This window comes from Ornithodoros turicata, chromosome 7 (assembly GCF_037126465.1).
Source record: "Ornithodoros turicata isolate Travis chromosome 7, ASM3712646v1, whole genome shotgun sequence".
Taxonomy (NCBI): Eukaryota; Metazoa; Arthropoda; class Arachnida; order Ixodida; family Argasidae; genus Ornithodoros; species Ornithodoros turicata.
In genome coordinates this window covers 49,477,568-49,583,073 of record NC_088207.1, presented here as the reverse complement: position 1 = coordinate 49,583,073, position 105,506 = coordinate 49,477,568, and the positions used below count along the sequence as shown (strand labels likewise).

Sequence of the window (105,506 nt, the reverse complement as noted above, 5' to 3'; positions counted from 1 at the left end):
TTGACTTGAAACACTGCGGGGTCGAAAGCGCAACTCGTGACGAGACTGCTCTACACTAACTCTTTGTTTGACCTATTAAAAGCTCTATAATAGCGAGCTACATTTTTCTTAACCGCCACTGTCTATTTCTGCCTCATTTCTGGACGAGGTTACGCCGTTCCCAAGCGTCTAGATTACATAATAGGAGGTCGTTGCTTTCGGCACCGTTAGCCCAGAAAAGTTGAATGTGCGCTGGATACAGAGGGCGTAGATGTCATTGATACTAATGCTTCACACGTTTCGGTCCTTCGTCGGTTGCCTATTTTTGGTCTCAACTAGACATCTACCATAATGTATACAGGTGCGCGGAACGGTTCGTGGGACATGACCTGGGTAGCGTAAAAGAGCTCCTGGGGACTGTCTGGAATTAGACTCTGTTCTCAGCTACCATTGCCTTAGTGGTGAACGCAAGCTATGTCGCTCACCAGTTCCGAGATTGAGGATGTACAGTAGTTAAAGGGGTTGGGGGGGGATATGTTTAATGCAAAGTAAAAAAAAAAAAGAGAGAGAAGGGAAAGGTTAGCCACGATGTGGGCTTGCTATTCCCTAAAGCTTTCAAGCAAACTCTTTTCCCTAAGCATTTCTATTCATTCTAAGCATTCTAAGCAAAGCTATTCCCTAAAGCTTTCAAGCAAGAACTTTTCAAGCAAACTCAAAGATACAAACAGCTGGGATACAGAAAATTATGAGAAAAAAAAATACAGAAGAAACAGCTCCTTCACTAATCGTTGCGCATAGGATGTATCAGAGAATGCCCAGGAGTTTAGTCCACAGTAGTCAGGATTGTGGACGAAGAAGGGCTCCAGCGACGAGATGGTCACGTGACCAAGGGAAGAAAAGGGCCCGCGAGCCGCAACGACGACAGTCTGGAGCGTGGCACCAACGAACAAGGAGCTCGAGGTTTGGGGCCTTCGGTTAAAAATTTATTTATTATTAAAAGGTCTATTATTGCTGCAACTGGACCTGTATTCTTGATTGGCGCAGTCGACAGGACCTGTATTCTTGACTACACAGTCATGTCAAAACAAGCCGGGAATGTGGTGCTGGTCCCTCGGGTTGGCTTCTCAGATCGGCAAGACGCAAAACGATGCCTCAAGGGGGACTTCTTGCTAATTCGTCACGCGACAGTCTTTGTCTTAATTGATACCATACGGCATCACCGCAATAACAGCAGGAGTTCCCATCTCAGGGGGAGCGTTGGAGTTCCGAAAGGGATGTCCCAGCTCTCCGATTAACTCTTTTTTTTTTTTTTCTAGAACTCACTTTTTCTTCTTGAAATCGGGGCGTGCACACTGACAAATATAGAAGGTCTGCAGACATAAAGTGAGATATTGCAACTGGTGTAACGAGCTATTTCGAGTTATAGAGGTGACGAGTTCTAACTAGCACACAGAGAGAAACAAATGCTGAAGGAAATTTATGTGGGTTATTAACCGACCTGGACATTGTTGCCTTCGCCGTGAGTGAACGGCAAACAGGGTTCCAGGCCGTCGGATATTGATAATGTTCAGAGGAGAGTGCATGGCGTCCCAAACGCAGTAAAAATGTGTAATTGTTGCCACGAAAGAAGATTTTACTGCTCAGATAATACGATGACCTTTATAAAGAATTTATTCAATATTGTTTCGCCTTTTTAGCAACAAAATTTAGCAGGCTATATTGAGTATAACCATATAGAGTAAAGCCTCGCTATAACGAAGTCAATCGGACCAGGGAAAATTGGATATAAGCGGCAGTTCGATATAAACGGAAGTCCCACGAGCACATTGACAGTCGCCTCGGAATCGCGCGGAAACCTCGTGAACCTCGTAGAGAAGTGTTTTAGAAATGCTTATAATATTTTCAAAAACCAGGAAAGGCAAATATATATATTTTTTGTGACGAACAACCTTTTAATTTAGGTGTAAAAAAAAAGAGAGAAGAAGTAGTAGAAGAAAAAGCCGTGAGCTGGACTTTCGTACTAAGTGGAGTCGGCTGGCAGTACAATTCGAATAACAAGGTTGGAAACGCATACATTGGTTAGCGTGATAATTCGAATAAAGCGGTATCGTTATAACAAGAGTAATTTCATAATTAAATTACGTGTAAAATGCTCTGCCCTGATATATTTTGCTTTAACGAAACTGTCATTACTTTTTGACATCATACATCAATTAAATGTTGAGGTCTCGCACTAATTGTTATCTGGTGGAGATAGACGACGGCATGCAGCCAGCGGACAATGAGAAGATGCTCACGTGTCATCGGTTAATACGTTTCGCTTTCTCTATCGCTCCATAAAACCGACGACGTACTTAACTTAACGCGTAACACTGTCGCACAAACCATACCACGAAGTCAGCACGCGAGAAAGACATCACCCCTTCTCGACTTCATCCATCCCTTCCTCCCTCCTTGCATCACCCGTACTTTCCCCACGCACTCAACGTACACGCACTTCGCCCCGGCATTCATTATCACGCCGAAAGCTTCCTTCGCTTATTAATTCCCCATCCGAGACTTCCCCAAGATGAAAAACAGTCGCGGATCCTCATCTGGCCGTACTCAGCCAAGGACTGTTCTCCTCGGCTGAGTGGTCGCCGCCGCCGCCGTCCCAGTTGAGGACGGGTTTTTCCGCGATCTGAGCGCCACCACAAAACAAGAGGAGTTGCAAGAGTCAGTTGTTGTTGTACATCCGTGCCGGCGAGTTATCAGCTGACGAGTTCCCGCACGGACCAGAACAGCGTAAGACATCCACAGCATGGCTTTGCTGTTCTTGGTCGCCTTGCTGGTGATCTCTGTGCAAAGCTCCGGTGAGTGTGCTGATGGTGTGCTGCGACAGAGGTTTACGTGGGTGGATTACTACATGTCACTACGACGGCACAACGTATTGAGTGATGCGGCGGATGATTGCGGTGCTTGTGGATATATGGCTGAATGTGTTCCCTCTGAAGTGTACATGGTGTGATTCAGATATATAGTGGGGGCGCTCCGGTTGGGATGGTGAGTGTGGTGATTGAGGTATATAGGAGAACGCATATAGAGGTGGAAAGATGGTTGCGAGCCAAGAAAGAACGAGAGGAGTAGATCTATCTATATACATGGACCATTAGAATGGCGCTTCCTCAGGAAGGGTTGTAATAAGCTTTTACGCAGTGAGGAACTATTGGTAATCGAAGTAGGGTATAAACTCAGTGTGACGAAAGGACAAGGACGTTCTAATAACCAAGTCGGTATCTTCTACGGTAAATCTGTTCCTTTTTTACATTTCATAAAATGACATATTTCTGGCGTTCCCGAGGCTTGCCATTTCATCATTTCATTCTAACCTAACCTATTTCCTGACCACAATTTCCGGAACTAGTTTCCATCAGGAGAAGCACGTATCTTTTCCCAAGATTACAAAAACAATGGTCGCTTCATAAATACAACGAGTGCACTCCAACACCTACACTATGTTCGAACCACAGTCCTCAGTCCTGTGTTACCATCGATCTACAACGCCGACATGAACTCTATTCAGTCTCATCAAAACTACGTTTTGTTTTCCTAGCTATATTGAGGGCCGCGCTCGCCTGCCGTCTGCTACTCTCATATAAACAGAGGCACAGAGAGATGAATTTCGGAGAACGTCGCAGCATAGTCACACACAAAGCACAATGCAAAACCTATAAGGCGAGGTAACCTACAATGGCTGCGATACACTATTATGTACAACAATCTCATCGACAGTTACCACCACGAGGAAAAGTCACCTATACGTGTGCACGAATCCAGCTATATGCCATTGTCGTGCAGCCTTCGCTTATCCGGTGCTGGACACGCGTTTTCTTGTTTTTGTTTTTTGCCAGACACAAGGCTCTATGAATAAACTTCGCTACGAGGAAATGACAGCGTGCTTTCCGGCTTCGGGACAGCTTCATACTATACAGGCACAAGTGCGTGATCTACCGCTTCGGCGCTTCCTCTGCCACGTGATGTACCATTTCCGCCTGGATGTCAGTCCATAGGAGAGGTCCAGTAGATCTTTCTACTAAAAATAGTTACAAGAATTGATGTATAGGAGAGCGTAGAAATGTGCCAGGCACATTGCATTGGACTACGTCTCTATAAGCGAATCACACGCACGGCTCGTTGCCTTCAATGGAAGAATTCTTGTTAAAGGGATATCACTCGTAGACTCATCGTGGTGACAAAGTTTATCAAAAGTCTACAAGCCAGGCTGATAACTGCCATATGTTTGTCTACAGCCACAGTCATTCCGGAGAATTTAAAACCCCGCCTCCAACAAAGCGATAACGCCAGTCAGTCCAGTAACGTCTGACAAGTACATAATATGAAACAGCATCACGTCGAGGGTGGTGCATGTTGTCCGTGCAGTCATTTGGGATGACGATGATGAAACCAAGGAACGAGAATATCACTCAGAAACATTCGTATTCCTCTCCAAATAGCACCCGCCAGGCTTCAAAGTATGCGGAATATCGAGAAAGTGCATTTTCCGCGCATATTCCCGCGTGGTACACCCACCAGGCAATCAAAAGTTTCAGTCCCCTCATCAAAACGACAAGCTATGCCACGCTATTCTGACTAATTTACAGACTAAAGACTAAACAGACTTAACTAACAGACTAAACAGACGTACAGACTGAAGACATCTGGATTATAACCTCCGAGTTTGAAGAGAAAAACGTTCATGTCATGCAACAGCCAAAGGCTTCGTATCTTGATTAAGGGCGTATAATGAGTTCTGTACTTGTGCACCATTTCTTTCCTCGGTGTCTGACTGAGATCCTGAAATCGTTATGAAAAAGCGAAGTCCATTACGAAAGATTGAGTGGCTCGTCAGACAATGGTTCTTTCGGTGCTGATGTACCGTATCGTGAAATCGTTTTTTCTTTACTGTTTTGTTATTCGTTCAGCCTTTAGTAACGGCGGGACGCTTTGAAACCGGTTGGACGGCCGAGTCTCCTATTGTCTGCATTATGAGAAGGCACTGATGCGAATAGAAATAACCTGAAGCAAGCAGACGGTCTACCTGTATAGTGGAAGTCTGTTGATACGTTTCTTCGTAGTCGATATTATCTAGTCGGTAAATTGTAAAATTCAGTTTTGTGAAACTGAATTATAAGTATACGATTACTCGGAAGAGCATTATACGAACATTGGGATTACAACGCAGTTACCTTACGTAAAAATTCTATCAATGGAGAAAGCGTGCGGCCGCGAATCTTTTGCACGTATACGAATTTGCAGTGAAACAGGCGATAAACATGCGATGAACGTGCGATAAACAGGTGATAAAATGGAGAAAAAAACGGGATATCGAATTGAGTATCTTCCCTGAGGCTCTGCCTTCTCTTTCTCTAGCTTTATAGGACAGCGGAGAGGTTTTTTAAACTATAGAGAGAATATAGAACAGGCCTTTCTGATATTACTCATTTTTTATATGAGCTAAAAAAAGAGTAACCTCGTCTGTATTAGCACTGATATTAGAAACTTCTCATTTCTCATTTATTCATATTTTATATCCAACACAAATGCGTGGAGGTGGCCAAAAAGCAGTGCAAGACTGCTTGACTATAGGGCACCGTGATCACCTTCCTTGATTACTGCTGTAAAAATTGGCCACGCATTATGACAAATTTCAGTGTAGCAATGGTGCATGATTGTAAATGTAATCGTTGCTGTTTACCAGCTTCTGGGGACTGTAATTTAATTTCACGACACGATATATACGATATGGCATCTACCTGCGTGTTTATGGCGGTATTCGGTTCATATAACTCATTCGGGAGCTTCCCACATTTCCTGTTCACATTTCACAAAGGTCTTTTCATTAGAGATAATTTGAACTTTCCAAGCATTCCAAGCTTTGGATATGGATATTAAACAATTCAGATATGACAGTCGTCGGAAAAGCCAAGAACAATTACTTTCCATTGGGGATATCGATAGCGTTCTTCACTTTGACTTTTATTATTCTTGCTCCTGCAACTTTGGCGGTATGTGGCTTTACGGCTGGCTAGTCCCGAGAACGGTGCCTCTTATATAGTCCATAAAGTTTTTTTATGAGGTAAATGGTGTCTTAATGAGTATGTATCCCTCTAGCGGTGGGTTTCTGCTACTGTTTCTATTTTACGCCTCTTGGCTCTGCTAAGCCGTTCTGACTCCGTGAATGGAGATGAGAGAGTTTATTGTTTGAGGCTTTTCCCTGGACCTGGAAACGAATTACTAAATAGTTTTTACGATGGGTACCTGTTTCCTTTGATTCAGTAGCTAGAAAGAGGTAGGCTCCGAATTTAATGCTCATTGTACAGTCATCATGCTTACTTGGCTATATAGCAGATTTCCTCATAGGTTCGTGGTCAGAAAGTGATTCAGTCTTTTTAATACCATGATGCAACGGGATGTTTGATCTGTGGAGTCACAACTCCGCCTCTGTAAAGCTTGCTCTCTTCTCTCCTTAACCAGTAATTTCCTTGTTTTTTTCTGGTTTTGCAATGGATGTTTTGACAGCGCCCCCACGAGAAGCCATAGACGGCTTGTGCATATCGATTACAAAGGACATGATGAAAATACATGAACTCCTGCAGAGCAGTTATAGAAGGCCAGCACATAAAGATCAGATGCACATGAATATGACAGTGAGAGAGATAAAGACAATCCAATTCCACCTTTCCAGGTGGAAGCTAGAACATGGACAAACGACGTCACCATTTGATTTTGTTAGATTTTGTTAGATTTGCGTTGACGATCTTATAGACGCAAAATGTGTGACTTTATATAGCAGCCGTATGCATAGCAGAGACTACCATCCCCTAGTTTCTCCTCATCTCATCCGCCCCGAAATGTGACATTAAACGGAGCCTGACGACCGACCCATGACGCACAGCAGCATCCTGAAGCGCGCCTATCGCATCTTGCGCCCCCTATCTACAAATTCCGACTCGGCTATATTTGCAGACGACGAAGTAAACCCGTGGGTTTTTATCGCACGTTCTATTCACACGGAACTATCTGATCTGATTTCCGCGATTTTCCCTGGCACGTCTCCGGAATAGAAGGACTACTTCCGTCGGACGGCGAATTTGAAGCAGACGACGCCGGCTCCTCTCTGTGATTCGGAGGCGCGCGAGGAGGGTTGTGTGGTCGTCTGCTAGTAGCTTAGCGTGCTTCGCTGACCCGAATCGCGTGGCCCGCTTTTTTGAGAGCCTTTTCTAGGTCGACAGGTCGTTGCCGCCTCACGCAGCAAAAGGAAGACGACAGCGCCTACTTTACACCGCGCCAACCTGTTGTAGACGCGATTGTTGTCCATCCTGCTTGGACGGACGTTCGGACAGAAGCGGCGCAACGTGGATTGCACGATGATGAATACAATTTGCCGCAGTGTGGTGGAGTGGAGCCTGCTTTGCGGTGTTCGTCGAACTGTTCGCTTGTTATGACGTGCATGAAAGTGGCCGTAGTAGATGGGAAAGGAGGATTGTGTATGCGGGTTCTGAGGTGGAGCGTACATTGGGCTAAACCTGGGGAGGGTATGGTGTGGGATTTCAGTTGAGCTCGGAGGGAAAGAGAGAGTGAGAGAGAGCAGAGTAACAATGTAGAAAGGTACCAAGGATACTCCTTGGATTCAGTTTGTTATGCATTTAGTTCAATTAAGTCGACATCTTTATTGTCAGTATCAGCAACGCAATTTAATTAACGCAATTAATCGTTCAGCTAATAAAGTACCTATGCTGTACGTAAATGAACAGTGAACGAAACGAGCTTCTTCGACTACAACATGAGAGATCAAAAACAACAACCTGATGGACGATATCTGTTATTTCTTGCTCTCCTATCGTATCAAGTCCTTCTTACATGGGGAAAGGAATATGTGGGGAGAGGGGGGGAGTTAACTCGAATGATAATAAGTTGCACATTCAAATGGTTCTACATATGCAGAACATGTGTTTTTTTTTTTTCTTCTTACATTTCTGCGGCTACGATACTGTGGTCCTTGGTGCTTCCTTTTTGTTTTTCTTATTTTTCACTGCATACCCAACCGGGGACCTTTCACTAGGATCCCTGGGAGCAGTTACCTCATCGGTTGAACTGAAGCGCATAATTGTTGGCAGCACACTTTACATCTCCTCCATGGAGTATGCTTACAGTGTCCATTTCATTCCCATATCACTCACCTAATAAGCAAAATTCAACATATGATAGGGCAGGCTGCCGCAACTCCTGCAGTGAAAAGCCCTCATGTCATCATCATCATCTTCATCATAATCATCATGCATCTGTCGTTGTTGCTCCGAAACAAAGCGACATGTGAGTCGACCCACATTCGTTGTGACAAGTAGAGGAAAATCGGACTGGTAACCATTGACTAGCACGCCTGCCGGTTCCATGTCTGTCTCTCGCTGGCGTTTTTCTTTCGCTATTTACGTAGCTGCACACACACAACGGCAATACGAAGTGAATTTGTCAAAGCTGCATGTATACGGAAACGTCGCGTGTCGTATGTATTGGGTAGCAGTGGTAGCTAAATTCGAACCGTTCTGTTGAAATCTGTTTCCTCAGGCAGCTACGCGAACTCTGTCTCTGGGAAGAGGTACAGAGGTCGCGGAGGGCACGCAGGAAAAAGCCGCTTTCTGAAGCTCTATTCGACAGTTCCGCATGCTTGTTACATTGTTAACCAATCGTATACGCGTTCCATAGCACCGGGTAGTACTCGAGCCTATAGTCTCAATCCTGTATGCTAGGAAGAAGAAGAAGAAGAAGAAGAAGAAGAAAAAAAAAAAAAAACCCAGTAAATCGGGTGAACTGCAGCTTCCAGTCATCTAAGTTGCAATTGCTCCCCGTTTTTAGCCACTTAACCCCCAGAGTTTATTTCCCAGCAACGCAAATAGTCCCCATGCATCTACAATAGTCCCCAAAGGGATTAAAGTTGCTCCTTGTATACAAAAGGCCCTTTTCCCTTCGTAACAGGCATCGTTACACATAACGACATTTTCCGCGTACCATCCAGATTCAAAACACTTTTTTTTTCTTTGACAGGCACATAAACAATCCTGTTTATAATTCCAACAGTACAGACTTATACAATCTCTACCATCTCGTTATACGATAAATCAAGAAATAACAACAGACCTAACACATCAGTCAACCCCCTGCAGCGTTTGTCGCTGGTGAAGTAACGCCCTCGTGTTAGGGGAGATGTAAATGAGATCATATCTAATATTCACCAGCCTGTTGTGGACCAAACATCAACCCAGGGATCATCTTCCAATATTACGTATTTATTATTCGAAGCCTCACCTATATGATAAAGTAGTCCTGTTTTAAAGGGGGACAACCTAGCATGTCAGCGAATCTCTGAAGCAAAGAGATACGGGAGAAAGGGAACTTTTTATGACATACGGTAAACGCTCGTTATACCGAATCTAACGGGACCGAGAAGAAGAAAAAATTCGATATAAGCGACAATTCTATAAAAGCGGAAGTGCCGCAAACACAATAGTGTCGGAAATACCAAACGGTGATACAAAGCAAACAAACCTTGATGGTGAACACCTTGATAGACTTCTCATTTATAATAATTATGAAAAAAAAAAAAAAGAAGAGAGAGAAGGAGACGTAAGCTGGGTATGGCGTATACAGGATTTCGTTCAGGACAAAAAAAAAAAAATAGAAACAGGAAAAAAAAAAGAGTCAATTTCGTCATTCTGAGGGGTTTACTCTGACTGGCTGACCGCTGTCAAATAATGCCCATTCTCGCTGAGAAAACGTGCATATGTATGTGTTTGCAGATGTGAAAGACGGCACATGTCACCCACTGGAATCTCTGGCGGAAAGGGAGTGCCCTACCAACGTGACCGCAGAATGTGAAACAGATGCCAACTGCGAGGGCCCCTACAAGTGCTGCAGCAACGGATGCTACCACACGTGCACCAGACCACTGTACACGGGTATATACACTTCCCACTTTCTACGAAATCCTTTATTGAGGCCGCTCTATGTACATTGTCCGTCCGTGTAGCATATGTGGTGGGCGCGGGTGACCTTCTTATTGGCTCGTGTATTGCACTTTTTTAGGGCCGCGTTAGCATCCGCCGCAGGCTTATTATCATTCTCCTTTTCTTTTTCTGTTTTTTTTTTGTCATTTTAACATCATTCGTGTTTCGACTGCCCTTTTATATTGCCTTCTCGTCTTTCGCAGCAGACGCGGGGATTTGTTTTATTTATACTACTGAGCCCGGTGCTGAGATTTCAATTAGCGTTGAGGAGAAGTCACGTGAATAAGATTCATACATATACATCTTCCTCTCTTGAGGAGCACAAATGGGGGAAGAATATCTAGCTATACGCTTGGACGAGTGCGGAAGAAAGGCATATAAGAAAGCGCTATATAAGTAGTATTTTTGTCCACTTCGTTTCCTGTTGTATTTCTAAACTTCGAAATGCTGATCTGGGACACTGTCTCCGTTAATAAAAACCTCGTGACACAAGTCGTGATCGTAGTAGATAGAAGAATTATATGTAAGCAACCGTACGTAGGTATAGTGCCTTGCGTCAGTAGATACTTCAGCATAGTATACATTTTCTATTTCACTTTGCCTGTGCTTGCTATGTAAATCTGCTCGTGAAAATTTGAAAAACCTATATTCCGTCGTGCACAACTTTGTAACATTGTTCGTCACGATTGTGCCGGACATTAATGACATCATATATGGCATCATTTGCGACTGCCTATATAGCTATTATTTGAGCCGCCTTCAGCTGGCCTTCCTTTTGTTTGATGCCAATTCACTCTAGCTGGCTAAATCATCAGCCCAAATTGATTCAGTCAGGCTCTTGTTAACCACGGACTATTATAGTATGTTTCTTACACTTTTCAGCTTGTAAGAGAGTTTTCTTTTTTTTTTTTAACACCCATTTTTATATATTCCACAGGCTCAACTGAAAGGTGTGATAACGGTGTTAGAAAATGTGCCCACAGAACACCCATCCTCAATATTGTTTTAAAACGAATACACCCCCTTGAAGTGGCGTGTTCTGTATAGAATACGCCCTTTGAAATGATGTTTTCTATAGAATACTGAATTAAAATCGTGTTTTTCGCAAAATGTGCATTTGAAATGGCGTGTTACATAAAATGTGCATCTTGAAATTGTAATCTCTGTAGCGCGTGCCCTTTGAAATGATATTTCCTGTAGAGCATACCCTTTGTATCGCGCTTTTTATGTAGCTCACCCTTTTGAAAAAACGTCCTACAAAACTCCATTCTGCGCAGTCTGAAACTTATACTCCGCAAAGGTGCGTGCCATATAAGGCGAGACATTTACACCCGAAAAGGTGTAAAAGCCTTTACTGTTTAGTTTAGGCTATACTCCGCTCCTGTGTGGCACTCCGCGTCATCCGTCGCTCGTGTCATATTTCAGACGAGGCCGACGCATTCATTTATTCTCATTGCGTTAACATAGGAACACACCTCCGACGTCTCATCCTGCATGAGCGTGCCCTCGATACGCGCGGTTTGTCAAGGCCCCCTTTTCAGTCCTCTCTCTACCACCCCGTCGGAAAATGGTGATGATGCGTTCCGTCACTATCCGTCTCTGATTTGCCGCTGTGCACGACAGGAAGTAACTTCCAATTGGGCCACACAAGTGTATCATAAAAAAAAAGAAAAAGAAAGGCACGGAACTGATTCCTCGATCATTTCCTCGCATAAACAGGAAGTAGAAATAATTATTGAAGAAACTGTTTTGAAACAGGCGAGGCTACGAGAGGATCGAGACGTTGCTGTATTCGTTCGGTGGTCGTCGGAGATGAAATTAGTGGGTAATCAAAGTATAGCGACTACAAGATGAACCAGTATGTTAATATGTACATATATCACAGGCAATTCGTATACGATTCCATTTTTACGACGACACATGCAGTTGGAGTTAGGAAAGAAAAATGTGGAGATGTTGGCTCGAAACACAGGAGCTGGCTACTCCAAATCACTTGAGAATAAAAATCAGTAAGTCTAAATAGTTAGAGGCGCTGCAATGTCCACAAGAAATGCCTTGCCTCATGCATGGTTGTTTGGTTTGGTGAAAAAAAGAAACGAACAAATAAAATGCCTCATCCTCTGCACCTTATTACTTGCAGGCTCTATGACACTTTTTATTGTCTATGCTATAAGAAAAAAAAAAAAGAGAGAGAAGAAGAAGAAGGAGTAATTTTAGAATAACAGTGGAAAGGACCAAAAGGGAGGGTGTTGTGTTCCTCCGTTTCGTCTTTTTTATTTTTTTCGCGCTATGCTTAATCTGGGTCAATTTGAGGACTAAATGCATTGCTACAACCAACCATTATTCCATTTCGGGACGAAATGCACTAAAGTTTATGCGGAGGGCTGGGACTATGTAGCGCCGGGGAGTTAAATTCGGGGTCCAAGGATAAAAATGTGCAGTTAATTGCTATCTGGAGGGCTAGATGCTGTAATTGCTTCCCAATATGTACTCCTTTTTCCCTAGGCTGAAGAACAAAATCATCTAGACTAAAACCCAGAAGCAATTTTTTTTCGCGTTATTCATGTAATTAAAAATTGCACGACGGTCGTCGGACCGCATATAGCTAATTCACACTGTATATGGCTTGATAACTTTATTACACTTTATAGCTTTACTACACGTCTCACCCACGTCCTTTTTTTCTAGGATGCCAGCAGGTGCGAATGTTAAACGAACGTCGCGCTAAGCTGCAGGGACGCGCCGGTCGGACATTTGTTCCCCGATGCGGCCCTCAGGGCGAGTTCGACCCCGTGCAGTGCGATCCTCAGGATGGTCGCTGTTGGTGCGTCGACCGAATGGGTCTCGAAGTGGCCGGAACAAGGGCGAGGTCCCTGGAACTAGTCAACTGCTCCGGTAAGTACTACAGTTGATACATCTCTGTTTATATACTGGTGCAGTTCAACTCGACCTCCTGGTTACGGTCTTCCTTTCTGAAGATAGACCAAAAGCCAGGGGCCATGATGTTTATTACTGCGTAACACTGGCTTGCACAACAAATAAAGGTCTTCCTTTCTGGAGGTCATGTGTACTCGCGGTGTACCTCTTGTTGTAGGTTCCTACCCTTCCCAACATCCATCTTCTGAATCGGAAAACAGCCAGAAATAGAAATAGAAACAGAAATCCTGAATAAATTAGTTGAATCTTTGGTCACTGTTCCAACAACAACAACAACAACAAATAAATCGCGACTATATGACATGGGGTGATTCACCACTGGAAAGCTGTCCCATTACACGCGAAACATTAGTACAACACCTGAGCTGTCATCCACTGGCTGCGCTACGCCGCAAAAAGGAAGATGAAGAAAAAAGAAACACACACTGGAACACGCTGTTCCAAACGCGTTCAGATGCGGTGCCTTTTTGAGCCACCGTTAATAATTTTTGGCGGAACTATTTTTGAAAACGCACTCTTACGGCCACGTGGTACTGCCACTGTCACGTGACAGCCCCACAACGTAACCTTTAAAGCAGTGAGTGGCCCTGTAAAGTCTCACGCTGGTTGCTTGGTCATTCCTTCCAACTGGTCATGCCAAAAGACTAGGAAGCCTACCACCACGCACAGTCCCCCAGGGCGTCAGTCTGACGTTGCCCACCTCTGTGAGGCCGACAACGGCGGGCCTTTTCACTAGCACCAGCACCACTACCACAGCCTGTATTGTCTGTTTTGTGGTTGACTTTGCAGACTAATGTCGCCATAATTCACCCTGAAGTCGGCCCAGGACGTATACTGACCAACGTTTTGCTTCCATTCCTCTCTGTGGTCACTTCTTCTTACCTGTGGTCACCCTGTGGTCACTTCTTCAGTGTCCGTGTTTCGTCCCTTTCCGTTTTAGCGCTTTTACCTACATCAAAGTCACCTCTTCGTACGCCCGCGTATGTGCATCGCCACAGTTGCTTCGCGGTGCCCTGACGGAATAAAGAAAAAAGAACATAGTTACCACAGTCACATCATCAGCGTGGATTATTACGACCTTTTAAAGGAGTATTACGTCCTTCAATAAATGCCCGCTAGTCCAAAGTCAACCCGCCAAACATAGCTTATTCATTTTCACTTCCCCTTTGCAAACGGAGCGCCCCATGCGGTCATAATCATCACCATCATCCATTTAAATGCGCTCGTCCGAAATCGAGAGCATTTCCGTTACAGGTCACACTGTTCCCACCACGCTCATTCCAGGACCACCAGGAAACGCAAACAATGGAAGGTTCACTTTCACTGGTCTCTCGCAACGTGAATGACCTCACATATACAGACCACACCGTGGTTGTTCATTTTTTAATCGTCCAACACAAAGAGCTTCACGTCACTCAGCCCATGTAGCTATGTGTAAAGAGAGGCTTGACGGTGTGCTCGTTCTGTGCTGTTCTGACGATGTGCTGCTGACGAACCGCTATCGGGGACTAATAGACTATAGGGTACGTGAGAGTAAGGAGGTCCCAATACGCAAACGCGCTACAAATCGACGCTACGGCTGAAAAAGAAGACTTATAAAAGCAAAAGAAATCGAATCTTTTTTAAACGCATCGCGCCTAGTAAAAATAATTGGTATCGTAAAACGAAACTATTTTTTAAATGCTTTCGATATGTTTGCAGACGACACTCTCACGCTGATTCTCGCCGGCGGGAGCGACGCAAGCCAGATTTGGGGCCTCACGCTGTTTTCGAGCAGAATAGGGTAGGCTTCTTTGGGTTCCGGTCATGCTCAGTGGCGATGACGCTATTCCTTTTGGGCCCTGTAGTGCTTGGGTACCCCATTGCTTGAAACCCGCTTTCATGTATGAAGTGCGTGCAGCACACAGAGTAATTATCTGAAGGAGCAACAGTATCCGTTTCAGGAGTGCAGAGGCGTCCCAAAAACACGCGTTCTACTCGTCATTAAGATGTCACCTTGCGACCGTAATCTACAAGGTGTGAGGTTGTGTATGCATTCGAAGAAGCACACCTGTATATCAGGGCTAATGACTACTGATTTTCCGTTATGAGACTACGTGTGCTTGTCGTTCCAGTTTTGTCGCGCAAGCGAAAAGAGGGCTAACCTTCGTCTGCTCTTTTGTGTTGGCATAGCGACACCTACACCTCGCGTATGCGCATTAACAACGATGCGCACAGTAACAGTACCGCAATTCCTGCAGAGATCACGCGTTCCGTTTGTTGCAACAGGAAATTCGAGTCTGGCCTTTCGGTTGGGTTCGATGGTCAATGTGCTCTGGAGTAACAAAAAAGAAAACAGTGTCGCGTATTTATGCTGGCCTTTTTTTTTTCTCTCTCTCTCTCTTTTCGTTTTTTTTTTTTTTTTGCTCCATGGACCGTATCGAGAATGGACTTTCCTAAGGGCACTGGAGGCTTTTGAAACCGTATCGTATGTGATCTCTATCGTAATGCGAGAGAAGTTGTACGAGGCCGGGCCAATAGCATTACTGAGGCACCTTTCACGTTGCCATCAGCGCTATAGGTCCCTGACCCGACTCCTTGGTCCCGTCCCACGGCCTGCCTAGTGGGCCGTCACCACAGCCCTGCTCCGCTTCTTCACCCTCTGACTGGGCTTTCGTGTGCCGTGTGGTGCCTGTGCTGCACTAACTGTTTCTCTTTCTTTTTTTCCTTACTTTTCCCTTTTCGTTCTTTTTTTTTTGTATATTTTGAGTTTCTTTCTTTTTTGGAATAGTAAGCCGGCATTAGCCTGGCTGACATTTCAATTTTTCTTTCTTTTCATTCTATTAAACATATTCCTAATAGCAGACAGCAGCAGCACTGTCAAGCGCTGTTTCCATTCCATGACTAAAAGAAATTGTTCCCCCCTTTGCATTCTTTCGTAGAACTCAATTCATGTATTGCGACTTTTGTGCCTTCTGCAATGACATCATCATGAGTAGTTCATGGGGTGACTCTTCGCTTAGAGCTACGGATGTCACGCGGCATATACGGAACTTTATGACTTGGGTCATTATTCACCGATTACCTCATCATTTCCTCATCCATCGTCACAGCATATGTGTTTCCGAACTGACTGTACTGTATAGTCTGTGTCTAACGTACACCGGTGAATGCGAAATACTAAGTTCAGCAGCAAGGCAGTTCAAAGCATTTTCGTCATTGCCTTTGATGTGCGGACTGTGTTGGATCCAGATACGACCTGCGCTCTGTGCAGTCGTCGAGTGTCTTCCTAGGACATTTTCGCTAAATTACATGTCAGTTTGAACAATTAAAGTAGCGAGCCGAACGTCTAGGACTATAGTATAGTCATCGACTCTTCTTTTTTTTTTTCTACGGCCAGGGTCAACACTATTACCGTATACCAAATTACCAATTTATTACCGCGGATAGATCTCAATATGCGTGTATGGCTTCACGGTCACCCTTTCTTTCTTATTCTTTTTTTAACTTGCGATTGCGTGCTCGTCAGTAAAACTCCGTAGGATGTTGTCCTCAAGCTCCTTTGAGTTACTGTAGTCGCTGTCACGCTATTTCAGCCAGGGAAGCAATTGGCACCTCTTCGAGGCGTGTTCGGCTGTGTGCGGGCGAAAAAAAAAAACAAAAAAAAAACGGTAGTTGTGTTTTCGCGGCCTTCATAAAAGGACGTTGTCTGCATGAGTAAGCTTCTGGAGAATATCCAACAATGTGTAGATCTAAATGACAAGTCATCGGAAAAGCGGAGCAGGAGTGCAAGTCTCCTATGTTTTACGCTTTTGTGTTTACGAAGTCCGTTTATACGTACGGGGGTAAAAAAAATTCAAGTACATCCTTATATGTGCTCCACAGTGACAGTTTCAAATCTCCGAGCCATCCTGTAATGTGTCGCGTTTGCGAAATCAAAACAAAAATTCCCGTTCTGTAGGACATCGTAATATACAGGGTGTTTCACGAAAATCCCCCGGCTGTATAATTCGTGAACAGGTGGCGTCATCGAAGAAATGTCTTTTTGGTAAAGATCCTTGGGACATCGGCTGTGAACTGAGTAGTGAGCGGCTCATTTGCATACGCTCACTAATTAAATAAACATCCTAACTCTCAGATTTTACTTAGTACGCTTGCGGAACCTCTGTTTCACGCATCGGGACCTTCAGCGAAATATATTGCAAGAAAAAAACCGCGTCGACACTTAGTGATTTTTCCGAGTAATTAATTGGTTTCGGTTTACATATTTCTTGCGCGGAGCAGTGCACCAATGCGCTCTTTGAATCACCAATCCGCTGTCAATTTCGTGTTCATCCGCCTGGTTCACGCGTTATTCAGCCGGGGGATATTCGTGAAACACCCGGTATATAATTCTAGTACGTGCACACGTATGTGGTATACACATATTGTAGACAGCACACGTGTCCTTTCACTATAGCTTAACACTGTGTGTCACACGCTGATTTGCTATATAGTCATGTCTAACTCATTTTTCTATTCATCTCCAATTTTTTTATATCTTCATCAATCAACCAATCAATCATTTTTCTCTTTCCAGCACGAAGTAAGTGTGCGAGCTACCTGTGCCGTATGCTGTGTCCATACGGCTTCGAACTAGACGATAGCGGCTGTCCACTCTGCGAATGCCGCAATCCCTGCAAGGTAATGAAAAAGGAACTCCCCCCCATTTACTAACCTTCGTCGTCTTGTTTCGTGATCTACGGACCGTACACATATGAACGTCGCCACAAGGTGCAATTATGACACGCGAGCTACCAAGCATTTGTTCGCAGAACGCCTTCGATTGCGTAACGCTTCTGGCTTACAGGCCCTGCTGCACGCGTGAAAACGTGACCACCAGGGGTAGAAAACGGTGAGCGTCACGCTCGAGTGCGAGGGACATGCGTTCACGGGAGTCTGACCCCGCCTTTGTTAGGTCATGCTTCGTGGCTATAGCAAGACGGGCAAGTATATGACCGTTCTTGTGTTATACAGGGACCGTGGTTATATGTATACATGCAATCGGGGACATCTCTTGACCGCAATGGCGACCATAGTTGCATCTCTCGCGTCTCTCGTTGACCAACACTGTGATAACTAGAGCGAGCGTTGATTTTATTCTGCGCGCCATTTGGTGTCGTCTCCGAAAAAAATAAGTTTTGTAGGAGTCACGGCTGTTATGGGAAGGGCGAAAATTGGGCGTAAAATTAGAATTCTGCGTAGGAATAAGAGGCTGTATTCGCGTTCTGATTTCTCAGCAAGCTCGCTTATTCAGAACACAAGCTTGACCTTGACGATACTGCTAAAATTGAAGTACTATACCACTCCCTCTTATGTGTTGCGACTGCGTAGAGAGAGCACGTTATATCCAGGAATTCGTTATATTCGAATTATATTCGTTAATTCCGTTATATCCAGGATATCAGCATCACTGCTGAGACGTAATATAACAAATTAACGAATATCAAAACGAAGATAACGAATATGATTCGATCACTGCTCTGAACGTCTCAGCAGTGATGCTGATATCCTGGATATAACGAATTGCGAAAAAAAATACAATGCAAGTTCCACTGTCTTCAATGTACATAGTAGAGCTGTTTAAAGGACACGCAACGGTTCTGGAATCAAAACAACAACGCAATAACAGAGCTTTAACCCAGCGTATATTCACCTCATAGTACAGTGCTGGACAAAAGTTTACGGAACATGCTATACGGCGCATTCTTTCGTCAGGGTGACACGCCAGCAGCGAATGGTACCGTACCGACTTGCAAACAGGTGACTGGGTTACCTAAACACATGTCTGTCGTACGGTACCATTCGCTGCTAGCGTGTCACTCCGAGGAAGGAATGCGCTGGAGCGTGTTCCGTAAACCTTTTTTCCACCACTGTACCATCAGGAAGCTAGCAATAGCTTCTCATGAGTCTACAACACAGTCACAGAACGATCGTGGTACGCGGGACAGAGCTGCACCGCCTAATCGACTCAATTACCAGCCTATGCCATCTTTCTCGACCGGACATTCTGCATGCTCTGTCCGCAATGGCGTGGGACGGTATCCCACTCGTCGCTTTGTGCCGGCGCACATTCAAGGTCTCAAACGGAAAGAAGAGCCCAACCAACTAGGGAAGCTATAGAGGACGCCACCTGCGGAGCGTATCAGTCGGTTGCACATGGTAGTCTTCAAAGACGACCCGCCGTATGCTATTTGGCAACGATAGTTCTTAGGATTTCCAATGTCCTGCAACTGCTCTCTCGCGCGCAATCGGACGATAAAAAAGCGGCACCGACGTACTTGCTCAATATTAAAAAATAGCCTTCCAAATTTGGTATGCGTCTTAAAGTACCGAAGAGTCGAGAGGGAGTACCAGAGGGTTCTAGAAGTAGTGGATAGACACTACGCAAGTTGTCATTTTGACTTCATTAGTAATATGTTACACAGCGGACACCACGTGATATTTCGAAGACAATTTCAGCTTAACTGCTCTTTACGTCGCTCTCCTGGGCAGTGCAACCAAGTTACACTGATACAAAGTTTTTTTCAGCTTTGTGAATATAAAACATTTCAGCTTGTTTAATCAAACCCACACTGCATACTACTCTACTCTGTTCACTGTAGGGAGTTGAGTGTCCCGGTGGGCAGGAGTGCAGTCTGGAGGAGCAGTTAGAATGTGCTGAAGGACCGTGTCCCCCCATACCGACGTGCAAGCGACCACGCTCTCTAGAAAGTTTCTGCCCCAGAGGTGATCCTCTTTTAAGTCCGGACAGTGGAAGACCTTTGCTCTGCGGCTACGGGCCGAGCAAGCCACAATGCCCTGCCAAGTTCCAGTGTCAGGTTCAGAGCGGCAACGACTACGGAGTCTGCTGTCCTTTGGCAGGTGTGTTCCCCGTAACGGTTCGCGGTTGCGTACCAGGATTAGAAACTGTGTGTAACGCGCCACCTTCAACCCGCAGATAAGCCGGGCGTGTGTCCCCACGTCGCGACAACCGTCGAGCAATGTGGACGTGCGTGTACTATTGATCTTGACTGCAACGGTCAGGACAAGTGCTGTGAAACGCAGCAGTGCGGGACAACATGTCTTCCACCTGCAAACACCACACGTGAGTATATATCATCACTAATTTCCTGCCGTAGCCCGTAATAGCATGCCGCTTCCATGTTGGTCCCAACTTGTAATAGCTACTTGTTGGTCCCAACTTGTAATGGCTTGATAATGTTTCGCTGACCGTATACTTTATCCGAATCCTTAAACCCCAACTTGTAATATCCATTACATGGCCTTACTGTCGTTACGGTATTATGTTCCCTACATGGAGCAGAGGGTGCGCTCAGGAGCGGTCTTGTAGATGAATGTTTGGCTGACCGTATACTTTATCCGAATCTCTAAACCCTAACTTGTAATAGCCGTGACATAGCTGGGCGTCATAGCATTGGGCGCTGATGCCCGATACATAGTGTGGACGGTATGTTCAAGAGCGTCCTCCGAAATGAATGTTTCGCTGACCGATACTTTATCCGAAACGTCAAGCGAAACGCTACCAGGAAAATACAAATACGTATGCACGTTTTCAACAAAGTAAAAAAACAAAAAACAATCAAATTGCCACGTATTTAATTAAGGTGCTAGGATTAATGACAGAATGAAGTCACTGAAAAGGTTAGCCAGCTGTAGGACTCGAACCCACGTCTTCTGGATTGTCGGTCTAGGGCTCTACCAATTGAGCTAAGCTAACACACCTCCCCAATGACTTCCAAGGGTGCGTCACCTGAAGGGACAAACCAGGTCCAGAACTGCAATCCAGAAGATGTGGGTTCGAGTCCTACAGCTGGCTAACCCTTTCTGTGACTTCCTTCTTTCATTGTTCTTAGGCACTCGAGGCTTGTGTATTGTGTTGTCCTTTCTTCTGTGTTCCAGCCTCAGAACATAAATTTCCATCGTGCTAGGATTAAGTATTGGAATTCTTATGCTGCCTACATTGCACTGTAGTGTGCCAACAGCAAAAGGCTCTGGCTCATCTTCTGAGCGGTGCAAGTGCACCCGGCTATGTGCCACAGTGTGACGAGCAAGGGAACTTCATCCGAAAGCAGTGCAGTAGCAACGGCAAAGTGTGCTGGTGCGTGGAAGACGATGGCAGACAACGTTCTGGAACTTTGGGTCCTGCCGATGCTGTTGATTGTCAGTCCAATAATGCTGGTGAGATACTTTGCAGTGGTGCGGAAATGTTTTGTCTTCGGAGCTTACCGTTCTTGTAACTGGGCGATTTCAGAGTCAAGGCAACACGACTGTGATCTGATTTTCTGCAACCTACACTGCGAATACGGCTATAAGGTTGGTTCTGATGGATGTCAGCAGTGCAAGTGTTGGGATCCCTGCGAGGTGAGTAAACCGTACGCGCATGCGTACACGAAGCGAAGTCATTTTTTTTTACAGCTACTTATGCAACCCAGCTTTTAGTTTTCTGGCAGCTTATACCGTTGAGAACCAACTAGTGCAGCACGCTCTTTTTGTTTTGTCTCGACTTGGCTTATTATGGTTCCTCATTGGGTCATACGTGCAGCATAAGATCTTAAGGTTGGCGTTGTTCTTAGCTGAAATGAGAACTTGCTTTTCCTGTTGTTCTGCAAAGGTACAATGTCTTTTGCCTCTTCCAGGCTGTGAATTGTTCAAAGAATTCAGTCTGCGTTATTGTACGAGAAGAGCCATGCGTATCTGGAGACTGTCCACCCATTGCAACGTGTGAGTGTCGTGCTCCTCCTTTCGAACACTTGATAATTGCGTTTCTTGCTCGAATGTGTGCAATCTTTCCTTAGGTCACAAGAAGCAGCCCAGTGCCTGTGTAAGTGGAAGTCCGTTACTACAAGAAGGAAGCGACAAGACAGTAAAGTGCACTGGTCAGGACTGCCCTGGTGGTTACGATTGCGAAATCCTGCCTGGAGACCATTCTGGTGTTTGCTGTCCAAGAGACGCGTCCGAACTAGGCAAGTGAATATATTCCGGCGTCTGTGACGCTTCCTAGGAGTACCTGAAGGCGTCAGAAGCCCACATTCAGGGAAGGCATTGTTGCATAAATTCCAGCATATTACCGTTACGTGCGTAGTCAATGCTGAAGTACAAAGTTTGGCCTGTCTTACGTAGTGTCGCATCTTCAGATTGAACTAACCAATATGAACCAACCAACCAACCAACCAACCAAATGTAGGAACAGCATTGCTCTGGAGTAAAAGAACTCTATCTTTGTGCTTATCAGAGTCGAAGAAATTGGAGGCATGCACTGCAGTCGTAGGCAAGTGCGAGGATCTCAAGGCGTGTACCAAAAACACAGATTGTGGAAGTGACAGCCAGTGTTGTCACTCTGCGGAATGTGGCTCAGTCTGCTCGAAGAAGACCGACGACCTGCCACGTACAAGTAAGAACTTGGCATCAAGTTTTTGACTCGTCTTGAGAGCCATGGGAAGTCACATCTGCGGTACGGATTCTTACCAGTACCACTCTCTATTACCAGTGTGTCAGTTCCTGCAGACGCAGCACGATCTAGCCATCCCTGTCCCGAAGTGTCGTCCAGACGGCAGCTACGAGCCGGTGCAGTGTCATGGTGGAGAATGCTGGTGCGTCGACGAATTCGGCGTGGAGATCACCGGCTCTCGTTCGTCAGCCGGCCGTGGAGCTGACTGCAGACAAGGTCAGGGGCCTGCACCACATTCAAGCCATATTGGCCTTACAATTACACCAGTTACCTTTTGTATGTGAGCCATTTATTTACTTTTCACCTCACGTGCACGTTCTGTCATGCAGTGAGGGCCAGCAAGGGCTGCTTGGGTCTTACATGTCGCCTTGGCTGCGATTACGGCTTTGAGTCCGACGAAGAAGGCTGTCCCATCTGCAGCTGCAGGAACCCTTGTGCCGTACGTACTGTGTCATTTCAAATCAAAAAGAACGCGTTGGGCATTCTGTCAAACGCGTTTAAATGCGATGCCTTTATGAGGCCATCTTACGATGTTCGGACGCTCCCACTCGTTTCGATGTCATTCTAACTTCTTCCTTCTTCCCTCTGTTCTTCTGTTCTTTGTTCTGTCGCTCTATTACTAACGGACCTATACGGTTCTCGACAATTGGTAGGTCCTCTATAGAGCTATAGCTTTGAAATGTGAACTTCTTGTCTCAGACATACGGTCTCTTTTTGTGCAGGACGCCCAGTGTCCGGAAGGCGAGGTTTGCCAAATGGACGAACTCATTTGCGCTGACCAATGGTGCCCATCTGTGCCGAAGTGTACGAAATTTCCTCATTTTCTAGACAGCGATGTTCTTGGTTTCGTTATCTCGCACGCGCTCTGCTGAACTGAAAGTATTTTGATACAGGTATTCCAAAAGGCTCCGCCCGTAGTCTCTGGAGTATCTGCCCCTCCGGTAACTTGCCCTTCCTCCAAGAAGGCGAAGATCCGGTCCTGTGCGACACGGCGTCCCCTTCGGAGTCGTGCCCCTCCAACCACATGTGCACTCCTGTGACGAATGACACTGCTGTATGCTGTCCTCTGCCAGGTATGAGAGACGAGGCAGTCCTTTTTCGAGGACGTACTGGCCTTAGACGAAGATGTTGACTATAGGAGTAGGTCTGTACGCTGGAACTTACTTCGGGCTACCCGCTACTGTCTTGCGTTACAGTGGAGACGACAAGGACACCGCAGCACGAGAAGGAGGGAAGCTGTCCGGCAGCAACCACCTGGGAGACTGGCGCGTGTCTCGATGAATGTTCAACCGATGGCGATTGCTCTGGTCCACAGAAATGTTGCCGAAGTTCCTGCGGCGCTTACGTGTGTCGAGATCCTTCAGGTATGTCTTGCTCTGAGTGCGAAATGTGAACACGTTGTAATCACCCTTGATGCCACGCGTTCAGGAGACCTAGGCAAACCGGGCCAATGTCCCTATTTGACACCGAGCAGCGGACCGTCTTGCGACAACAAGTGCGGCAGCGACTATAACTGTCCGAGCGCAGAAAAGTGTTGCTCCAATGGCTGCGGCAGTCAGTGTATGCGGCCACTGTATCTGACGGGTAAGTAGAAAGTACCTTATACGGCACCTCACGGCACTCAGCAGATCCGTACTTTTGTGCCGACGCGGGCAGCGTTCTATTCCAGGTCATCACCTCGATGATGCATTAATGATATCGCTCAACAAGACTGAGGTGGTTTGACCGTACGATGACCACTTGTTACGATTATACGCAGCGTGTCAACACCAGCGCATTGTGGCCGAACATCGCGCCCGTGAGGCCGGCGCTATTTGGAACGGTCTCCCACAGTGCGACAACGAGTACGGAAGCTTCCAGGAGGTACAGTGTTCCACGCAGGAGGGTACCTGCTGGTGTGTGGACAAACACGGCATCGAGCTGCCCGGAACGCGTGGATTCGGACCTCCCACAAACTGTTCAAGTAAGACTCAATAACAAAAGACGTTGGGCTAGTTGGTATACATAAGACATTATGGAATGCGCACAAAAGACAAGGACGAAGGATGGGGACGACACCGGCGCAACTCACAACTCAGTTTAACGTGACCAAGAAAACAAACACGCATGCACGCCGGGAACGCCGCTGCGCCACCTACAGAAATCAACAGCCTCAATCAGGGTCATCCCATACTAGGAGCAATCCGGGGTAGTTGGTATAGATTCATGATGGCGAATAGCAGCAAGAGGAGAAGGACAAATGTAGAAGTAGACAGGACAACTGCAGTAGACAGGACTGCAGTTGTCCTGTCTGCTACTACCTTTGTCGTTTGTCCTCTTGCTGCTATTCGCCATCATCCCATACAGAGATAAAGGGTTTCCATGGGCTGCTAAGACCTCCCTGTCCGATAAGGCCACGGACACCCATCTTCCTGATAGCATAGGCCTCTACAATTTTTCTTGTCAAGGCATTAGGTGACACAGCAACAACAACGGTATCTTGAAAAGTCGGACTGCACCCACATCTACTACAATGCAGGGCCAGATGCCACCCAAAGATGACGCTCCCTATGCCTAATATTGACACACCGACCCGTCTGGCCCATATAAAATAGACCACACGAGAGGGGGATGCTGTAGACCACACCTAATCTACATGACACAAACGGCTTAACATGATTGACACCACACGAGGGCTTCCGTGCAGGAGCCTTGGCAAGCACCGATAACCTGCTCAGCTTAAAGGGAGCTGAAAACAGCACACTAAACCCAAAACGTTCCCCCAAATCATGAGACACGGAGTGGACGTACGGGACGACGAGGAACTTCTTACACCTCGTCTCTTCCTCCTGGTCAATAACAGTTTGGCCCTTACTCACCCTCAATAATGTGTCACAAACACTCTGGAGCAAAGACACGGGGTACCCGGGGGACACGGTGTTGTCCCCATCCTTCGTCCTTGTCTTTTGTGCTCATTTCATAATGTCTCAAGTAAGACTCTCCCGCTGGACATTCTCTGAGTGAAACTACGCTCTTAAAAATGGACTTGACCGCATAGCACACTCCTAGCCAACCATAATCTCGAATGGCATCGTTGTTTCCAACTTTCCGCAACTTGTAGCAGACAGACGGGCGCCTGTAAATGGCACTTTGCCACAACAATAGGCCCAATGAGGTGAAGCTCTCTTTACATCGAGTAACAGAATGCGCAAGTGTGTGTGTCTTCTTCTACCCCGTGGTTGCCTGCGCTATATTTAAACACATCACCATAGCGATATGTGTGTTTTGGACATTTGACTTTACGCGACAAGTTTTAACTGTTTTCTTTAATTGATACGCAAAGCGAGCAACACGATATTTTTCTGCCTTGTTCTTCGTTTTGCATTTTACTTTCTTTTTGCCTCTATCCCCTCTTATTATTCATGCGAACACACCCTACGTTACATACAGATGTCACTCCCTCATTTTTTTTTCTGGTGAAATGCGGTCCATTGCATGAAAGCTTGTACATTAATACGTATAATAAACACGGAAGTTTTAGTGTTTTTATCTTCTTGTTACTTGTGTTGACCGTATACTAGACTGAAAGTTACACCATTCCCTGGTTTCTTATTATCTGTAAGATACTATTGACATGAGTATACTAATGATTGTTTATCTCATTTTCCATGTGCTCTTTTTCTCTCTTCTTCAGCATGATCACGAGAGTGATTATTGCCACACGAAATTTTCGGGTTGTTTGCAACAAATATCTTTTCCCTCCATTATTTTTTCCATAGGCCCGCGTGACAGCCGGTGCTCACCCCAGCCTTGCGATATGGAATGCGAGTTCGGATTTAAGGTTGGACAAGATGGCTGCACGACATGCAAATGCAACGATCCATGCGAGGTATGAAGACTTCAAAATACGCCTGGTGGGCTGAGGGAGTACTTCCCCGCTACGATGCCCAAATCCGAGATATTGAAACAAAAGCCATAGCCTCAGGTCGGGATACGCCGATATTTCGAACAGAGGCCATTCCTCTACTGGGCACAGTCCTCATCATCGACAGTGTATTTAAAGGGGAACTAACGTGCACAAGTTTCTCGTCGCGGCGTGACCCGACGGCGTGAACGACGGCGTTACCCTTACACCAATACAAAAGGAACGGGCTCCGTTGCGTCGTTCGTGATTCATGATCGATAAAAAAAAAAAGAAAAGAAAAACAAAATTTACGACTTCCCTCTCTCTCTCTGTCTCTCTTCCTCAAGAGGCGCGAACCTGCGAAGAAGCCCCTGATTGGTCCCTTTAAACAATCGCTCGCGATGATTGGGCAAATCGTTTGAGAAGACCAATGAGAGCTCCGCATTGTCAGCCTTCTTGAGAAGGAAAGGGGAAAAGCGCAAATTGAGATTTTTTTTTTCTATCGAACATAAATCACGAACGACCCAACGAATAAATTCCATTCCTTTCGTGTTGGTGTTAAGGTAACGGCATATTTCATTCCACGAGGAGAACTTTTTGATTTCAGTGCCCCTCTAAAGGGTCTGAGGAGTACGGGGTAAAGGACTGTAGGGGGACCTGAGGCTTCTGCTTCAATCTGCCTTTGCCGGACCGCTGGATTTTCCAGGTCCGGGATAGCTAGGCGAAACCGTTTACATTTTCTGCCGCTTCGACTGCTGGCTGTAATGCTCATGTGCAGCCATATACGGATATGTCTTCTTCGATGCAGGGTGTCGTCTGCATGGACCCTAAGGAGGAATGTACTCTCGCCAAGGTCAACTGCATCACGGAGCCCTGCCCACCCTTGGCTTTGTGTAAGCGTATAGTTACACCATTTCATGTTTACTGAGTTCGAAACGGAATAACCGCGGGAAATATTATAGGATTTTGCAAGGTTATAAACGAGAGACAATTTAAAAGTCGACTTCTATTAACTGATAATAACACTTAATGAGTGATAATTTGAGTGTTGGGGACGCGACGTTCATTGGAGTAAGTTCTCTTTAATCCTAGCTGTGTCGTAGAACATTCCTGAAAGTTGAATTACAGCTCTCTGCTTGACCTGACGTTTGTTCGCGTCTCTCTCAGGTCGTCCTCGCGTTGAAAACCCGTGTCCATTCGGAGAACCTATGACGGATCCCGAAGGATCCACTCTCCACTGCGGTCCATTTGGTCGCCAATGCCCATCGTCTCACCGGTGCCACCTTGGCGTTCTCGGAGAATTCGCCGTTTGCTGCCCCAAACCCCGTGAGTGTTCAGCAGAAATACACCGTGTGTTGCATCACGGTACTGTGAAAACGTTGAGCGAGGATACGGTGGGCCACAACAGCTATAGTCGTGTTCAACTTGAGTAGAAAAAGAAATGGAGTGTGTCAGCTCTGAAAGTATTACTGCGCCGCAGACAGGATTACTGAACGCAGAGAGGTCACGCTCCCTCCCTGCGCCGCATAATGTAGTCCATCGTACTCGCTCTGCTTCCGTATTGGCTGTTAAGACTGGCCGCATGACACTACGCTGCAGCAGAAAGTGCGCTCCCCTAATGATGGTGACTGATGGCGCATGGTGGCGCTGCAGTCTCTCCTGGCACGCTATCGCGTCTCCTTATCTTGTCCTTATCTCCAACGGTGTATTCAATTGACGGACTGGATTTCTTTTCCTTCTTAACTTGAACACGACTATAAGTTTCGTATCTTCAGAATCCTACCCAATTTTTGTATTTCCAGTCCACGTTTCCCTCATGTATTCTCACAGAATATCGTTTCCCTATGTGACGAGGAAGTATCATAAAATTAATTTCTAGTTTTGAGAAGTGTGACGTCATAGAGTGGTCAATCTGTCCCCCGTCTAGCAACATTGCTCCTCGGAGTTCGATTTCCATCTCCTAACCACAGTTGCAGACAGTTTTCCAACGTGGGGCGGAGGGCGGAGACCAGGGAAGGTGCGCGCGATGTTGCTAAAGCACAGATGCTAGAGCCAAGCTCGTAGTGACGTCATCTGCTCCTGGAGAGTTCGAAACTATGAAGATTTGCGGGTTCCGTCCGAAATTCGTGGAACCGCGTATCGGTTGCTGACGGTATTTTTATAATGCTGATAATGATTCGCGTTTTTTTGTTTTTGTTTTTGGCGCAGAGGCATATTTTTATAATGCGTACGGAGCCTTGGAGCCAGGTTGATTTATAACACGAAATAAAATAAATATAATTTTTAGTCAATTTTTTTAGTCAGAAGTATTTGCCGTAGTATATCTGATTGCCTCACGGCGTTTTTTTTTTTGTTTGTTTGTTTTTTGTGTTCCGTGTTGTTAAACTGTTTAGAGTGCTTACGAGTTCGTTTCTTCTCAGGAAGTGTTTGCTACGAGGAAGCTCGTCCCGGTCCCTGCAGTTCAGCAGTGTCACGCTGGTACTTCAACGGCGAAACCAACACGTGTCAAGAATTTAAGTACGGCGGTTGCGACGGGAACTTCAATAACTTTGAGTCCAAGGAAGAGTGCGAAGCTGTCTGCCCTGGTATATAACAATCGACATGCCTTATATGAGGCTCAGACACTTAACGACAAATTGCCTTTCAGTGATGACCCCCTGCGAGAAGGTTCGTGAAAGAAGTCTCAAGATTGCAAAGACGTCCAAGAAGCCGACGTTTTTGCCAAAGTGAGCACTGCTCAAATATGCGCCACAGAACCCAAATATGTCGCACTCAACAAGAACGTATCGACCCTAAGACAAATTTTACTGCATGCGCGCAGAAGGATGTCTGGTTATATAACTTATATTGTATTTGCGGCGAGTAATAATACAAAAATCAGCGTGGAGCATCAGAAGGATAGATAGTTTCGAACTTTGAGGTGCTTGGAAAGTTCTTGCACGTTCGTGAGGGTCAGCTTAGCTCGGGAGGGGTTAAGACGTATGGCTCAGGAATAAATGGGATGCGTGTAGCTGTGATCAGGCTACTCTGATAAGATAAATCAGTTTGAACTATATGCGCTGTAATGAATATTCGTTGTCTCGTCGTCTGGATCCGACTACACTGCACTACACTACACGGTGATCACTGCTACCGGTTTATGTCTTCCGTAGTCGCCATACAGTCTAAAAAGAAACTATACAGCCAAGAGAAGGTGCAGTGAAGCGCGGCTGAAGGGATGCAACCGCTTGTAGTCGCCATAGTGCTCTAGTGGCAGCTAGTTTTGCCAGCGAACCAAAGGGTTTCAAGCTGTGGCTTCATGTCCGTAAAGCCGCTTGTTGCAAGTCTCTGAAGATGCCCTCGTTGAATACAACATACAAACGTAGATGTTAATGCAATTTATTCACTGCAGGTGCAATTCTAAGACTGGCGTATGGGAGCCAATTCAGTGTCTTGATCCTCTGGGCATGTGCTGGTGTGTCACGGAGGCTGGGGAGCAGGTGTCTGGAACGCTCGTACGAGGGACACCATACTGCACAAAACGTTCGTTGCGCTCACTCAACATATTTTATTCGTTCTTGTGCCGCAAACCAGTCAATGACTTTTATTTTTTCCCTAACCAATAGGAGGTGGTCGAACAGTAGGCGACACTTCCAGTATGTATAGCTCTCATGTTCCGCATTAGCCTGCAAGAGTCTTCAGTTCATTGTTTCAACATAGTACGTTAAATTGTAGTCTGTCCTGGCGGTGAAACGGCGTACCTCTGTCCCGACGACATCTGCGAGAATAAGGTCTGCATGGCTTACGCTAACGCCACTTGTAGAGTGGACCCGTGTGGAGGCTGCAAGGCACGCTTTTATGACCACAACAACCAACCTGTGGACTGCGGCAAAGGTGGACTATGTTGAAATGAACAAACCAGCTGTGTTCAAGCCCACTTTCGCATGGATAGAGTATGAAAACTGTTGATCTGTACAGGCTTGACAGCTTGCCATGGAGAGATGCAAGATGTACTCAACAGCCGCCCATGGAGCAACCAGGGAATTCAGATTGACCATCTACAAGAGTTAGCATCAGCATTGCGCGATCTCTCAATACAGCCCGGACACCATCGCGAAGCACGATCCCTGGGACGTCTGAGTGACCACATGTTTCCTTGTGAGTACCGTGTCCATCGATGCGTTTACATTTCTGTGTCGTCTATTCGTTCTCTTAATTTCTTGTCGTTTAATCAATCGTCGTTTTTAGCCGTCTCGATGACATCGCACCATATTGCCATTCTGGTTGTTCCTCGAGTCAGCGCCTACTCTGTGACCGGTCGCAGCGGTATACTCGAGATGGCCATGGAGCCCTTGCTACCCCGGATGGAATCGACAAGACATTACGTCAGAACAGGTATCGGGATCCTTTGGAACGTGCACCTTGCTACACTGCTTCCAGTACTCCCGCAGACCACTTTGGGAACACACTGGTCGTAAAGTGGGACGGCTTGTCCAACTTTGCTTCCCATGTGGGTGAAATCTTGGCCACGATGGAGGCTCAAAGTCGGACCTCTTAAACCACATTGGAGCTAAGATAGCACCCCCTGGGAAACAAAGTGGGACCAGATATCCCACTTCAAGACCCAGCTAAGCAACCATCCACATTCATTTGGAGCCACTCACTGTGCCATTTCAGATTTCTGCCTGGGTATTTCACATGACGTATTTGCCTGTTGAGCCTTCCTTACAATCTCGCTTCAACAGACATTTTTTTTTTTTTTTTACAGCGAAGTGCCCAGCACCATCGATGCTGCAGATGATCATGTCGCTTGCCGAAGGTTGCCATGAGGAATGTGCTTCTAACGAGGACTGTCCTTCGCACAGCTACTGTTGCCAGAATGGCTGTGGCACGACGTGCGTGGCGTCTTCTATGCAGACACTCGATGCACGCCAAGGAATGGTCTTCAACAAACCCGGCGCTTGTCCACCACAGAGCGCTTCTGGACAACGGTGTCTGTTCGTTAAGGACATGTGCCAGGATGACAGGCACTGTCCCGGTGCGATGAAGTGTTGCCTTTCTGCATGTGGAGCAACCTGCGCTGATCCAGCAGGTGAGTTTCCGTTTTGGAAGCTCTAGAAGGAATTATAGCGCCGCAGATCTCCTTTCATTTCCGTGACCTATGGCTCGCTAAAGTAGATTTCCTCGCATCTACTTTCGTAGGGTCTCCCCCTCTTGTGGCCGCTTCCATGGTTGTGGCTCCCCCTATATGTTCTCCGGATGGCGGCTATGTGGTTTCTCAAAGTCAAGGACAGCTGTCCTGGTGCGTTAACAAGTACGGAGAGCCTCAGGATGGCACGCTCACCCGGGGTCACGTGCGCTGCGATATCAATGGTACGGCAATCAATCAGTGGGGTTCAAAATCTTTCGTATTTGAGACCACCACACATGTACAGCTACGTCGCGGTCTTAAATTATTTTCGCCTCCACTATTTCAGGCACTATTCTTCACCGGGAGCAACTGGGCCCTGGTAAGCAGCCTTTCCTGTTAGACTTTGGTTCTGTTTCTACCACTGAGCTATGTTGATGCCTGTCTATCTCGTTTAGTGTGTCAAGACCCGAACGTCACACCACGAATTTGCCGTCACGAATGCCGCGAAGCCAGATGCTTCCAGCACCCGAATGCCATGTGCGTTGCCGATCCCTGCGATAACTGCAGAGTGCACTTCTTCAACGAGGATGGTGATGAAGTCAGCTGTCGAGGTAGGTGTTCACTGTTCATCTAGTTGTTCGAACTCACCTAACACTGAGTTTTCTTTTGCGCAGCAAAATGTAGCCAGTCCATCGAGACAGGCAACTGTCGTAGCGCCCTGCCTCACTATGCTTACAATGCTTCTGCGCGTCAGTGCCAACTATTCATGTACGGCGGCTGTGGCGGCAATGATAATAACTTCTCAACCATGGAAGAATGTCAACAGGAGTGTGAAACTTCAGGTAATTTATGTGATTCGCTTTTTTCATGCTATAGTTTCGTACTTCGACAAAACGGCTCCGCAATCTTGCAATACCTCAGAGTTGGATGGTACGGTGATGTGTATATCGTGCCCCCCCAAAAAATGTTTGAATCTTTGATGCGCACACTACGGAGTGAAGACGCAGGCTCTACTAGTGCACGAAAATGTGTAAACTAAAAATGAAAACTGCGCGTTTGTGATCCAGCTACGCCAGACGCTGAAATCGGACCAACCATTCTTTTATCGAGTCACGTCAGGACAGATCCAGCGCAGAACCAACAAAAATATCCTTAAAACACCTCGGATCATTCTTGGTCTGGCCTGATTAAAATCCGATCAGGAATGATCGTGTTTGATCCGGGATTTTCGTACGGGATATCGCTTCCTTATTAAGGACGCGGTATTCATTCGAAGCCACCGTACAGCAGTCCGGAAGAGGCAATGTCGTAGTACAGAGTGCCATAGTACTGCAGAGGTATAGACGCAGTGGTAGAGTCCTTGCTGCTGTTCATCTCACGGTGCTTGCCAAAAATGCCAGCCTTGGCGAAAGTTCAGGATCGCTGACATTTCTACTGGACCCCGCGCTTTCTGAATCCGCTTCTGGCATACATGATGCCCGTTCGTCGCCTTTGTCAGGTCTCTCACGTGGTCGCCCTCCACTTTGCAGCCCCATTATGTTCGATGCCTTACGACAGCGGACCGTGCGATGGCAAGCAGAAACGCTATTTCTACAATCAACACACTATGCAATGTGAGGCGTTCCAGTATGGAGGCTGCGGAGGAAACGCCAACAACTTTGAAACACGGGCTGCTTGTGAAGCCAGGTGCCCGGGTAGGTGCACGACTATTGAAATCGGAACAAACATAATTTGATGACTTTTACACTGTCTTCGTGCAGACCAGGTAATGTGCCCATGGTCGCACGTGAACGACCAAGAACTCGACGTGTGCGACCGCAGCAAAGCCTGCCAGAATGTTTCCTGCGCCCCTGGAGCTATCTGCACTGCCGATCCTTGTGACTGTGCCCCTAAATTTATTGATCAGTCTGGACATCCAGTTGCATGTCATCCTCCAGGTGAGTCGGACATCATGGCGCGGTGTTATAGTGTTACTTTCTTTTTAAGTATTTGAGCAAATCCCAGAAGGGCTGCTCTGGATACTTTCATGGGTCGAACAAGGGTATATAGCCACGACCATGTTCGTAAGATGTCGCCACCGTACAAGTCATAGAAAACGAACTAAAACAATGTGGAGGGAATTGCCTCAGGGCGAGAGCCGCCGATATTTCGAACAGAGAACAATCGAAACAGTCTCTGTTCGGAATTTCGTCGGGTCTCGTCCTCAGACAATTCCCTTCATACTTCTCTACCGGTTCGCTGGATATCTATCCGCCAACGTAAAACAATGTTGACGTATATTAGATTTAGCAAGACTTGACTTTCTCAACGGATTCAACGTATCTTAGCGCCTTATACCGCATCACTGGACTGGGGACGCCTGTAACGAACACCCACGCAGTTTGTGGGGCATGGGAGATGCCTCTGGAACTCCGTTTCATAATTGTCAAAGACAACGTACAATCTCAGGAAAGAAAGGAGCAATTTTAGCTCTTTTGGGGATTAAGTGTATTGCAACCAGTTCCATTCAGGACTAATGTACACGGTATATAGTTTATATGCGATGTTTACGAATGATTTGCTTTGTTAGGGAGTAAATTTCACGTGGGACAAAAATAGGAACTAATCGCTATGCAATAGGGGATATGTAATTGCGCTCTCTCCGATTTACCCTTTTTTTTTTTCTTAGATGAGCGTCTCAAATTACACGCCCTGTTGTTCTAATAACACTGATACAGTGTATGGGTTTCAAGCGACGGATTGAATATCGAGTTTTTAATAAACTCGCCTCTGTAACAATCACTGTAGGAACTTTTCTGAAGTCTCCTTTTGCTTAGCATTCTCAGACACGTTTCTGAAACGACGGTCAACCGAAGCTTGGCGTTCTTCCAGTTAGAGTCATACTTCTCCAGCACGTCGTTGCCTATATAGCGGGCTACGCACAAAGCGTTGTGTCCCTGATGTCGTTCCTTTTATTCGTGCCAATATACTGTTTCAAATGTCAATGCAATGTACTTGCAGTACACGGTAGGGAACTAACATAATACCATTGTGTATTGAAGCAAAAGCATCAGGTCGGTTATATCTAACAAGGACCGAGAAAGAGAATACTCATTGTTCGAAATACCGGTGAATCCCGACCTGAGACATTCGCTTCAAACTACCTCCATCGGATAGCTAGGCTTTCCACTCTTCGACAGGAATATCATTGTGGGGATATCCTCGAGACACGAGTGATTTATCAAACGCGAACTTTGCTGATGCATAATGTTTTTCGAGCGTTCTGTAAGGTCTTTCGGATATCGATGGTCCACATGACCTTATTATGGTCACTTTCTACGGACACGCACTGTCGACAGCCTATATAGTCTCCTCCAAAAACATCAGCGCAATACACGAAGTATTATCTGCCGAAGATCTGGAGAGATCGCGCGTCATCCAAAACATCACAGATCGATTGGCAGACTTATAATGAATGCAGCGCGATGTATAAACGAAAGTGGAGCGCGCGTTCAATTTGCATTCTATGTCGCCTTGCCGCGCATGTGTTTGCAAGTTTGTATAGATTTCATCGCGCGACAAAACAGAGGTCATACATTTTGTACGTATCCATGGGAATTCAAACACACCAGTACCAGCTGCTAGAAGTACACGCCTGCTTACTCGTCGATGTGACCGTAACAACTAAGAGTCAGCCAATCAGGATCGTGTTTTCAACGGCTGTAGCCAATCACCCCAGAGCGCAGAATTGGCAGAGCGCCGATTCGTAGTCCCAGACGAATTCTGACTTTATATGTCCACGTAGCGAAGGAGGGAAAGGATACAATAAGCGGGACTTTTGTATCGAGGTGACGTTGCCAGTACATCCACAAAATGCATTGTCTGTCTCTTCAAGAGAGAGCAAGACATGGCTATAGCTATAGGTTTGATGAAGAACAGGCACTGTTCATTTGTTGCTCCTCGCCATAGGGAGCCACTTTAGTTTACCTGCATATTGGATGTGCCGCACGGCTGGACATGGAATTTTAATAATGTACCTACGCGACGGCACATTAACTCTATTAATGATTCTTGGCATCCGCTGGTGATGTCATGTGTATCAAATTTTCCGCCTACCCTTAAGTGGGCGCATAACCCATTTTATTCTTTAAGACAGCAGTCACATTAGCTGTGCAGAATTTTAGTTTCGGTTCGGAAAAATTTAACTTTAATTTAACTTTAAAATTTAATTTAATTTATTTTAAATTTAAAATTAACAAAGCGCATCTTTTTCGGCTCTTAGACTAGCCATCACGCCACGCGCATTCTCCTTTATCTAAAAGCACCGTTTCAGTAAGAACCCGTACAAATTTGTCTGCTGCATAGTCTAATGTCTTTAATTTTTTTACAACCAAGGACAAAAGAGTAAAAGAAGGATAAAGGAAGAGGATAAAAGAGGTTAAAATAATTACGAGACGGTTTCTCAGGAGGGTTTCGATCTTTTTCACCCTGCTAGAAGAAAGCCTTTACGGTTGAAACGTCATTGGTCTTCCCCAGCTTTTGGTACACCCGCTCATTTTATGCACTTGTGTTTTGTGTAACAGGCATCCCTTTGGAGCTCATCCGTTTAATTTTTTTACAGTCAGCGTGGAAACGACGTCAACAGAAGTGTCGTCAACTGAGAGTCAAGAATCTGTTGAAGTTGATCCGGCGACACGATGTCTTGCGCAACGGCACAAGGGCAAACAGGTCGAGTGCGACCCCGACGGGGCCTTTGTCCCCAGGCAATGCAGTCCTAGCCACACTGACTGCTGGTGCGTCAATGAAGCTGGCACCCGCTTGCCAGGCACCTGGGGCAACGTGCACTGCCGTAAGTGTCCTGCAGTACCTACGGTATACGACAGAGGGCACTATCATACCATAGTAGTACTATGAAGGAACTTGCCTCAGGACGAGAGCCGCCTAGTAGTACTAGTTGTACTCGTAGTATATAGTAGTACTAGTTGATCTGCAGAAAATGTCGCGAATAGTTATTCCCAAAAATGGGCACGACTACAAGGTCCTCTACGTGGCTTCATCATCCGGCTCGCGGTAGTACTTGGACCTTCTATGCATCAGGACAAGTGAACTCATACAGGCCAACTCCGCCCTCAAATCTAAAGACGTCTGTGATTGGCTTAGACAAGCGCATGACGCCTCCGACTCGACATGTCAACGTCGTGCACTCTCATGCTTCAAATTGTTGCTTGTAACACTGATCCTCTTGCGAAAACACTGAACGGAAAAGACGTACTTAGGGCACCGTGCCCTGCCGTGTTCCGGCGTCTGCCTGCCATATTCTCGTATATGCTCCACTTTCAACGTGCGGACTACATTCTTCGCTGGCGGAGATATATCTGTCTGACTGTACTTCTTACGTTGTCTTGGAATATATTGGGTCAGATCTTCCTCATAATAACCGTTATTTTTTTTTATTATTACTTAGGTCCTGTGAATGTCGACCGCGTCGATGTGAACCTCGTTCTGAAGCCAAGGACTACAGAGACAGTGCGCGGCACAAAATCGTCTATCAGAAGGTAAGGATCGCTTGCGCCCTTGACGTGTGTCAGAGGTTTGCGTTGCTGTACATATTCGTTCGAATACCCAGGTCTCTTAAGCGTATGCTGAGGAGCCTGAAAGTGCAGCCGACGGAAGGTAAAGTGAAGGTCAAGTTGGGTCCCACTATGGCGAGCTGTATGTTTACATTGACGAAGGACGACAAGATGAAAACAGCTTTCATGCTCGAGAAAATGGTAAACATTTCACCGTTTTCCAATTGTTTTTCACAATTGACTATATCTCCACGTGTAACTCTCTCTCTTTGCGTGCAGGTCGAGCGTGACCAGCTGTTGGTGACCGTTGGCAAAGAGACCCTCCACGCCGATCCGTCGGAGACTCGCTTCGAATACGTCTCCACGTACATCCCACCGCTTCCCGCCATTGAAGACAACGTGCTCGCAGTGGCGCAACACAAAGCTGCGTGGGACACGACAGCTCTAGTAGCCCTGTGCAGTGCCCTGGTTCTTGCACTGCTTCTAGTCGCAGCGTTCCTGGTAAGGTTCGTTGTAGGTCGTTGTAAGTGTGGAGGCATCAAAGTCTTCCGGTGGGGGCCACGGACACTGCGTAATTCCCAGGGCCGTAGTCGTAAGGCCGACTAACATAGGCAGCCTTGTAGGTCCGTCCGTCACAGTGGTGGAGAGAGGAGAAGACAAGAAGGAAGCATGGTTACTATAGCACTGAAGCGAATGCAGGCGCCCGAAGACGAAGCTCTAAAGATGGCCCCAATTTGATGGCCCCAAGATGGCCCCAAAATGGCGCATATAAAACACGAGAAAAGTGATTGTTTGATTCACTGAATGATTGAAAAAAAAAAAAAAAGAAAAGTACAGGCTATACTCCAGGACACGTAAATAGAAGAGAAAGGTAATTCGAAACACGAGGCACGTTCTTGCCAACATGTGCTTCGAGGTTCGCCCTCGGTCATCGTGGACACGTGGTGCTTCGTTGACCTCTGACAGACGTGTCTTACACTTGGGCATGCCAGTTTCGTTCCACCAAAATGCTTTCACTGTTCGGAAATCGAGGGTTCATAAAACCATGAAGAAATACGAGGCCGATGTCACGTCCGCATAAAACGGGGGAATTCGTGAATCGAATCTTCGTGGTTCACTGCACATACCCTCTAGCTTTGCACCGCACTGTCCACAGATGTTGTACGCAAGCAAAAAAGAAAAAGAGCATATGTTTATTTATCGCGCATGCCACTATCCCAGCTGCTCATGCCACTATCCCAGCTGCTCATGCCGTTTCGTACCAATAGGAACTCTTCAGCGCAGGGAAATGACATGTTTTAGTCGCAAACAGTGCGTCTCAAGACACACACGCTGTTTCCTGGTACGCCTCATGCGACTTTTCCTTCTTGTTTTGTATTTATCGTTTCCTTTTTTTCCCCCTAACTAAGCAAACCTGAAGCTGAACAAACAAAAAGTGATGCTGAAGCAGCCTGAAATAACTTTGCCCCCATGTACGCCCATGAATAATATGTGTTGCAAATGTGAGCTGACGTGCAGCGACCCAGATGAGTAATGTGTATGTGCGCGCGTAATAATACAAGTAAAAGAGGGTGCACAGTGTAGGACCGTGAGGAAGCCAGGAAGTGAGGCACTGGATGGTGGGGCTGATGAAAGAGCTCGACGTTGTCGACCTCACTGAGGTGGGCAACGTCACGACTAACGCTATGGGGGAGTGTGCGTCTGGGCCGACGTATGTTTGACAGCGTCTGAGGAAAACCCAGAAAAAAACCCGAGACAGCACAGCCAGCAACGGGATTCGAACCCGGCTACCCCCCAGTCTCGTCTTGATGTGGCCAACACGCTAACCACTCGACCACGCGAACCGGTAAAGCGGCACTGCACTGGAACATGTTCAAACGAGCGCTTTTTTGTAGTCATTACGAGTCCGCCAATCACGACCGCGCTTTCCCTCTCCCTCCACTGTACGATCGCGTGATGCGCTCGCGCTGGGGACTCTCTCCGTCTGTGTCTGTACCCCTCATCTCTTGAGTGACATGGTGACTGAATAAAGAACTCTTCGTGGAGCTTGCTCAGCAAAGTACACGTTGAAAGCCAGTACAACGTTTAAAAAATTCTTCCGATCCGAAATTCCGATCCGAAACCGGGGCGACCGAGAACGCGGGGAGCACAGCGCTCATTCACGTCAGAGGGCCACGTGATTTGGAGTAATGGAGATGTTTGGAGCAGATAAACAGCTTTCCGGTCCAGATAAGCCTCCGTCGGCGAATGAGCTCCCTCCGCTTTTTCGGTTTCGGCTCATTTCGGCTCAAACGTGTAATGGCTTTCAACGAGGATAGTTTCCCATTCTGTCATCTCGCTTTCGCCCGAAATATCCTAATTAAAGAGCTAATTAATGAATTTTTAGGTAATTAGCCATCTTGTAATTGCATACTTTCTCTGAGAGGATGTCCGCCTGGCCGTGGAACTCAATTAAAAAAATGACATACTATATGCTGTTCTCATAGATTTTTTAATAACAAATCTGTAAATGATATAAATAAACACCCTATATAAAAAGAGTGAAAATTAATAACGCTGCAACCTCAATTAAAATCCCCTTTCAGATCCACAAGCGAAGAAGGAAGGACGTCGATCTGCAGGATCCAAAGCTGACGCTAGTAACTTTGGTAAGATCACGAACTGGAGTGCACGACATCAAATCAGATGCCAACAAAAATTTCTTGTCTCTCACAGACGAGTCCCTTCTATCAGTACGTGACGAACAAGATAAAGCCCGACAAGCCAAAGGACGAGAAGGCGATCCCGATTCCTACGGTAACTTCCAAAGTGGAGGCCTTAGAAAAAGAAGGCGTTCCGGAGGAGAACGTCGTCGTGGACCTCCCGCCAGCTTACGAAGACATCGACAAGAAGGGTGATAGCGGTGTTTAGTCCCTCGACAACTAAAAGGCCCACACCAAGTCACCAAGTCAAAGCATTCCAAGCGAGCAAGGTCTTCACGTTGAGCCGCGTTTCTTGACAAGAGTGAAACGAGCATTGCACGCGCTCATATCCTCCAGATGTGATACCGAGTACCACGATAGAATGGCCATTGAAAATAAACCCGATAGCTGTTGAACAGTCATCTACGAAATCTACCACCAAGAAAAATTCATAATGCATGATCGTCGCATGCAGATGGAAACAATGCACCCCTTCCTTCCCTCACAAAAAATAAAAATAAAATACAAATAAAACAACAAAGTCAAACCATATCTGCACCTTCTTGAAGCACCACAAGTGATAAACTGTACAGAACTTGCATAAATGTGGTGCATTCGTAGTGCAGAAGTTGCTAGTTGTAGCTTATACACCGCATTTACCTTTCGATTCATTCGACAGCACTTTTTATGCAGTGATAAGAACGCATGTTTTTTTCACGTTCTCTGTATACCACGTGCTATTTGTTTTAAGAAAAAAGAATTTCCAATAAAAAGGTTTAAATGTTTTGAGTGTCTATTTCTGGTGTTCCCTGGACATGATGAGGAAAACCAAGAGGCGAAAGTAGTTATACCATGTGATTTAAAGATGTCTATGTAATACGCTATGGCATATGATATCGTACGTATAGACTACAGTAGTATAGACATTCATATTTCCCGCATTTTCCAACCGACACCTGCAAGGCACTGCTGCAAACCTACAACCTGCGTCACACGTGGTTGTTGATCGCAGTCTAGAAGCTTGCGTAATTTATCGACATATTTAGCTTTTTCTATGTGCTTTTCAAATAACAAAAGTTGCATGTAATATGAGGTATAACATTTCCTCTTTCTTCGATGTCACTACGAGACTCCCGCTCGCGTTGGCAACAATGTTCCCAAGAAGCCGCCATCTCGTGTTGTATCGAAAATGTGGAGGGTCGCTTTTGTACAATGTTCTAATGTAAGGGGCGATGTATTGAAAACTTTACTTCTCCCGTAATCCTGATAGTATTGTGTATAGATATCAGATATGTGGCAACAGTGGAGCGCAACACAGCCAGTAATTCCAACAGCAGGACAAACTTATGTGCCAAGCTTGGGCGTCGTAGGGACATTAGGATGGCCGGCGACGCAGGCTTACGCCTGGCCGCAGACGTGGACTTCTTCCCCAACAACAGGTGCAGCGACTGCACCGGCAAATTCTGCCACAGGGACATCGGAAAGTGTGGCCACAACGGCCACGACTCAATCCAACACAGACACTACCCCAGTAATTTCTCAAAGCACAGGAAGCAGCGCACCTCCAGCAACGGCTGCAAATGGCACAAACCCTGCCAGTGATGTAACGCAGGTGTGTGTTGATGTAATTGAGGAGCGCTTTTCAGATCTTGTTGGTGTTTTGTGATCTATTCAGTACAATGTTGAAACTTTTGTGCTATCTTTTTTTGTCTGTGTTCGGGTAGGTTAGAGTGAGGAGTAACCTGATAAGTGGTCTCGGATAGCAGTCTCTCGCGATTTTGAATGTGCAGCTTCATATTGCATTGGGTACGACATACCATCAGCCAACGTGTTCCTACGTACGGAAGTGATGTGCTTCTTCGCCATTGCCAGCATGGAATGCTGTTATGGGGCAATATAACGATTTCACAGTGGGACGTTCAGATACAGAGATGATGGTCTTCGTCATAACTTAGAAAGACACGTGTAATATAAATATTTCTTAACCCTGCACTGATAACATTTCCTTCTTTCTATAACCTAAAACGATAAACTTTCTACAACCTTTCCTTGGTATAACAGAGATTGGCTGGCTGTCTCTATGGTCTATGCAGATTGGTACACCTACCTTTGAGTTCAAATAAAGCTCTCACTGTTGTGTGCTTGTTTATTAACACGATTTCTCTTGTTTTATGGATGACCTTCGTAGGTTTTTGGTAAAGGTTTTAGTAAACAAAAAGTAGTTCGAGTCTATTATTTGGGTTCGTAGATTGTTTCCAGCAATAATAGAAGTTATGAAAGTACCGAGTGTGCTATACTTACATTGTGGGCTTCGGGGTGCATGCACAGATAAATCGTAGTGGAGAGATTTTCTGCGCTGTTCTTCGAGCATTTTCGTACACGTAAAAGGAAGCTTATTTTTTTCGTTTAGGTTATATGTTATGTTGTGTGGGAATACTTGTGCAGACTTGTGCAGCCAAGTTGACTCATATCCATCTTTGATCCTCAGGCCACTGCCACCGGGGATCAACTGCAGCAACTCAAGACTCAAGCGCAAGCTTGGCAACAGGTGCATGCTCAGGCATGGTCAGCATATGCTCAACAATGGGCTGCCCAAGGCTGGCCAACTGGCTACGAGGCCTATGCTGCCCAGATGACAACTGCAGCAGCACAGGTAAGCCAATGCACAATATGCGGGAGTAGACGGTAGTAGTAATCCGTCCCGTCAGCATGCCTACTTGGCCTCCCCGACGTGGCACGTTCTTTAATGCTGCCACTGGTAGTAGCTGTTGTAACTTTTTCAAGTGTTGTACGTTGGAAGAAATCTGTTGTTATGGATGGATGGTCTTAACGCGAGGGAAGATCCCAAGCGGACGGGCGTTCCATCATTTGGAAGGATAACTGAGGCTATACTGAGGATAACGAGCGCTTCCACGCTGTTTTGAGGCTCCATCAGCATAATGTGGGGTGGGATGTGGATGCGTTGACACCAGAGGTGCCCCACTACAGGATACCACCAGGGTTTGCACAGGGCCTTGAATCCCTTGAAGACCCTTGAACCTGAAAGTCCACATTTCAAGGCCTTGGAAGCCCTTGAATTTCAAGCCGTCCTTTGAAAATACTTGAATTCTGGGAGTGTTTCTTCGCAATAATTGTTGTCTTCAAACACCGCCACGGCTTCAAATACCTCTTCCGTCTGCTTCTTAAACCAGCTATAAAGGTGTTGACCTATCAGAGTAAATGTAGACTGACTTTCCACATCTGAGCGCATCTAATACCGCCTACGGTCACTGTATGGGCTTCTCTTAACGAACCACGTCACCTTATCGACCGAGCTTATGTATAGTGACTCTAGTGACGATAGCTTTTCTTCTGGCATGTCATCTGGCAACTATTCATGCGAAAGCATGCATAGAGGTAACCTGCACATGTATCAATCAATCAACCAATCAATTTATTCCACCTACAACCATGCACTTTCTGTTCCACACATCGTTGGCAAACAGTACGGAGGCTGTCGTCACACAATATTGCATATTTTAGGGTTATACCCGATTATGCCCAATTCGAGTCTACAAAAACGGGGTTTAACCCGATATTTCCCCGAAAGCTGCTGAGCCAGGAGGATCCGAAGTCGTCACAGCTTCCAAAGAACTTTGGAAACTGTGTCGTTAATGCATAAATATACTCATACAGACGGTCGAAACAGAGACCCTGCTGCTTCTTCGACGCATGGACTAAATATTGATACTCTGCGTCTACTGGAGTGTCGTGTATTATGCCCAGTAAGCCGAATATTTACATCCGATTCAATTTCGATTCAACCAGAATGGGGTTGAATGAGGATCAGTTCAACCCGATCACACCCGAATTATTGAAGCAAAATATAACCCGATATTAACCCACCCTGATTTTGCTGGAAAATATAACCCGAAAAAGCCAGGCCCTAAATATAAAGAGTTGTAACAGTTACTTTGCTTTGATATTTTCTAGTTATTTCTATAATAATATTCCTGTAGCAGTAGGGTGCAGAGAACCAGTTGTAAGCCCATATACATATTACCCTAAATGTTCATGTGGATCCTTGAAAACTCCTGAAAAATTTCTCAGATTATCTGTATGCACCCCTTACTACACATTTTAACGATGACCCTGGTATTGGCAGTCACCTCTGAGCATGAAACCTCTCTTTATATTTGCGCTCAGATCCGCTTGACGTCCAGAGGATGTTAGTAGTAGTACCTGAAAATAAATAAATAAAAAACATTGCACATTTATCATAGGACAGGGGAAGTAGTACCTGTAGGGGGAGCACATATTCTCTGTGCTATTGAGGTTACTGTCGAATGAAGATAATTTTATGATGATGTCATGGCACGCTAGTGTTACTCGTTGAAGACATTACCCGTAGATTAGGGAAAATTCACGGATTGAACACAAGTCAGGATACATCAACAACAAGGTTGCACCAACTGGCTTGCACCCTGCTACTCCGCCCTGTGATAACGATACTCAGTATCTTTCCGATACAGGGCTGACAGTACCACGTCATGTCAGACGTGGAGTTATTTTTTGAGAGAACCTTTCTTACTTTGTTTGCAGCCCTTGTCAGCTCCAATGATGCTTGGAACGACGGCTGCTCCTACCATGGACGCAGACGACGTTGATTTTGATAAGCAGTTCAAAGAATGGGAGGCAAGCTTTGAGACCTGGCTGTCTCAGAATCGGAACCACCCCGACCAAGAAGCCTTCGCGCGCTACGAGAAGCAGTGGAAGGAATGGCGTCAACAACTCCTGGAGCGGAAGCAGCAGATGAGGCAGCAACGAGCCATGGCAGCTGCCGCCGCTCACGTCTCAGCAGGTAGCGATTATTTGTGAGAATCCGGTGTCAAAAATATACGAAACTGTACATGCTGCAGGTACTAATAACCGTTTGATTTATTGCAGCCATGCCAACAATGCAAGTTTCTCAACCACAGTCACTTCATTCTACCACCATGACATCCATGCAGTCCCCTGCTCAAGGCATGAATCCTGCACCGACCATGACATCAATGCCTCACATGAACCAAGGTCAGATGCCGCACATGAGTCAGGGCCAAATGCCACCACCCATCATGGGTCAGAGTCAGATGCCGCCCATGGGCCAGAACCAGATGTCACTCATGAATCAAAACCAGATGCAGCACATGGGACAGAACCAGATGCAAGCTATGGGCCAAAACCAGATGCCGCCCACTCACATGCCCGGCCAGCCTTACGGCCAGCCACACAACATGCAGCAGCCCATGCACAGTATGGGTCAGCCCCAGAGTCACCCACCCCATTCCGACGCTCAGAACCAGCGTCTCCAGTCTCAGCAGCATCCTCAGCAATTTTCGGAACAACAACACCCGCCTCCTCATTTTCATGCACCTCCCCCGCAGAGGGGGCGCGGACAAACGGAAGTGAACCGCTGGTTGCCCAGGGGACCCAGGAGGGGCGGCATGGGACGAGGAGGCCCCCCCCAGCACGATAACTTCCAACACACCCAGGAGGAGCCTCTGCAGAATGACAACACATCGGAGCAGTATGGTGAACACACAGATGAGGCTGGTCCTCATGATATGTACAGTGGACCCCCGGGACGTGGAAGAGGACCATGGAGAGGACGTCCCCCTTTCCGAGGGCGGCCCCCGTATCGGGGCGGACCTCCGCGCCAGTTTCCTCCTCCACCGCATCACGAGGAGAATTACGATGAATCGTACGGAGAGGAAGACTGGGAAGAACCAACAGAGCATTGGGGAGCAGAAGGAGGAGGAATGCGAGGTGACCCTCGTGGTGGACATCGTGGGGGTTTCAGGGGCGACCCTCGTGGAGGGTTCAGGGGTGAGCCTCGTGGTGGATTCAGGGGAGAGCCTCGTGGTGGATTTAGGGGCGAACCTCGTGGTGGATTCAGAGGCGAGCCTCGCGGCGGGTTCAGGGGCGAACCTCGGGGTGGATTCAGGGGCGAACCTCGGGGTGGATTCAGGGGTGAACTTCGTGGTGGATTCAGGGGTGAGCCTCGCGGTGGATTCATGGGCGAGCCTCGTGGTGGGTTCATGGGTGAACGAGGGGGCTTTCGCGGTGCTCCTCGTGGTGAGTTTCGAGGAGGGCCTCGTGGCGGCCCTCCATTCCGCGGCGGGAGGTGGCCCCCACCTGGTTCCTGGGGCCCTCCGAGGGAAGACCACCCTCACTGGGGTGGTGAGCAGGACGACGACTGGGGCGGCCCCCCTGAGAAGCGGTGGAGGGGACCAGAGGCTGGTCCTCCCCCCATGATGCACGACGAAGAGTGGGATGCTGAGAGGGCAAACATGGAAGCAGAGGCGGAGGCGGAGTGGGCCCTTGAAGAAAAGGAGGCCGAGCAAAAGTGGAACTCCGGCGGGGCCACTTTTGAGTCCTCGAAGGAACCGACCGAAGCGGAACAGCAAGGGACAGAAGAGGACCAGGACAACGTTCCTCCAGAGAAGGAACCCGAGTTGTCTCCCGTGAAAAGATTGGAGCCACCTCCTGGTGGGAACTTGGAAGAGAAAAGTGGTCCCCCTCCACCACCTCATGCTCTCATCAAAAAAGGACCTGAGACTGCTCCACCTTCTCAGACGAAGGAAGAAACAGCAGCGCCTAAGGCATGCTCACCTGTGAAGAAGGAAAGTGTTCCTGAGGTAAGGTTGTTTCTCAATTCTCCTTACAATTTGAGTAGTGGAAGTGACGATGGGGAATGTGATGTATCGTAACGCTGCTTACTTGCTGCGCTACAACGGGCGAAAATTGTGCGGTTTGTAAAGAATATCTCGCAACGTTGCTGCCACAAAATCTGGGCCCTGAAGTACTCTCGATTTTTTTTATCTTCTTTTATATGTTCCATAAAATGAGTGAGTTGTCGTTTAGCACTGCTTCTTAGACTGATTTGGATTTTTTTTTATGCATATCAGCTTAGACTGTACACTGCACTAAATTTTTGTGTATTGTTGTCATGTGAGCGCTTGTGATATGTTATCTCAGGTGCTGCTCTGAGTAGTGTGTAAAGCACACAAGCGTGTCCCGTCACACGTGGATCTTGATAAAACTTAACAAAAACATATTCTCATCTCTTGCATTGCAAGTATCGTCAACAGTGTGATTTCAGTGAAAAAGCAGTATGCACTCTATTTGCATTTTGTGCATCGGTGGGGTTCCTCTAATTGCTACACTTAGTATGTCAGTCATACGATCTTAAACGTGTCAATATCCGTGGCTAAAATCGCTGCTTGTGGTGAACTGTGGCACTGTGTGTCACCTCAGACCTTACTTGCAACCAACAGAGAAGAGTGAGGTGATGCTGATGTTCAGAGGAAGAATGGTTAATTAGCATGCGAGCTACTGGTAATTATCCGCGATAGCAAGACCCTGAGACAAGGGACGAGGAGGGACATACACAGCGTTCAGAGGCATTGATAGGAAATATCTAATGACAATGTAGCATCTGCTTACTGACACACCGGTTTCACGCAAGCTTTGTATTCACACCTGTCACTCGTATTCGTTCACGTTCATTCAGTGATGGCCACTAACTACTTCTACAGTAGTTTAACTATAGCTACTAACTACTTCGTGATGGAGTAGTGTAACTAGTGTTCAACTACTTTTCAGGGGAGTAGTTAAAACTACTTTAACTACTGCAATGTATTTTAACTACATCTATAACTACTTAACATTGTCCATCAACACAGATACGTTTGTCTCCTTGTTTTAACAGCCCTTCGTCCCGTCTCAGTGCTGCATTGTAGCGACATGAACTATCACCAACTCCCCCTCTTCCTCCCTTTCATCAACACCAATTCCTTGCAATGTTCTTGGACACCTAAATATGAATCACAAGCAATGATAAACTTTGGCTCAAGCCATTGCTACAATCGTCAAATACAAAGCTTGCGGCGGGATTCTTTCTGTGCCTACGCGATAAACTAAGTTGCAGAATTATTTCACAGCAAATGAGGCTTCACGAGACAAGCATTAAAAGTGAAGATTTAGTACGCATGCATGACACAATTGCTCTGCACCTTCCTTCTCATCAAACAAGTAGCTCAAGGTGAAAGTCGGGAGCACAATCGTGCCGTAAAGCTTGCGGCAAAATCGGAAGTAGTTGGCACCTGCAGTAACCTAACTACCATAGTTGACTACTCAAAATAGTAGTCTAACTAGTAGTTGCACACTACATTTCTGCAAGTAGTTGATAACTACTTTTCAACTATAATCAGGTAGTTTAACTAGTAGTTTAACTACATGTAGTTAACTACTGGCCATCACTGCATTCATTCACTTTCATATTCATGGATATTCATATCCATGAATCATCTCTATACGCAATTTTTGCAAACTTCGTTTGCCACATCGAAACGTACAGCTAAACTTTCACCTTTCAGTGAGCACAGTTCTCATAAAGTAAAAATGTGCCGGCCACATCTTGCGTCATGATAGACAGTTCATTGTGCTCCGTAAAATGCCTCCAAAGAACGGCATTTTCACGTCCGCCAGTCAGGTGTTTGCCATCTGGATTAAAGGAAACGTTATGTGTTATTTTTCTGGGTGGGAAGAAGAAAGGCCTTCATATATCGTATTTTTAATTTAAAATTACGCCAATAGGACTGTTGATGCAACGGTGCAAATATTAAACTTTCTAATCGCTAACAATGGCTGCACAGCAACACAGGAAAATGTGTCGCTATTGTTGAATGTGCCTTGCCTTTGCATTGAACATTGCTCACATGATTGGGAAGACATATCAGCCATTTTTACTCCCAAATTTTTTAGGAATGTGCACATGATGACTTGTATGCTTTTTCTACCATTACATTTTCCTCTGCGTTACCAGTCGTAACGTGTACTGCTGATTTGCACAGCTCGATGCAGAAACACAATACCTTTGTGAAGAACTTTGCATTTGTAATTTCTTATACGAGCAGCCTGCTATGTTTTATGTTATCCCGAATTCTTCCCGGATAAGTATTACATCTTATGAGGCCATAGAAACGAGAGGCTGCCTGGCATCAGCAAAGTACAAAACTTGTAAGACTGGCTTTTTGTTCTATGCAACTTTATGGTTGCCAAAAATGTGCTGTGTGCACATGGAAAGAAGCACTGCTGTATGCCTGACCTGATGAGGCTCACAAACTTCGAAAAGTTTTATAGTAGAAGGGGATTCTACACAAAGTTGCATGTGAACTTTGATGGCAAGCAGCGATCTTGGCATGACAATGTTGCATAATGCACGAGAGTGTCATATGGTCAGACGATTTATGAGAAATGCATTCTTTAAAAATATGTAATAATAATGCATATATGCTAATATGCTAATAATATGCTAATCTTTAATAATATGCTTTGTGAACCGAAATATAAAGGATTTTGTCACTCCATTTTTTATTGCAAATTCAAAGGGAATACAGGGACGTAGCATTGCATTCTTATGTTTAGTTTCCAGAAAGATATTTACATGCATGTAGGTTGATCCATCATGTAAGTGAACTCCAAGCTTCACAGTCGAAATTTATTTTTTAAAATTGTTGCGACATTACATGGGCCAGACGTGAGCCATAATGTCATGTGCGAAGATAAGGAAAGATATATGAAGGTAATAAATTTCATGTTTGACAGAACACACTTTTTGAGAAGTTCTAGCAGACGTCTGGTCGTGAATACTATTCCCAGGTGTCACCCACATAAACCCACCACATGCAGAACACACTTCATGAGATGTTTTTGTGTTGGGTGTGTTGGGGCTTAGCTTCAGTTACTTTGCAGCTGTGATTTTTGGAAAGCTCGTTTATTTATTTATTTATTTTTAATTACCTTCAGGGTTACCATTATTACAGAGGGGAGTGGATTATATATTCACACACACTTATGATTTTAATGCAAGTTACGAAGGTTCATATAACAAATGGAATATCAATAGAATGATGAGAACAAATCAGAGCAAGTGTTGTCAAATACAGAGGAAGTGATCATGTAACGCATCTTTGAAGTGTTTTATGCAGCTTATGTTGCAGATTGATGATGAGGGAAGGAGGTTCCAGCTGTGTGCTGTGTGCAGAATAACTGAGTCTGCAAATCTATTAGTTAAACCAGTCGGAACAAAAAATTTGTGTATGTGGTCGATTCGCAAAGACGTACATTGTTATCGTGGCATACATTGTCATCCGAAGCTGTTCACATTCTAGGCAACGCGTTTGCAAATATTTGAAAATTTGAAAATTGCTAATAAGTTGACCCCCAGAAGTGTTCTCACACAAAATCAGAACCTAGACAAAATGGGTGTCATGTAACGTAGATGAATAAAGTGAACTAACCAAGTGTTTCAGTTGACTCACATATTTGCGAGCGAGTGAGTGGATAACACCAAAGTATTTTCCAATCCACATGCTGGCATAATGACCAATTTGAAGATCACAACTGCCTTTCAGTAGGGGATACTGTTTCGTACACTGTTGCATTGGTACAGTTGCCCGATATCACGGGTGATCCTGCTGAATGCTTCAGAAGCAACGTTACGGATTAATGCTGCATGCGTTGGGTACACCTCTTAATCGAGCGCTTTTCCAGCTGTGTCAGTCGTCTTTCGAAGTGACATTAGCACGATTCTCTCCCTTCCTAGAGAGCTGTGTGGACTGCCATATATATTTGACGAGACACTAAAGAATTAGACAATTAGTCAAAATTAGGAAGTCAGTTTTACAACATCTTTTATTTTCTTTGTGCGCAGAGAACTCCCACACCCACTTCACACCCACCGGTTGAAGATGGCATAGCAAAGAAACTCATGAGCTTAGCTAGTGAAGGAATGGTGAGGTTTTTTCGTGAACATAATTTTCAATACGCTTATTCTATGTCCTTAGGACGACCGTCCCCATACTCAACGGCTTTGCGCAATTCCTTTCGTTCCAGCCAAAGCCTAGTACGGACGAAGGCGAGCATCCGGAGCGAGGCCCATTCGAAGGTCATGGCCGCGGAGAACCCAGGTTCGGGGTAAGTGAATTAGCTTTACTCTACGATCCGTGTTGTTTCCACGCTGTTTTTTTTTCCTCCTCTTTTCATCCGAATAGTAATTACTGTGCTGCAACCTGTCCCCGCTGTCACACGTTTCACGCGTCACCGAGTTCCAAGTTCGGGACGAAACATTCTGACTAAGAAGGCAACGGCATAATTTTTATTTGTTTTCTCCGTGCAGCCTCCAGGTCGGGGGATGCCTCCACCTCCACGAGGTATGCGAGGTAGGGGGCGAGGAGGTGGCTTTCCGGTGAGTGTTTCTTCGTGTCATGCGACCCTCTGAAGTTCACTTCCATTGATCCACTGCCTCTTATCAGGATCCATACGCGGAAGGAAATTGGCCGGAGCGCGACGACAGGCGGCGCCCTCCACCGTGGGATGTGAGTACTTTTTCCGATTTTTGCGTTTTACGAGGACTGCAAGAACTAATACAAAACTACGGTCCACGTTTGTTCGGTAGTCGTAAAAGGACTGGCTGTACCATACACGTACTACCAGGAACCAAAAATATTATTTTGCACTACAATGTGGCACTGTAGGTGGAAAATCCCTATTGTTTTGTACAGGATTTTGCAGACGACGACTATCCCGGATGGGACGAAGACCCGTGGAGGGGACGTCCCAGAGAACCGCCGTTTCCTAGAAGGGACGACCGAGACTTTCCTCCGCCTCGTGTTAGTTTCTCTTTCTCGTATGTCGGTGGGGAGCTCAAGTCTGTCGTACTTCACGCGCAAGAACTATATTTTCTGATAGTCCCATTTTTTTGTTCCCCTTAGGTTCCCTACGAGCGTGACTACGATGAATGGGACGGCTATGGTCCGGGACGACCATGGGGCCCTCCCATGCGAGGTGGACCTCCCGGCAGGTTGGTAACTTTTAATGATGCACTGCTTCATACGATTGAGTGATCAGCATGTGTGAGTCAGTGGCTAATTGACGCGCCTGGAAACTACACTTTTACAAGTGGTAGACTTTGAAGCAAATAATGCTTTTCTCGGCAGAATAACTTCAATGGGAATAGTATTCTAAATACTCGTAAATTGGATTGACTAGCGCTAGACAAGTTTATAGCCAACAAAGTTAGGAACACCGCGAATTATGGAGGGGCCCTAAAGTACAATAATTGAAATGAAATGACGTTGGTGCTATCATGCACTAATACAGAAAGAGAAGAAAAAAAAAGGTTATAAAGGAGTTAGTGAGCTGGTCTGTTGCCTGTATTCTCTTTTTTTTTTTTTTTTTTCATGGTACGTAAAAGCTTCGGTTGACAGATTGTCTTTCATGGGAGCTCGCTTTTATCGTGTGTATATGACTATCTTATTATTGACTATCTATCTTATTATGACTATCTTACTATTCCTGCTGATGTGAGAGTAGGCATACCATTACATTTTAGCTGAGCAGCTAGATCCTCTGGCATTGCCAGATGTGGTAGAAGCGGTATATGTGCATATTCTGCGTCATTTACCGTTATTTTGCGCCATCTTTCATGTTGCACCGCAGAACACTTTATGCAGAAGTTGTACCTGGGAGAGTGTGTGTATTAGATGGGCACAGAAAATGTCAGCTGTAGCGGTATAAATATAGCCCAGATATGTAGTACTCACGAACCACACAGCGAGATATCTCCCAGCAGAGGAAGCGTACTGACTGCAAAGTTTAATTTATAAGAAAGAAAGGGGGCCCAACAAAGCCCGCAACCTGCAAACCATGGAAATCGTGCGGCACTTTGCACTGTCTTGGTCTCAGATGTTGTGCAAGTTTCTCGTTTACTAAAAGGGATCTGCTACGGTGGGAGTTGAAAATTTTAAAGCACCGAACGAGTTTCAGTAACGTAAATATTCGGAGGACAGTGTCAGCGCCACCTAGATACAAAAGGCCTACTTATTGCCTCCTCTCCCTCCTTCGCTACGTGGACACCCAAAGTCGGAATTCGTCTGCTACGCTGCGATTGGCCGTTCTGCAAATTCAAGGACTCTCAAATGATTGCAGCTAACTTTGCCAGTTTAAACCTGTAGACTTAGACGTGTAAATGCTTTCCAGAAAATCAGTCTCGAGAAAAATATGGGACCGTTTCGCGCTTTATTTTGTTTTCCCCGTTTGGTACGCAAGGACGTTCAACACTCGCAGACGACAGTGGCTCTGGCTCGTCCCCATGGCTACGGCAGCCGAAAGCATGTTTGTGATTGGCTAGGGCCACTGAAACACGATCTTGATTGGCTGACTCTTAGTTGTTGTGTCACGTCTACGAGTGAGCTTGCTCTGTCTAGGTGGCGTTGACGATGTCGACCACGATAGTAAAATCTGCGTGCAATCGTCCCCACCGGGGGTTCTCAAACTGGTTCCGCGGCTGTCCATCCGCGTCATTCCGCGGGGTCATCCGGCGTTGTGGAATGCGTATAACGACATGTTTTCGCATGAATGACGTGCACGCGGCTTTCGCAGTTTATACTGGGAATAGTACATTATACATGGATCCATGCTTCATGCAAAGAGACTACAGTGTGTTGTTTGCAGTGAAGTTTAAGCGCACATAGAAGGAAGAGGTAGGGCTGGGATGACGGCTGCATGCTCAGCTTGCAAATTTAATTGCACAGTGGTAATTACACCACACTGCAAAAATATTCTGCATGATGGCTCTCTGTTGACCGCTCGATGAATGAAACAGTGTTTTGAGCCACGTTACGTGTCGCTTCCTTGCTCGTGTAACTTCAGCGTCGCGCCTGGGTTTTCCCTCCTCTCTTTCGCAGATTCCCACGGGACCCATGGGGTGGCCCCGAAGAGAGAGGTCCACCTCCACGTTGGCCTCCCCCACCGGGAGCACGAATGCCACCTCGGTGAGTTGGCTTTGACCCCGGGCTACATGTCCATGCGGCCTTCTCAGCCAACTCATCTCCTAGGCCTTGCCCTTACAGCAAGCAACTCTTTTTTTTTGCACACACATTTTTCCCTCTTTCGTTTCATTGATCCCATCCAAAAAATACAAAATCTAGAGTTACACTTAGCCCTTCTTCATCTCTTCACATGTGGTTTCTAATGCGTGACCTTGTGACCTGCTGGCCCGCAGGCCCCCCGATGGCATGACCTCGCCGCCTCCGCCGTTTGTTGGAGAACGGGCACAGGACGAAAGCAAGTGGGAGAAAGAGCGCGAAGTCATTGACTACGGTCATAGGCACGCCTCTGGTGGTGCGCAGGAGACACCTGGAGGTAAAGCTGCCCCTGGCCCCTAAAAAAAGCTTAGCTCTTTATTTTTTACTTTTTGTGTTGTTGTCGTCGTTGTTGTTTGCTGTGGCCACACGTGGTCATGTCATTCCTTCGTTCTTTTGGGGTGTACCGTGTGTGTGCGCCTCGGCCTCCGCCGTGAAGACGGACAATTGTACGCGTTTTATATGGTCCCGTCATAACTATCCTACACACACACTACCTGCAGATTTTAGTTTGCTGTGGCACACGTCAGGTTTTTTTTCGTATGTTTGGTTCGTGGCATTACCTTCGCACCTGCTGTCTTTTGACCCACCGTGGGAAATAAAGGACATGGTCACGAGACTGGGTCTAGTCATTTCGCTCTGCTATTCGTTATCTCGGATAAGTAACCTTCTGATAGCGAGATATAGTCTTAATTGGAGAGAATGAGAAGAGCAGTGGGAGGTTGTAAGCGCCCCCTACCCTGACACAATCACGAAGCCGGTGTCGACCCCGAGAGCGAAGGAAGGACAGGACCATTTTGACGCTCCTGCATGCACATTCGTCCCGTGGAATTGCCTTGTACTATGGGTTCATTCCATGAATTAGAAAGTGAGGCTATTGCCCTCGGTTATTTACAACTTCCCACAGCCTTTTCATCAAACGTTAGCGTAATTTGTTCATGTACGCGTTAACGTAGGAATTCGCGTAACCCTTTGTTACGATGCAGTGAAACTCCGACGATATAATCGCTCATAGTATGACTCCTTTTGCCACGCAATCGTTTCGTCCTTAGGAAAGAAGGCACGTTTTGGCTAGTGCAAAATGTGCACAGTGTAAAAAAAAAATTGGGAAACTGCTTTCCGTGCTGTGATTAGAAAAAAAATTGTTCCATGAGCGCATTTCCTATCGTACTGTAAAAGTTTGTTTTATTTATCTATTTTCGCCGAACGATTTTTTTGCAAAATTTGCGAATTTAAGTACCAGCGAAGTAAATACACTGACATCACCGAGAAACACGAGTCCGCGTTTTCCGCGATTTTAAGTTCCCACTTGAACGATGGCCTCCACAAAAGCGCGAAAATATGTGCCACGTGAAATCGACAGCCGAAAAACTGATTTCACGGCACCAATTTCTCATCGCTCGTCTCCCGAATTCGAAAGACATCAGCACAAGGGCGAGTGCTTTTGTGCGTTACGTTTCGTGTGCGGGTCCTACACGAGACACTGTGCTGACAAACTGTTTTTTTTTTTTCTAACTCCCCTGTAGAAGCACTGTGCCAGAACACCAAGGGGGACGTGAAAGTAGAAAAAATAAATGGACAACTGAGCTTGCGCAGCTCACCCACCTCTGTCGATGAGGCTGTGAAAAACAGTAATGCGTGCACGCGAAGTATGTAAGCAGCTCAAGGAGCAATTTGTGCTCGTGAGCTCACAAGTGGGCTGCATACAAAGGATATCCATCGAGGAACAGAGCTTCCTTGAGTTGGTTTTGAATATTTTGTGTATGTGGATACACGACCTATCCACAGAAGTTATAAGGTTTTTAATGTACCGTATTTTCCAGTGTATATTAACGCTCATCCCCGAAAATAAGCGCAATTCGGAGAATTTCGCGCCAGTGTGAAAATACCGCAGGGGTGAAAATGCCAGCGTTAATAGCGCACACACAAACTGGAAGCTCTACATCACCGTCAGTGTCAACAGTGTAATCAAACCCCCTGCTTCGAGTGGAATGATAGAAGACATTGAAATCTGATCCGACAGATTTGGTGCGCAGTAGACTCCGGTCCCTTGATGGCCGCTCTCACGTTCCTTCTTGACAACTTTAGCCCTCTAAAATGAGTTGAGGATCACTGGCAGCTCGAAGTCGTCTCGTGCTCGTTGTACCCACTTCGCTGTTGGCGTGCCAGTTTCTCTGCTACTCGTGCTGGCCGTGTATCATTCATTTTTCACCATATTCCATGGACACTTAGATAATGCATTAGATCGTGATTATAGTTTATGCTATAGACCCTGAAGTTTTCGGGTTTTATTTTTTTCAAAATTTGGGGGGTGAAAATCAGGTCAATAACTTAATGTCAAAAATTCATGCAAATTCGGGTGTAAAAATTACCATCAGACGGAATTCGGGGAGAAATCGGGCTTTATTGCAGCTTAAACGTTCGTTCTAGCGCTCATCCAGAGTGTCAGAAGTATCAGAAGTAGAGGTCAACCATGTATTTTGTGAAAAATTAGTATGTCTTTACCTTCAGGTGCATAGCTTAGGTGCAGTTTTGCGGGTAGAAATGGGGTTTAACCCGAAACAGGTGGACCTTGATTCGGGGTGCAAATTCGGGGAAAAATCGGGTTTAACCCTAAAACTTCAGGGTCTATTTATGCACTTGTCAAGCAGGACTGACTGAGACTAGAGGTAGCATGGTATCTTAGGAACCGCTCTTAAGAAAAACTCTGATGCATAACGCGCACCTCTAGATAACACGGAAAATACGGTACTTAGAAACCGTAGGTCTGATGGCTATATCTAGCCACGAAACAGCACAAATGCATGTGATGTTGCGTGCTGTGCTTGAGTATGGAAATGGTTCCACAGTGAGGTTTTTTTGGAATCTTATTGCGCAGAACTTATTCGGGAAATATTGTGTACTGGCAGAACTGCTTCGGTGGAACAGACAAACCGATTAAAGTGGAAAAAAATTTCTTGACTGCTGTTCCTGAAGCATGCTCGATGCTGTCAGAAATTAGACCCGATAGCGGCCCTAAAGGGTGTGTTGGCATTTCGCAAACTAGAGTCACTGTGTCCTAGGGTGGAGCGCGTGTACCGTAAGGAAGATAACGTAAAGATAACGTAGTCGGTCAAGACAAGCAGAATCCAAGCCTTCTTGTCGCTTAAATTTGTATTTGTATATAAACTTACGGTAGTTGTACTGACATAGCTGCAATGTTACCTCCTTGGACATTGCATTTTAGTACACCAATTATACGCTTTATACGTTCCACTTGAACGAACCTTAATATGGCTGCTTGGCTGCTTACTCTAGGGCTGCAGATCATAGTGACTATAGGACTGCAGGGCATCTTTGCTGCCTGGTTGAGAGGCTGCAGTTGTTCCTTCGTGTAGCTGTGCTTTCAGTACTTGCTACCAGGGAAAGGTAACAGAAACCGTAACAGAAGCAGAAACTGTATTATACCGTAAATACGGCAGGTAACGATGACGTAAATGGATATCGCGCACTCAGAACACCAGAAACTGAAACAAAAATAATTAACCGTAATAATTTGGCTACTGCAGGACCCAAATTAACGCAGTTCTTTCCGTATCATTTAGATAAATTTATGAAATAAGCCTGAATGAAGTGAACCAAAACTAACTGAGGAAGTTAATCTAAAACGAACTATCAAACTGGAGCACATCAGTAAGTATTATAGTACAGTAAACGGAAAAAGCATAGTTTTTATACTCCTATGGTGACTTGCAAGCGTGGGTAACATTTGTGAAAACAATGGAGTATATTTTTGAGTACATGTTGTCCATTGTGTTCACGTACCCCTAAAATCCTCAAAATAAATTTCAGAACATATACGCAGAGGTATTAAGTTTTGTGACAGTCTCAAAGCTTACTTAAAAAAAGGAAGGGAAACAACAAACTGTTACCCGAAAGTGGTACCGGAAGCATAATGGAAACAGAAACTGAAACAAACAAATATGGGCCAGTAACGGAAGCAGGTTCCGTTACCTTTCCCTGCTTGCTACATAAGGAACACTACCGCGTTCATTGTGTATGACATTTCTTCATACCCGCAGCTACCAACTATTATTTGTGCAAAGCGGATTCCGAATGTTACGATCATGCTTGATATAAAAAGGTGTCTGCATAGCCTCGCATTGCCGAGCAATTGAGAAAGAAAGTTCTGCGAATTATTTTAAATGCACCCATTTTATGGAGACTTCTAGCATGCTGATGCAGTCATGCTACGGTTAGAAGCATCTTCAAAGGCTGTGCAAAACATCAACTGTAGAGCAGCAACGGTCCTGGAAGTTTTGTTGGCAAACTGACTAAATAACCATGCCTGTGCAGCCTTGTGAAGTGAAATGGAGTCTGTGAAATAACAGTCTGGCAACTCCAGTGTTCGTTGTAGCATATGCTTCTGCGAGTAACAAGGAGCGGTTGATCATCTGATCAGAGGTGTTGACACATTGACCGATTCAAAGTAAAAGTTGCAGCTGCATTGATGTTGGCAAAAGCATAGCACAGCAATGCAAATGATATCCTACCGGGTGCCTTACCAAAGTTGATACTGAACTTCACTCTACCAACAGCACGATTTCAAAATTATTAACTCAAAGTATGTCTGCTGACGTGTAGCACAGTATGGCATTATATAACCTAATTTCGTTAACACCGTAATATTATGGTTGATGTTGAACGTAGCCATGCTGCACACGGACAGCTGACATTTTTGGCAGATTCATTCAAATACATTCCGACACTAAGTACAGCAGATCAATAGTATATCGCCAGGTGATATGATGTGCAGTGATGTAGATGCACAGTATGATAAAGAAAACCATATTATATCAGGTAGGGCAACAGATAAGTTAAAAATAACTTAGTAAAGTACGTTTAGATGAGTACTGAAGTCCAGAGTGCGATATTTGATTGCACTTTGGGGGACTGACTGGATGATGTGCATAGCAAAATCCTCCACCTGTGGCATCAACCTTATTAGTAAAACCACTTTCACTTTCGTGCATTATTAGGATATCCGGAGAAATTTTATCGGTAAAACAACCATGCAGAGAGGCGTATAAAGGAAAACTAATCAGTAATACTAATAAAATGAAATAAAGCTGCAAGAAGCTTCTTACTCTGATTGTGTACCTAGATATCTGGTAATTCTAGTGAAATCCATAATGAATAAGCGAACTTATTCGACATGTTTGATCTGACTTTCAGTTTCAGCTAGTAATCGCTATCAAAAATAGCTTTGGAAGCTGACGAAAACAGATCCTAATTTTGTTTAACCTGAACCGGTGATTTTCTTTCAAACTATGTGTGTGATATCGATTTACGAGAAATGCCTTGTGCTGTATTAAGATAGGCAAGAAACAGCAGCATGCAGTTGTTGTGCATTAATGTTGCAGCGAAGTTAATTGTCTGCTAAGTATAAAAGTAACGAAAACGAAACTCGAAAACGCGTTTTAGAACAGCTGCAAGGAATAATGGCAACTGAAGAGAAAGTGGTTTTTATGGAGGGTGGGTGCAGAAGGTGGCTTTAACGAAACGAAAATCACCGAAGCACGCCATTAAAAAATAACTTCTCGCTCTGTGCTTTCGCGAAGTTCCTGATTAATACATATGTGTTTTTTTTTTTTTTTCGTTCTTTGTTTTTTTCTATCGGGTCGCTGGCCCCATGTAGCATTATCGTTACGATGAAATCCGGGTTAACTGTACTCTTCAATACCGTGACATCCAAGGTTTGAAATGGATAGCCAACCAAGTACGGTAAGTGTACGGTAGCCGATACCTACACGCGGACTAGACGCGGGTTTTCCCGATATCGGTTTACGTGGCGGCGAAAGTCAATTACAGCGAGGAATTTGCCCGAACTCTCATCGCGTTGTCAGGGGATATTCTACCAACGTTCCGGAAAGTGGCAACAGAACGCGCGGGAAATTTATTGCATCCTTGACGCGCATCATTGTCCAAACGGTAGACACCCGCACCATCTTCAACCGCTGATAAAAAAAAATCGCCACCGCTGTCATCTTAGGTCCAAAGCCGCAAGAGTGGAAGCTCTTATCAGCAGGCTGTCGTTCGCGTTGCCTTGGCAACGGGAGGAGATAGTGGACTCGCCCATATCACTCGATAGTCGCTTGAAACATTCGAATTCCCGGAGCCGTTAGCCGGCGTTTTTTGCATGTCAGCTGTTGCTACGCCATCTGCGCGTGCTTGTTCTGCAACGACTATAAAATAGAAGAAGCATGAACAGCGCGTTCTGTCTCTCTCTCTCGTGCCAAAGCGCGTGAAGGTAGTTACTTCCGCGTTTAAAAGTAGGAACCAATACGTCAAATGCGAAAATTTGAGCGTTGTGTGGAAGTGCGTTTTGTCGTTGAACTTGTGAGAGCAGCGCACGGATATAGCGAATAATCGGAACGATCGCTATGCGCGCAGTATCGTAGTAACCGGAACTAATTGCACTCTGCTGTGCTAACTCTGAAGATTAGAAGTGTTACGATCGCACTTTATATCACCTGGAAGTATGGCAGAGACAGCCCATGAAAGTGTAAATAGAGTGCAAGGATGATCTGGAGAATTATGTGGAATGATGTGATTCATGTTCCACACCAATGTCCACATCATGTCTCTCAACATGATGTGGAGCAAGAAAAGGGTAGACTTAGGATTCAAGTTCGCTGCAAGCACAGCTGCCTTTATGTGGCCAAGGCAATACTTGCTTTACATGATGTGATTGCAGAAAAATTGAAGTTGTATCAATAAGCAACTTTGTTTTCTTCTTCTTCTTCTTTGCATGCTTGGAAAAGGAAATGGGAGATTGTATAGTATTGTTTTATTTCGGTAGTGGAGCTGCATTTGAAATAGACTTCTCTGTTTTCTTGCTTCATCAAGTTAAATTCGAGGCCTTCGACTATGGACATGGGAAGCAAGAAGATAAGCCAGAGCCTAAAGGTGTGTGCTTAATCTCTCTTGAAACAATAAGAAAATAAATTAAAACCAATAGAACCGGCAGAACAGTAGGCATATGTCAGAGATAGTGGAGACATGTGGAAACGTTGTTGATTGTTATAGCGAAAGTCATATTTATTTATTTTTATTCATTTATGTTCCCCTTGGAGGTGTGAGAAAAATGAATTGCCAGGACAGACGCTTGAATCCATCACATCATGTTACGGCAATTGGGGCAACGCCATGCAATGCATAACAGTGTGACTGTAGTGCAATGTATCTATTCTAATCTCCTGTGAGGTTAATTAAAATTGAATTTTAGGTGTGCTCCTAAAAATGCATAATTACATAATATAATAATTGCATAAATGTGCAATTGTTAAAATTGTACTGATGGTGACACATGAAATGCAAGTTGTCACTGCTCTGTTGTGCAACAGCATGTTCGCTCTTTGCTTCTGATGCACAGGTGTGTACAGGAAGGTTAAGATAGCCTTGTCAAAATATTCATTTATGCTGCTCCAGCAGTTTCTTGACACTTCACTTGATGCATCATGTAAAACCTCCGAGACTAGGGAACACGAAGGGACAGACACAAACACGAAGTTGAGACTTCGTGTTTGTGTCTGTCCCTTCGTGTTCCCTAGTCTCGGGGGTTTCACATCATGCATCATCTTCTCAAGCTCGCTTGCTTCCTAGCCATTTTTTCACTTCACTCAAGACTGGTTTAGAAAGGCTGTGCGTTTTTCTTCAGTCCTGGACTACGGCCATGGCGGAGACTCAGACAGCCGTCCACAAGGCAAGACAGGAGCTCCTGCCTCCGTAAAGGACTATGGACACGGAGGGCAGGAGAGGGACAGGGACAGGGAATTGCACCCCTGGAGGGGCACCCCTCCGCACAGAGGCGACCACCCCGACAGAAACCATTCCTCAGACTCTAGAAGAGACAGGGAAAGAGAGAGGTACCCAGAGAAGGGCAAAAGCAAATCAAATGACAGGGACAGCAGATATTCCTCTGAAAGGTAAGGACAAAAATGATGCGTGACTAAAATAGCTCATGGATGTGGTGTCAGTGCCCGCGGTGGTCACCATGAAGCATTTCTTCCCCAGTGTATTCCCCAGTGGTATTCTTTTACCAGGATTCTGTGAACTGTGCTTTTACTCTTAGAACTTTTTGTTTTGCTAGGATGCGTGTGTGCCTATGTGCTGTCTGCCCTATACAAAGGGTATAGCCCCCACAATCATTATTATCATCATCGTCATCATCATCAGTCGGTGCTCATTGACAGCAAAGTGCAAAAACGTTTTCCTTGCAGAATGAAAAAAATTGTTGCCATGACAGCAATATGCTACGAGAGTTTGCCTCTGTGTAAGGGAGGGAGGGGGAGAGGGAGAGAAGCCATGTGACCAAGTGTCTGTCCACTCACAATGCAGTGGTGGTATCTGTAGACTGGTATGGTCCTCCGCATGGGCTCACAGAAGAAGCCACATGTGCCTGGTAACCTTGAGCTGTTGCTTTTACCTCTCCCCCCATTAATTGGGGGAGTACCAGTGAGGTCGCTCCACGGACAACAGGGGAGTGTGGGAAACTGGGGAGTTGTGCAGACAGCTGACCTGCTTGCATAGTGTGCACAAAATGACACGAGATTGATTTTTGCCGTCATTCACAATTTAAGTGTGGACTTATAAAAATGCAGCAATTTATAAAGAATTCAAATTTGCAGTTCAAATAAATAAAATACATTTGTGCTTTCGCCTTCTCTCTCTCAAGAGACACGACAGCAGACGGCATGCAGAGCTGTCTCCCGTTGGTCTCCGCAAATAATTTCCCACCTTGGTTAAGCACCCTATCCGCACTGCCGTGCCTCACTTCACGAGAAGGTGGGAAGAGAGCGTAAATTGCGGTTTCATCCGCGCATAAATCACGAACGTTGCAGTGGATGAACCCTGTTCCTTTAGTATTGCTGTCAAGGTAACAGCACCTTTCATTCCACGAGAAGAAAGCTTTGCGAGATGGGTCCAAACGACATCGCAAGGTCAATTAACTTTATGCAATTCTGTGTTCTGCTGAATTCTTGCTGAATTTTGCACTTACCAAATTAATTGTAATTGTAATTAATTGAGGGAAATAAGCTTTGAGATCTGTGTTCCAGTGCTTCGCCTAGCAGGAAGAAACCAGAAACGGTTGCCATCAAGGACCTGCTGCTTCCTCCTGGGCGGGAGAAACGCCCGCCTTATATGGTCATCATCCTCAGGGGACCCCCAGGCTCAGGGAAATCGCAGGTGGCCAAACTTATTAAGGTAAGCATTGCCGAGGGATACACGTGTTTCGTAAATAATGTGCAGGCCCACATGCATTGGCAGGTCAGAATTGGGCACATGGGCATTGCACAGAAGAGTTAGTGCATGGAGATGCTACAGAATCTTTGAGTTGAGGAATATACTACTCTGCATGTAGGATAAAGAGGTGGAGAACGGTGGGACAGCGCCCAGAATACTGTGCCTCGACGATTATTTCATGGTGGAAACCGAGAGGACAGTCACTGACCCAGAAACGGGTAAAAAGGTCAAACTAAAGGTAGGTTCCTTTTGCGAAGGTTAATTTGTGTTATATTTCTGCAAAATTATATATAGTAATTTTTGCGAGGGCCTAATATTTGTTAATTTTGCGGTTGTCATTTAAAGTCCTGCAAAATATTGTTAACAATGGCAAAATACAATTTTTTATTTTGTCATGCATACAAGAAATTGTATTTGTCACAAAATTTTGTTGTATACAATTTTTTTATTTTGTATATTTTGTGTTTCGTATACAAAATATGTAATTTGCAGAGGGCTGACCCACTGACTTGGCACACTTTTGCGATGTTTACACGACTAAATGCTGATCCCGCACTCATTCGAACCATGAGGTTTCGAGCATTCTAACCCAGATAAATTCCACGTTGCAATCGAGAGCCCATGGTTTTCAACATGATCCATGGTACAACCGCATAGACATGCATCATGAACTTGTGTAACCACTTACAGTGTCATAATGTGAATCCTATTGCCGCCTATTCTTTGCACACTTTCGTGCTGTATAGGAATTTGAATACGAGTACGAAGCTGAGATGGAGGATGCTTATCGAAGCAGCCTGCTGAAGTCTTTCAAGAAAACTGTGGATGGTCGACTCTTCCCCTTCATTATAGTGGACGCTGTCTTAGGAAAAACGAGGCAACTTGAAGAGTTCAATTGCCATGCGAAGCAAAATGCATTCCAGGTGACAAAGATTTCCACTCATTGTAAGACAAGAAGTAAATAGTCTACCTGAATGGTCAGGATGATCAGCATTCATTGCAAAAGCCTCGCAACTGTTTAAGTGTGCGAGTTAAGTAAAAATTAATTTTTCGTACGATAATAATTAAATAACGTATATAATAATGTATAATCGGGTTAATTTAAGCCATTTAGCTACTATTATTGGTTAATTAATTGATTAATTAATTAGTTACTGCCTCGTGGAACACCCTAATAAAAAGAGCACCCCCCCCCCCCCCCCCTCCCCCTAAATTTATAAGAACGGTGTACTAGAAACGAGATTTACAATACATGCTTAACATCATGGCATGACAGCAGCTGGATGATGCCTTGTGACTGTTCTGTGGCTTTCATTTGTATTATGAATGTTGAATTATAAGTGACTCTTTCGGACATGTGCTCGTGCAGGTGTATGTTGCTCAAATGGACTGCATGGACCCAGCACTTTGCCACAAACATAGCACTCATGGCAGATCTTTAGAAGATATAACAAAGGTCAGTGTATATGTTGTGTCTTCACTCAGCATGCAGAATCCTAAAAATATTCTTTTTGTGTGTCATTGATACAGGTAATCAAGAACTGGGATTCTACACCCAGCAGTTATGTGCAGCTTGACATACGTTCACTTTTGCAAGATGATGCTATTACCGATGTAAGTGTTGCTTGAACGATCAGTAGCAGATGACTCTGCAGGTTCTGTATGTGCACCATGAGCTCAGCAAAAACACTTTATTGTTGACATAAGGCCTTTCGATTAAAACTTACCGAAATGATGTTCAGCATCCTTCAGCGTATTTAAGAACTGACAAGGTGCACTGACTTGAATTTTACCGTGCTGCTTTGAGTAAGCTAGACCATGCCTTTGGTTTGCTGTGCCACATTTCCGACTGCATTTGCACTTCGCAGTTTTGTCATTGTATAGTATCATACAATCAGTTACAAAGAACACTCTATGCTGTATCCACAGGTGGAAATGGAAGACTCGACGGAGACTCCAGAGGAAACAAAGGACGAGGGAGAGGAGGAGGTGGAAGATGTGAGTGCTGTACATGAGAGAGGGGGATGATGCCCCTTCACCTTCCTTTTCAGGCCTTTCACATGCTTTCCCTCATAATCAGTATGGGAGAGTATGCATAGTATACTATAGACACAACGCAGACCATAAAATGGAATATTTTCATTATAAATAGATCTTGTACAGCACTAGGCAAGGTACTACACCTGCCATGCCGATTTTAGTTGGACGTACCTCATACTAAATATAGTCCAGAGTCCGGGAGTAGACATGTTTAATAAGTTCAGTGCACCGGCAAGCATCACAGAAAACAACATTATACTTGACGTTATATCATCAGAAGTGAACCGTCCTATCCGCTACTGCTTATTTATGTATACTAGTGGGGTGTAACAGTCTGGGAACTTCATACTAGTATATCTTGCTCCTATGCGCTACCATGTGGCGCTACCATGTGGCGCTACATTAAAAGGCTGTCCTCATCCATGTAGAACACTGATAGAATCGTTCCAGCTTCTGTTTCCATTTCCATCGTGCAAGACATTCAGGGATATCTTTTCCCCAACCTACCGTAATATGCGGTAGTTTGGGTTTGTGTATCAAGTTTCTTGCACAATTCACTTCACATAGTGAAATACAGCAGATATGGTTTCTGTGAAGGTGTCATAAATTGTATCGCACGGGAATAGCGTTGTTGCCCAGTCGGTATTTAACCAGCACGGCTGGTTATTTGTTGCCTGTGCCAGCTCTTGGTTCAAAGGCAATACCGGCAGCGCTTTGCTGGTATTTTACCGCAGAGGCCATTTCATGCAGAAGTTTTAGCAAATTCCCCCGAGTCCCTCGAAGGGATTTGGAACACTCCGCTCTCACGAAGTGAAGTAGGACTCGGACACGCAGTGGCCTACCGATGTGGGTAGAGGGTGAGAGTAGTGAACGGGAGAGGTGAGACGGTCTGGACAATCACACCTGTTTGTGTGCCACAAAACATTCAAACGGAGCAAATAATATGTTTTCGTGCACCCTGCTGAATGGGTGCTTTCTGTTCCGGTGTGCCAGTCCGGCACGTGCTCCTTTGCCACTTGAACCGACTTTGAACCGACTACGCTGTAAATGCGGTTACATTCATCATCGACTCCGTCCATGACGCCGCAGAAGTGGTGAATATTGACAGTGCGGCGGTCTGAATAACTGTTGCATAGCCTTGCATGTCAACTGCAGAATGCAGTACATACGCTTGCACTGCTCACATACAAAGTCCACTAACCGTGTACGGCACAAATCAGCAATGGAGCGGTTGAGTGCGTGCGCGTAAGCCCTACCTCCGGGCACACGGTGCTTCAGGGCAGCAGCGGAGCAGCCAGGAATGTTGGGATATGAAATGTAGTACTTGCAGCACCTCTCCACTTGTCCGGAGACGTGCAGAAAAAATCATGCAAGTTCTAGCCCAAAGGAGACGGATTTTCGACCTGTTCCTTCAAAACATGGTACGAAGAGTTGGTGGTGAAAATGGGTCGCTTCTGTATGCCGCCGTTGGTGATGTCCGAAAGGCTTAAAAAAAAATTGAATTTTAATACGGTGTGAAATATCGATCAGTGGCGGTTATGGTACGTTTTAGACCCTTTTGGGCCGAACGTTATGAATTGTCATTTACAGTAAATGCAGCTAGTCACTGAATTCATCCAGTTGCATACACACGTCTGCTGCTACGACCTCGATTAGCAGTTTGGCTTCCTCCATGCTCTACGAGCATGATGAGCTCCCAGCTCAACGAGCGGCGAGGTGCTCTCTCCGTGCGGCAGTACTCACGAAGAGCACGTGTGTTGCGGTGAATGTATTGGTTATGAGTAATTGCCCAACCAAGGCCAGTGTGAGCAAGCTATCATTATTGTGTGTATCGACAGTAGTAGTAGCATTTTGGGGCAGTTGCCATTTCATTAGCAGATTCTCAAAGGCTCAAACAGTTCAGGCGAATGCTGTGGAAGTTACCATTTGTGGTATACTTCTCATATATTTCATTCTGCACATCCTCATAACAGATGAGAATTGTATTTACTCGCATATTTCGCGCACCCCTGTTTGGCACACACACAAAAAAAAAATGCCGAGAAAAATTAATTAATTAATTAATTTCATATATTTAATTAATAGAGCCTGAAGTTTTCGGGAAATATTTTTTTCTAAATTCGGGGGGTAAAAATCGAATAAAAAAACGCGTGCACTAAATTCATGCGAATTCGGGTGAAAAAACTTCCCATTACGCTAAAATCGGGGAGAAATCGGGCTCAGTTATTCAAACTAACTGTAGCGGTTTGGTACAAAACGGTGATGTAACTGCATTTCTCTGCCAAACAAGTAAGTTGGTGCATTCCTTTCCAAGTTGGTAAAAATCGGGTTTCACCCTAAAGAGGCAACCTTCAATTCGGGGTGCAAATTCGGGGAAGAATCGGGTAGAACCCTAAAACTTCAGGCTCTATTAATTAATTAATTAATTAGAGTAATTTTTGCACCCACTGGTTCGCGCGCGGACATCTGGCGACCGCGCTTCCCGGCGACCGCGGCGATTGCTTTTCGCTTACCGCACAGTTTCTCGCCGGCGCCTCGGATACCGAAGTTACTGCGGTGTTTTTTGTTTGATTTGCGCCCACGTTCGGACGACGGTCTACCGGCACGATGGACGATAATGTCACTCGAACTACGAAACAAACGCGGAAAGAAACACCGGACGAACACGCTACGAACTTACAGCACAACGTGACAAAGTTGGCGAACATAGCGTGCTTTCAGTTGTCAGTGCGACCGGCGGCGTTGCTAGCGGAGTCTTCCAGCAGTGCTCGCAGCGTCTCGCCGTATTTCACCGGTAAGATGAGCGGTAGCGGGCCCGGTATTTTGCCTCACGACCGGCGCCAGTTGCGCTGTGGGTGAGTACTTCGGTGCTTCTTTCGCGCTTGCGCGATATGGTGTGACAACGTAAATACTGGCTCTACTGGGAGCCCATACGACCGGCATAGTATAATTTTTTAATTTTACGTCGTTCGAATATGGTTACGAATGTTGCCGCGCAGTTTGCGCACCCCGAACTTTTCAAACTTTTTTTGGGGTGGAGAAAAAGTGCGCAAATTATGCGAGTAAATACGGTACCCTTTTGTTGATGGAGCATTATGAGAACCTGCCATCTAATTATATATATTTTATATTATATAATATATATGTTTATAAGTCCCAAACGTCGCCACACCAGCATTGGACAGCTGTTTCGGCCTTATTGGGCCTTCATCAGCAATGCGTAGGTGGGCGACGTGGGTCACGTGACCTTCCGATGCCACTCGCTCAAACGTCGCCCACCTACGCATTGCTGATGAAGGCCCAATAAGGCCGAAACAGCTGTCCAATGCTGGTGTGGCGACGTTTGGGACTTATAAACATATGTTCAACGTGCAGCCAAAGAGCCTATGCTATTTTTTTTTCACTATATATATATATATATACAGGGTGTCCCAGCTAACTGCAAACATATTTTTTAAAAATATATATAACACTCTTTCCAAGATGAAAGCAATTGCAATATAGCATGTGCTGATGGGCACTCCCTAGGAGGGCATTAGCAAAGTCCAAAGGCAATGTCTTAATTAACTTTCATTAATTAACTTTTTAATGATAAAAGCTACAAAGTTGTCCCAATGAGAACATCTGTTCCTTTTGGTCACCTGATATCGTAGCCGTTTTCAGAATCCGTTCGATAGATCGCCCGCAAAAAAATTAGTGAAGGAACGCCATTTTTTCTTTATTTTGTTCATTGCGCATCTTCGCAGACGCGTATTTCCTTCATCCCCAACGTGAGAGGGAGAAAGAGCACACTATCGCCTCTCGCGTCCTGGAAAAAGATTAAAAGGAAACAGAAAATGCAACCCAAGATAAGGCCAGTTCCGATAGAGTCACCAGATACATTTGTTTTTGTTTTGTTTCCGCAAGTTAAAGCTCATCTTCGACGCATGAGGTGGCACTGTGCTCCTTTCCCCTCTCACGTTGGGGATGAAGGAAATACGCGTCTGCGAAGATGCGCAATGAACAAAATAAAGAAAAAAATGGCGTTCCTTCACGAATTTTTTGCGGGCGATCTATCGAACGGATTTTTGTTCTGAAAACGGCTACGATATCAGGTGACCGAAAGGAACAGATGTTCTCATTGGGACAACTTTGTAGCTTTTATCATTAAAAAGTTAATTAATGAAAGTTAATTGAGACATTGCCTTTGGACTTTGCTAATGCCCTCCTAGGGAGTGCCCTTCAGCATATGCTATATTGCAATTGATTTCATCTTGAAAAAGTGTTATATATATATATTAAAAATCTGTTCACACTTAGCGTGGACACCCTGTACATATTATGTTTATGGACCCACGCTTCAGAGGCTGGAGACAGGGTACTTTTTACTGTACAGTGGAATGCAGAAAGTATTTTTCTTCCTTTCTTTGTGTTTCACCCTAATTACCCTGGAGGTATAACGTTAATCCTTTGAGGCATCCTTATTGAGACATACTTCCGTAATGCATGTTTTATGCTGGAACTATTACGTGCTTGCAATTTGTGCAATATTTCATAAAGAGAGAGAGAGTTTAATTGCTAGGGCCTAGGGTGCTCCATGCACCCTGTTTTTTTTTTTGTACGTCGTCTTATGCTAAATTATTGTAACAAAAATCATTATTAACTATACTCTTTTGCCTCCTTAAATATCCTGTGTTTCCTTGATGTGTGCGTTTCACCACAAGCTTTGCTTCATTAATAACTTACGTTATGTCTTACACATTAGTTTTAATGATGCAGCCCTGTGGTGATCATTGTCGGTTAGTGTCCGTGCTCACATTCTGTGTTGATCTGTTCCTGACTACTTTCATGTTCACTATGTGCACTGTACCTCATATCAAGGTATGAGTGTATTTTATCACAATAATTGTTTGCCCTTTCTTTGGTTAACATACTTTGTGTTTGTAACTGCAGACAGTACAAAATATGAAATTTGGGATGGTGGCAAAATGGGACCAGATAAGAATAACCACCGCATTTAACTGCTTGAGAAGTTGAAATTATAGAATGCTGCAATGTTTTGTGTATAGCAGCTAATGCTCCTCTGGCCATGGATTAATTTGCAATTAAAATTCCTTTTAATTTGGATAGCACACAGCATTCAAACATCACCTATATTTCTGAGTATAACGTGTTTGAACCAGTGTCAGCACTCTTTGCAGTAGTATTCAGCAGACTGTTATATTGGCAGTTCTTCAAAGCAAGGTGTGGAATTGCTTTTGTTTATGAAAATTGTTCACCTAACAGAGATTATTTAACAACTACAGATAAATGTTGTTGCAAAACACATTTGTTTGCACCAGCGGTGAATAAATATCAGCCTTGTGGCACCCTTTATGTTACCTTGAACTTTGTCACAATGTTGCTCTCTGATGTGAGTTGCAGATATTAATATCTTAGAGGTTGAGTGTTCAGCCAAACCCCCCCCCCCCCCCTCCAATAAAAGAAAGAAAAAGAGAAATGAAACAAGAAATTCACACAACTCCAATGGCAGACTGCTCATGGCAATTTTTTTTTTCCTTTCTGTTGCACACGCAGCTCGAACACCTATGCAGTCTGCCTTGTACGAGGGTGGATCAAATATAAACGAGACTTTCATTTTATATTTTTTTTTATTGGTAGTAAGAAATAAACCATGTGTGCATTATTTTTCTACATTATCTCCCGACGTAGAAATGCATTTTTCCCTGTCGGTCGGTAGCTTTTTTTATCCCATGCTTGAGAAGATACTACATACTTTCCTGTTCCCAACATCTTGGTATTTCTCATTGCCACAGCAGTGCTTTGTGATAGGTAGTAGCTTGCTTCTGGCATGGGGGACACGAATAATGAGTCGGTTATGCGGGCCGTTGCGTAGATATACACTGCTGGACAAAAGTTTGTGGAACACGCTCCGGCGCGTTCCTTCTTAAGAGTGACACTCTAGCAACGAATGGGACCATACGGGACTTGCGAATGGGACCATACGGATTTATAGGACTTACGTACGGTACCATTTGCTGCTGGCGTGTCACCCCGAGGAAGGAATGCGCTGGACAGTGTTCCGTAGTAAACATTTATCACCTACAGATCTCGTACGACAAATTGTAATTTCCCACGAATGCAACATACGATCTGTCCATTTCCTTTTCAGGTCCACAAGCCAAGCAAATGGGAAATGATGGAAGGGACAGGCGACCGTCTATGTAAGCTGTCTTAGATTAAGTACGTTTCACAACAAGTTCCCTCAAACTTGCTTGTCCCTTTCCATAGCGCGACTCGATGGATTGCGGACTCAGAAGCTGAAACATGCTTCTATGGAAGACTATCTACAGCTACCTGATGATTATGAGCAGAGGGAAAGCCAGCCCGGAAAGAAGAGGGTATGTGAACGCGACCCGTTTTTTCCCAAACACACGTAAAGGATTGCTGGGAGGAGAGGGCTCAAACATAATACGGAACAGAAATATTTGCAAGTTTATCGAATCACATCCCAGTGAACCAAGGCATCAAGATTGCATGGATATCAACTGGCTGTGGCTCCACAGAATAGTAATTTTAGTTTTCGTAAAAGACTGATTGCTGGCTTGCACTCTGTGGTCATGCTGTGTGACATAAAACATACACCGTGCAGTAGATTGCGTAAGGGAGAGCTCTGAACCATTTTGTAAAGGTAATTCTCCTCGCCTCTCTTTTGTGCTTATTTTCTTGCAAATAAAAGCATGTGTCTCGTTGCAGGTGAGGTGGGCTGATATCGAGGAGAGCAAGCACCAAGAAAGGGTGCGAGACATCGGCTTTGTCGTTGGCCAAACAGACTGGTCAAAATTTACGGACCCGAGCCAGGCGGAGAAGGCTCTCACCAAGACAAAGTACATCTGAGACGAAGTAAACACATTCATCACTGTGTTGTATCATTGTTCACCGTGTCAGATAAACATTCAAACATTATCTACCTCTCGTTTATTTGCAAAGCGTTTAAAGCAGCACATAAAGGATGCAAGGTCCATGTAACAAACACTGCAAAACCCACATGAAAAGATAGTGAAACGTTATAACAGAATCCTCATAATCGCACTAGATGAGGTCATCAAGAATGTCCATCGTAGACCTGACTTGGGAAGTTTTCGACGACGTCGAGGCCTCGTCGGCACTCGTGGTGGTTCGAGAGCATTTAGTGCGAGCGTCGTCATCGCCGCCGCCGCCCTCCTCCAGTTGGGCTATTCGGCGCTTTTTTGCGTTGAGAACCGAGACAAATTTCGAGTAAAGCTCCTGCTCCATTTGGTCTTTCATGTGAGTACTTTTGTCGAGCAGCGTAAGAGCCTCCCTGTTCTCTGCGCGAAGTCGCTCCAGTTCCGATCGGGAGTTCTCGAGACAAGCTTCTCGATGCTTTATAATTCGCATCGTAGCCGTGAGGATCTGAATTATGCCGTCCAGGTAGTCCCTTCTGCGTAATACAGCTTCCCCAACAACACGTGCAGCGCCTTCGGCGAGTCGCTGCTTCCAAGCGAGAAGCCTGGTGGTTCCATCCTCTCGTGTTGTTAGAGAATACGCAAATTCTTCTCCATTTTCGTTGTAACTCGTAAGGGCCTTGTGAGTCAGTGACTTTAGTTCCGAAACAGTACAGCGGCCTAACTCAGCCCGGAGCGCTATGTCGTCGGGTCTTACTGTGCCTTGAAAACAGTCCGTGCCGTTTGTTAGAGTCAGTTCATACGTAGATTGGTCACAGTCCAACACAGTGAGCAAAAAGTGGTCGGATCCACTGACTTTTACTGACTGAACGTACTCCTTTTTACCAGTTTCCGAATACATCGCGTTTTCGGGCTCGAGTAGGCCCATCGCACTCTAGCGTACTTTGGCAATATAAACTCGAACCCAGCGAACGCTGCTACATATTCTCGACCCAGAAACGATTCTGCAGTAGAAGTGTTTTGTAGCTGTCGAGGAGATTGTTGTGCGAAATCGGTGTAAAACGTCTCGTAAGCAATCTTACCACGTCAGTTGGACAGTTATCGTCACAACTGGTAAGAAAAATACTTGTTCAAGGGATAACGTTAAAAAAAAAAAAAAAAGGAATCGGCAGCAGTCTTGCGCTGCTCAAATAAAATAGCCAACTGGAAAGTTGTGCCGTTGCATGTGCCTGTAAATGCAGTGACGTACACATATTTTACTGCATATATTAAACTTGGAGAGCTACAGTGTCGTTGTTATGAGTACTCGGCTACATCAGGTGTCGAGCTGTGAAGGACCTTCTCCAGGAGAGACTAGTGAACTGTCTGTGGACCAACATGCACCAATGCCACATTAACCTGTGTAGCGGGTATACTTAACTAAAAACAGCTGGCAGGACACCGCTTGCGTTGCGAATACAGGTTAATCACCATTCAATAAATCAGGTTCCAACGTTCTGTGCCATATTGTGGACAGTATTCTAGCCTTGCTCGTTTGCGATGACACCTCAACGCACTGCATAATACACACATTCACATACAGGTGAATCATGGCTATGTACAAGGGGGCAGCTAGTGAGGCTGGGAGAGCCATGCACCTCAAGAAAAAGCGAGAGAAGGCTCTGGAGGAGCTGGAGCACAGAAAGAAAAAGATTGAAGAGGAACTCAAACTCTCCACCATGGAGAACAAGTTTGCAACCCATTACGATGCTGTAGAACAGCAGCTCAAATCCAGTACCATTGGATTGGTCACACTGACAGAAATGAAGGTAAGGTTTCGAATTTCTTAGGTTTTAACTGCGTACCACATGTGGCTGCTGAGTTGCTGTTATAAATGAACATGTACATGAACAACACATGAACATGTGTTTTGCTACCTCAGTAAGAATTCTCCCGGCCCATCATTGGTGAGAAAAATGCAGCGCAGGGTGGCGTGAGCAAGTGGCAGAATAAAGAACAACTTATTACTGTATGTGTGTATCTGTGCTGTATAACAGTCAGTGATGAGCAAAGTACCTCAGGATTGTACTTGAAGTAAAGTACCTAGTGCCTGTTATACTTTAAGTACAGTACAAAGTACCATACTACAAATGTACATAAAGTAAAGTACAAAGTCCTTTGCAAAGTACTTTAAACTACTCATGAAATAAATTGCAAATTTATATCGTATCGCAGGACATTTCAACACTTTGTTGCGACAAAAATTCAGGGAATTATGTTTTGACTGTTGTCTTTAGAAAGCTTTTAGCTAGTATTTTTGCCAAGTGCTAGTTTGAAAAAACATTGATAGTTTACAGCTGACTCATTAACATGAACCAAAAGAAATGATTTTTGCAACCTGGTTTTGCGTTTCCATTGCTAATTGGGTACTTGGAAGGAAAGTACTTCAAGTGCAGAATGAGGTACACAAATTCAAATGTACTTTAAGTAAGGTACAAGTACTGAGAAATATATTTAAAGTAACGATTGAGTACTTGGTACTTCAAGTACTTCCTACCACTGACAACAGTACACGCACACAGTATGCTAATAACCATTCAGTCCTTGCTCCGTAGGCAAAGCAAGAAGACGTCGTAAAGGAACGGGAGAGACAGTTGGCTCAGAAACAGAAGGAGAAGGAACTGCAGCGCATGAGAGAGATTCAGAAGAAAAGGGAACAGCAGGAAAAACAGAAGAGACAGATTGCAGCCCTATCTTTCCGCTTGGAGGATGGAGAGGAAGACGAGGAGGAGGAGAAGGAGGAGGAAGAAAGTGAGGAAGAGCAAAACGAAACAGACGAAGAGGAGGATCTAGAAGAGCCATCCATCAAGAAAAAAAAGCTGGGGAAGAATCCCGACGTAGACACGAGCTTTCTGCCAGACAGGGAGCGTGAAGAGGACGAGAAGAGGGTTCGAGAGGAGCTCCGTATGGTGAGAGTGAAAGTCTCATGCGGCCAGCTTGGAAGAAGGTCCTCCAGTATTAAGCCGCGTTTGTTTTCTGCTTGTTGCTTGTATTTCAGGAGTGGGTGCAGAAGCAAGAATGCCTGAAGAACGAGGACATTGAGGTGACCTTCAGCTACTGGGACGGGTCTGGCCATCGACGCATGGTGAAGATGAAGAAAGGCAACAGCATCTACCAGTTTCTACAGGTATTGTCTGATGTTTAGAAAGAGAAGATGCTGTTGTTGGGTATTATGATGCCAAATACGGTAGAAACAAATATCTTACGGTAAAAGAAATGTGATTGTTGCTGTTGTTAAAAAAAAAAAAGAAATCTTTATTCGAGCATTCCACACTGTGCGATTTGAATCCAAGAGAGTGTTAGGGTGCTCAAGCGTAATACAGTATGGATGTGCATACAATGGTGGCATCAGAACTTTTTGTACCCTGCCTTCTTTCGTGCAAGAGCGTTCGCCTTTATCCCGTCCCGAACCTATGTTTTCACGTTTTTATCTTCACTTCTAAAGTTAAATACGTGCACGCGTGTTTCCGTCTCCTCTAGAAATGCCTGGAGCTGCTCCGAAAAGAATTCTACGAGCTCCGGGCGGTGACTGCGGATCAGCTGATGTACGTCAAAGAAGACTTAATAATCCCCCATCATTACACGTTTTACGACTTCATCGTGACAAAGGTAGTAATTTTTATTCCCAGTAATTATCGTTCATCAGTACAGTTTTTTTTCTTCGCCCTTTTCCATTCCCAGGCCAGGGGCAAGAGCGGGCCGCTGTTTGCGTACGACGCGCGCGAAGACGTCCGACTCACGAACGACGCTTCGATAGAAAAAGAGGAATCCCACGCGGGCAAGGTGTTGCTCCGAACTTGGTACGAACGCAACAAGCACATCTTCCCGGCGTCCCGCTGGGAACCCTACGATCCCACACGGACCTACGATAAGTACACCATCTCTGATCGGAACAAGTGACCCAGCGGGTGTGCGCGTCAAGCTTTCACGGCAGGACATTGAAAATGTGTGGTGAAGTGCTCGTATTGTTAGGTGCCTGTAAATACATAGAACATTATTTTTATGTGTGACGTGTGTTTGTAAGGTTTCCTCTCTAGGGTGAATGCCAATTTTTACACGGCAAATTGCCCTCACTGAGAAATCTGTAGGAATCCGCACTAACTTGTTTGGTAGCAAATGCAGTTACATCACCGTTCCTACCAAACCAGCACAGTTAGTTTGAGCAACTAAACCCCATTTCTCCCAGAGTTTCGCATACTGGAAGTTTTTTTTTCACCCGAATTTGCGTGAAATTAGAGCACGTGTTTATTTACGTGTGTTTAATTGCGCATGTTTTGAGCATTTATCTATTCACTTGATTTTTGCCCCCCAAATTTAGAAAAAATTAGTTCCTGAAAACTTCATGCTCTCCCGTAACTGACCTACATGGGAAAGTGTGGCAAACATTTTTTTTAGTGCCACAAGTTTAATATACATATACTAAAGCAGACGTGCGATTGTATTCCCAATGAATACGTACAGGGCAGTTACAAACTCTTTACTTTCTGCTAGTTTTTCAAAAACAAACAGTTTAAACAGTTTCAAGGTACTGTATAGAAACAACAATTACAGCACTACAATTAACAGTCAAGACATTACTTCCTGGGCTAGCATTGTTTAGGTTTGTGTGCTCTTTCTTACATTTATGATACTCAGTAGATTGGAAATTTTGGGTCCACAATGCTTGCCCAAGCTGTGAGCCCGCCAACGATGTCCCGAAATGTCACACTGTCACCGAGGCTCTCCTGTAAGAACTGCACAGCTCTCTGGGAGTCGTTACCCCTCCGACAGACTACAAAAGCTGAACACAACAGGAAGGTGTGAGACACACGAGGTTGAAAAGAATAACAAACTCACCTTGCTTTAAGCTTCCCTTGCTCAGCGTTTCCTTAATGTCACTCAGCCGTTCTGGGATAACATCGATTGGAACGTATGAGAAACAAGTTGAGGAAATTCAAGCGCTTAACAGCACATTGTGGAAAATGATTTGAGAAGAAAGAAGAGTTCTCCATCACTGGTAGCGGTTTCCTAAAACCACACAGTTTATCGTGTGACACAATTTTTCCCTTTTGCATTCCCATAAAAATTATATCGGTGATTTCACTGTGCATGGTATGCCCTTGTGTTTCCATGATGTTTTTCAAAATCGAGGCAAAAATCGGGTTCTATTTCAGGAGCTGTAAGTCGAGATAAAATAGTGTGATGTCGTGTGGGAGAGCATATCTTTCGTTGGAAAATAAATAAACATGCTTGTCACATTTTACATAAACATGGGACGCTGAGCGGCCGTGCTGACTGCGAAGTGTCTAGCATTATTCAGTGCCTGTATGGGTGGCTGAATCTACACTCCATCGAGTTTGGGATCGGGAGGGAGGGTAAAAATGGCACTTACAGGGTATAGGCCTAAAACATAGTATTATTATTATTATTATTATTATTTAACATTACTGCAGGCCTTATCTCGGGCCCATGCAGATACAGAGAAGGAATATACAACTGAACCAGAAGGAACTATGAGATAATGCCTATGCACCCACAATATAAATAAAAAAGATATAAAACAACCACATCATGAGACAGCAAAGATAGTTGTAACAATAAGTACAAATAATAAGTAACTACAAATAATGAGTAATAACTACAAAGCACTTATCTAAAAAAAAAGACTGAACTGTTGACTAAATGTCATAAGAGATCTGAAGGACATCATATCTGAGGGCAGTGTATTCCACTCTTCCATGGTTCTACAAAAGAAGGTGTACTTTAATGTATTAGAGGCAGCTTTATAAGTTTAGATGCTCTTTTTGTAGCAACAGGTTATAAATAAGGATACTAATGCTACCCGGCAGATGGCAAATCTCGAAGTGGGCAGCAGGTCGCACGTCGAGCAGCAGAAAGGGCTCTTTGCTGCCTCTCAACTCTTCCAGTTCCTGCAATCACGAACCTTTTATCTCCTGTTGTTTTCAGCATCATAGTATATTCGAGCACATACTGTACAAGAGATCCTTTTCTCACTTGGAAGAATAGACAGCGATGGTGCCTGGAAAAGAAGTGATGCTAAAGCGACGGTCACAACCCATTGTATGGATCGTACTTTATCATTTGGTCCAGCACCACAGAACTGAATGTAGTCAACAGTATCTGTGACACTAGGTGAATCTCCACACAAGGCACACGCGGATGATCGCTGGCGGAGGACGATCGTGCGGACACGGCCACTTAACCCGTCCAGTATGAGGAGCTTGCCACTGAGCACAGCTGAAACAATACATGAACATGATGGAACATGATTAGAGCTGCACCGCATGTAGTGTTTACTGGAAATAACTTGTACCTCCACAGCCTGTAATAATCTTCATAACCTCCAGAGCTTGAAGACAGCCTATAACTCCAGGAACTGTAAAAAGAGGTAATAATGTTGGCACACTGCTGCTAAACAGGTTGTGTTAGGAACCAACCCATTCCGATAACGCCTCCCTCGGAGCAGTTTGTGACAGTGTCTGAAGGAGGTGGGCTGGGAAACAGACATCGATAACAAGGCCCACCTCTGTAGCCGTACACTGTGAGCTTTGGGAGAAATGTTATGTCAGTGCCAGGCGTATCGTTTGTTTGTCTTGGCATACCTGACCTTCCCAACGTAGAGCGCTTCCAGAGACCAGTGGCCTTCCTACCAGTATGCAAGCATCATTCAGGAGATACCGGGTTGCAACATTGTCTGTGGCGTCGACTACAATGTCATAGCTGCAGTTCTACATTAAGATGAAATGCAACGGATGAATTGCAAGAGAACAAAATCTGTCGCTGCAAATGCATTGATTACATTTTTGTGCCTCCTTTTGATTTTATTGGTCACTTGAACTTGACATCTAATCTACTGAGTGTAAAATCTATGTTCCATGCGGTGGGCCTTTTTCTTTTTTTTTTCTTTTCAAGCAAAGGATACTCTCTAATTATGTCTTTGGCATTCTTGCTGTCTAAGAGCACCTTATGACTTCTGTAGAGGGGTTGAGAATTCAATCTGGAAGACAGCACAAAATGTGTTTAAGCAATTTCTCTCTCTAATGGTGATTCAATGTGCATACTGCTTCAGGGAAAGCACAAGTGAGTCTGCTTTTGGAAGAGCTTCTTTCGCTTCTGAGTGCAGGATCTGCCGGTGTAAGTTGCTCTTTTCAACATCATCATAGTCCACTATTCCAATGGTACCTGCAACAAAGTGATTAGGATAGGCTTTCAGTGGTACACCAGCAGAGATGAGCAAACGGAGTAAGCACTTCCAGCGTATTTTTGGTACCAGCCAATGTAGGCGGAACTGAAAAGTTCACCTTTTTGCCAACATTAACAAAAATTACTTTTAACATCACTTGTTTGCAGTTACTGCCCTGTTAGTAAAGCATATTGATGAACACTGCTGACATTTTAGTGGTAATTCTTTATCTGACAAATGATGGCAGGTTCCATTCTTGATTTACTTCACCCCACGAAGGGGCCTTACTTGTCCTTGACACATGGCCAATTTGCATCTTTCAAAAAGTTCTTAAAACTCTTTCCCGCTGGTGATTTTATCAATTCGGTGTAAACACATACATACCTATGCCAGCAGCAGCAAGGTAAGCTGCACTGGGGCAGCCCAGTCCGCCTGCACCCACTATAAGCACTGATGCATTTCTGGCTGCGACCTGACCTAATAAAATCATATCGGTATTGTTACACGTGACAGTCAACAAGCAAGCATTGCTTACCCTTCACTCCAAATTCAGGGACCAGTATCTGCCGGCTGTACCGAGCAACCTCATCTTTTGACAACTCGCAGCAGTGCTTTTCGGCATTAAGGGAGTTAGACTTGTTCTGAAAGATTTTGTCGGCACATTTCAGCAGAACTGTACGATGAGGTGCGAGCGATGATACAATGATCATGGTAACAAGTTTACACACCTGTTGAGCTAAAAGTGTACGAAGATGCAATATTTCCTCATCTTTTGCTTTGAGTTTGGCTAGTAGCTCATCATTTCCTTCAATATTTCCACTCATCTGTTCTCGGATTATAACTCGACTTTATTTTCACCTAGCAACCGAACGTAAACTCACCAACGCATGTTACGAAACAGAAACCACAACAAAAGGCGTCGATGACGATCGTTGTTCTGTCGCTGTCTGTCGCCCGCATCTTGCTCCTTGCAAGCAAGCTACAATATTTTATGAATTTACCATACATTTATTGTGTAAAACTGGCCTCTAAATCTCTTTCGTGTTGCTTCAGATGCAGTACATTTTGCAAGATAACAACTCGTACTGGGTGGCGCGTAGACAAATTCTAGGACGTAACGAACGATAGCGACATTAGTAATCTGCTGAGAAGAAATGGTATGTCATGATAGAGTTTTGTTACAAATTTCTGTTTTATTTAACACATGGATATGCTTGAATGGTCAAGTCAGTTTACAAGCTCTCTTTAAGTGTGTCAAAATAGAATAACAAAGAACCTATCGCTCACAATGCCTTTCGGCATACTCCGGACCATGGATACTGAGCATTCACAACGCAAGTTCATTTGCTTGGACGCCGGTGTGGCCCTGTAAGGAAGGAACAAACAATATCCGCAATGTATTGATACTACAGAACGTAAAACTGAACGTTTGACGTGTTTATTGCTCAACCGCACGGTGCTCTACTTCTGAGATGATTGTTTCGTTTGGTTGAGCACGACTGTCTTGTTTGTAAAATTCTTGCATAGAATTGTGGAGAATATGCAGTGCTTTCAGCGTGTTCACCGGAGCTGTACTGGAACTAATTCATCACTGCCAGACTAGAGCTATGTCGTCCTTCGGGCAGCATTGCCAATGATTGTTTACGGGCCTTGTGTGACGCTGCAGATTGTCAGGACTAACTTGTAGAAAGGTCACCGCCCTACAAACACTTTGTGGACTATCAAGGAACTATATCTGTTTGCCGTTATCGCAAAAAAAAAGAACAAAAACCTCTAGCGTTCCACGGAGTTTGATACCGTCATGTTTTTCTTTCCATTATTCATTTGGTATTGCGCTACTACTGAGCAACAAATGTCAAAGCTTTTCTCTACATAGGTCTTTCAGGGGATGAACCTCTTTAGTTATTTTAATATCAATCACTTGTGAGAGCAATTACACATAAAGTGCATACTGTGTACATGTTTACACAACAAAATAGTCACAGTGGCAAGTAAACATAGAACAAACACAGCACTGAAATCTCCCAATGCCCTCACGTTGCCTTGGTTCAATTTCTACACTTCTTTTGTGTGTATTGCATGTAATCACAGAAAAATGTGGTTGTTTAAGCTGTGCCCTGCACCCTAGCTTCACCACCCAATTTCAGTTTGCAGTATTGTGCAGAAATATACCTTTCTAAGGACACGATACCCTGTAACTGACTCTCCCTGCACCTCTCTCTCCACAAGGGTCAAAATCACTCTCAAGGCGGGAGTGGCAGCGGAGGCACCGGCGGCGACAAAAAGGACGACAAGGTAAATTTATTAACGAGCAAACAATTAAAGAGCAAACACAAATCCCATGTTTCCATCCATCGTTGATCAACACTCGTGTCTTGAAGGACAAGAAGAGGAAGTATGAGCCACCGATTCCTACACGTGTTGGAAAGAGGAAGAGAAGGACAAAGGGACCAGAAGCAGCAAGCAAGCTACCTTTAGGTATTTCACTATTTTGCCAAGTTGTGGCTCAGTCTCCTGTGGTTGGATTCGTGTGTGCAGACTCTTAAGACACCACGCCTTGTTTCAACCTCACGCAGTGACTCCTCATACCCGATGCCGCCTCAAGCTTCTGAAACAAGAGCGTATAAAAGATTACCTGTTGATGGAGGAGGAGTTTTTACGGAACCAAGAGAGGCTCAAGCCCCAGGAAGAGAAACACGAAGTATACGCCCTTTTCATTTCATACCGTGTTCCGTCGTGATGTATGAGAGTGAAAGTGGAAGCTGTTGTCAGGTTGTAGTGGTAGTCAAGGCAGATCACAAATCAGGCAGTAGTAGTTAGGGACTATAAGGAACACTATGGAAATGCTGAATATATGGTGTTGCATTTGTTGTGCTTGAAGTTCTGTACTGCATGCCACTGATTTCTGCCGTCGGACAGCTTTAAAGTGCGAATTGTTCCTTCATAAATCTGTTTCAACGTGAGCGATAAATTTGTTAGAGTTCTGGGATATTGGGAACAAATTTTTGTCGAGTCATCTCAGAGCAGTGCTAGAATGCAGCTTTTGGAGCCAGACACATTCTGCTCTCGCTTAGCATGGTTTAACCATGGGTGAAATAGTGGAACTAGGGTTTGACGTGTTTCTTCAATGTTGCTACCTAGGAAGAACGCTCAAAGGTTGATGACCTGCGGGGCACACCAATGTCCGTGGGCAATCTGGAGGAGATCATTGACGACAACCATGCCATCGTGTCCACGTCGGTAGGAAGCGAGCACTACGTCAGCATGCTGTCCTTCGTGGACAAGGACCAGCTGGAGCCTGGCTGCTCGGTGCTCCTAAACCACAAAGTCCATGCCGTGGTCGGGGTGCTCTCGGACGATACTGATCCAATGGTCACCGTCATGAAACTAGAGAAGGCACCGCAGGAAACCTACGCTGACATTGGTGGCCTCGACCAGCAGATTCAAGAAATCAAGGTTGGCCTTGTTATTCCCGTTAAATAGTTGGATAACAAATGCTTTTTTGCGATAATGACACTTTCAGGAGTCAGTCGAGCTCCCTTTGACCCATCCAGAATACTACGAGGAGATGGGAATCCGCCCTCCCAAGGGTGTGATTCTGTACGGGCCACCGGGCACAGGAAAGACTCTCCTGGCCAAAGCCGTCGCCAACCAGACGTCCGCCACATTTCTCAGGGTGGTGGGATCGGAACTCATACAGAAGTACTTGGTAAGAAAAGTTCAGGAAGCCATAAGGGTGTCTGCAGGAGACATAATACCCTATGTATTGGCTCATCGTGCTGTCTTGTTTGTACAAAAAGGGCGACGGACCCAAGCTCGTACGGGAGCTGTTCCGCGTAGCCGAGGAACATGCACCTTCCATTGTGTTCATCGATGAAATCGATGCTGTTGGAACAAAGAGGTAAGGTTGCCAATGTAAGATGGCACATTAAGACCCTATTTTTCACTCATGGCCAACATTAGGTACGACTCAAACTCTGGCGGCGAGCGTGAAATCCAAAGGACCATGTTGGAGCTCCTCAACCAACTTGACGGATTTGACTCTCGGGGCGATGTGAAGGTCGGTGTCGTCGTAGCTTGTCGCGTCCGTTTTTCCTCCCATTTTTCTTTCGTTCTGCCACAATACATAATTTATTAAATGTAATATTAAAATTTATTAATTAAATTAAATTTTAATGAATTTTTAATTGAATTTAAATTTCATTAATTTATTTATTAAAATTATTATGTGGCTGACTGCATGTTTTGTGTCTGTTGCTCCATTGCAAGCTTTGCATGTAACATAATGAATAGGGCGTGAAATTCTTTGCGTTTTACCTGGTTCTTCCCCGAATTTGCATCCCGAATTGAAGGTTGCCTCTTTAGGGTGAAACCCGATTTTTACCCGGCAAATTGTCCTCACTGAGACGTCTGTAGGAACAAACTAACTTGTTTGACAGCAAATTCAGTTTACATCATCGTTTGTACCAAACCAGTACAGCTTGAGTAGCTGAGCCCGACTTCTCCTCGACCCTAGCATAATGGAAGTTTTTCTACCAGAATTTGCACAAATTTAGAGCACATGCTTATTTGCCCGAGTTTTATTACCCCTTGAATTTAGAAAAAAATATTTCCCGAAAACTTCAGGCTCCGATAATGAACAACACTAGACAACCCGAGTTGGTTCTCACTAGACGAGTGTCTCAAAATGGAGGTAGAAAAGTTCGCTACATATGTTTGCCGTGAATGTTTCAGGTCGTCATGGCAACGAACCGGATAGAAACACTGGATCCGGCGCTGATCCGACCCGGGCGCATCGACCGCAAGATCGAGTTCCCCCTCCCAGATGAGCGCACCAAGAGGCGCATCTTTCAGATCCACACTGCTCGTATGACCCTCGCTCTAGACGTCTGTTGTGACGATCTTGTCATGGCTAAGGATGACCTCTCGGGTGCAGACATCAAGGTAAGGAGGACATGAATGCCTTGCCTAGGCATTGAACCTGTGGAGGATACGGTGTTCCTCTGCATGGATCCTCCTCGGTCTGTGGACTGCCATGTTGTCTATCTTATGACCTTTTCTATCATTCCTGTATATATTCCTATGTACCTCTCTAAATTGGTAGGACATGTATAGTAATTTCTAATTAATGAGGATTCTGCATAAAAGGAAAGAGACTCATGAACACCTGCTACCAGTATATTTGGAAGTGTTTTTATTTGCACGATGAGCAGGTAGAGCAATCGCAATACTACACCCTTTTTTTATATATATTGCTTCCTCTCTTACAGGCAATCTGCACAGAAGCAGGGCTCATGGCTTTACGTGAGCGTCGCATGAAAGTCACAAACGACGACTTCAAGAAATCGAAAGAGAATGTGCTTTACCGTAAGAAGGAGGGTATGCCGGAAGGTCTTTATCTGTAGTGCTTGTTTCTGAAGTCTTGGTATAACATTAAATTTTGTCCAAAAACATTTGCGCACGACGGTGCGTCGCCAAAAATTGCAATATGTGGTTTCTCAGCACCTACAGGAAGCCCGATATAATGGTATGGTATAGTGGTATGGTATAACGGTATGGTATAATAATAATGGTATATGGTATATTATTCAGGGATGATGTATCCATCAATCCTCCCCCTTTCCTCATTTGTGACAGCTCTGACCTTATTGGTTGGGCTCAGATTAAGGGGAAACTTGTTGTCGACGTAGACATTGCTTCACGTTCTGCTCCCATTTTATGGTCGTATCTCTTCTGCACACAAACTGCTCCTAGCTGCACTTAGTAGGTAGAGCCAAAACAGGTATAAATCAAAAACATCAAGCCTCATATTTTTTTGTGCAGAAAGAGTCTCTCTGTGCAAGTATTGGGGATTTAAAATGGATGTTGACATACAATGTTGGGTTTCGATATCTTAGTCGGTCGTGCCATTCTGTAAGTTGGCTTTGCATAACAACTTGGTTCATAAGAGGGAGCATGCTTTACAGAACACAGTGTTGCTAGGCTAGATGTATACAGTATCTGGTGTGTACGAAATAATGCGGAGCAAATAACATCAAGACTGTACCTTGTTTGGCACTGTGTGTAAAATGATGTTAGGTTTGCATGAAAGCTTATGTGGTATGGTTGCGTTAGGTGAGAATAGATTTAAGGCAGTCGAAGAGACTGAGTCTGGTGCTAGGTTTTATTGCCTTTGCCAGACAAAAAGGGCCATAGGCCATGGCGTAATGTTCTTGTAAAAGCGAGCTCACGCTGTGTGAGGTCGCGATGAAGTGCTGGCGGAGCTGTCGTCGTTATCATCGTCGTCATCATCGCCTGTGACCTTCTGCTACGGTGTCCCCCTCTAGAGACGCTCTAGAGGAGCTGTGACGCTCGCTTGTGGTGGGTAGAGCTGAGGTGGACTGCACCGCTATATAGGCGGTTGGTATCGAGATAGGAGGCTAAGGATGGCGCTCCCATGAATGCTGGTGTGAACCTGTAGACGCTAGCCGTTTCCTCCCGATGTCCTCCGTCGATGGACATGCAGAATATTTTCGAGGACCGATGGAGGAGGAGGAGGAGTTGCGAACCAGATTGGGGGAGGAGGACTTCTTGAGGAGCCACCATGCGCAGGAAGACGTTGGTCGCAGTGGTGAGGTCTGGGTAGTTTTGATGCCATGGTGTGAGAGGCGATATCTCACACCATGGCATCAAAACTCTCCTCTTGTTCTCCTTCCGCGATGGAAGGAGGAGAACGAGAGGTCTAGGTACGCCGGTGATCGATCGCCAGGTTGCTGATATTGCCACGTATCATCTTTGAAGCGACCAGACGGAACAGCAACAACAGGCAACGAGGCGTCGAACGATGGGCTGAAATCCACGACACGCCGCGCTGATTGGCAAGCGATCCTTCTGGAAGCATGTGCTCCTTCGCTCACATGAATCTCAAGGACGGGCCGACGACCTTGGAGAGGCTTCTGTATTTTCTTCTCTCCACGGACGCGCGCTTTCTACAATGTTCGCCGCTGTGCATAAAAGCTTGTGAGTTCCCAGTCGGAGCATTATTCCTTTAGTTTAGTTCTGTCCAAGAGCTACCGCTCTTGTACTAGCCAGCTAAGCAGCTGAATAAAGTATTCGCCGTCTCATCTGTTTTCATCCGTGACAATATGTATCCTCGAATCGTGGGCGTACCGAGATGGGGGCAACTGAACCCCACGGTCTGTCTGTCTCTAGTCCCTGAATCAGCTTTGGAGGTGACGATCTCAGCTGGTCAGTCTACGACTTCACTGGATTATCCTGGTTTGCGGCTACAGGACATACGTCCGCCACCGATCTCCACTGTTACTTCTTGGCCACTACCCACAGGCATTGCAACGCACGCATTAAAGAGCAGTGCGCCTCCTCTGACCCGCGGCATGCTTTATACGCTATGCATGGCGAGTAGATTACATAGATTGCTACAGATGCTACGGTACTGCGGATGCAAGTACTATCATCTTCGGGTCTTGCGACCTGAAGCCAGCTCCTCCTCGTTATCTAGTCAGCCATACGCTCCGCCCAACTCAAGCCCCGCACGGTGTTGCGGCTCCCGACACCCCTGTTGGCACCCCTGTAGGCACTCCTATACAGTTTGTTTGCTAGGAAGGATACACATTGCTTTCTAACCTCCACTGTAGGGGGCCATGCAGTTACAAAGCACTGCACATGTTCTATGGCTACAGAGTGGATTGATTGCAGCTCTTCATTGATTGCGTCTTCATGGACTAGGTTCACGATAGACATCCCTATATACATGTAAAGAGAACAAACTTACCTCGCAATGTATTTAGCAGCACACGACCCTTGCAGTGTCCTTTAGGAGCATGCGCCAAACTCGACGTGCAAAATTTCAATTGGTATTTAGCATATGTCATTTGCTGCACCATTCACCATTTGCACACAAAACAGGTCAGTTTGGTTTAAAATATGTACAACATACTTATTTTATTTAGATTTGTCATCCATGCAATGAATTGAACAACCAGTTCTCGTAGCTTACGACAGACGCATACGTAGACAGACGTAAGCCTTGTTGCGATTTACTATGCAAGGAGTAGCGCAACATGTATGATCGCAGACCATCTTGTACTAGGTCACGTTATTGTTTCCTTGGGAGGTTGATCTCCTGCTTGAGGTCTCTTCTTGCAGCACTTAACATGGAGCTGGCATATGGAGAAGAAGTTGCAACCTTCTTCCACCCTCCATTCCGATTCCTACACATTCGAGAGAGAGAGAATTGCTTCCAAGGCTTACATCACGGCTTGCTTCAACCACAAAGACAATACCACGTGCCACGCACAAGATTGCTCTGCCACCTGTCCGAATTTGACCCGAACAGTTTGGAAATTGCAAAAGGCTCGCGTTCGGTGTCCGGGTGAAGGTATAATCCGGACATCAAATGTACGGAAATTCGCAAATTCAGTGTAAAAAAACTTACGAGAGAGTTTTTCGTTTGCGTCATTGTCGCCAAAGATTGAACAACAACTAAAATACTGTGGGGAACCTCTCATCTATTACAACCCTCCGTACCCAGCGCTCAGCATTCAAGTCTCAAGGATTTGATACGGTCCCTCACAACCCACTTCGTCCAAGCCAAGACGGTATGCAGACGTTTCGGTACAGGACCTTTTGGTACACGGACGTCGATATAGGTACATGTACCGAGATGTCCGTACCACAATGTCCTGTAAGCCATCCAAGACACGGCGAAACAATGGAATGAGGCGTGGCAGGGTCCAACAGTAGCAGCTCCCCATACAATTCATACAGCACTGGGACTGGGCACCATAGAAATTAAATCGATAGGACCAATAAAAATGCGACGTTTTGCATTCAATCCGGCCAATCAGGTGGCTTCCTCATTGTCTCGCCTTTCGGCGTGCCCTGGCTACCATCGACTTATACCGGTCTTCCGCCTGACCCCATAAACTAAAGCTGATTTTGGTTAAAGCTATTTTTTTATTATTATTATATAAGCATTTGTATTTGGCCAACTATTGGTCACTATTGCGTTGGAGAGCTTCACGCGAGTTGAGGGGATTGTATTTTATCGCCAGCAGGCGACAATCGCCGCTGCCTCCCCCACCCCCCCCTCAAACTCGGTTTGGGTATTTGTATTTGCCGTAGGAAAAGGTGGCAACCCTAGTTGCGGAGAATGTGTGTCACAATCTGCCTAGAACAGTATGTCTGAAAGCGCCCGCGGAAAACCCACAAAGAAGAAAAGCTGGAGCAGAATTTGGTCAGCCTCTCATAGCTGCTTCCTCATCTATACCCTACACTCTTAGAAATGAACTTCACCACATAGCACGCTCCTAGCCAACCATCATCCCGAATGACAACGTTCTCGCCCCTGATTTGTTGAAAACGGGAGGAGGAGCCTATTTTGTGCCGTGCATAATGAGCACAAAATTGGCTCCTCCTCCCGTTTTCAACAAATCAGGGGCGAGAACGTTGTCATTCGGGATGATGGTTGGCTAGGAGCGTGCTATGTGGCGAAGTTCATTTTTTAAGAGTGTACACTTGGCACCAGTCGGATATCTATTGAGCACGACCCGCGGTACCCTTTCTTGAGGAGACACCTAGTGGTACATACATCGCCTTCACCCTCGTGGGCCAACTCGAAGTGCTCTCCATACTTCGTCAGGAAGGTGACGTCTGTCACATTGCCCTCGCTGTAGGAACGGAACAGACGAGGCGGTTCTGGTCGAAGGAGCCGGAACATGACTCGCAGCTTTGTGCGGATCACGTACTCCTTGCGCAGAATGAACGGCTGGTATATCTACAAGCCAGAGAGATGTAAATGATGCAAGCCTGACTGTAATGCATTGTGATATCCTGACATCCAGATACTCCCGTTTGCAATGTAGTGGAGCAGCGTAGACTGTAGCGTAACCAGAGCAAGCAACGAATGGAAGAGCGCCCCTGGACCGGCTGTGTCACTGTTCTGATGCGCATAACGTTACCCAAGCTTGGCATTATTCCGGTGTACCGCAAACGGTCAAAAGTGGCGCGCTTCCCTCAGTTCTTCGCTCTGGAAGTCACTCAGATTTTTTTTTGCTTCATAATTCTGATTACCGAGTCGTCGGTCTTTAGCACTTGTCGACTGCGCAGGAATTCAGGCGATATCATCAGGTCTTCATCGCAGAGGTTGGGCAAAGATATTGTTCGCGTCGGCTGAAAACGGCGAGCGGCAGGTGCAATCGGCGGCAGCATGGTTCGGGAAGATGGCCTCTCAAACTGAAAGGCGATGCAAATTCACTCATCCGTGAGCATTATACTTTAGGAAACTGCACTTTGCGTACCAGGAATCCAACGCCACCGTCCGAAGGTATCGCAAACGGGGGCTTGCGATCTGCATGGCGGCTGTCGTCTTGGTCCAGGACAGGTGAAAGGGTAGGCCTTCTTGACCCTCTGTATCCTGATCGGGACACGGATGACGTGCGAGTTGTCAAATCAATGCTGCCCATGTGCCTGCGCAGTGCCGATGACTCCTGTGCCGTTAGCGGTAACGCTCCGCCGTGCGTTTCCTGAACCTCTGTTGGCGATTCCTTTATCGCCTTGCGGTCTTTCTGTCGCGATTGGGGCGCTTGGGGCGCTGTCACGGGGACGGGAGCGGGAACCACGGGCAACTGTTCTTTGGCTAGCTGCCGTGACAGTCGTCGTCGTCCCTCGGACCTGTTGGACGGTTCAGTGGGAAACAGAAATAAAGATATTCTCGCGTGAGACCATAGCTGAATAAAAGAGCACACGGAACATACAACGAGCTGGTGCTGCCGTCCGTTTACGTTTTGTGTGCTCTGTTGTTCGAGTACGTGGTATATCCCACCAACTTGCCGTTGTTTTCACACTTATTATATGACTGCGATGTCAGGACTCACTTCAGTACTGCAGGAGGAGGAGGAGGCTTGCGTTCCTCTTCTGGAACCCGACGATCCAGCTGAGTTTCACCAGGTGCTCCAGCGTGCACCTCACCAGGAGACAGCGGACTAAGCGTCTCGTAGTCTCTGCGCTTTTTCAGTGTCTTGTGCACCGGCGCTGCTGGAGCACTGGGTTCCACTGACCTCTCTTCTTCCTCTAGTGTGGTGGACGGCTTGTGGCCGGTAACAGATGTCACGTCTTCAGTTCTTCGATCGACTGTGGACTCTACTCTACTCCTGATGGTTAACGATGACTTTCTAGGGGGTGGCCCCTCAGCTCGTTGCTCAGCAGATGGTTTTCGCGAGCTCAGTGTTGGTACCTCGCTTGCGGTCACCTCACTAGCCTCTGCCATTGATGTAGGAATCGTGCGAGGTTCGGGGAGCTTTGGCAGTTGAGGTCGTGTCATACCTTCTCTGGTGGCATCGCGGCTCTCTTGTGACGTCGGGAAAGTTGATTTCTTCTCGCGTAGTGACTTAGTATGTTCTGGGCCTTTTTTAATAGTGTGGGGACTTTCAATGACAACTGGACAAATGGGCCCTTTCTCTCGAAGCTCTGGGGCTTTCTGATACGGAACTTCGCCTTCAGTCAAGGATTTACGAATTTGACCAAGTGACGGAATATGTGGCTTGTGTGGCTGAGGAACTTCAGATGGCATTATAGGCTTCTTGGCACTGTCACGACTGGCAGCTTCGGCAGCTGGTGCAGAAGTCACCGGTTTTCTCTTCGGCTCCCTCGAAATTTGCTGTAATGACCCTTCTTCACGGACGCGTTCGCGACCTTCGGCTTCCCCTTTCTCCGATTTCGTAGGCACACCGGGCGGCTCTGCAGCAGCTATATCACGGACTGACGAAGGAACGTGAAGCTTCTCCTGTGCCTTGGAAAATTTTATCGGTGACTTCAGCCGCTTCGAACTACTTTCCCTGCTTATAGCTCCCTGTCGAGGGGCTACCAGTTTTTCATCCGATTTGACAGCTTCCTTGGACGCTTTACCCGCTCTGGTACCGTCTATAATCCTTATTATGGTAGGAGACGTTGGTCTTTTCTCAGGGGATTTGTGCACTTGCGGTATCGATTTGTCGGAAGCAATTATTATGCAGAATGGCTTTTTCGGTTTCTTCGTCCGTGGCGCACACACCGAGGCGAATGGTGTAGGAATGGTAGGGGGCGCACGCAGTGACGTGACAGATTTGACTATGCTGGGAGGATATAACGTTCCTAGCTGCAAAGAAGAAGAAAAGGAAATAGAAAAACAGCTGTTTTTTTTTATGCTACAGAACACGCACAAAAGCTGTCTATCGACTAATTAAGCGAGGCAGACGCACTAGACGTCGCTGATAGTGTGGCCGTATAGGGCATGTAACTTATGAAACACTTATGAAAGAACTTAAAGGAGCACTGAGTTGACGCCCAACTTTTTTCTTTTTGGCTGGGCGTGTTCAGAGCCGTTTATGAGGGGAGTTTGGCCATTCTTTGACCTTTTGCCGCATGGAGATGGGTAGCAGCTGTGACGTCAGAGCCGTCATCGCTCCGCCCACTTGACCGGTATGAAAAGCGAGCCGCGTTGGGGTGATTTCAATGTTGTGCCTCTGCTCCAAAATAACGGAATGGTATATTTCAAGGCGGTAGCTCTGATCCAAAATGACGCCATGGCACTGGCCCTGGCGCCGCCCATAGTGTGACTTCAAATGACGTGCTTTGGGACAGGCTCCTCCCAATGGCCAAACTCTCCTAATAAACGGCTCTGGGCGTGTCCTGCATCGTGACGTAGGGTGATCCACTGGCACGTGACCCGTGACGTACACCGGCATGGCTCAAGCGGCACGTGAGCAGGGAAGAAAGAAACAGTGAAGGCACGGGGAGTCTGCGCAGCTCTCCTTTGAATGTTTTTGTAGTTTCGATTGTGCATTGACAGTACACCCCACAGGGAAAAATGTTTTGCGTGTTGACTTCTCATGGGGGGGGGGGGGGGGGCAGCTTGACTGATGACACAGGGTTGCGAGCTGCTTTAAATGTCTCATCATTCCGCCTTTCACGTAGATCTGTCAACTTGGACCGCCGAAAAAAAAAAAGTTAGGACTGCCCTACAATGCTGCAGCAATTCTTACAACTTTTCCTCGCTATTTTCTTGCTATTCACGACGTGCAGAGATCAGGACCAGAGCTTGTTTTCTTTTTTTTTTTCTTTTGACGTAGGCCTTGCATGTTTCGTTTTGATCTCACTGCGATATCAAGATTTATGTCCTATCCGACGATGTCCTCTGTCTGACTATATCCGACTATGTCCTATCAGACTAAATGTTGTGTATTCAGAATCCTACTACATTTATGCCATTATTGCGTTTCTCGCACGTATGCTCCCAAAGTATTTCTCTGTGGGACGCTGAAGTATAAAAAAATTAATTTCTAATTTTGAGAAGTGTGACGTCAGTGGATGGTCAGTGTGCCACGAGCCTGTCAACATTGCTTCTCGATGGTCGATTTCCATCGCACCACCACAGCTGCTAGCAGGCCTTCAAACCGGGACAGAGAGCTGCAGTCCGAAAGGTGCGCGAACTGTTAGGAGACAAACCAGAGCCGTCACGTGACGTCAGGTGACGTCATCTACTCTCGTAGAATCCAAAACTATAATGTTTTGCGTTTTCTTTCGAAAATTCGTGGATTCGCGTTGTCTTAACTCTCAGCATTTACGTTTTTCGGGCTGTCTTTGAGCGAGGTTGATCGTAAAATAAATAAAATGAAATAAATATTTTCCAGTGCGTAGTGGAACTACACTCTACCCTACATAAACAAGCAGCTGATATATGGCAAACGAAACGTTGACAACAATTGACGAACCAAAAAATCCACGCCGACGTCTGAAGGCAGTGATTCCTGAGATTCGCATTCGCCGTCCTTAGCTTTCTGGCCTGTTCCTGCGCGCGAACGAGCCGGTTCCGCTGCTACAAGGTCAATGGCGCCCATCTGCCTTCGCAAAATCAACCTGCGTCTGGGTCGAGTTGGAGATCCCTTTACACTGGCCTTATGCTGCTGCTGGGACATGGAAAACGAAAGGAACACGTAAGGGGGTGGCTGGGGGAAGGAACCTGTATACATTTCCTCGGCTACGCTGCATACCGGAGGAGCAGTTGGGATAGTCTGTGCGCCTTCACGATCTTGTCCCGTCAGTGAGGGCATGGGTACTGGTGCCGCGAGCAGAGTTTCCAGCGTTCCTGCTGGTGACACTTGGATATCTTCCCTGTGGCAACGAGAGAAACAAGTGCGTCCATGTCCTCATCGTCGAATACATCTCATCAGAGTACATCTTGTTTTTTAATCACCAAGATGATGATCATCAATCTCACCATCTTGGTGGAGGTGAGGGATTCCTCCTCTGGCTCAAGTAACCTGGAACTGAGGGACCTGCATGACCTGATCTCTAGCTCCGACACCCAAGTTATACATCACCCCCGTCAGGAACCGTCTAAGGTCTATGGCCAGTCACACCCTGCAGTACACCGTGAGGAAGGGTGCTTCTCTATATTGATTGTCTATGGATAGGGAGTGACGTTTTCGGGTTAAATGCCTTTCTCAGATTCGGGGGGTAAAAATCGGCTATTTTTAAGTCTGTAATTCGGGGAGAAATCGGGCGATAATTGTGTCTTCGGGTGTTTCTGTTTCTCCTCGTGTCTACTAAGTCCTTTCCTAATCTCTCCTTTTTTTTCTTTTTTTTTTGCGGGATCGTGACCTTCGAGCGGTAACCCCGAAGGCATAGACAGTGTTGACACACGTGGGTGTATTGCTGGGAAAGTAAGTGACCCATTCTTACATGTGTTACATGTGGCGACCTTTGTTCGTCTTCAGTGGAAACGTCACTTGAGGATTTCATAGTGACTGGAATTCGGGGAGAAATCGGGTTTAACCCGAATAGGTCGGAGCTCAGTTCGGGGGGGAATAACCGGGCGAAATCAGGTTTAACCCGAAAAAGTCACTCCCTATCTATGGACTAGCGTACTCGTAAAAAACAAACAAAAAAAAAACAAAAAAAAACTGGCTCCCGACTCTTGATGTACTCGTATTCTTGAAAACCTGATTCACAGTCAAGATTCCTATACACGACAAAAGAAACTGTATGGTATCATATCTATGAAATGTAATTGTCTTGCTCCCTCAACTTCACTTCAACGAAAAGCCGCAGCGTCAGATTTCGCCTTAACAAATGTTCAGGACCGGGTTCAGCTTCGTTGTGATGTCTTCTTAAAGAACTATTCACGAGTAAAATACAACTGGCAAAGTATAACCATATCTTACTTGATCCTGTCCCGAGACCGTGATTTCACCCCCGATGGGCGGCGGTCAACTTGCGCTCTCGTAATATGTGCTCCAAGTCTTTCAGACTCAATAGTCTCAACAGAGTGGGTTTTCTTGCGGCCCAGACGATGTCCATGGTGCTTTTTGTGCTCGTGGGCTGCCCTTGCGGACAGTTCAAACAGCGTCGCGTCCCTCTGACATTGCGCCGGTTTCGTGCGTACCTTCAGTCTTCCTACACGGCGTCGGCTGTCGCCTTCCACTTCGTCCCTCATTTTGTTTTTCTTAGAACTGCCCGGACGCGATCCGGTACCTCCACTCTGTGGATTAGGCAGTGATGTTGCTACCTCTGCAACCGGTAGGTCTTCCTCGTTGGATGGAGGTAATAGTTGCGGTCCTGGAGGAAGGAAAGACCTCCCTGATGGGTCCGGGATTGCTGTAGGGAAATGAGAAGATTGGACATTCATCTTGCTAGGTCGATCCCGGGTCAACTTTGAACTGCGACCACTTCGTGGAACATCCAATGCGCAGTATGCACGCGCTATGTAGGGTATCACGAGGGATTCAATGTGCTGCATGCATAAGCAGCGCGTATCGTGTGGTATGTTCATTTGAAAGACGATATCCCGGTACAGCCGGTACATTTTTCTGTGAAGTTCGGCAAAGGACGCATGTTTCCACCCGAGCAACATGCCGCCACTATGCCGCCACGCCGGCAGAAAGACTGTTCGGCAGTAAAACGACAAGAAAAAAAAAAATGCTGCGACGGTCGCTCGAAGCGATATAAGTCAGATTCTAACAAAAGTAATAGGGATAGTTAAAAAAAAAAAAACTCTATTGGGATAACTTATTTAAACAAGGACTAGGATGAAGTTACAAATACAAAGGACAAACAGTAGTAGTAGACGTTATTTTGCGCCTGTGCCTGCACCACAATGTTCTCCTTTACGATAATCCTGCGCCCCGTTTTTGGGACGTCCTGTTTTTTTTCATTTTTTTTTCAACCTTTTCTTCCTTAATGAGTGGACATACAGGGAAGAAACAATGGCTTTGACTTATCTCCTTTGGTGTATCAAGGCCAGAGGGGGAGGAAGCAGAAAAGGAAGAAGGAAGGCTTAATGCACTTCCACTAGTACTTCCCACTCCCGCCATCCCGCTCGAGGAGCAACAACAACAACAACAACTTCCACTACTTCCCCTATGGTACTTCCACTCTCGGTTAAATCCACGTGCAAGCCTAGACAACCTAGACCACCAAAACCTAGAAGAAGAAGCCACGATCCTGCCAATACTACCAATACTGCCGATGTCTCTGTCTCACGGTCATCTTTTGCTTGGACGCAGAAGAAGGACCACTATGGTAATCTTTTAGCCCGCCATAGGAGCGCTCCATAAGGGCAATTTCCTTTGTGGCAGAAGAAGAAGAAGGAGCGCTAGGACGTCCACGTGGAATCAGCGAGCGCTTTACCCTTTCTGTTGGTGCTGGGGAAGTGCAAGATCCCACGACACAACAAATAACTCGCAATGAAAGAAGGCACCGGAATGTGAGAGGCTTCTTTCGATTCTTGTGGTTGTGCATGATTATCGTGCGTGTGACTTTGTTATCGAGATTTGCATAGGTTAGGCTCTGTAAATGAGAACAGTCGAAGTAGAACACTGGGAATGCACATCCAGCCCATGTTGCTGGTACAGCGTTCGCACATCGAAAGCTGCACACGGTCAGCCGTTGCGAGCTCTGCTCAATTCCGCATTGTAGACAGCGTCTCATCGACCACGCAGTGCAGGTCGTTCTCGAACATCCGGTGCCTTTGTGCCCAAGGAAAGTGCGCTTTGCCTGGGCATTCCAACAACGGCGGCATGCGTGGAAGGCTTCCGTTGCTTATGGTGCGCAGTAGCAGAAGGCACCAGGACACGTAAGGTCCAAACTGCTCGTCCGTATAGTGCACGAAGGAATATCAGGCAGCGAAAAAACGTTTATTCTTTCGTGACGTATAATTCCGTCACGATGATATTACACACTGTGGTCATGTTCACACGTCTATGGACTGCATAAAAGTAGCCCGCCATAATAAAAGTAATGGTGGCCAGAGAACCATTGGCGCACGCTTTCGCTACGGCCTTGGGACCGGAAGTTCTTCTGTGCCACCGTTAGAGGCGGTTTCAACACAAACAAAAAGTCGCATCACATGGCGTGTCTGGGCTTTAGTTGGAACATGCCACACAGCCCACATGAAGCTTATTACATGTGTAATAACCCGTATCGTTGGTAACGAGCGACGGCACAGTGGTCTTCATGTGGACTAATTTTGCCCACCTCACAGAAATCTCGGCACAAGGCTCGTCCCTCGCGGGAGACGGCTTGTCTAAGCAACTTGTACCCTGCCACCAAGTTGCTGGCGTCGTCGGCTGGGATTGAACCCACAACCGTGGTATCAGTAGGCGGACACGCTACCAAATGATTCGCCGAGGCAGTTACTACACATCTATTATACCTTTACATGTCCATTACATATCTGTTACATGCAATCGTGAAACGTATTTATTGCACACACTCCTATTACATTATGAGTTGGAAACAACCAGATACATTGAACATAGACGACGACATGAACAAACAAGTTCTCAGACACATCCACGTTTACTTTACAAAACCTACGTTCCTTTGTTACATGTCTGATGGATTCCGATATTTTCGTTGACATGGTTTTAGTGCACGAAAGTTTCACTTCGTCTTTTTACCTTTGGATATTCTTCAGTTACCTGTTGGCTTTGTCGTAACAACAACCTCTCTTGTAGCTAAGCTGAACCAAGACATCCCAGGAGGCGTGGAGGATGGGGCTGTATGTCTCCCAAACCGCGGCTTAAGCGTGAGGTGGTATGATGACGACCTCTTTATATCCATAACGTCGTTACAGTTCTTTTGGTACTGAACTTAACTGGGGCGACTGTCTGGGAGTACATTCTTGCCGTCATGGCCCGCAGCATACATGCTTTCTCCTTGCTGTGGAAGAATGGTTGATATTCTGGATCATGGTCCCCGTAGAAACCTCGTGGGTGCCTCAGGATGGTGAGCTGACAGGCAAACGTCACTAAGATATTGCGTGTGTGTCCCAAACCGCGACTTAAGCGTGAGGTGGTATGATGACGACCTCTCTATATCCATAACGTCGTTGCGTTTCTTTTGGTACTGAACTTAGCTGGGGCGACTGTCAGGGTACATTCTTGCCGTCATAACCCGCAGCACACATGCTTTCTCCTTGCTGTGGAAGAATGATTGATATTCTAGATTATGGTACCTGTAGAAATCTCGTGGGTGCTTCAGGATGGTGAGCTGACAGGCAAACGTCACTAAGATATTGCGTGTGTCCCAAACCGCGACTTAAGCGTGAGGTGGTATGATGACGACCTCTTTATATCCATAACGTCGTTGCGTTTCTTTTGGTACTGAACTTAGCTGGGGCGACTGTCTGGGTACATTCTTGCCGTCATGACCCGCAGCACACATGCTTTCTTACTGCTGTGGAAGAGTGATTGATATTCTGGATCATGGTCCCTGTAGAAGTCTGGTGGCTACGTCTGGTGGGTGCCTCAGGATGGTGAACTGGTTGCAAACGTCACTAAGATACTTATTGTATAATACAACTTCTGCAAAGTGGATACGTGGAGAGGAAAGATGTACAGAAAGTACACTGAATGTCTGTAGAACAGCCATATTGTTTTGTGTAACGGATTTGGCATTCTTGGCAACAGTTAAGATTGATTTGAAGTGGTAAAGCGTGTATGGCAAATAGCATAATGCCTGTAGTGCGTTCTCGAACTTTCCGTGGGATATTATTACTACAGATATTGACGTTATATTCACCAGCTTTACGCCAAAATATGTAGATGCAGATTCTTGTAACGCTTGTATACCTGCGCAGTTGATGCGCTGCCGCTTCCTCTCAGTCGTGTGAAAAACAGGTGGTGATCCTCTTTGTTCGAGGTCAGCAAAGTAGACATTGAACATCATACGACAACACTAGCACCTGTTCATTGAGGCGTTATTATACAAGACGATCATGACATGGTAGTTGGAAAGTATACTTTGGGCTGAAGCGGCGATGGGGGACATCGTATTTTCGATTTAGCTCTTAATATCCTTCCCATAGCGCAGCACTGATGGGCAAAGTACCTCAAAATTGTAATTGAAGTAAAGTACCTAGCACCTGTTTTACTTTAAGTACAGTACAAAGTATCATACTACAAATGTACGCTGGACGTTTTGACACTAGTGATAAAACGTGAGGTAATTATCGTAGTGCCTCGCGTACAAGGCGAGAGACACCGTACCTTTCTGGAACCTAGTTCTGCGAGTAGGTGACCTGTGTTCAGTAAACTCACGAGTTTTCAATAACACGCTATTGTTGGTGTGCAGGAGCTGCAGGGTCACGCCGTTAGAGGACCGCACCGGTTATGCACGCCAGTTTGTAACTCAAACGGAAGTTGGGTAAGGTGAGGACAGATTCAGATGAAATCGGCACGTCGACAGCGAAGCCGCTGTCCATAAAATTCAATCGCAAATAATTCGTTACGAATTTAATTCAGCTATTTTACGGAAGCTCTGAAGATCATAAGAAAGCGCGCAACAACACTTCTTTTAGCTTTCGTTTTGGATCCGGAAATGGTAGTTCCTGCAGTACTTTCCCGTCATTTCGAGCTATCGTCGCTCTGCCGTTCCAATACCAACCTCTCCCTGTGCGCATGTCAAGGCTAACAAATGTTGAGCTATAACAGGGGATCGCATGTCTGACCTCCAGGTTCTGCATGGATGAGTTTCCGTCTTCTGTTTGCCTTATACGAACAGGGGTTTCCCAGACGAAAGCTAAATCTGCGTTAAGCGCAACTGATCCCCGACAGAGTGGTGCGGGGACATTCTATTGTTAATGCACAGTTCCGCTACGATGTTATTTCATAATAGCTTTGTGACAGAAAAGAAAACAAGGAGCATGAGAGAGACGGAATGTCCATAGCGCCACTGGACCGTCCAATTCTCCCTATATAATGCGGTATGCGCATACCCGTCTGCATACCCGTCGCAGCGCTCCCCGTAAAGGTGAGGTTCTTTCTTTGGAAGCTCACATGTAGTGATGGGCGATACTACCGAAACATTCGATACTATCGATAGTTTTTGACTATTGATTGTCCAACTATCGAGTGAACCGGGATTTCGAGAGTATCGCGATAGTTTTTTTCGGACTATCGACGTATATCGACGTTCATCGTGACGCGTCGGTGGTGTACTTTACCAACCTTCAGGTCGCTTAATCCAATCCAATCCAGTTCAGCACCTGCCCTGCCTGCAAAGCATCAATACTTTATTCACTCCGAATTGAAATTTTAGCTTGTTTCGGTTTGAAAGCGAATCTTTCTGCGAAATTTGCGTTTCGCTCATGCACAGTACCAATAGTTTGTTCACTCAAAATTTAAAATTAAAATATCTATTTGAAATATGAAATATCGGCTATAAAGTTGGCATTTCTGAACTGTGACAGACTGCTCTGAATAATATTAACCGTACGCATAGCGCATAACAATCCACGAAATCTTTTTCTGCGTTTTCTGCTTTATTGGTTTTTGGCAATTGGTTTTCCGGAACACCTCCTCTGTTTTATATAATCGTTTTTTTTTTCATGCTAACGGAGCGAAAACTATTTGATTAGATTGATAATACAACTGGGAGCAGTGACTTCTACATTTGTGCAGCAAGCGGGCTTTGCGTGTGTCCAGCTTGCTATCGATAGCTGAAACTATCGATAGTTCTGAACAAAACTATCGATAGTCAAATAAGTAGTCATCTCAACCATCGATAGTACTATCGATTGTGTTTGCATGACTATCGCCCATCACTATACTCACAGGAGAGGGCTATGCCTGTGTTCAACCTAAGAGCGGCACGAAATGTAGTCCGTCAATTATACAGCAGCGCCACCGCACTACTTGTCACGACGTATGCGGGTAGCTATTGCAGCCAATGGAAACAGGCGTAGGGCAGGGCTTAAACGTGACGTTCTTAGGTCGGTATATGGCTAGTTCGCAAACCGTAGTCTGTTATGCCGTGTGTTATTTTAGTTGCACTGGGTGTCAAAGAAGACATTCGAAAGTTGCATTGAAAAATAAGAATATGTGCCCTGTCTACATCTATACACACGAAAAATTAGGCCATATATATGAGTAGTGTTGGGAATCCGGGGTCACTTTAGCAATTCCGGAAGTTTCGCGATTTTTCCCGACTAATCCCTGAATCCCGTGATTCATGTAAAACCGAAGCAGCACGTTTGCACAGTCTTCGCGCAACTCTGATGATTGCTGTGTGCGTCTCCTCGGCGTTAGTGATTAGTTTTTAATATGCGACGTTTTTATCCAAAAACTGATAAGGCCCGTTTTATACTCTCCTCAAACCAAAGGCTTGTTTTTATTCGCAGTTCTCGCCCAGAGACTTATTTCACGCTGTCACCGAATATCAAACAAAGACTCGACTTCCAAAACTGAATCACTGAATATGACAACTTGCCGAGCTACAGGAAGTGAACGCCCCTGGCTGCTTAATGTTGAGGAAAAAGGCGGTACCCCTCAAACGATTAAAGGAACGCACGGATCTCCGGCGCGTGTGTCACTGGTGTCAACCAAGGAAGCCTGCTTACAGGCACACCGCAAGGGATGAAATAAGATGCGTGCGCTCGTAGACGGCTTGAGAGGCAGCTAAGGAGAAAGTATTGTTACTCAAAAGGGGGCATTCAAGGAACGGTATTGTCATTCACTGTTCTGCATCACGACTGCGCCAACAATAGGTTTGCGGTATTAACCGCAAATTCCGAAATCCCGGGATTTTTTCGAAAAAAGAAAAAGATCCCAAGCAGCACAATGTACCGAAAGTCGAGTGCAATAGGGGTGGACGGTATGTGTCTTATCAATGTTCTTTAGTTTCAGGAGTCTGTTCAAGGCCTTCCACCCACCCGTCCACCCCTATTGCACTCGACATTCAGTACATTGTGCTGCTTGGGATATTCGATTTCAGGACGTGAAGAACAGGCGGGATTTGAGATATCCCGGATACCAAACACTAATTATGACATGTCCGACTTGAAGTCACGCTCAGTTTTCTCCCCTATACCATTTCTTTACATACCATTTCTTTTCTCCCCTTTACCCTTTCTCTATACCATTTTCCTTCCTCGCACATACGTGCACAGTAGTAATGCATGAAGAATTTAATCGCATAGATACGTCAGTCGACGATGGCACCACGGCTAGGAATCTGGTCTCTCTGTGCTTGCCTCTTGTTGGTGTTCTTGGCCTCGCATTGTGCTGATGCCCAGTGTAAGTATAGCATGTCGAGCCATTACTGGTACACAAAATTAAAAGTTCTCGTTTAACACATTAGCGAGTTTCATTACATCGGAAGGTGTTCACGCTAACGGTTCCGGAAGCATGATAGGCCACCACGTACCAGCTATTACCAGCTGTTAAAGAACCCTCAGGTGGGCAAAATTAATCCACAGACCCTACCACTGTGGCGTTGCTCGTGATTGCAGTTGTCTCGTGACGTAAAGCCCCGAATTATTATCTTTCAATTTACGACACGCATCTGATGGTCCTGCTGTGGCTGTCGGCGATACATAGATGTGACGTCGCCGAAAGAGCGAAGAAGAGAAAAGCTGACTCATTGAAAATGTATGGCAGCAGGACCAGATGCGGGACGTTTTTGAAAGAGTGCAGAGGCCTTCTGTTATCTAGAAGGTGTTGCGTCCGTACACTGTTTCCAAGTGCCACAAATATTAATAGGAGGCAAATGTGATCATCGCCCCAAAACAGAAAAGACTTAAGGCAATAAGGCTTATGTTTTCGGAACCGTTGTCGTTAAACGCTTCCCATCTAAGTACTCAAAGTCGCTATAGTGGTGCTTCCTTGTGGTTGTCACGCGAATTGAAAGACGACGTTTTTTGTTTATCCCGTGGCTAGTTGGGTTTCGAGGAAGATTCTGTGGTCCTGGGGCTGTCTATTCAAACTGTGGTTCTGCGTGTCCTCGCGTCTGCGGAAGACCACCTCCGAGGTTCTGTACTTTCCAGTGTGTCCCAGGCTGTGTCTGCCGTCCCGGATTTATCCTGGACCCTTACCGCTCCCGATGCATTCCTCAATTCTACTGTCGACCGTTCTACGGTTGATCAGAGGGATCGATGACATGGCCACGCATTCCCCACAGCAGAGAACTGTACGTTAGAGGGAAATAAAAACACCGTTCTGATTTGAGCATGTCATGGCTTCGTAAGCACATCCTCTCTACGCCAGTTTACCTCTCCGGACTAAAGTAGACAAAGTATCCAACCGAAGGCCGGATGCACGAAAGGAGTGGGGGCGTACAAAGAAGAAAAAGGAAGAAAAGAAACGTGGTATCACATGTGAAAGACCCTGTGGTATCTTCTGTATATCTCTTTCCGGCTAAGAAATCTGCACAAAAGCATACCTTGTCGGAAACACCGCAGTCGGATGTTCCTCAGGGCGCTCTGCAATGAACGAAATTGAGATCCAATATCCAGTGTCCCTTATTTTTCTTACTATACAGTGGACGATTAAAGGAATACGAAAGCCGATACGCTACACATTTTTTTCGTATACCTTGATGCATGAAAAACGCCCATATTATCCCAATACATAATCGTTATAGAACATGTTCACCGAAAAAGACTTTGTATTGAGATGTCAGCTCATAAAAGCAGACCAAATTCCCATTAGTAAGCCTGATCAAACAACTTTGGACCAACCAAAATCCACAGCCAATCCGCCCTGTTTGTAAGCCAATAGTTTTCCGAGCTATAGATATCCATACGACGAACCTAGCACGCAGTCTTTATCGACAGCAAGACTTGTCTTAGGCCCAGCTTTTACTATTTTTTTCCTCCCCGATGACTTTTCTGATCAAGTTTTCGCCGTGCCTATAAGCAATATTTTGTTTAAGCCCATAGGTAAGCCTTACGAGGAGGGGGTATATACCAAGACAAAGCAAAAGGGAAATTTCTCGATATATATTTATTTCGCAACCAACAATGGAAAGCAACACCATACATAAAACCTTGAGCTTGAGGAAGACAAGACCAACGCGACACGAAGGCTTGTATGATGAATCTTCACCAGTTAACCGCCATTCTTTCAGGAATGAAGAGCACACGACGGGATTCAATGGTTCCTGTGTCCTCACCATAGGGGTCAGCGCCTGCAGATAGAAGCGAAGAATTAGCAAATATCACTACAAAACACGACAATATACTTCACGAGGTTCTTGGATCGACTTGGGTGAAGGACTGTGGTACAGTAGATGAGCGACCTTCTGGAAGGCAAAGTGGGCATTCAAAATGTACCTGCCTCAACCAGTAAGCTAGTGCATGTTTGCGTACCGGGGGACTGATTAACAAGAAAGCCGAAATAAGGAACCAAGCATTTATTGCAATAATCAAGTGCAATACATACTTATGCAACGAAATGACAAAGCAAGAATATCAACTGGGGGTGGTCGCAGTGTCACTGCCTCAAGTGTAAGCTAGTGAATGTTTGCGTCAAGGGGATAGCAAGGAAATGGACATACGACGAAGTACACACTTTATTTTCAAAAGGAACATTCATAACGAGAAAGTAAAACGTGCGAAGAAAACGTAGAAACGCCACGACGAATCACACGCCTAACACCGCGACCGTAAGCTAACCCTAACGACGATGGAATTGGAATCGAAGGTGGATACAGAAGTTCGTGCTTACCTTTGCCGTAACACCCATTTGGCTTACGAACTGAAACGCGGAGTTCCTCTTCAGTTGACGCAAGAAAAAGCATTCCGTTCGTCAGAGCGCAACTGCGTCAGCATCCACATGGAGACCGTTGCTCTGTGACGAACGAAATGTGGGCCCAGTTAAGCCTAACTTAAAGCTACTCGAAGACAAAGGCGCGTAGCTCCTCTTGAAGCTTGCCATCTTCATCTGTCTAGCTTAGCTACAGCGAAACAACTTTTACGTCCCGCTGACACTCCCTTAACTGAGCCCCGTTGTTGCAGAGCCGAACGGGAAAGCCCAGACGGTCACTGCTAGAGAAAAGCATACGCTCACCATTCGAAGGCTTCGTCTACCAGGCCATGAATGTTGAAGAACAAAAATCCGCCTTTATCGTCATTGCTGAAATATCTTCAATGTAGCCTGAAAGAAATAGGAAAACACGTACGGTCAGGATAGGAAGAGGAGATAATGCCGGTAGGCCCCACAAGGGAGGGGCTTACTCACCGCTCGTCTCGAACCATGGAAGCTGTTCACCAAGCCACACGACCAAGAAAGACTGGTGGCGTCCAGACTGTGCGAGTTGCTTTTAAAGAAATGGTGGCGCTGTAGGTGCGAACGATAATTTTTAATAGAAAGAAAAATGCGAAAACAATTTTGTGGCATGCCTTTATCGCAGCGATAGTCTGTCGCCTAGTTATCAAAATAAGTGAGTAACCGCATTACTGGTTCGGTAGCCAGATATTTAGGAATGATACTAGAAAAGTATGCGAGGATGAGTGGCCATGGACGGGAGGCGACATGGGACGTTCGAGCGTTGCCACTGGAGCGAGATGATTTGCGGCAAAAACCGTGCACTAAAAGTGGTTAATTTCACGGCTCGCGAATTCTGATTTAGGAATATCTTGTGGGGCCTTAATTGTTTTCGCGGTACGTGTTCTTCGCTGCTGTTCCACCACACGGAGCTCTTTTGAAAGCACGAACGTTGAGGAGATTCTTCAGTGGTGTCCTCAGCATCTTCGGTAGCGATTTGAGTTCTTGCCACAATCAGCAACTCTCGTCGTGCGTAAAACAATTCAAAATCTACTTGGGGCGCCACTGAAGAATTCGTTCGTGCAAGCAAGCCCTGACCTTCGCGGTAACACGACGAGTCCCACACGTGCAGGCTGGCTCATGTAGCGAGACTGCGACATTGGGGTCGGGTCCGTGAAAAAAGGCAAAAGGCATCTCTGCTGCCAACGTACAAGGACAGAATATTGAACATGGGCAACAAAAGTGATAAGTGTACCTGGAACTGCGATGTTCAGCACTTAAACATGTTGTCATGTGTGTTAACAGCAACCGACGCTTTGAACCCGTGAGTTTTATTTGTTGCAAATTTGACGCCGGTGTTTTCCTATCATATAGGCGTACCGATGTTTCGTACACCAGCGGCATATCCGATATTGTGGATACAGAATTCGTTCCT

The 105,506-nt window shown here is 45.6% G+C and overlaps 7 protein-coding genes and 2 long non-coding RNA genes across 12 annotated transcripts; 5 read left to right on the top strand and 4 right to left on the bottom strand.

The window, feature by feature from the left end:
- Positions 1 to 2,631: 2,631 nt before the first annotated feature.
- On the top strand, positions 2,632 to 40,434 carry LOC135401403 (uncharacterized). The gene is made up of 41 exons (XM_064633797.1): positions 2,632 to 2,831; positions 9,813 to 9,971; positions 12,708 to 12,914; positions 17,515 to 17,618; positions 19,580 to 19,838; positions 19,915 to 20,061; positions 20,949 to 21,155; positions 21,229 to 21,338; positions 21,614 to 21,698; positions 21,773 to 21,940; positions 22,210 to 22,368; positions 22,465 to 22,641; positions 22,755 to 22,864; positions 23,148 to 23,229; positions 23,319 to 23,498; positions 23,622 to 23,789; positions 23,854 to 24,009; positions 24,185 to 24,388; positions 26,184 to 26,293; positions 27,117 to 27,201; positions 27,476 to 27,634; positions 28,729 to 28,893; positions 28,956 to 29,034; positions 29,700 to 29,830; positions 29,914 to 29,943; positions 30,023 to 30,181; positions 30,266 to 30,445; positions 30,536 to 30,682; positions 31,056 to 31,379; positions 31,490 to 31,660; positions 31,765 to 31,797; positions 31,874 to 32,029; positions 32,093 to 32,260; positions 32,948 to 33,112; positions 33,179 to 33,355; positions 36,019 to 36,246; positions 36,862 to 36,952; positions 37,024 to 37,168; positions 37,247 to 37,468; positions 39,553 to 39,615; positions 39,683 to 40,434. Exons 1-41 carry the CDS (start codon positions 2,780 to 2,782, stop codon positions 39,875 to 39,877), a joined length of 6,117 nt encoding a protein of 2,038 aa, XP_064489867.1. The 5' UTR covers positions 2,632 to 2,779; the 3' UTR covers positions 39,878 to 40,434.
- A 349-nt stretch (positions 40,435 to 40,783) lies between these two features.
- Positions 40,784 to 73,508, top strand: LOC135401410 (YLP motif-containing protein 1-like). 2 transcript variants are annotated; one of them, XM_064633810.1, is made up of 24 exons: positions 40,784 to 41,260; positions 42,137 to 42,301; positions 44,230 to 44,488; positions 44,575 to 46,307; positions 50,387 to 50,467; positions 50,569 to 50,649; positions 50,852 to 50,920; positions 50,988 to 51,050; positions 51,237 to 51,344; positions 51,447 to 51,535; positions 53,421 to 53,507; positions 53,738 to 53,877; positions 60,486 to 60,545; positions 61,297 to 61,564; positions 62,696 to 62,843; positions 63,001 to 63,120; positions 63,629 to 63,805; positions 64,252 to 64,338; positions 64,413 to 64,496; positions 64,812 to 64,880; positions 71,074 to 71,125; positions 71,193 to 71,302; positions 71,658 to 71,804; positions 73,410 to 73,508. In XM_064633810.1, the coding sequence occupies exons 1-23, from the start codon at positions 40,940 to 40,942 to the stop codon at positions 71,796 to 71,798; spliced, it is 4,512 nt and encodes a 1,503-aa protein (XP_064489880.1). In that variant the 5' UTR covers positions 40,784 to 40,939; the 3' UTR covers positions 71,799 to 71,804; positions 73,410 to 73,508. The 2 variants fall into 2 exon arrangements, with proteins under 2 accessions (XP_064489880.1, XP_064489881.1); XM_064633811.1 differs by lacking the exon at positions 60,486 to 60,545.
- LOC135400631 (uncharacterized) lies at positions 71,994 to 72,755 on the bottom strand. Its single transcript, XM_064632461.1, has one exon. It carries the CDS (start codon positions 72,753 to 72,755, stop codon positions 71,994 to 71,996), a length of 762 nt encoding a protein of 253 aa, XP_064488531.1.
- A 28-nt stretch (positions 73,509 to 73,536) lies between the features above and the next one.
- LOC135401417 (protein FAM50 homolog) lies at positions 73,537 to 75,869 on the top strand. The gene is made up of 5 exons (XM_064633822.1): positions 73,537 to 73,635; positions 74,408 to 74,775; positions 74,865 to 74,993; positions 75,347 to 75,475; positions 75,548 to 75,869. Exons 2-5 carry the CDS (start codon positions 74,497 to 74,499, stop codon positions 75,764 to 75,766), a joined length of 756 nt encoding a protein of 251 aa, XP_064489892.1. The 5' UTR covers positions 73,537 to 73,635; positions 74,408 to 74,496; the 3' UTR covers positions 75,767 to 75,869.
- A 459-nt stretch (positions 75,870 to 76,328) lies between these two features.
- LOC135401416 (adenylyltransferase and sulfurtransferase MOCS3-like) lies at positions 76,329 to 79,972 on the bottom strand. 2 transcript variants are annotated; one of them, XM_064633820.1, is made up of 13 exons: positions 79,778 to 79,972; positions 79,585 to 79,690; positions 79,434 to 79,526; positions 78,928 to 79,048; positions 78,789 to 78,863; positions 78,469 to 78,586; positions 78,304 to 78,412; positions 78,180 to 78,242; positions 77,940 to 78,103; positions 77,838 to 77,885; positions 77,679 to 77,775; positions 76,703 to 76,777; positions 76,329 to 76,646 (listed from the first exon to the last, which is right to left on the bottom strand). In XM_064633820.1, the coding sequence occupies exons 1-13, from the start codon at positions 79,871 to 79,873 to the stop codon at positions 76,498 to 76,500; spliced, it is 1,314 nt and encodes a 437-aa protein (XP_064489890.1). In that variant the 5' UTR covers positions 79,874 to 79,972; the 3' UTR covers positions 76,329 to 76,497. The 2 variants fall into 2 exon arrangements, with proteins under 2 accessions (XP_064489890.1, XP_064489891.1); XM_064633821.1 differs by having other exon boundaries at positions 76,703 to 76,753.
- A 195-nt stretch (positions 79,973 to 80,167) lies between these two features.
- On the top strand, positions 80,168 to 84,502 carry LOC135401415 (26S proteasome regulatory subunit 4). The gene is made up of 10 exons (XM_064633819.1): positions 80,168 to 80,206; positions 81,279 to 81,344; positions 81,431 to 81,527; positions 81,626 to 81,750; positions 82,191 to 82,505; positions 82,573 to 82,758; positions 82,850 to 82,950; positions 83,013 to 83,109; positions 83,784 to 83,993; positions 84,320 to 84,502. The coding sequence occupies exons 1-10, from the start codon at positions 80,204 to 80,206 to the stop codon at positions 84,452 to 84,454; spliced, it is 1,335 nt and encodes a 444-aa protein (XP_064489889.1). The 5' UTR covers positions 80,168 to 80,203; the 3' UTR covers positions 84,455 to 84,502.
- Positions 84,503 to 86,965: 2,463 nt separating this feature from the next.
- LOC135400009 (mediator of DNA damage checkpoint protein 1-like) lies at positions 86,966 to 94,928 on the bottom strand. Of its 2 annotated transcripts, none has more exons than XM_064631747.1 (8): positions 94,250 to 94,928; positions 93,077 to 93,197; positions 92,798 to 92,989; positions 89,924 to 91,182; positions 89,348 to 89,720; positions 89,121 to 89,282; positions 88,639 to 88,824; positions 86,966 to 87,259 (listed from the first exon to the last, which is right to left on the bottom strand). In XM_064631747.1, the coding sequence occupies exons 1-8, from the start codon at positions 94,888 to 94,890 to the stop codon at positions 87,140 to 87,142; spliced, it is 3,054 nt and encodes a 1,017-aa protein (XP_064487817.1). In that variant the 5' UTR covers positions 94,891 to 94,928; the 3' UTR covers positions 86,966 to 87,139. The 2 variants fall into 2 exon arrangements, with proteins under 2 accessions (XP_064487817.1, XP_064487816.1); XM_064631746.1 differs by having other exon boundaries at positions 92,798 to 92,992; positions 94,250 to 94,927.
- Positions 94,929 to 98,694: 3,766 nt separating this feature from the next.
- On the top strand, positions 98,695 to 102,527 carry LOC135400008 (uncharacterized). Its single transcript, XR_010424492.1, has 3 exons — positions 98,695 to 99,338; positions 101,506 to 101,602; positions 102,245 to 102,527. It is a non-coding gene; the product is annotated as an uncharacterized LOC135400008 (long non-coding RNA).
- A 767-nt stretch (positions 102,528 to 103,294) lies between these two features.
- LOC135400007 (uncharacterized) lies at positions 103,295 to 104,640 on the bottom strand. Its single transcript, XR_010424491.1, has 2 exons — positions 104,546 to 104,640; positions 103,295 to 104,461 (listed from the first exon to the last, which is right to left on the bottom strand). It is a non-coding gene; the product is annotated as an uncharacterized LOC135400007 (long non-coding RNA).
- Between the last annotated feature and the right edge of the window lie 866 nt (positions 104,641 to 105,506).

What these genes read in the sequence shown, in the direction of transcription:
- LOC135401403 (XM_064633797.1), top strand. Translation starts at nt 2,780, where the DNA reads ATGGCTTTGCTGTTCTTGGTCGCCTTGCTGGTGATCTCTGTGCAAAGC. An exon ending in CGACGACCTGCCACGTACAA is followed by an intron (nt 22,369 to 22,464) that starts GTAAGAACTTGG and finishes CTCTATTACCAG; the next exon opens with TGTGTCAGTTCCTGCAGACG. An exon ending in AAGCCGACGTTTTTGCCAAA is followed by an intron (nt 29,035 to 29,699) that starts GTGAGCACTGCT and finishes TATTCACTGCAG; the next exon opens with GTGCAATTCTAAGACTGGCG.
- LOC135401410 (XM_064633810.1), top strand. Translation starts at nt 40,940, where the DNA reads ATGTGGCAACAGTGGAGCGCAACACAGCCAGTAATTCCAACAGCAGGA. An exon ending in CGCCGCTCACGTCTCAGCAG is followed by an intron (nt 44,489 to 44,574) that starts GTAGCGATTATT and finishes GATTTATTGCAG; the next exon opens with CCATGCCAACAATGCAAGTT. An exon ending in GTAAAAAGGTCAAACTAAAG is followed by an intron (nt 63,121 to 63,628) that starts GTAGGTTCCTTT and finishes CGTGCTGTATAG; the next exon opens with GAATTTGAATACGAGTACGA.
- LOC135400631 (XM_064632461.1), bottom strand. Translation starts at nt 72,755, where the DNA reads ATGGGCCTACTCGAGCCCGAAAACGCGATGTATTCGGAAACTGGTAAA.
- LOC135401417 (XM_064633822.1), top strand. Translation starts at nt 74,497, where the DNA reads ATGAGAGAGATTCAGAAGAAAAGGGAACAGCAGGAAAAACAGAAGAGA. An exon ending in GCATCTACCAGTTTCTACAG is followed by an intron (nt 74,994 to 75,346) that starts GTATTGTCTGAT and finishes CGTCTCCTCTAG; the next exon opens with AAATGCCTGGAGCTGCTCCG. An exon ending in ACGACTTCATCGTGACAAAG is followed by an intron (nt 75,476 to 75,547) that starts GTAGTAATTTTT and finishes TTCCATTCCCAG; the next exon opens with GCCAGGGGCAAGAGCGGGCC.
- LOC135401416 (XM_064633820.1), bottom strand. Translation starts at nt 79,873, where the DNA reads ATGAGTGGAAATATTGAAGGAAATGATGAGCTACTAGCCAAACTCAAA. An exon ending in CCTTGCTGCTGCTGGCATAG is followed by an intron (nt 79,049 to 79,433) that starts GTATGTATGTGT and finishes ACTTTGTTGCAG; the next exon opens with GTACCATTGGAATAGTGGAC. An exon ending in GGGAGGCGTTATCGGAATGG is followed by an intron (nt 78,243 to 78,303) that starts GTTGGTTCCTAA and finishes CTCTTTTTACAG; the next exon opens with TTCCTGGAGTTATAGGCTGT.
- LOC135401415 (XM_064633819.1), top strand. An exon ending in AGCAAGCAAGCTACCTTTAG is followed by an intron (nt 81,528 to 81,625) that starts GTATTTCACTAT and finishes AACCTCACGCAG; the next exon opens with TGACTCCTCATACCCGATGC. An exon ending in GATGCTGTTGGAACAAAGAG is followed by an intron (nt 82,951 to 83,012) that starts GTAAGGTTGCCA and finishes GGCCAACATTAG; the next exon opens with GTACGACTCAAACTCTGGCG.
- LOC135400009 (XM_064631746.1), bottom strand. Translation starts at nt 94,890, where the DNA reads ATGTACCGGCTGTACCGGGATATCGTCTTTCAAATGAACATACCACAC. An exon ending in ACGGTGGCGTTGGATTCCTG is followed by an intron (nt 89,283 to 89,347) that starts GTACGCAAAGTG and finishes ATCGCCTTTCAG; the next exon opens with TTTGAGAGGCCATCTTCCCG. An exon ending in TGCTAAAGACCGACGACTCG is followed by an intron (nt 88,825 to 89,120) that starts GTAATCAGAATT and finishes TCTGGCTTGTAG; the next exon opens with ATATACCAGCCGTTCATTCT.